General features: G+C 45.8%; 4 protein-coding genes across 4 annotated transcripts; 3 read left to right on the plus strand and 1 right to left on the minus strand.

The window, feature by feature from the left end:
* Positions 1 to 836: 836 nt before the first annotated feature.
* Positions 837 to 52,729, plus strand: LOC306752695 (neuropilin-2-like; the record flags this gene model as incomplete). Its single annotated transcript, XM_079236489.1, has 18 exons — positions 837 to 912; positions 8,853 to 9,030; positions 17,419 to 17,600; positions 24,796 to 25,026; positions 26,361 to 26,516; positions 27,159 to 27,328; positions 27,941 to 28,096; positions 34,076 to 34,220; positions 35,745 to 35,920; positions 36,271 to 36,450; positions 36,542 to 36,686; positions 41,341 to 41,421; positions 41,592 to 41,696; positions 44,801 to 45,066; positions 45,691 to 45,787; positions 47,423 to 47,455; positions 52,265 to 52,327; positions 52,425 to 52,729. 18 exons carry the CDS (start codon positions 837 to 839, stop codon positions 52,727 to 52,729), a joined length of 2,745 nt encoding a protein of 914 aa, XP_079092615.1.
* Positions 52,730 to 67,971: 15,242 nt separating this feature from the next.
* On the plus strand, positions 67,972 to 76,175 carry abcb6a (ATP binding cassette subfamily B member 6 (LAN blood group) a; the record flags this gene model as incomplete). Its single annotated transcript, XM_079236574.1, has 19 exons — positions 67,972 to 68,487; positions 69,688 to 69,828; positions 69,945 to 70,134; positions 70,490 to 70,582; positions 70,698 to 70,890; positions 70,978 to 71,099; positions 71,231 to 71,340; positions 71,454 to 71,519; positions 72,507 to 72,632; positions 72,723 to 72,799; positions 72,914 to 72,977; positions 73,071 to 73,156; positions 73,243 to 73,300; positions 73,395 to 73,499; positions 73,817 to 73,991; positions 74,106 to 74,218; positions 74,343 to 74,437; positions 74,539 to 74,607; positions 74,685 to 76,175. The coding sequence occupies 19 exons, from the start codon at positions 67,972 to 67,974 to the stop codon at positions 74,842 to 74,844; spliced, it is 2,559 nt and encodes an 852-aa protein (XP_079092700.1). The 3' UTR covers positions 74,845 to 76,175.
* Positions 76,176 to 80,642: 4,467 nt separating this feature from the next.
* LOC306753022 (uncharacterized protein) lies at positions 80,643 to 86,064 on the plus strand (the record flags this gene model as incomplete). Its single annotated transcript, XM_079236853.1, has 7 exons — positions 80,643 to 80,676; positions 81,197 to 81,312; positions 85,074 to 85,212; positions 85,321 to 85,420; positions 85,522 to 85,584; positions 85,708 to 85,866; positions 85,985 to 86,064. 7 exons carry the CDS (start codon positions 80,643 to 80,645, stop codon positions 86,025 to 86,027), a joined length of 654 nt encoding a protein of 217 aa, XP_079092979.1. The 3' UTR covers positions 86,028 to 86,064.
* An 8,314-nt stretch (positions 86,065 to 94,378) lies between these two features.
* On the minus strand, positions 94,379 to 97,883 carry LOC306753088 (putative ribonuclease ZC3H12C; the record flags this gene model as incomplete). Its single annotated transcript, XM_079236925.1, has 5 exons — positions 94,379 to 95,970; positions 96,073 to 96,179; positions 96,447 to 96,681; positions 96,770 to 96,909; positions 97,069 to 97,883. The coding sequence occupies 5 exons, from the start codon at positions 97,881 to 97,883 to the stop codon at positions 94,379 to 94,381; spliced, it is 2,889 nt and encodes a 962-aa protein (XP_079093051.1).
* Between the last annotated feature and the right edge of the window lie 10,207 nt (positions 97,884 to 108,090).

The raw sequence follows: 108,090 nt of genomic DNA on the forward strand, positions 1-108,090 counted from the left end.
GGAAGAGCGCGTATCTGTGGGATCTTCTGAAAGCGAGAGAGGGAGGAGGGCGCGTGCACGTGCCCCCACCCCTCTCCCCCCCCCCCCCCCCCCCCCCCCCCCCCCCCCCCGTGATCAGCGACCTACGGGAGTGGGCGGAGCCGAGGCGCCGTGACTGTAACGCGATAGCTGCTCAGCTCAAAAGGGGGATCACTCCAACACACACACACACACTCTCGCTACACACGCCTCCCAGACGCGTCCACACGCCGGTCCGCTGTCAGCAGGCTGTACGGAGCCGCTACCAGAGAGCCGAAGACACGCAGCAGAGACGAGCTGCAGCAGGGAAGGTGGCACGGTCTCTCTTTTTGTTTTTGGAGAGCAAGAGCGCAACACATTTTTTTCTTATTTATTATTCTGTGAGCATAAAAAACAGAGACTCGGACTCATGCTTCCGTGAGAGCTGCGACTGTGGGCTACCACCGACCCTCGTGTGCGCAACATACTTGGAGACGCAGAGAGGGAATGAGAGGCTCTCAGTCGGGACTTGACGCACCCTGGAGCCGCTGCCTCCGGAGCGCAGATACCGCCCGAAGCCTCCCAGCTGCGGAGCGCACGCCGCGTTGATCAAGGAGTTTGTTTGTTCACCATATTTTGGATGAGGTTGAGTGGCTGAATTATTATTATGATTATTCCTGAAGTGGGCTGCCTCGCTTTGACTGCTGCCAGCGGTTTTTTGGTCCGACAGGGGTGTGGATTTTTGTGTTTTTTTGTTGGAGGAACAGCCGCGTTTTTATTCTAGGAGGTGGAAACATTATAAAGTTTAAGCTCGCCGCGAGTTTTCAACGTCATCCAAGATGGATTTTGAGTCATCGCTGATTGGATTTTTAATGACAATGTGTCATCTGGCGTTGAGAGTCAGAGGCGAAGATGGTGAGTTTTCGTCACTTCTTTGATTTTCAAGCACGCACCAAAACACGCCAAATGGGAAATAAATACGAGTCTAACACAGTCTGAACACGACATTTGGTTTCAGCTGCTTACACTGTCAGTTTGGATATTTATTTTGTATTTCTCACGAGGTCCTTGTCATGTGTTTCACATTATTTCAATAATAGCCTGCATGGCAAAGGCATTGTGTGATAACCAGACCCAATGTTGTCTTGGTTTCTTATATATGTATTTTCCGTAAATATGGGAGACATTGAGTAATATAAATATATATATATATCTCAATGATTTCTCAAAGATTACTTTTAAAATGAAAGTCTGACTAATTCAGTGCCACCCCCGTGCCAATAAGCCAGCTGTTACACGTTTAAAACTAAAGAACATGAAATATTTAGAGGATCGGAAACAGTTATCTGTCCCAGCTCGACTGCTGCTCACTGGACTGTAAATGAGCTGATTATATGCATATATCACATTGTTTACCCCGAGTTTCCCCTTGTTTTTTTCGGTGGTTTAATTATTCATCAAGGGAAATAAACAAACAAACCTGTGCCTGATTAAAATGCTTCCTCACATCCGGATGAGAACATGTTTCAGGCGTATGCTGCTCTATCACCTGCTATTTTATGAATTCGCGTGTGTCCAAGAAACCGTGCGTAAAAGCAACACTGTCATCGTAGGATTCCACTAATACGACTGTAATGATCACCATTATAAGCATTATCTTCACCCGCCATCACAAGTCTGCCTCCTTTATTATCTCCTCGTGCTCCTCGGGGTTGTCTGTGCAGGGTGAAGCCAGGGCTGAGGGCTGAGCGCCGGCAGCTCCAGGCGGCGGCGCACCGGCACCTCCTCCGCGCGCTCTCAGCAATCAGATAACAATAAGAAGGGAGATTATAGTGCAGGATGAGCTGCAGAATAGCAGCCCTGCAGCTGCTAGGGATTCAGCGCCTTGCTTTAAGGCACTTAAACAGGGCTAATTCTCTCCGTAGCGCACGGAAACGGCACAGAGAGAGCGAAGCTCAAGTCGGAAACAGTGCCAAATGTATTTCGAAGCCTCATTAATTGTGGATTTAACACCAGGGCGCACAGAGGTCCAACTGGCGAGATGGTCACATAATCGCAATAATGAGTCTTTGCTTCATTTTGTCCCCATAAATGTGCGGGAGGACGGTGGGAGATATGGCTGTATGTTGGGGGGCCACCATGCAGAGAGGTGACGCCACTGGTGGGATGACACATGGCCTTTTAGCTCACGCGCGTAGCCACTCTCGTACTCTTGTTGCTTAAATTCGGTGGTTTGGCTCCGCGTGGCACAGTGCATATGTATTTAATGCGGATGCGCGTTTTCGCAGCTCGTAGTGCATTTTTGCGCACAAAGGAGAGTAAACATAATGTTGTGTGTGATACTCCATCATGCTTATAACACAAAACACATTCCTATAATAACACATTGACGTGTGGTGTCCGTCTACATGTGGCTGGAGCGTTCCTCTCCTCCAGGTCCTGGTCCAGGTTCTGGAGACTGTGAGTCTTTGCAACAGCAAGCGCTAGAAGCCGAGCTCTGTTCCCTTCACATGGCTCTCCCTCTTGTTTAGGCTACTTGTTGTAAATAGGACAGTCAGCCCAGCCATCCCTCTCAATGTCTCTGCGTGTTTGTGTTTCATGGCTGCCTGTGTACCCCTTGATCAGAGACAGATGTGGGCCTCTTGGCAGCCATCAGGCAAGCAAGGAGCTACCCCCCTCCCTCCCTCCTGTCCTCTACTCTCTCCCTCTCTCTCTCTCTTTCCCCTGCCAAGACACTGCACCACATGTCCCTGCCTCTATGCTCCCCTCAAGAGCCACATTACACACAGATGCCAGAGGAACGAGAAGGCTGAAGGGGAACAGAACAGAGACAGAACAGGGAGGTTCAGAGAGGAGGAGGGTGCAGCCGAGAGGGAGATGAGGGGACAGGGAGACAGCGACTGCAGAGAAGAATGGAAGCAAAGCTATACGGCACAGAGAATCCACCGGGTCTTAATGTGAAGAAACAGAAGGGAACAGGGAGGAGGAGGACTTTGGGGGAGGTGGTTTATGCATCAAGCAGAGTGAGGGAGGAAAAGGGCGACATCAAAGCGTGCATGGGGTCAGGTAGTTAAAAGGGCACTGGATTCAGAGGGAACACATCGGTTTATGAAGTGACACTCGTCTGGTGCGACACAGCAAGTGTGGTTAGGAGTGCAGTGTATTTACCATTTAGAAAAACGGACGGTTGCAAAATGGAATTGAAGCACATTGGCGTGACATTAAAGCTTCCTGCTTTTGATGATCGGCTCCATCTGGTTTGAGCAGCTTGGTACATTTCCAGTAGAAAAAAAAAAAGGTTTCCCATAAAAAAAGAAAAAGAGAGACAATGTTGTGGAACAAAATGATGCACGCCAGAGGTGTTAAACCTTATATGGTCTGAAAGGTTGGCGACCCATGAAAGATGCTCGGCGCTTGGACATTTCCAGCGGCGGCCTGCTGTTCCCTGCATGGTGGCGTCCTCGTGCGGAATGGGAAAGGTCCCTTTTTCCATGTCTCAAGACATATTTGCTGCGATCTTTATATCCGAAGCGGAAGGACTTCCAATCCACTTGTACTGTAATCACAAAAGTTTAACTCAGTGACATGTACATCAATTATTCCCTACCACGAACATTAATATTCAGGCCATTAAGCATCTCATTTGCATGTTTATTGAGTGGGCTGCTTTGCATCCCCTCCACCTATTAACTTCCTCAAGTTGGATTTCCATTCATTTAATCATTTATTTTCCAAATGTTAAGTCCTGGCTGAATGGACTTTGTCGTTCTGATCTTCTTTGTTGGTCTTTTTTAAACGGTTCTCTATTTGTTTTATGCCGTCGACCCTTTTCTCTCTCCCCTGCAACCCGCCGTTCAATTCTTTGCATTTCTCTGTGTTTTAATCTGCCCCCAGTCTCGGGAGGTATCAGCTGCGAAAACAAGGTCACCCATTAGCATTCATAGCCAAAGACAAACCGAGCGGCCCGTTCAATACCAGTCAGGTAGCAGAATCACAGGCTCCGGAGCAGCCCGCCGCACTTGGGGTGAAATTAAAAACAAGACCCCCATAAATAAAACAGAGCTGGGTCTTTCACTATGGCGCATTAGCCACACAGGGGCGGTGAGGGAGGGGGGGGGGGGTCTTAACGGGCGCTTAGGGACGGGTTTAGATGGGAGCTGGAGGGGGTTAGCATTGTCAGGAGGCAAAGCGTTTTAAATTTACTGTAATTCACGAGCGGGGTTAAAGAGGAAAGGCTAACGCGAGAGGAAAGACTGAAGAGTGTGAATTTAAAAGAAACTGCTTTTTATAAGAAGTGCAATTCTCCCCCAGAAAGGTTTTTTTTTCTAAGCAGTCAGTTCCACTGAAAGGTAACATTCTCTTAGGTGGGGGCAACAAATCACCAAGACTCTTGCAGCAGAGCTCGATTCTTCACAGCTCCCCCTCGCTGATGTGGGCTCAGCCGTTTCCACTCCGAGGGAATCTTTTGTGGAAAGTGCTTCGGCTGTGCATGTTGGAGACAAAAGGAGTACAGCGAGGGAGAAGAGAGACATGATACTGTAGTCACAGTCAGTCAGGTAGCCTTCAGGATTAGCTCCACACCACTGCCCCCCTGCAGGCAGCGGCAACCATCTGTTTCCTCCATTGATCCATTGAACCATTGATCACCGTGGCCAGCGCTGTGCATTTAGCTGATTAGCATGGGGCACTTATCCTGTTAGGGCGGGAGGAGGAGAGAAAGTAAAGGAGACGGAGAGGGAGGAAAAGAGGATTTGGGGATATTTATCTGCCTTTCATGTAGATTTTGATGGTTCTTAAAAGAAAAGAGAAGGACAAAAAATTCCCCTTTTCAACACATTTAACACGGTTAAACAGAAAGCTTTTGTCTGTGAACGTTGCATCCCCGGGATGATTGTTGTTTGTTCCATTTCCGTGTATTCAGGTAGATAACTGCCTGCAGAAAACATTTAACGTATCAAGAAACATCAACAATTGGATATTTTGTGAGTAAGGAGTGAAAATGGACAATTAGCTCACGAGTAAAGACATAATGTCAGAAGTACCGAATGCCACAAGTACGTACATATAAAAAAGGCTCCCAGAAAGTTATAAAAAGGGCATCTTGGTGATATTTAATTATATAATATCAGGGAGGATTTTTCATTGCTACCAATGCAGCTCCTGCTGGGGTCCAGTCTAGTGTGGAATGGGTGAGATTAAAAGCAGTCAGAGAGACAACCCCTGCTCTTGACTGAATGGATGAGTGCGGCCCACTCTCCCCTCTCATTCCCTCACTCTGGGCGATAGCACTTTTTAATTAAGGTGGGTGGGTGGGGGTGAGGGGGAGGAGGGAGAGACACTAGGAATGATGGAGGGATTTATCAGCGCCTCTCCTCACACTCGCAGCTTATCCCAGAGCGTGACGCCATACTTCTCCCGATAAGGCGGCTAATAGAAATGAGAGCGTGCACGTACACACACACACACACACACACACACACACACACACACACAGAGCGCGAGCTAAGACATGCAGACATATGCACATTTTCCCAGATAATGAAGATAAAGGCACTCTCGTCTCATACAAAGACATCTCCCGGGTTTGACTTGATCTGGAGTGACTAGAAAATGTTCTTGCACAAATCTCACTTAACATTCACTTCTTTGACAGAATCTACGCTGCAAACAAACGACGCATGTAGAGACACACACACACACACACACACGCACACACACTCGTAATATTTCTGCTGCATTTCGGTTTCATCCAGAATAATATTGGAAAAACACACGTTTGCAAATACACTCTAGCTCTTACATACAGTGTGTGCACACATAGTGGTGACATTGTTCACATGTACTAATAGAAGTTTGGTCCCCGCGTGGTAGAAACATATGTGTGTGTGTGTGTGTGTGTGTGTGTGTGTGTGTGTGTGTGTGTAGACAGATTGGCTCCTCTAGTAGAAGAGACAGTGTAATTCATGAAGCTTGCTGGCAACTCCTGAGTGCTTCCTCTGTGTTACTCATCCAACACCACAAGTTCTGTTCTCACCGAGACATTCTGCTTAACACACACACACACACACACACGCACATATATATATCCAAGCAATTAGGGAAAAATAAACATGTATGTCATCAGAAGATTTTCTCTTTCATTTAGAACAGATATATTGCTGCTGCATCCCCTTCATTCTTTTTTTCTGAGCAGAAGCAGCAAACAGGCACACACACACACACACACACACACACACACACACACACACACACACTGCCAGTGCTAGTGTGTGTGTGTGTGTGTGTGAGAGAGAGAGTTGACTGACAGAGGTTTCCCAGTGGGGTCAGTGTCTACAGGGAGCTGCTGGATAGCAGGCATGTCTTAATGAGGCTCGTCAGGCTCTACACACACACACACACACACACACACACACACACACACACACACACACACACACACACACACAGTCCCTTCGCTTCATCTCTTCTCTCACTCACTCACTGCATCCTTCTCTCTCTTCCTCACCCTCTGTATTTCTCCTTCCTCATCACCTTTTGTCGCCTCCCTCCCTCCTTCCCTCCCTCCCTCCTTCCCTCGCTCTCCGCCTGTCTCTCCCCCTCACTCTTCCCACCTCGGTCCTCGCACCCGTCCGTCGTACATCAACCCCACCCACCGCCTTCACCCTCGTCCCCGTCCGATCAATCTTCCCCCTTCTTCCTCAATCCATCTTTTATCCATCGTCTCACTGTCTCTCCTCTTTCAATCCTCCTCTCCCTTTCATCCTCTCTTTTTTGCCTCTTCCATTTTCCTTCCCGCTGTAATCCCCCCCCCCCCCCCCCCCTCCCTTCCCTCCATCCCCCTTCATCCCTCTCGCCTCCACCTCCTCCTCTTCATCCTTCCCGGAGGCCATTGAATGGGCAGCTCAGGGAGGAAAAAAAGTGTTGAGGCTGCAGGATTCCCCCCAAACGGCTTAATCTGCCGCGGCTCTGCGTGCCGATAGCCTCCTGCACACCGTTCCCAATGATGTGTGTGTGTGTGTGTGTGTGTGTGTGTGTGTGTGTGTGTCATTCTTTGCCATCCCTGCTATCTTTTTGAAATGTTTCAGTTAGCTGTTTTCCCCTCTGTCGGCCCCTGTGATTGACAGGCCCTCTGCATGTATTTGGATGTGTGTGTGTGTGCGTGGGTGGCTGTTTGAACACGAAGCTGTGTGTGTGTGTGTGTGTGTGTGTGTGTGTGTGTGTATATATAAAAAAAGCGTGGGTGTGCGTTTAAGCACGGATCCCCGTACGTGCCTTCTTCACATGTATAGCTGAGCTTGCGTGCGCGTCGTCGTGCACACGTGTATCTAACGTGCACGCTCGTGGGCGGCCGGAGTCGTGCACTCGCACGAAACCACCGGCAGCTGCGTGCGCCTGGTGTGTGTGAGCGTGGGCATCGCTCCTCTCCAGCAACAAAGTGAGGAAGCCATCGCTGCTCTATCAAATGTCAGAGAATCTTAAGTGTGCCTTTTAAGCACAATAGGCGGTGGAAATGTCAACACTTGAAGGGTCTATTACACTTCAAGCCTTTGGTGCTGGGTTTTTTTCTTTCTTTCTTTCTTTTCCCGCTTCCTTTATTGATGCTTTCACATACATTTGAAAGAAACAGGCAGGAATATCAACCCATTTCTGTCAAGAATAGATGCATCTCAGCGGCTGAGTGGTTAAGCCCACCATTTGGCGGTGCATTGTTAATGGCAGTATACCATCAGCTTTACTTTGTTGCCTGATCGCCGCTTTCCTTCCTCTGGATGTTGTTTCCCTCACTTGGCATGACGCACGCCGGCTACAATATTAAGAAAACATTTGTCGCTTTGAGTTCAATATCACAAAGTTCATTACATTTAGAGATCCCCCTGATGCAACCACACATACACACATATATATATATATATATATATATATATATAGAGGTAGAGCTAAACACCCCCCGCTGTTGTCATGGAGAACACGTTGCTCCTTTGCCTCTGTAGAGAATAATAATGCCTGCAAATCTATTGCAATGCAAGAGTAATAAAAGAATCATTGTGCACAACGCTGTGTATGCGTGAGTGTGATGTCCCATTGTGTGTGTGTGTGTGTGTGTGTGCACATGCATGCATGTTTCTACGTGTATGTGCATGTGAGTTTATGTGTTTATGGGAGATAACGCGAAGCGCGGGAGCTGCCTTCGCTGTCAGGGCGTGAGCAGAGAATAGGGCCTTTGTTACCGCGCGAGCTTCTCATTACAGAGTCGGGGTGACCCCCCAGAACCCCGCTAGACAGGCCGTCTGCGTGTCACTTCCTGTCGAAGCCTGCCGAGCGACGCCATTGGCAGGCTATTGTTCCTGGGAGAGCGTGATAGGATCAGGGAATGTGTCCTAATGTTTGCAGATTGGCTTGCCGGAGCAACAATTACACTTGGTGAACGCTCCCGACGGGGACCGAGAGAGATAAGAGCCTGGGTGTGGAAAAAAGGCTCTGTGTGTGTGTGTGTGTGTGCCCAACAAATGCAGCATTGATGCTCTTTTATTGTTTTAATAGCTTACCCATGTGGTCCCACTGGCATTGAGAATCCACAATGGAGAAGTTTTTCCAATTTCCTCCAAACTGACGCTCTAAATTGCTTTCTTTGTTTTAGCGCTCATTTGTTGCTCATCACATCTTCATACAGAGAAACGAGATAAATCAAGGAGCGTCCTCTGAGTCACCGCCATTTACTGGGGGCTTATATGGTGTGACGGCGGCCTGCCAGGCAAATGACAGATGTAGAAATGTATGTTTAGAGTAGAATCGTAGTTAATTTAGTGAGTTTAACAATCTATAACTGTGCCCCGCCCTTCCGTCTCCCTTTACAGTGCCAGAGTGCGGCGGCGTCTTCGATGCCAGCGAGGCCGGTTACATCACCTCCCCCGGTTACCCACTGGAGTACCCGCCTCACCAGAACTGCCACTGGGTTATCACGGCGCCGGAGCCGTCGCAGCGCATCGTCCTCAACTTCAACCCGCACTTCGAGATCGAGAGGCTGGACTGCAAGTAAGCCGGCAAAGATGGAGTCATGTCTGACACCGATAAGCCTTCATGTTGTATTATTATTCTGGATGAATGATGACTTGCGTGGACATTTTCATTAGTATGCTGCGAAGGCATTTGCATCTCAAATAAGCAATTTCCTGTTAAAGCACAGTTTCTTTTTTTACATGACACTATTATTATTCACTGCTGGCGGTTTGGCTTGATCCCAAGTCGTTGAAACATTTTCCACATTTTTGACCACAGCAGGTCAGTTGCAAAGGAAATTTTAATTGTCGGTACGAGCTTTCTGCAAAACGCAGACCATTAAGTGGACTGTGGGTTTTTTTCTTTTTTTGTGTGTGTGAAATTGTTATTTATGGCGAGCACACAAGCTCTTTTCAGCGCCGTCCCTTTATACATTCACACCATCGCATCCGCAAACTTTTGTCACTGGCCCTTTTGAAGGCTTCTTTGGAGCAACTACTGGCTTCAATACCTTGCTCAAGGGCACATCAGCTGCACGTTACCTTCAGAGAGCGGAACATTTTCCTCATCTCGGTCTCAACATCTCATTCGCACGGTGGTGAAGAACAGAGGAGCAAAGTCCCGGTAAAGACTGCATGGAAAGAATGATTTAAATGTCCCAATAATTAGTCTTCCACTGGTTAAACTGATGATGTCATGTGTTTTTGCTCTGCTTGGATCCGTTTCTTCTCATGCTAAAAGGCTGATCTCATCAAAAAAGTTTAGACACATTTTGAGAATTATTCTTGTTTTTATCAGGGTTGCCTTGACTTGAGTTTTGGGGCAGATTACGTAAATTGGAGTGTGTGGGGGGAATAAACAAGGAAGAGAGAATGAAGGCCAGCTGTTTGTGACTGCTCCTTTCTCAGAGAGATGAATAATCCAAATCATATGGCCTTCTATTGTCTTTGACCTCAGAGGAAGGAGGAAGAAGTCACGGTCTCCGCTGTTTAATCCCCTTTAATACAACAGTCAGGAAGAGCGTTACACAATTCACCCACTTTGAGACTTTCTCATTGTCTGTTTAAAGTGAACACAGATGAGATGTATCCGTTTAGTCGCTGCAGTTGTGGCCATTTATTCCTCCAGCAGTCCCTTCTCTCTGCAAATTGAAGAATTAATAATCCTACATGGGTGTGTTTTTTCTTTCTTTCTTCTGCATTGTTCGCTGACAAAGCAATTTGTCTGGCCAGGATACAAAAAAAAAAGTCACTTTCATGATGACATCAATGGCCGCTTTGGTGAAAGGCGTTGTGTCACGTGGCAGCGAGGCCGGGCGAACGTTATTTTGATGTCTCGGCTTTGTGTCTCCGGGTTTTCTGTCGCCTTTGTCGAAGCCCAAAATGTTGCGTAATTATCTCCCTGGCAGTTTGCTTCTCAGTAATGCGGCTTTTACACCGGCGTCGCAGTGTCAACACAGAAGCACGCCGGACTTCCCTTCTGTGGTGGCGGAGAGGAGAAGCGGCTCAGCTGTTGATAAGCAGTGTGTCAAGCAGTTTCTCACAGCCCAAGGCGAGCAGGGCAGTAGGAGGCCGAGGGAGGAGGAACGGAAACTGAAATTGCCTCCTCGTTTCTCCTCTCCACAGAAGGTTTTTTTTATTGGGATGAGTTTTTTCTTCTTCTTTTTTTTACACTCGCCTGGAGGGACCGAGGCCTTGGCCTGCCCTCTAGCACACACTCCCACTCAATCGCCCTTCATCCTGTATGTATGAGTGTGAGCATGTGTGTGTGTGTGTGAGAGTCAGCGAGCGTGGGTGGGGGGAAAAGGCGTCTCCGAGTGAGTAACTCTGCAACCATGTAAGTGAGTATTAGTTTGTAAGACTCGCTGCTCCGCTTCCCTCTTCCCTCCATCCAGTTGTCCATATCCAGCCAGCCTCCTTGTGATAACCCCATTTTAAAGGAGGATCACGGCTACATGTATTTATGCATAACCTCTGGCACTAATGTGTTTGCCCTTCTGTGTTCAAGGAGGATGCATTTCCCTTTGGGGCACAGAAATAGCAGCAGAAATAAGTGGAAAAAGCCAAAGCACGGCTCGATATCCCCGCGCTCTCCGTCCTATGCTATGCTTTTTACCCGGATTGATCCGAGGCCCTGTAGCGCTTTTACAAGCAGCTTCCTTTTTTTTTTTTGCCTGTATGATTAGGCACGGCAGTGTGAGGGAGCAGAGAGTAGATTTCTGCATGTTTTCACGGTCCTCCGCGAGGTTAGGGCCGAGGAGAGCCGGAGGGCTGCAGAGGTGGAGGGCCCGCCATCTTGGTCAAGGCTGAAAATCTGGCGTGACAGCTGGGATTGCAGAGACGGCAGCAGGGGAAAACCAGAGCTGTGTGCTACCTGAAAGACGCAGAGCTGCGTGGACTGGACTGCTGATCGCGGAATCACTTCAGGGACAAGAAAATACATATATACATGGTCATAAAGATGGTAAATGGACACATGTTTTCAGTGGATACGCTTAAAAACAAACACGTACGCACTTAAGCACGCAACCTATCTGCGTATGAATGCTCATGAGCGATCATACCGCCCCTTGGGCACTTTACGCCTTTATAAAACCAAGAAAAGTGCTTGGTCAGCACAGCCAAGGGGTCTGAACTCTGGCTAATATCCCCGGCCAGCTGGTGATTTCCCCTCAGTGGGTTCAAACAGTCAGTCCTCTGACGGTGCAAGGTAGCCAAACCGCGGCTCTACTGCAGCAATCAAATCCCAGCCTTATGCAGGCACTCCGTGTCTGAGGTGGCACTTTAATTCAGGATTTCATTTCAGGGGGAGTCCGGCCACGTGCCAAATAGCTCTTACCTCCAGGTTGCCAGCCGATTGATGTGAACTAAATGTAATAAAGGCTAGATGAAATATCAGGCCCATATCTCTAATGCAATCTGCCATCGCCGAGCCCCAGGATGCTACCTAGTGATATACCAGCTGAACGATTCTCCCTCCCTCTCTTTGGCTTCATTTTCCTCCCGTTCTTGATCTATCTCTTTCCTCCCTTTTTGTTCCTCTGTTCCCCCTCTCCTCTCGCCCGAGGAGGAGGTGTTTTATTTTTACACACATGAATTAAAGATTGAAACTGAATCCCATATATATATATATATATATATATATATATATATATATATATATATATATATATATATATATATATATATATATATATATATATATATATACACAGGCACGCGCCATAAAACTGTAGTCATTCCGGAAGATCCATTTCCTTCCGCCTTTGTGGTTTTTATTTTCTCACTTATTTATTTGGTTATTTGTTATTGACTGCAGCCGGAGGTGGGAAGATTTGATGATAGAACTTTAGAACTTTACACACAGCTGTAAATCCCTTTGGACTGGGACATGCCTGTTCACAGTGAGACGGAGCAACAACTCTCCTGTGTGCATGATATCACCCTATTACTAATACCCAGAGGGGCTGCAGAGGGGTGTGGGATCAATGTCTGGATTCCGCTTGTAATGGGAAATCGATAGATGATCACCAATGGCCGGGGGCAGAGGGAGACGGGGATGACGGCGACCAGGAGGGTGACGGTTGAGAGGAGAGACGGATGAGTTGCCAGAGGTCACGACTGAAGGGAGTTGTTCAGGTTCCCGATTCGTCGATATCTGGCACTTGATCATGGTCATCAGCGTCCAGCGGTCATGATGTTGATATAATAAGTAAAAGCCATTTCAAATGCGTTCTTTAATTTCATGCACTTAATGAACTTTGTCAAATAAATCCCAGCCGAGTGGACTGGCGGATCTAAATTCGGTCCGGATGAATTGCAGCAATCTCAATCGCAAAAACATGTTGATGGAGGATTTATAACGCATCCAGCCGCGGCGGCAGGTCAGACAGCAGTTATAGTCTGATGTTTCAGATCGATGCCGCTCTAGAAGGTCCGGGGCCGAGCCCAGACTGCCTGTGGTCAGCGGTTTGGCCTCAGTCTTGTGTAAGTATGGCTCTGTGATGGACAGGAGAGGGGGGTGAGGCGTGAGGAGACGAGGAGATGAGGAGATGAGGAAGAGAGGAGTGCCATTTGTTTTGGGGGCTAGATTGAAGATGGCAGGCCCTGTGGATCTGCAGGGATTTCACTCGCAGCATCTAGTTAATATTTCAGAGGCACTTATGGTTTATTAGAGTCCCGATTGAGGGTGGGAGGAGTGGGTGGTACTGTGTGTGTGTGTGTGTGTGTGTATGTGTATGTAAAAGCATGTGTGTCTACTGTACAGCCTCCGCCTTACTTTCTGCTTCTGTATCCATCACCGAGAGGGAGACGAAAAAGAAGCGACAGACGTTTCTTCATTGTTTACCGGATCGGGATTTCATGCTCCGAGAGTGGAAAACACTCACTGGGAGGGGGAAAACACACACACACACACACACACACACACACACACACATGCACAGAGGAACAAAATAATTTCTACTGAAGGCCTCTAGTGTGTGAGCACAGCCAAGTTTGGTTTGCTGTTGTTCGCGAGCAGCTGTTGCTCTTTTATGGGCACAAACAAAATAAATCAGACGACGATGACGCGCCCCACAGCAAATTATGTGTAAATCTTTTGTGTAATTTGATGAAACTAAATGAAACACAAGCTAGTTTCTTTTGCAGACAGAACTCTTTTTGGGGAGTTATAAACCAGCGCTCATAGCAGGAGTGACTGCTGGTCTAGTTGGGAGGCGTGTAAATATACATACATACAGTGTGTACATACTGCAGGTGTGTTTCTCTGTGCTGAGGTGCCAATGCCTGCAGGGGACGTCCCTAGTCCCCGACAAACAGCAAAGGTGCGAAAGGCAATTAGTTGTTTTGTCGGAAGGGGCGGAGTGATATATGAGAGCAGAGGGAGAGAAGACATGTCTGGACTGGTGCAGAATTACTGGCCCTTAAGGGTTTTTAGTTTCCTCAACCCCTCTCCCTCTGCTCCAGATATTCTCTATGGGCAAACTGAGCAGGGGGGAGGGGGACTGGTGCCCCTGGTGCCTGTAATGGCTCCTTAAACACAGACCGCCAGACAGACAGAAAGCAGGGAATGGGTGGGGTGTGGATCAAAACAGCAATGATGGTATCTGGGCTGCTGGTGTGTGTGTGTGTGTGTGAGTGGTATGCGACGCTAATGTGCGCGCTCTGCGTGTACGCGAATAATTTATGTGTGTGTGTGTCGTGGAATGCGTCAAAGTGTGTGTTTTGAGAGAGGACAGACAGCGGGCTCTCACACGTCAGGCCCTCATGCATGTATTCATCAGAGCCCGGGGAGAGGCTGAGCGAACAGGTCAATAATCACATCTGAGGAACACTCACTCACTGACGCTAATCCACGACAGGAGAGAGCGAGGCGGAGAGAGGGAGACGGAGAGGGATAGAGACCCACTCCAAAATCAATTAAAACCTAATTAGGCTCTCAGCTCTTTTATCCTCGGCGTTGGCGATACCACGCCGAGTGTGTGTGCGCCCGCGTCCGTCAGTGCGTACATGTCGGCCTATCTGCATGTGTGCGTTTGTTGGCACATGTTTGAGTGTGTGTTTTCCCCAAGCATGTGTCAGTTACAGCCCTAAGCAGGCGTACTTAAGGAGAGCGGCAGTGGCTCTTACAGGCTCACCGAGGGAGCTCGCGGCTAAAGCCTTCACGATCGCCTCTGTAATGCAGGATTACAACCAAGACACGAATAAGAGAATTGGACAACGGCTTCTGTGCTCACTAGTAAAAGAGTTCTACTTTCTGTGCAGACTTGCTGCAACTGCTGATGGGACACGGGAACTTGTCTCCAATGGCGGCACAAATACACGGCTCGCTTTAGAGAGAGGAATGACATCTGTCTTTGAATAATTCACACGTGTTCTTCCATGCCGGTGCACAGATATAATGGGAATTGGTGAAAGAGCACTCCAGCGATTTAGCGTTGCACTTCCGTACATTTGAGGGCCCCGAGAGAGAAAGAACAGCGAGCAGATGGATCCGGACTTTTAGTCAAAAATGATGGATTTTAGCAATTCCCATAATCCAACTCAATACCACCGTTCATTGAACCCTCCATCTCTGATAACACAGCCTCATCACACTCGTGACTACTAAACTGATCTCGATGTGAAAACCAAATCACAACTGTTTCCAAACTGCCTTCATTAAAATTGTGATCATATATGTTGTACTTTAATGAAAACGAGCGATTTAATGGTGGTGGCAGTGTTGTGGTGACATTACAGGCTCATTGCAGCATTTTCTCCCTTTGATCCTCACCTGTACATGTGCCACTCTGATCTAGATTAATGTGGCTGGGATTATCCCTCCATCAGCAGTCTTAGCTCGAATGCTCTGTATAGGAATCAGAGCGCTGCAGGAATGAGATAGCCCCCAAAAAAAGAGGCTTAGTGACTCTACTTAATCCACGTTTTATTCCAAGACGCACACAAAAGCAGTCTTAGTGCTTAGATGCCATAAATGAACACAGCCGAGTGCTGATTGGTAGCTCTCAGATTTACTCGCTACTTTTCAGTTTGAGGAAGTCGTGAGTTTCCTGTTTTCGAATATTAGCGAGATGCCGCGTTTAAAAAGTGGATGAATAGCCGGAGACGTCTGCGGAGCTTCAATCCGAATCAAAGGAGCCATCACAGTAATTAGTGAGACAACAGCGGCCCTGTTGTCTTTTTGACGGCTTCGTCATGTGATCTAATTGAGAGTGTGTTTGCGTTGGGGTATGATGGGAGGGCGTCCTGTGGCGATGCAGTTAGTCACGCGGGGTGAAGAGACACTTAGTAGCACTGGAGAGAGAGAGAACTATTACGAAGACCAAAATTACAAGGAAATTTGTCACCGCTGCGCAACTTGAAATACAATAACATGCAGATTTAGCCAAAAAATGCAGGTTTCACACACGTATACTCAAATATGCTTACAAGAAGAGGAAGAAAAGTGAAGGTTACTTTTGGAATGATTGCTTGTTTAGGAAGAACATCACTCAAGTAAAGTACCGTGTAACTCACTTCAAACAGTACTTAAGCACTGAGATAATAACAAACAGAAATTATGGAGTTTTGCACACCTTCCAATATTGTCACAACCCCAAATTATTACCTTTTTAAGCCTGCCGCAGGCATGGGCTGGCCCTTTCTTAATCATATCAACAAAGCGATGCTTTCAAATTATTCGAGGTAATGCACACTGTGTTTTATTGCAAATGACAGTTTTCATTGTCGAGCACTCAGCCGTCTGAGGCCTAAATATGTTGTCAAGTAAGTGGAGGAGTAGCAACGTTCTCAGGAAGCAGCACCTGGAGAACATGCATGGGGATTGTAAGTGTGACATGTACTGATCGTGATGCAAGGGTACTTTACCTTTAGAATAAGATTATCACTCATTGGGCATTCATAATATATGCCTATATTTGACCTGGCAGCAGTGTCATGGTATTCATACTCTGTCTGTGACTGTGCTGCTGCCTGTTTCTGATAATGTGAGAGGAATGACACACAGAGCTATGAGCTAATTATGGATCAGCCAGGTGGACTCTCTCTCTCTCTCTCTCTCTCTGTCTCTCGCTCTGTCTCTCTCTCTGTCTCTGTGTGTTTTCCTCTCATAAAAACATACACACACACACTCACTGACCTGACAGTTAAGAATTTGCTTTTATCGTTTAGGGTCAGTTTGCTAGTCAAAGGTTATAATGAGCTGAGAGCTCAAGCATGTGGAAGCAAAAAGAAGCGAGTCCACTTCACATTTATTCATCCTAATTTCTCTCTGAAGCCCCATCTCACCCCCCGTGCTGCTAATGTCCTCACCTTTCCTCTCTCCGAGCCCTCGCCTCTTTATTTTTTCATAAGCTCCGCTGTCTATTTTTACGCCTCCTTATTAATGAATCCATCCAGCTGTCCATTCGCCTGCGTCCTCGCCCTCAGAATGTATGTTCTGTTGCAAACACAGCCCTCCTCCCAGCTTGTTTTCTGTGATTTGGGGATTGCTCGCCCCAAGCTGATGTTAAAGGGATCCGAGTTTGTTGTGCCGAGCAACAATCGTCTGTAAGAGCTAAATTTATTGAATGCAGCTGAGGGGAAGGAGCACAAGAACGGCGGAGACGCTTTGACTGGGAGCCAAGTCTGTGGCAGATATATTTACTTGTGTCTTAATGTTGTGCTCCTAACTGCTTTTCTTGGACACTGTGTATTCTGTCCTGAGGCTGAACTCTGATGGCAACACCTGTCTGTTTTTTATTAGCTTAGCACGTTGCATAACCCCATAACCATCCATCTATGTTTATCTCCCCTCCGTGCTCTCCCTTTATCCCGTTCCCTACCTCTCTTAATTCCTTCCTGCTGCGTTAAGATCAATGCAAACTGAAGATTGTTTTCTCTTCAAGCAACAGGAAATCATCTCTCTTTGTTATTCCATCAGGTATGACTTCATCGAGATCCGCGATGGGACTTCGGAAAACGCTGATGTTCTGGGTCGGCACTGCAGCAACATCGCCCCGGCGCCAATCATCTCATCGGGATCCTCCCTCCAGATCCGGTTCGTCTCGGACTACGCGCACCAAGGGGCGGGCTTCTCTCTGCGCTACGAGATCTTCAAAACAGGTGAGGGTCCTGGAACGTGATTGGTGGTTTAGAAGAAGACACGTGTGTGTGATTCAAGGGCGTAGGTGTGTCTGGAGCCGCAGAAGCTATTTGATATCACAGCTTATAAAGTTGTGTATATATAGTCATATTATATATACGAAAACTATAGTTTATTGTATTTATGAAATCATAGAACAAGAATAAAGACAATTATTTACATTGTATTGCTATTTTACCTGTTTATAACTATCAAACTCTTATCAAAAAAAAAATACTGTCATGTGTTGACTATGAGACTAATCAAAAATATGCACTAAACAACTAAACAAGGTAGCATATCTTCGTCAAAGTTTGGCTTTGTAATTTCATAGTTATCAGGCCTACAATATGATTAATGATGTGTTACTTCTTGTTTAATTGTATTTAGTTTTAAAATCCAATGACTGTTGACATTTATTTAAACAAAAGAGTGATCTGATTATATCTTCTCTGTATTAAAGTCCAGAAACAATCGTAGGTTGTAAAATATTTAGTATATTAAAGTATTAAGCGAGCTAGAAATGTGTATCTCATCCAGTGTACAGAGTCTTTTCTGGATTGTTCTGATCTTCTCACGCTTTGATTTATTCTAATCGTGTTTCAATTACATTAGTCTGATGTGCATCATGGAATTCAAAGGGATAGTAGCTAATTCATGTTCGAGTCATGTTGCTTATTTTTAAGATGAAATCTGCTCCGTGTCGGTCAGGGTCCGCTGCTCCCCGCATGCCGTTTATCTCGGCGTCCAGAAGTATCCAAAGACCTTTGTGGGAAACATGAGTTTGAACTTCTCCACCGAACAGGAGGCTCCACTGTGCATTAATACTTGAGTTAATGATTTTGTCCCATGTTAATGGCCCGAAACGTGTGATCATTCACCCCGACACTCTTGCAATAATTTACATCAGCAGAGGCAGCCCGGCACATAAACAAAAGTTAAAGAGAGAGGAGGAAAGAAAAGTACTTTCAAGCCGCCCGGAAGCATGCGAGGAATGCTCGCTTAATTGGAGCAGGATCCGCTTCTTCTGGGTAGCGGGGGAGGGGTGATGGAGGGAGCTCCAAGGCAACTTGGAGTTGGACTTAAGGTTAAAGGTTTATGGGAAGAGGCGGTGGCGAGGAGATTGATGGGGATGAGTGTGTGCCGAAATGGAATTTTTCTCGAGGTCGTGGAAGTGCACGAGGTGAAGTGCACATTGCAGGTGAGATTGTTAGCGGCAAGTGTATTTGTCTTTGCTGGGGTTGGTGTGTGTGTGTGTGTGTGTGTGTGTGTGTGTGTGAGTGTGTGGCAAAATGGTCAGATGGCCTTGAGGCAGTAAAAAGATTTATGTGCAAGTGAGTCACCAGCTGATTGGCGAACCGCCATTTAATAAAATTTAGATATTTAGGACTCAAAATTAATCTTAATGGACAAACAAGTCATTAAACAAGTGTTTAAATTTAAAAGCCATTGAAGAAAGGTGAAAGTCGGGTTCATGGAGCATAAAAAAAACAGCATTCATCCGACGTAGAGCTCTTAGTTGTCACCTCCTACCTTTGAGAAATATCTCGGGTTTTGTGTCAAATGATTGTGACCCAGATTTGACTACTTAGCTCCGTTACCAAGGCCACCAGATTGAACCCCGACGATGCAATAATGTAGATTGTATCACACACACACACACACACTAACAGGAATAGATTGAAGGCTGGGGGATGCGGTTGCCATGGCTTTAACAAGATCCTGGTATAAATTCAGGGGGCATGAGAGATTGTGTCACTGTGTGAGCACATGTAGGTGTCTGCTCGCTGCCTGTGTGGGCGGTTCCACTCTGCTTGTTGTGTGAGATTCTGTCCGTCTGTATGTTTGTGGAGGTGGGATTATAGATGCACATGTGTGTGTGTGTGTGTGTGTGTGTGTGTGTGTGTGTGTGTGTGTGTGTGTGTGTGTGTGAGACAGACAAGGCAAAGCAGGAGTGAGTCAGAGAGTGCAAATGAATTCAGGATGCGTGATTGAGGCCATGTGTTAATTACGGCGTTCCCAGCGCCTGCACGCTCTCTCATCAGAGCGGTTTGTCTCGGCCGGGCCGGGCCACGGGTCTCCACTAAACACGGCTTACAGCTTCAGACGAGGAGGCAGAGCTCCGTCTGAGATGCGTTTATTCCACCAGAGTGGAAGTAATTGCACCGCCGTGACTTTTACCCTCGTTAATGGATTTTAGTTGCATTTCTGTGTACCTGTAATTACTGAGCCGCTCTAGAGGAAGACTTTTACTGACGTATGAGTGGATGTAACTGTATTTGGCTCGCGGTCGAAAGCTGTAAAGAGTGTGAGTTAAATCCTAGATTGCACTTTTTTTAGTACAGTGTGCAGTGGGCGATGTGTTTGTGTGTTTTTAAAGGGTGCGACCGAGCAGAGATAGACATCTCAGCACGCAGCTGGGGGACGTGTTCAGCTTCCTTCCTATATTAAACAGACAGGACAGCTTACAGTCTGGGCTGACCCCACCACAGTGTGTGTCTGGTTTTGGCTGTGTGTGTGTGTGTGTGTGTGTGTGTGTGTGTGTGTGTGTGTATGTGTGTGTGTGCGAGAGAGAGAGAGCGTAAGAGAGCGGCATATCTTGGCCTGTTTTCCGTACTATGAACTAATGATACTGCGGCTTGTTTTTGTTTTGTTCATTCAACTCTATTACATAAACGGTGACTGTAACAACTCTAGGGGGTTTTGAATTGGGCAAGCAATCTGTTTGTGTCAACATGTGTGTTTGTGCGTGTGTGTGTGTGTGTGTGTGTGTGTGTGTAATGGGGTACAGTGCAGAGAAATCTAATTATTTCCAGCTAGGAGGAGCAGGAGTCGACCTTTGACTCGACATCCATCCTGAGTCCCCTCCATCCTTCAGTGCACCTCCTGAGGGGGGTCGGGGTGAGCGTCTGCCCCAAAACAACATCCAACCACCCACACACACACACACACACACACACACACACACACACACACATGCAGTACACGTATGCCTTAATCCTGCCATAGCTACAGTGAACGTACACGCCTCCCCTCCTCCCTTTTATTGTTGTGGCCTACTTTGCTCCTACTCATGCGTGCTTAACCCTTTATTCACCCCCGACTACCCCCCCACCCCCACGCCACGCCCCATCCATCCCTCATACACTTTCACTTACACACAGTCATGTGCTGCTGACGCTGTTACCACGGCTACAGGGGGAAGACTTGCCCCCCCAGTCCCCCCAGTTCCACCACTAGCGCGGCGGGGGCAGCTAACGTCGCAGCCAATCCCAAGTCAAGGCGGGGGGCCGAGAGCACCCCAGGGCGTTGGGTCTCCTCCGTGACCGCTGTCGTGGCATCTGCGGGGTCACGGCGGGAGCGCAGCCTAAGGCGGGACCCCCAACCAAGTGCCAGTCACAACATTGGCCATGTGTGCATTTCTGATGCTGCGGCGTTGATTGGAAGCCAAGCGTCGCGTCGGTGACGGCTGTTACTATGTGGCGGAATGCCAACCGCCCGGTTCCATCCCGACGCCGAAATTAGACTCAAGTAATTAAAGAGCACAGGTAAATTAAACTCATGAATGAGTAAAATGGATGAGCGCGTGTTTAAAACAGATCAGAGTGGAATATAATTAAATATTAAGGCGCAAATGAGGAAATCGAAACACACACACACAAACTGCAGGAGGCTCTTTTGGCTCCAGATTAAATAAAACGCGTGCATGCCATTACACATAACAGAGGCATCAGTGTGACGGAGGCCTATGTAAAGCTGCTTCAGACTCTCTGGGTCCATAAAAGTGTCAAGCCGTGGCACGCCACGAACATTGTAAGTATTCTTCTTGTTCGCGATGTTGTTTTTGTGGTTGTTGTTGTTGTTATTGTGGGTTTCCCCCCCCGCTACGACACATTCACGCACGCACACACACATGCCCTCAGGAGACAATGTCTTCAATGAAATCTGGATGTGCGCTCCAGCAGGGTTACACGAGAGAGAGAGAGAGATCTGCTTGTCTGAGGAGCAGATGCATGTCAGACGGAGACAGGCAGGTAGAGAGAGTGGAGGGCGAGGCGAGGTTTTGATGTGCAGCAGGCGCCGCGCTCGTGCAGAGGTGAACCTTTAGCAAAGAGCTGCGTGCCGAAGAACGGGACGAGCGAGACGGCGCCAGGCGAGACGCGAGAGTTAAAAGAGTGAATGAACAACAGTCTCGGCTTGTCGCTGCCGAGGAGATGGGGAACGGAGGAAAGGATGGGAGGAAGAGGAAGAGGAGGAGGAGGAGGAGGGGGAGGAAGTAGGGAAGGGGGTTGCCCTGACACAACATGTGGAGCTGCTACTACATCAAGCACTCATGTGCAAGAGTCGAGTGGTTTTCTACCCAGCAACTGGCCCGCTCGCCCCCCTGCGTCACACTCACACTCTCAGGCTCACACCATGACCTCCCCCTCTTTGCCAGCAGACAGCTCTCGCCAAATGGCAGCTCATGGTGCGATGCAAGCACCAACCGGGGCCCTGCATAAGGCCGGCATGTGCGAGTGTGTGTGTGTGTATGTGTGTGTGTGTGTGTGTGTGTGAGACATGGTCGAGGGTTGACGGAGGGAGGCAGTGACAGGCACTTGTTTTTGGCGTGTTCACGTACTGTGAACTAATGAACGAAAAGAGAAAGGTACTCATGCATACGCAAAAACCCACGGCACACACGCAAATATATGAACTCACACAGCGACGGAACGTGGCGCCGCCGAGTGTGTGTGTGTGTGTGTGTGTGAAGCGAGTGCTTCGTGTGTGCAGTGTGTTTGCAGGCGATGGAGTCAAGCTGTGCTCAGATTGAAGTTTTTTTTGTTGGAAGCGGGACTCCAGACCGCTGCACCGTGACAGAGTAAGAAACAAGGCCAGTGTGTTACTGGGTCTCACGCTTACTGTGAAGCCTTCACACACACACACACACACACACACACACACACACACACACACACACACACACACACACGCACACACGCCTCTCATACAGAGGGACAAACATGCCGCAGCAAAAGATGAAAGATTTGCAAGGAGCTTAATAAAAGACACACACATTTACTAATGCATGCATTAACTGTTTCATTATGAGCGCATTATATACACATCTTGCTGCTTTAATAGATTCATAACATGCGTGTCTACTCCAACTGTAACTGTAGACACACACACATTCAAATGTATTTTCCACAGAGAGGTGAAGTCAGTGGTGAAGAGATATGAAGAGATATCGCTTGTAGCTTTCTGTAAATGATCATCATATTTCAACATGCGTAGTTATATATATATATGTGTGTGTGTGTGTGTGTGTGTGTGTGTGTGTGTGTGTGTGTGTGTGTGTGTGTGTGTGTGTGTGTGTGTGTGTGTAGGCAGACAGGCCAGGTTTTGATGTTGCAGTGTGTGTGTGGGAGTCGACACACAAGAGGTTGAGTGCTGCTTTTAACATGTGTGGGAAGATCTCATGCGTGTGTGTCAACACGCGCTCATGCATGCAAAACAGATCGATCGGCAGACGCGTACATGCAGTAGATACAACCGAGTCAAGGAAGACATGAGAGACAATTGGCATTAAAAAAAGGAAGTGGGAAAACAATTGACAAAAGGAAGCAGTTTGAGAAGAGAAAAGAGATGTATTGTACAGACAGTCTCCTGAGGTGTTTCCCCCTCTGTCAAGGCTGATTGGGGTCGGCTCTCTCTTCACCGAGTGTAGACAGGGAGGGCCAGTCGACCCCTCAGCTTTTATAAGGCTGCCTGATAATAAGGACTGGTGCCTTGGAGGAATGCAGAGGAAGGAATGTGCTGTTGACGTGTCTGCACTCCTTAAACGCTGCTTTTATGAATATGTATCTGCTTATCAAACGCCGCCTGGCACTTCTCTGAGACAACGCAGCGCGGCCGGATGCAACCCCACTTTCCCAGTTTTCAAGCTTCTCCCCTGAGTCTCTTCAACATGGCCTCCCTATCTGCTGTTCTAACGCACTCAACGATGGGAAAGTGCAAGAGCCGACTCTTTTCCATCTGCTGGTTATACGCTCGCCAGTTGGGAGCGTCTTGGCAAAGTACTGAAGTTGGCCTTCTATCAGTTGCCATTTTAACTGGAGAGAAGTTTGAAAAAAACCTGTAAGAGTGCTTATAATTAGCCAGAAGAAGATTTCAGTGGCATCGGTTGGACACAACCGCAGCATTTCTGACACAAAGACCGGATGAGAATCCTGCGGTCTCTATAGCAACATTATCACGTGAAGATATTTGCCCCTAGTGCCAAGCATGGAAATAGACGAAGACACAGAAAACTGACCTAAGTGTTTATAGCCCACATATAAAGACGGGGATGTTTTGAGGGCAGAGCGAATGGGCAGGAAATAGCCGGGGTTTGTGAATGAGGCTGTGTGTGCCGGACCGTCGGCTCTCTCCCACCCTCATTGATGTGCCGGTCCATAAACACTCGGCCGTGACTCAGGCCTCCCCGGTGCGCCGCGCAGCAGTGGCTGATGGGTAGATGATCTGAGCCACACAGCTGCCGCAGCTCAAGGTGAGCCGCCCAGGGCGCATAAATCTGCATGGATAATGAGGAGCCGCTGCAAAGGGCCCATTTAGAGCCATTACACAACGTTTGTGGTGTGTGTGCGTGTGTGTGTGTGTGCAAAAAGAATTATTGCGAGGTGAAGAGAGAGTGAGATTATTTATTTTGAATATATAGCATAGCACGGGGGTCCGTCTACTCTCCTCTTTAGCCTTCAAGGGGTCTTTTAAGTGTGCAATAAAGCTGTCAAACATAATATTACTGCTTTTCTGAAAGTAGAATAGATCTTTGTTCACATCTTTACCGTTTACCGTTGTCGTTTCAAGCATGGTGGCGGAGCTGATTGGTGGCATACGACAGAGGAAAAGAGCCGCTCGCGCACCGCAGCGTTAGCTACACCCACTTGAGCATTTACTCACTTTGTATTTTCTCCTCCATCGGTGATCATAAACGGTGTGTGTGTTTGTGCGTCCCAACCACCGCAGCTACTGTATATTCCAGCCCGCTGTCAGTGATGAACGACTCTCCGAAACACCCTCTGCAAGTCAGATGGGATATGCGAGTGTGATCGATTGCTCACTCCTGCATCTCCTCTTAATATGACCGATTGCTTATTCCGTTCTAAATATCCTCTCATCCTTTTGTGCGCACAGGGTCGGAATTCTGCTTCCGCAACTTCACCAGCGCCTCCGGCATGATCGAGTCGCCGGGCTTCCCGGATAAGTACCCCCATAACCTGGAGTGCTCCTACATGATCATCGCCCCGCCCCACATGGACGTCACCCTCACGTTCCTGACCTTCGACCTGGAGAACGACCCCCTGCTGGTGGGAGAGGGCGACTGCAAGTACGACTGGCTGGACGTGTGGGACGGCCTGCCGCAAGGTGAGGGCGCGCAATCATACACACTGACTCGTGTTCCTGGGGATAACACACACACACACACACACACACATCAAACTCTCATTCAGAACCCACACATTATCCCCCAAATTCCCACACAGAAATTTGCAAACCAGGCTCCCTTTGATGTAAGCAGCCTTGCCTTACATCGCTCCACATTACATAGAGGAAACGTTATTTCACACGGGGAGCTGGAAGTGCCTCGGCACCCCAAAGGAGCAGCCCTTTCCCATGCCCCTCTTCCTTCTCCATAATAACACCCTTCATCACCCCCTTGCTATCCGCCCTGTCCTCCCTCCTTATCACCTAGCGCTTCCTTCCTCCCCCGGGCGAGTGAGAGTGATGGCCACGATGAATATCAGCTTGTGTCCAATAGGAGCTGCCGAGCGTTGCGAAAGTGGCCTATCGGCCGAGATCAGGATGTGGCGAGGAAAAAACATTTGAAGGGCCTTTGATAGTGACCGCCACAGGGTAATGTTAGCTTCTGTAGGGCTGATGAAAATCTCATTAGTAGTGGTGAGTGGTTCACTTCCCACCTCTTTCTTGCTGACTTTCTTTTCCCCCTTTTTTTAAATATGAAGCCGAGAACTGAGGATTTGTTCTAATTATTCTATTTCCAGTTGCTAAAAAGGGATCCAAGTGGATTTAAAATTCCAATTATAGCCTTGAATTTGGGAGCTTTGATAGCTGAAAACAATTTATGGCATTCAAAGTTGAGAATTAGGAGGAAATTAAAGTGTAACCCAGTTCCAGTGAGGCGAGTCCTCGGGCATGAAAGAGAGACGGGAGACGAGACGGAAGGGTGAAGCATTTGGTGTCTGGTGACTCTTGAGACTATTGTAATCCTCGCTAGTGTGTGTGTGTGTGTGTGTGTGTGTTGTTCTGTGTCCATGTGTGTGTCTGCAGCTGATCCCAGTGCAGCTTGCTTTAAGGCGGGGATTCCAATCCCCCTGCTGGGCCCTGGCTGGAACACACATGGCAGATGGAGGGATGGACAGGAGAGAGAGAGGAATGATGGGAGGGAGAAATGTGGGGGAAGCGTGCTGCGAGCTATTAGACAACACTTACTAAAGCAGCGTGGCCACTGGAAACCTGTCTCTCCACTTCCGTTTTCTCATTTAATATGGAAAGGGGACGCTGTGGTGTCACAAAAAAAACAGATACTGCTCAGTTTTTCAAAATAAAAGCACAATCTGTTCTTGTCTTGTTGTTTTAAGAACTTTTAATGCAATATCACACTTAAAAATCTCACTTTATAGACCAAGAAAGACCAGATAAAACATGTTTTGATCAATTTGATTTGTGTGTGTCTGCAGTGTCTCCTCTGATCGGCCGGTACTGCGGGACAAAGATCCCTCCAGAGATCCAGTCGTCCTCCGGCCTGCTGTCCCTCTCCTTCCACACCGACATGGCCGTGGCCAAAGACGGCTTCTCCGCCCGCTACAACATGACGCACAAAGAAGTCAGCGACTGTGAGTGCGAGATAACTTTTAGCGAGTGTGTGTGTGTGTGTGTGTGTGTGTGTGTGTGTCTGCGCACGCAAAAGCTCTCTGTGTCGGTTTGTTTACCTGTTTTCATCAGCGCCTCCATTTTCTCCCTTTCAACAGTTTCTTCTCCGTCATCTCTGCTGCTTTCTTCATCTTTCACTCCTCTTACCCTCTCGATCTTTTCAGCTTTGCCTACTTTAATGCTATTTAAATCTCGGCGCTCTCTCTCACCTCTCTCAGTCTATTTCGCTCTCTCCTAAGAGAGCACCGTTTCTCAGAAGCAGACTCCTACTATTTTCTTTCAGAATATAAATTACCATCACCTCAATTTACCTCTGCTCACCTGTTGGGCTGCTTTCATTCTCCCTTTGCCCTTTCTCTGTCTGGATGTACCTTTTCCTCTCTGTCTTCAAGCTCTATAATATGCTGCTTAGATCTTCCCTGTCAGTCTCTTAAAAAAATATTCTTGCACCTGTCATCCATTCTATTCAACTTTCTTTCCTTTCTCTTTTTTAAATTTTTTAAAGCTCCTTTTTCATCTTCACTGTAAAGCCGCGTCAACAAATATACAGTTAACGCCCCGCTTTCTCCATCTCCCTCCCTCTCCTCCTCTCTTCGTCCCACCAGCGTTCCACTGCAGCATGGCGCTCGGCATGGAGTCGGGGAAGATCAGCGACGATCAGATCACCGCCTCGACAACCTTCTACGACAACCGCTGGTTGCCGCGGCAGGCCCGCCTCAACAACGACGACAACGCCTGGACGCCTTCAGAGGACAGCAACAAGGAGTATATACAGGTCAGGCTTCACAAGGGGACATTGTAACAATGTGATATGATCATAAAAACCACGCAAAGATACATGGGATCACCATCACTTCCACTTCCTACGAATAACGTCTCAGGTGTAGAGGAGAGGATGCACTGCCTCGTTCATACAGCTGAGAGGAAATAGAGGAACTGTGAACTGATGATAAGGAAGTGCTTCTGCGCTCTCAATCTTTCCTGTCTCGAACACACACTGGCCCCAACGCGCATGCATGCATACGTAGACACACACACACACGCACAGGAGCGGCGAGAATGCGCGGTGATTGATGAAGGCGCTCTCCAGGAATACATCCGAACACTACGCCATTGATCTTTGCCTGCAGCCTTCCTCCCCTTGCACACGACAATGCAAAGATGCACACACACACAAACACACACACACCACCTAAGCTCCCTCAGCAGTAGGCCACAGTCGGTGTCCATCCCCTGCTGTCTGTGTGACAGATAGACACAGCAGCTGGTCTGTCTCTGTTATCTACATCATCCCTGAGCCCCATAAATCCCTGCAGCCGCTCTACGACTGCATTCTATTCTTCTGTTCGAGTTTTAAATTATGTCTCCGCTGCTTCCATATTTCCAGGTTGACCTCCACTTCCTGAAGGTTTTGACGGGAATCGCCACACAGGGGGCCGTTTCCAAGGAGACGCAGAAGTCCTACTACGTCACGACCTTCAAACTGGAGGTCAGCACCAACGGGGAGGACTGGATGGTCTACCGGCACGGCAAGAACCACAAGGTAGGAACCAGCACTGGAGATTAACCCCCCCCCCCCCCCCCCCCCCCTCATTCAGGACATGCACTTGTAGTTTCAAAGCCCTGTTTCTCTAACCTCTACACGACCATCATGATATGTTGTCCAACAACAGAGGCGGTAGTGTTCGTCCCAGAGCCGCATCAATGGATGGAGCATTCCAACAGGAGTCCAACAAGGACTGTTTATGAACCTGAGTCATGACCCCAGTCATGAGGCAGAGAGAGAGGGAATGGGAGGGAGGCAGAGATTCAGATAAAGCTGACAAACAAGAACAATGGAGTCCTCTATGTGCCCTTATCTGGGTTTGCTATTCATCATCTCTCTCACACCAATGTGCACGTAAACACACGCCGGGGGGTTGTGGAGTCGCACCAGGTGTGGACTGTTTGGCAAGTTTGGGTGGCTGGATTCATACGCATGCTTGCGTATGAATGTGTATACGGTGCAGGTTGTTGTTGCTGTGTCCCACAGTAGACCCGTCTCCAAGGGATTGGAACTACGTCCCTCATATCTGGGCTAAGGTCACTGTGGATTGCAGCCAAATAGAGAGTGTGTGTGTGTGTGTGTGTGTGTGTGTGTGTAGGGTTAATCCACACTCACTTGCTCACACAGACCGAGGGTCCCCTTCTGTGTGTGCCAGTGATTGGTTTGGGTGGGTCCGGTGGGGGGTATTTGATGTGGAGATTATTGAGCGGAATGTGGATTTGACTTTATAAATCAACATCTGTGCGATGCATTAGAAACCCCCTTCTCCTCCTTCCACATAAAATCAACAGATCCCCCCCCCCCCCCCTTTTAAATAACCTCTGGCTGATCTCTCAGTCTGGAGATTTGTGCGTGTATGCGCATATGTATATGATGTGTTCCTGTCTGTCTGTAGCGTGTAATCTGATCTAATCTGTCTGAGCAAAAAAAAAAAAACTGCTTTCAGACTGACGCATCATCAACATGCATTTGGGAGAGATACTGCTTGTACGAGTGCTCACTTGCAGAATTCGAAAATTGGTTCTGCAGGAAAGCAGACGCGTAGCAGACACGTTGGACTCAGCGTCAGCCAATCAAAGAGTTTGCGAACATTCCTCCAATCCAGCAAAACATTACGTGATCTATATAAAATATAGATGTGATTAAATACACCATCTGTTTGGGATGATCGTAAAGAAAAGACGACACAACGTTTACTCCACTGCGTGATGGGGGCTATCGCATTATGCGTCAAGGATTTATTGTGCGTTCACATTCTCTGATGTATCATACACAGATCTCAGATTACAACTTTCTCTTCGCATTTGTGCAGACATTGACGGATGGATTGGATTCAGGGTCGACACTTTTGATTTATCGCGGACAGTTTTTCAGTCGAGATTGAACCCGACTTTATAATTAAATAGTTCACTGTACAGCCAGGTTCTCCTCCGGTCCCCGCGGGTTTTGCGGTTGAATCTTCCGTGACTGCTAATCCACCAGTCCTGTCGTACAAACTCCCAGTTAGCCCGTCCTAAGCCCCCCAAAGAGCCCTTAAGTGGGTGAAACTCAAATCTCGTCAGGGGGTCTGTAATGACTGGGATTTGGCTTTTCTAATTGTCATTTAACAGTGAGCTCAAAGCTAATGTGGCTTTGGAAGAGCGTGCGCGTCGGTGGTGTTTGTGGAAGGTTGAGCCGTGAGTGTGTCTCCGCATCCGATATGAATCACCCGTGAATAAAAAGGCTCGGCCTGGCAGTTCTCGCCTCGCTGTGTTTGTTATTGGGAGGGGGGGAGGGGGGGGGGGGGGGGGGGGGGCGGCGTTGATTCATGATCGTATTTGCCGTGTTAACAAAGAGCAAAGGATTTAATGCCAATAAAGATTATTTGACAGCAAGAGAGGCATAGGCGGAGAAGCTGGAAGAAGGAAAAAAAAAGAATGGCATTGTGGGAAATGGGGCCTTTTTACAGAAATGAAAGTGCTGTCGGAAAAGAGAAAAACACCATCGATGCAGATCGCAATCGCCTCAGTCACACCAGCACACAGGCGTCGTGCCCGTCCGTGTGTGTGTGAATGTATTTTTTTAACTTTTTTTGCACGCCAACACGTTTTCAGTTTGACACCCATGTGACGTGTTAATTCTGAATCACACTACTCACATGTGCAGCTCATTACTTGATGAGACGTGTGCACACTAAGGAATTGCATATCACTCTCTCTCACACACACATTAACATTAAAGATACACACTGTCATTCGTCTGTCAGGAAAATCCCATCAGCCCCAGCGCTAACCAAGAATTGTGTTACGGAAAAGCATTGTGAGGCTGTGCTAAAACACACACACACACTCACACACACACAGTAACCTAAGAGAAAAAACGCTCACACAGCATTTCAGCCTGCTTCTCTATCACACACCCTCATACAGATATGTTTTTTTTTATTCTCATTCTTCAAGCGAATACATTAAACAAACTTTGACAGACTTGGACATAAGGTGGTGTCAGGCAATTTCTAAGGACCACTGCGTCAACCACACACACACACACGCACACACACACACGCATGTTAGCACGTCTTAGAGCCAGGAGTGGAGAGCGGCCAGCTGGAACCAGTTCCTACTGTCAACATCTTCATACCGAGAACGAGGGAGGGAGAGAACGTCTGGAGCAGAGATGGAAGGAAAGAGAGAGAGGGGGAGGGGGGGGAGCGAGAGAGATGGAGGGAATAACTAGAGCAAGAAGACAGGGATGAAGAGTATAATGGACAGAGAAGGAGTCTGGGATCGAGGGATGAGGATGAAAAAGCGGCCGGGAAACGAATCCCGTTTTGTGCAGAGCTCGCCGCGTCTCCCATCAGCTTGAAGGGAAACACTGGCAGAGGATGGAGACATGTGACAAAAACACAGTGTTGAAAGAGAAAGAGAGAGATGGGAAATGAATCATGCTCTGATGTGTACATCTATCCACACCTCATTTTCCAGAGAACACATTTTCAGTGAAATCCAGTCAGTTTTTGACGCAGACAAGTTTCCTTTTTTTTTACTCTCTTCGCGGGTCCGGCGCTGTAGATCTGTAGAGGGTGTGTTTTGCTAGGCGCCTTTCACGGTGACCTCCTTCTCCGGAGAAGTTATCAATAGTTAAATACCCATGGTGCCTGTGTCCCGCCAATGTCCACACACACAAGTCTGGCCGCCGCACGCTGCTGTGTGTGTGTGTGTGTGTGTGTGTGTGCGGGGCTTCGTTATATTTTCATGACTCTCCACACCAGGAGACACAATATGACGACGTTAATTATTCAGCCCGGGCTCGCCAGCCTGTCACGTGACTGACGCACATGTACAAAACAACACGCCAGTCGTCGGGCAGATTACAGGGGTGGCCCAGACGCTCTGCCCACCTACAACACCAGCATTCATTTCAATTCATGTCCCACTCCTAGTTAGTCAAAAAGTAACCACGTTATCTGCAAGTTGGTCAATGAGCAACCATCTGCTTCCTCTGGCCATTAACCTTTAACCTTGGAAGGAATGGGCCAGGGGTCAAATGAGCGACCTCTCAGGTGCCCTGACAATAGATGGGAGGAAGTGGAGGAGACCGAAGAAGCTGAGAGCCGACTGATGACTTCTCATTGGCCTCTCGCGTCTAAAAGACAAATGGAAAGAGCCTCTTGTGAGCCAACTCTCATTGAACAAACTGTTCTTTTTGTGTCGGGATTGTTGGCCAGATTCTCTGCTTTTATCCAAAGATGAAAATAAAGCGAAGCAGCAATATTGTAATGCACCAGCTAATGGCCTTTTAGTGATGACAGGCATCTTTACGACTGGAACATTGGATATTTCTGGGAAGTAGTGGACAGACTTTTTTCAGTCTTTTCCTAACTTTACTTTTGAAACCCGACCCGATCATGCAATGTTTACATCATTTTCTTGCTGTTATTAATTATTGTAAAGAAAGCTAAAGCTGTTGGTCACATTATTCAGATTGGAAGGGATATTCTCGCAGTTGAATGATGATGTTTGTCGGATTTAAATTATGACCACAATTGATTTAAAAATTGAGGAAATTCCATTGAATTTAGCCTTATTAAGAGATAAATACTCGGAAGGAGTATTTCCTGTTTCACTGATGAATCTGTTCGTTGTTCTTGCTCCTTACTCGCACCGCTCCCTGCCTCCTCTTCCACATTCCTGCGCTCATATTCCGTTATATATGCTGCCCTCTAGTCAACCTCTCCTTTGTTTCCACCCCTCTTCATCTGTTTTTAACTATTCTTCTAAGGACTCTTCCATCCCCGCAGTCATTTTCTTGTTTTTCACATCCTCTCTGTCTGTCCTCCATGCCGCTCTTTGTTCCACACACCGAATATCTGGGAGCAGTAGAGATGTTTCGGTTGTGTGCGAGGCGAACCCTCCATCATCCAGCTTGCCTTTGTGTGTGTGTGCATGCGTGGGTGTTTGCATAACCCCCATAAGAGCCCGCATCCACTGTTTGGCCTCTTAGGTAAACATAACGGCTGTCTATCCTCCATCCAGCAGCAGATACAGCCGAGATAGACCGGCTTATCTGTTCAAACACTCACGCTGCTTTGTATTACCAGTGTCAGCTCCACTTGATTCAATCAGGCCATGCCCAAAATCAAATAAAACCCCTCGAGTAGGATTTTGAAGTGATATCACTCATATTCCCACTGGTTGTGGAATTTTTGGAATCTCTTTTCTTTTTTTTTTGCATGCGCCAGATGGGGAATTTTACAATTGGGTCACTTTGCCCCAATAAGATATCTTTAAACTCAAACTGAAAATCACACTGTTTTATCACTTTAGCGGAAAAACAACATCGTCAAAATAAGAGAGAATTTTTAGGCGCAGGAGGCGTGCTTTGGTTTGATCATCCTGTGCTTGGATTAGAGTAAAAGAGAAGTCATGTCAGGATCTTTTTTAAGAAGTGATGCCTTTTAATCTTTAATTCAGCTGCTTGTAGCAGTAGTCTTTCCGTCTCTCTGTGTGTCGGGGCTCTGACGTTAGTCAGCGTGGTTTCTGCGAATAACTGTCGGTCTCCTATCAGCCGGCCCGGTCGACCACAAACAGAGTGAATGACACTTAACAGTCTGTCACTGAAAAGACACTTCCACTGCTGAGTGTGTAGGGTGTGTGTGTGTGTGTGTGTGGTTCCTGTGGTTTCCTGTGTCTTTGTGGTTTCAGTTTGTAGCCACCAACACGAGGAAGAAAGGCAATATGGGTGAGAGAGGATTAGTGCAGAGATGTCAAGCAATTTGGGAGGAAAATGGATGGAGGTGTTGAGACGCAGAGGGAGGTGCCGGTGGGAAGAGGAGGTTATTCGCATGTCTGTCGTTGAACCTCCCCATCCAACGGCCTCAAGCATCATGGGAAGCTTTTTTTCGGCCCAAAGCAGGAAGTAACTTAACCACCCTGTGTTACATTTGCCCTCCGACCCCTGCTGCCCCACCCCGCTGCTTAAGAGCAAATGGAAGGAAGGGAGTGTTCGAAGTGACTGTTGATGCTTTGGGAAGGTAATTCCACTCACATCCTGCCCACCTGGGGAGACTTCCTGCGTCTGACGGCCAATCATGTTTAGTCGTGTCAGGTCATGTCTCCCGCAGCCTCCAGCACGGAGGTGTACGGACGTTGGTGTGTGTGTGTGTGTGTGTGTGTGAGAGAGAGAAACCCTCTATCCATCGACTGGCTTTCCCAGCCTTCCAGCGCCGAACCTTTGACCCCAAAACACATCGACAGCTGGGCTGGTGACATTGGATCCGTGTTTGGGTTGTCTCTGCTTTGTCCGGCCTGCCACTGTGTGTGTGTGTGTGTGTGTGTGTGTGTGTGTGTGTGTGTGTGTGTGTGTGTGTGTGTGTGTGTGTGCAGCCAAGCGAAACCGCGCACTGTGGGTGGGTGTGTGAGAAAGAGAGAGATAAGACTCACACCGGCATGAGCTTCTGACAGTAACCTTTGTTTGTCTCCTCCTTTGTCTTCCCAGGTTTTCCACGCCAACACAGACCCAGCCGAGGTGGTTCTGAACCGCGTCCCGCAGCCAGTCCTGGCCCGGTTTGTCCGCATCCGACCGCAGACGTGGAGGAACGGTATCGCTCTGCGCTTCGAGCTCTACGGATGCCAGATTACAGGTGTGTGTGTGTGTGTGTGTGTGTGTGTGTGGGCGTGTGCACGACTTCTCCCACCTTTTATTATGCCTGAAGAAAGTTGACTGCCAGAAACAACATCAGTTTTCTGCTTTTTCTGCTTTTTGGTTCTTTGTTCAAAGGCATTTCAGATCATTGAACATCTGCAAAAAATAACCTCCTAACTGGAAAAACCTGGCACACACACACACACACACACATATGTGTGTATTTCGACTCTTTCCCACACTCCCACTGCTATCTTTTAAACATAGAAAGCCTCCGGCTAATTAAAGGAAACTCTATTCTTCCTCTCAGAAGCACCACCGGTGTCATTTCTTCTTCGCCGCGCTCGCTTTCTGTCTCCGTCTCCCTCAGCGACGCCTCTTTCCCTCTCATGGATTCAGATACTTCTGTTGCAGTGCCCTCTTTGCTCTGTGAGCTCCTCTATATTGAGAAATGAGTTCCGATCAATCATTCATGACTTCCTGTTCACTCTTACATCAGAAACTGTGATTCGCTTCAGCCTCAACAGCTGCTATTGAAATAACTATTAGCTCTTACAGTACGCGCACACACAGGCAGGCTTCTAAATATAGTAGATGACCTCAAAAGCATGCTCACCCTTTGAAATGTACACAGACACCACCCACCGGCACACATAAACACGTCCTGTGCCTTTAATTCATTATTTACATCTCCTGCTTTTGCGGTGACATAACAGCATGAAACTTTGATCTGTGTTCTCTTAAACCGTCAGCACAACTAACATCTTCCCATCTCCCTTCCTCCTGCCCTTTCTCTCTTCCTCAAGCTCTCTCTACCTCTCCACACTCCACCGTCACTCGCTCCTTCCCTCTCCCACTGTCTGTCTCATCTTCCTCTCCTCCCAGCTTCCCAAAGCCGTCATCCTCGACTTTTTTCTTCCTCTTTCCGCTCTCTACTTCTCTGCCTCCCGACTCCTCGTATTATACCTCTCTTATCCCCTTAATCCTCATTTCTCCCTCTCACAAACTCCCTCTGCAAGTTACTTTCAATGCTACCCGCTCATCCATATCTGAATGAGCTTCATTTCCAAGTGCTTTTGCATGTACGTGGAACCTTCCCTCAGCCAGTGAATGTTCCGAAAAATGTGTGCAGCACAGTGAACAGACAAGCTATTGTAGAGAGGACACAATACCATATTTAAGATGTTTGTGTGAGATTGTGAAGGGAATGAATGCAACGCAGGGGAGTATACTGATGCTTTTATCTCACTAATGGGAGTCTAATTGCGTAGATAGAACATGAAGCAATAGTGCTGCGCTACACATCTCTTTTCCTCCAGTCCCTCACCTCATCCTCTCCAGTTCGCTCCACTCTTAGTGCTCAGTGGCCAGCAGTGCAATCCTGTGGTGAAGCTTAACAGCTCCCAGGTGGGAATATGTGTAGCAGAGTGCATGTTAGGTCGTCGCTGAAACTTCTCCATCAACGCGCGGCGCCCGAGGTGGAGGTTAAAGTTGTCTCTGCCCTCTCCACTTCCCACTCCAGATGCTCCGTGTTCAGACCTGCAGGGCCTGCTGTCCGGCCTGCTCCCCGACGCCCAGATCTCCGCCTCCTCCAGCAGGGACATGGTGTGGAACCCCGGGACCGCCCGCCTGGTGGCCAGTCGCTCCGGCTGGTTCCCGGCCCCCGCACAGCCTCTGGCTGGAGAGGAGTGGCTTCAGGTACGAAGGGGTTTAAATTGCACTTAAATTGCACTTAAATTGCACTAAATTGCAACATTTTAGCCGCGTGTTTCCGTTGCCATTGGTCCATGTTTAGTGCTAAATGTGCAAGACGAAAGTCTGGTTGTGGTGTCATTTGTTCAGCGTAGTTGTTGTAACTTTCACAGTGAAAATGTCATGTTGTTTCAATAAGCAGTACTTTTAAATCCTGGCTTCCAGATAGTGTCATTCCAGCCGGCAGAGGCGAGCATGCTAAAACAAGAAGCACAGCTGCAATAAAACGTGACCATGTGTTGTTTTGCGTAAAGCACATTCGTCGCCATGCGTTTATCTAAATCTGGTCTCCGCAGGTGGACCTGGGCTTGCCGAAGACGGTGCGCGGCGTGATCACCCAGGGGGCGAGGGGAGGCGACGCAGGAAGCGGGGCGACCACAGATAACCGGGCGTTTGTCAGGAAGTACAAAGTGGCACACAGCCTGAATGGGAAAGAGTGGAATTTCATCATGGACAGCAAGACCAGCCTGCCAAAGGTGGGTAAAGGAAGGAGGATAATGACGTGTTTGTGTTTGCAAATGGAGACGCACCGTCGAGATGACATTTTTTTTGTGTATTCTTGGACAGATTTTTGAGGGGAACACACACTACGACACCCCAGAGCTGCGCCGCTTTGAGGAGATAGTGTCCCAGTACATCAGGCTCTATCCAGAGAGGTGGTCTCCAGCAGGAATCGGGATGAGAGTGGAGATACTTGGCTGTGACCTTCCAGGTAGGACATTCTGCTGTTGCGTATATATGACAAGGAATCATTTTATATATGATCATTTCTACACTGGATGATATGCCCCACGCTGTAATGAACTGATCCAAAGTGAAGAGTCTGAAGAAGGGGGGGCGGTGATAGCACAGTGAACGCTTGACCCTCAAAGGTTACGATTTTGAGAGAGTTTCACCTGGAAAATAAAAAAAAAATTGTTACAACAAGTGCTCGCATCGGCAGGGAGTGTGGACAGGGTTCGGTTTGAAGGAATGCGTCCCCAGAGAGAGAGGGGGATCATTTGGTTTGTTCACTTTCCAGCGTGGTCTGTTATCCAGATGTGAGGTAGAGCTGGAGAACACACACACATGCAACCGCATATGGACTCCTTACGACTCCCTCTGTGCCTGAACAGGATGACTATATGTCTATACAGCACAACATGTCCAGCACTTACATACACAGACACACTTTTACTCCACACACACACACACACACACGTCGCTGTACTGAAACCACACCACTATTAATGCAAGTTAGCCTTCGCTGAGGTGATTTGTGTGCGTCAGCGTGTGTGTTTGTGTGCTTGCACAAGTGCTGATGAAGTGCACTGCTCTCTCAGTCGAAGAGAGATTAATTATTAACGCTACCATGAGGAACTTTAACTTTGCGTTGACTTTGGCGGTCCCTGTGGACAAAAGAGGGTACTGTTTCCAAACGCCAGAGTCACAGTTCCACAGTAACTTAAAAAAGAGCACATCATCCTTATCAAATTATCAAACACATGCTCTGGAAAGAGGTACAAAAATATCTGTCAGGTGATGATAGAGCACAATTGTGCTTAATTTCACATGCGCATGAAAGTATTTACTTTTGCTAAACACTGTGGGAAGGGCAGGAACAGGAACAGAAACTTCCAAATATGGAAACAGAACAACAGAAACCAAAACCCCATGGTGAAGGATTACGACATTTTGCACAGGGGTGATTTTCATGAGATGGCGTGGAGGGTTTTGAAGGAAACGCGTCAAAGAAAACTGCTGCTGAGGGTCACGCATTGTTCACAGGCCTCCGACACTCAGCAGGAATAGTGAATTTCTGCTGACATCCTGCAAATCATTTACTTCCTCCAACACTGAAGCTATTCTTTCCGTTCTGCCTTATTCTCATATATATGAATTGAGAATTCATTTATTGTTGATCCCTTGCTTAGTGTAAAATAGCAGCAGCTCTCTCTCCCCGTTCCTACACATGGTTGCAGTTCTTTCTTTCCCCACCCGAGGCCCAATGCGTGGGTCTGTAAATGTTTTTGTTCTTTTTTTTTTCCCGTTACCCTCCTCTCCTTTCCTCCTCCTCCTCCGTTACTCATCTGCTGTTGGACTTCTTTCTGTTTCCCCGTGTTGACGCACAACTATCTCTCTCTCTCACACAAACACACGCACACACACACACACATTCACAGCCGAGGCAGTGGCTTTTTTTTCCTCCTTTTTTCGAGTAATCGTGCTCTAAAAAATGCAAAATGTATGAGCTCAGGAAGGACGTTTTAAAAGTGATCTGTAAAAAGAAAAAAGAAACAATAAAAATGCAAAATATCATCTCTTCCTTTTTCCAGGACGGATCATTTCAGTCTTATGAGAACTGAGTTGTAGCTCACACACACACACACTCACACACGCACACACACACACACACACCTGTAGTATAAATCTCAGGTGCCTCGGCTTTACAGTAGACGTAGACAGATTTTTCTCAATTTAGTACTTATTTTACTGGTCATACATGTACGTTCTTTATCTAATGTCATAACTGTGTGTGTGTGTGTGTGTGTGTGTGTGTGTGTGTGTGTGTGTGTGTGTGTGTGTTGATCTGAGCACTTAACCCCACCCACCAGAATATTAAACAATGGCTGCTTATCTTTCCCATCATGTTCTTTTGGGGTTTGTGTGTGAGTGTGTGCATGTGCATTCATTTCTGTGTGTGTGTGTGTGTGTGTGTGTGTGTGTGTGTGTGTGTGTGTGTGTGTGTGTGTGTGTGTGTGTGTGATTTACTGAAAAGCTTTCTACATAATTGAAGATTTTTTTTTTCCTCTTCTCTGACATATCGCTGAGTCAGATAATTTTGGAGGGAGCAATGTCTTTTAGCAGAGAGCTCTTTCCACCCTGTGTACGTGTGTGTTTATGGTGTGTGTGTGTGTCAAAAAATAAGCAGACGTGTGTGTGATTTTGCGAGCATGTGTCTATGCATGTGCCGCTGCAGTGTGTCTTTGTACGTGGGAGTGTGCGCCTCCATTATCTATGCCAGCAGCTCCCCTGGGTCCAGTTTTTAAGAGCCGGTGTCTCATCCCGTGCATGATGATGACTTGCATCATCACCTGCGGCAGTAGACACATTATGTAAGACAACACTCCGCTGCAGAGGGACTTCTCCTGCACTGCAAGGCCTCCTCTGCTGCGCATGTACAGTATGGCCTGCTTATGCACACACACACACACACACACACACACACACGGGCCTCCTCGCGCAGCTCCGTGCCGTCGCACACGTCAAGGGCAGGGCTCGGGGAAAGGTAGGCAGGTCGCATACGTTCGCTCTCTCTCCGTCTCACACAAACATACGCATAAGTCGGGTCCCATTCCCATTGCCCCCGACACCCCTGTCACACCCTGGAAAGGTCAGCACATTTACACTGTGACAAGGCCTGACCTTTGAAAGCATAGAGTGCTCAGGAGCTGGGTAGAATTTTAATGGACTCCAGCGTGCGCTTTGTGTTTGTGTGTGTGTTTAGTGGTACGCACACAAGGGCGACCAGGTAATGTATAGGCACACCCGGCCCTAAGAATTAAGTGGAGAGCGGAAAGGTTAGGCGAAAAGGCAAAAGCGAAGTGATATACTTATAAAAGATGGAGCCCGAGGTTTGAGGAAGAGGGTCGCGTTCGTCGCCTTTGCTTCCCCAGTGGGACGGCAGCGATAAGAGTCTCATTAGGTAGTTAATGACAGGAATAAAAGACGTGACATTAACACTGGGTTAATGTCAGAAGCCATCGCCAGCTGTGGCCGGCCCTTTCATGTCTGCCATTTCTCCAGCTGGAGCGCCGTCGCGCTCATTTCCACAGGAAGTTCCTCTAAGCGGATCAATTGTGTATCACGCAGCGTTTGTTGCCCGTAGTGCCTTTAATGATAATGGTTGTCATGTCGAAAGACCAGTTGGAGGCTCTAGTATTGCCACTAACAGTCGGCGAGCAGAGAAAAGTGTGCTGATGAATCCATGTGGCTTTTTATTTTTATGTGCTTGTTGTTTCTTTTCCAAATGATCAGCTCTGTCTCGCAGGAGATCTCCAGCCGTTTAAGCCTGTCAGGAACCGCTAGCAAAGCAATGTGACATATAATACGCTTAAGAAGCCACTTTAATGTCGGTTAAATGAGAAAAAGAAGCCAGGGTAATGTATTTGTCGCTGCTTGTACAGACAGAAACATCTGACAGTTAATTCACACGATAAATTTGGACCTTTTAGTTCAGACGTGACCCAAACCTCAGTGTAAACGTCCATAAAACACCAGCATTGACTCATCTGCTCCTACTAACACAGCGCTTTCTCCTATTTCCCATTCAAAGTCCACAACACTGCACATGCGATGCATTTTAATGAGCAAAATGTTAAGCCTCGGTGTTTTGTCGGACTTTCCTTCTGATTTACGGTTGCTTCAATAGATGTTAAGGGCAGAGAGAAATCATACGTTTAACTTTGTGTTTGCTCTCCCTACTTCTGAGCGCGCGTGAGTTATAGAGTGAGAGAGACACTCTGTAACACACGATAGTTCACACGAGGAAACAGAGCGAGAAACGGGAGTGTGTGTGTGTGTGTGTGTGTGTGTGTGTGTGTGCTCCGTATCCTCCCTGACAGCCAGTGAGCGGTCCAAGGTCGAGGGGAGCTTGTTAGACACGTCCATCCATCAGCCTTAACCCCACTTCTGTATGTGAATGTGTCTGTGTCTGTTAGCATGGGGACATGTGTGTGTCAGACGCAGACGCCTGAGCACCCAGACACAGCATGACGGGGGGCCCCCTTGGGTGCTCTTGGACTATCTGTTCCTGCCTCCCTCTGTCTCTGGCACTCTGGGTGGGATGGAGACGGGAATACGAGTTAGTTTTGCACGATGACCTCACGCTCTCGATTATGACAATAATTCAGCCTTGACATACACTGAGACGTGGTGTTCATGTGCTGAATTATGGGTAAAAATAACTTGGGAGAAGTTTCAGTTGGATGCAGTCTGCAAATCCTACACACATGGTGTAAATTAGTGAGTTTTAGACATCATTTTATTTGATTTTAGTATCAATCTTCTTCATCTAACTTTTAAAAACTGACTTTGCGATCTAAGTATAGGCAGAATGGAGGGTTATTAAAGCCGGGATGGAGGGTTATTTAAGGTGCATAAAGACATTACACCTCATTGCTTCCTGGTCCTTTCTGCCTTTGTTGCTTATCACTTCCCCTCCCTTCTGTTTCCCCCTCACTCACACCGTGGAAACAGAGACTCCACATAAATAATCCGTCAAACAAACATCGGGTGATGAATGTGTCCTCTGTACAGTGATCTAATATGTGGGGATTGTTTCACACACCCGTTGACCTGAACTGTGGTGTGTTTGTTTCCCGCAGAAACCACCACGCCGGCCGACACCGCCACGCCGACTCTGCCCGCTGACATCGATAGCACCACTGTCCCCTTTACGACTGCAGGTGAGGAAAAGAAACTGTCTGATTAGAAACCAGGAACAGAAAAGATGAAAGCCATTATGTAAAGCAGCTGTGAATGCTCCTTTTGATCTGAAATGATGTCTCGTACCTTTTTGCCCTTTGGCTCTGGCGCTAACTCTCGCTTCCCTCCTCACTGCTCTCCACCTCCGCAGTAGCCACGGCTTCTCCATCCGACAGCGTGTGTGACTTTGACCTCGGCCTGTGTGAGTGGACGCATGACCCCAACGCCCCTCTGCTCTGGTCCCTGCACAGCCACGGTGAGTCTCCTCACCAGTCATGCGATGACTCCGCTTGACTCACCGCCACTGTCTGGTTAGCAGAACGGCTCAGAGCTAAGTTTGTGTTTTTTCTCGATGCAGCAAGCGTTTGATGGGCAGCGACCTGCAGGGGCTGTCTGGATGGTTTACAAACAATGCTGTGAGCAGCTCAGGTTGACGACCGGCATCTTAAATTGAATTTGGGTGTCAGCTTCTTTGCTGCAGAGCTTTTATGTATGCAGCTGCAGGGAGAATTTCATTTGGGCAGAGAAAATTGCACAAGCACAAATGCATTAAGTTTATTTTATCAACTTCACTGAGTCTAGACAGGACACTAATTAAATGGAGTCATTCTCCTTGTGCATCTCCATTGAGTTCCTTTTCAATTTGATTAAAATAATTCCTTAAATTGACACCAGTCTAATTTAGAAGCGCCGTCGTTTGCCAGCCGTGCTGCTCTTTCCAAGCGGGTGAGGATGAAAATGAATTGAGGAAGCGAGAGGGACACACACACACATATAACAGCCTCGCGTGCGACATGTGACCTACAACAGCTCTCCGCTCGCGTCCGCGTGTCAAACCGGTTAAGAACCAGTAGCTCCAGTTCAGTTCACGAGCAGGAGATTCCAAAGAGGAGCGCTTATTCCCAGCTGTCCGTTACTGCCCCTCCATCCCCGCAGGCACATCCCAGATGATGCTGTGTCGGCTTCCATCTACTTAGACACTAGAAATAATTATGAATTTCCCCGTCATACCCGCATACAGCTTCGAGCGTGTTATTAAAAAGAAGATGTATGCTGCTGAGTTTAGGGAGTTTTATAGCTCTATTTATAATTGTCCACAGGCAGGGTGAGGGAATCTTACCCCAACTTGCTTTTAAAATGCATTGGTTTTGAGCAAGTCTCCATGAAAGATTCAGCATTTCTCCAGCTGGAGAGAATTAAACAAGAGGCTCAGCATGCGGCCTTCTTTTTTGTGTCAAATTTGTGATGTCACCGGGGTCGTGTTCAGCGGGGGCAACGGATCTCACAGCAAAGGCAGAAATGTTCCCGAAGCGTGACCGTTTCAGGTCACAGCCATCTTTGACAGGGAGCTTCAAAGCGGCTTCTTTCATCGCGGCCGGATTGGAGAGGGTTGCTTAGATTAGTCAGGTTGTGGCTTTCATGTGTGGAGTATCATTTCCAGCCGTTTTGACGAGCCACGCCAGCCTTTGATTCTCCCTGCCGATGTCAAAGGTCAGGAATCCCAGCCAACACAGGATCATTATTTCACTGCTATCAGATCACGATTTAATCCTCAATAGAGTTCCCTTTTCTCATGGGACCCAGAAACCATGATCTCCTCACCTCCTCACCTCCGTCATGAAACCAATTATTAGGGCACAGAGATGGAATTAGCCACCATGTACTGTGATACTTGGCCTAATATACCCCTGCGAGTAATGAATGTGTGCTTCTCGCTGCAGCCGACCGCTGTGAAAGGGATTAATAAAGCTCTGTTGTGCTATGTACAGTACAGTCTCGATTATGAGCTGTCTGGCGAACAACTTGCACGACAACGGGGGGCTCGCTGCGAGACGCCGAGCCTCAACACCGGAGACACAAATAGGTTTCACTCGCACATCCTGCATAGGCCTATCCACATGCAGTGCATACGCCAGAAAACAGTGTCATGTTCAGCAACGGAGAAACACACACACACACACACACACACTCATCCATCCCAGGACTGCAAAGGGCCATGGGACACACTGTCACACACTGTCTGAAGTGTCACACACAGGCGAGTCTGGGCGTATGGCGGGCAGAAGGGAGCTGTCAAGTCGGAGGAAGATTTGTCCCTCCAGATGCCGCTTGTCGGATCTGCTGCAGACCGCACACACACACGCACTGACGCAGCGAAAGGTTCTCGACCCAGTCACTCAATAAGTGGACGCTACTGTACGGTGCTTTTGGATAAAAAGCACATGCTGGGAAACAAAAAACAGACGCACTAAAATAAAATGAAAAACTACCTGTGTGCGCCCTGATTTTCCTCTGACTACTTTTTCCTCACTTAACAGAAAGGCACGTAGTTGCTCCGACACACACACACACACACACACACACACACACACACAGTTGTACATGATAAAGCAGGTGATTTAATCTGCAGATTGTTGATGCTGGACATTTTCCCACCGGGCCCACTTAAGAAATTCTTCACCCGACGCCTCCTTGAGTCACGCACTCACAACATACTGTTGGCCCACCAATCTCTCACAATGGAATTCATGTCGGCATCCAATTTGCAAGCTAAACATCCTCTGGTGTAAACAAATGGAGCGGCGTGTTGGACTTTTCCGTTGTTTAAGTCATTTACCTGGAAGGGAATGAAGAGAAATAGTCCCCGAGGGTCTTGGCTGGAGTTCTGATAGCTTGACGCTCTCACTGGAGCTATTCTTCTGTGTGTTTATGTTTGTCATTTCCCTATTGTTTGCCGGGACTATTGTGTGGTAGTGATCCCGGTCCTGTTCGCAACTGGTGATTCATTTCTGTTTTTGTTTGAGATATCTGTAATTGTGTGAAAACATGCCGTACATGTGTGCATAAGGGTATATACACGTCTGTATGTGATGATTAATGATTATAATCCTGTGCACACACAGAATAAGTGTGGGATCATTCCGGCAGCATCCATTTACAAAAGTCTACGCATCCTTTCCTGGTTTTTATTGCCTCGAGGGCTGAAATGAAAACCCATTAAATCATGCTTTTTTTCCTCTTCCATTTGGCTGTAGCAACCAGCAAACTCAAGGTTAAAACAAAGCTGTGCTCATTTATTGCATTGTGTTACAATTACTAAAGCGGCTTGGTTGCATATCGTTGCTGTAAAATTACGTGTTTTTTTAGTTTTTTTCACTTCCTGATTTCATACAATTCTGTTACCGAGAGAGTTTAACACTGACGTTGGTCTGTAACATCGCAGCACATCTCAAATTAGGACCCGTTCTCAATTTTGAAAGCGGTTGTAAGAGTGTGTGGCGGTGACCTGTGACGTTGACTGTGCACATTACAGTTTAAGCACATGTGTTAAGTGTCTTCATCTCACCATCTGCCCCGCAGAGCTCAACAGCTACCTGTACATGGACGCCAGCTTGAAGACGGAGCAGCAGCGAGCCCGGCTCGTGAGCCCCGTGGTGGCGGCCGACTCCGGGCCCCTCTGCCTGCTCTTCTCCTACCAGCTGTGGGGGGAGGCCCAGGGCCACCTGAAGGTCCTGCTGCGGGACGCCCACAACGAGGAGACCATCCTGTGGACGCTGAAGGACGATCAGGGCCCCGTCTGGATGGAGGGCCGCACCATCCTGCCTCGCTCCCCGAAAGACTTCCAGGTAGTTTTATAAGCCCATCCAATGCAAATACTGAAGGAGCAGGGTGACGAGAAAAGTCATAACAGCAGAGCTATGAAAGCATCAGACTTCTGGCCAATATCAAATAGATTAAAGTGTGTCTGCTTTATAATAAGTATCTGGGTCAAACCCTTTATTACATGTCTCCGCAGAAAGAGAAACAGGTCTTTTTTTCAGGGAGGGTTAGAGGGAGACACATTCCTCCTCATCAGTTTCCATCTCTGTCGCCTTAGGCCAGGTTTGACTTCAAAAGGAGCTAAAGTAAGCCATATTGTCTCTATTGGCTGTGTGATTGTTTGGGGATCGTTGTGCATTTGTCAGAGACATCACAAGCAGTTAATGTTCTCATGAAAAAGTAAGTTGAAGGAGCTTGCAGAGAAGTGGGGGATGATTGCAAGTGTTGAGAGCAACTTTGAAATCACAGACACCGTATTAAGTTTTCATCCTCTTTCTCCTCCTCTTCCTCCTCCTCTTCCTCCCCCTGCGTGTCCCCATTCTCAATCCCCCCCCCACCCCCCACACCCCCTGTTGCCTTCATCCGTCTTCCTCTTTTTCAATTCTTCCTCCTCCTCTTCCTCTTCCTCTTCCTCCCCTGTTTTGCGGTAGGTTGTGATGGAGGGTTTCTTTCTGCACGGCACCAGAGGACACATCTGGATAGACAACATCCACATCAGCTCTAGCACCCCTCTGAAAGAGTGTACACGTAAGTACACACACACACACACATTGCGACCAACTCCTATGACAGACAGACTGGGACAAACTGTCTTTTACCAAATCTTTTCCACGCAGAAAAATATCGGAAAAGTAAACAAATCCACATTTGACCCGCCCACTCCCTCTCATCCTCCGTCAACTCCGCCATCGCCTCATCATCTCGCCCGCCATCAATCTGCCATTTTCCTTCCACCTCCTCCACTTTTCGCCTGAAGGTCCTTGAACAGTGGCACACATGAAGCGATAAACACCCTCGATCCTCCCTCCACTCCCTCGCCCTCACATCCTAGTTTCAGAGACAGCCCACTGAATACAGAGATGAAAGGAGGAAGGAGAGGGAGGGACAGCATTTATTCCTCACACAAAAAAAAGAAGAAGAAGAATAGTAAAAGTAGGCCATAAACGCCCCGTGGGCCCCAGCGATGCTAATCTATGTTTCATTAGATTTCTCTTCTTCCCTTTCTCTCGTCTCCCTCCATCTCTTATGCGCTCGTATTTGTAAACAGAGCTTTTCCCGAGCCGTCAAAGGGAATTACTAGACAGGCTGTTTCCCAAGCAACTTTCCGGGTGCCCGGTGTGAGCCGAGCGCCAGCGCAGCCTCCCTAATCTGGCCTGAGCAGCGGCTTTGGAGAGGGTCTTAAACAGATCAGAGACCGAGCCGGGGGTTCAGAGCCAAAAAACCTGCCGTCATCACTTCTGACTGACGTCCAGTGCGCTTTGGAGCTGGACCACGATTGGGGAGCAGGCAGAGTGTCGTTGAGGGAGTGTGTTTGTGTGTGTGTGTTTGCTTCCAAGCTCGCGGCAAACCCTGCTGTGTGTTTTTGAGTCGTATCCGTCGTTTTTGTGCATATGTGTGTTTCATGAGCCTTGAGAGAGTTTGAGCAGCACAGCAACTCGGAAGGCAAAGATGACAGCCCCCCTCCTTCCTGCCTCCATGCTGCTGTGTTTCTTTCTTTCTTCCCCCCTTCCCTCCCCTCCTTCGCCACTCCCAGAGCATTCTGGGATGTTGCTTATCACCCAACGCAGTTGAGTTTTTCACAGTAACGCTGGGGTTCGCGCCAAAAGGCATCAGTTCCCAAGTCAGTTCCCCTCCCTATTTTTTCTCTCCCACCCGCTCCTGACACACACACACACACACACACACACACACACACACACACACACTCATACTAACACACACGAAGACATGCACACCCGTTTTTTGTGTTTGCATTCCAGGCAATCAAAGTGAAGGTTCTGCTCCGTGCATTTGCGGCAAGCCCCCCCCCCCCCCCCCCCCAAAAAAAGCTCCAGTTTAACTGGACTCGGCTGATAAACAACTTGAAATGCGTGAACTTTTGCGAAAGCAAACACACATAATTCTCGGCACAGACCATCTCAGATTCCCCACTCACACATTGTTTGAAATTGCATTCTGGCGAAGGAGCCAAGTAAATGCCATAACTCATGTGAGTTATCTGAGGAATTAACTTAAATTTCCCCGGGAGGACTTTGATAGTCTTGTGACATTTGTGTGACATTTGGCTGACTTTTCCCTCATATTTAGAATTATCTAACAGTTGTCTCGCTCTCTTTCTGTTCCTGTCTCTCTCTCTCTTTCTCTCTCTCTCTGTCCTCGCAGAACCCTTTGCAGCTTTTTCTCCAGAAAACCCAGGTGAGTTTGACTTTGTTATGATGTCACTTCCTCTCTGGTCTTGCTTCCTGCCCGTTGGTATGCACTAGCCTGGGTTTGTTTTGCTTGGTGGCACTAAGTTGTCTCAACCGCTAAATAGTCAGCAACACAGAAGCTGAGTCTGCAGGAGTCTGCTGTGTGATTCCAGATGAATAAATCTGCATTCATTATTAAAACTCGTGCCTCGTGGCATCAGCAGCATGTAGACATCACCAAACAAATACTAAACCCCTCGCTAAAATCTTCGTTGTCAAATTTGCAAATACCAAATGAATTTTCTTAAAGTTGGAAAATAGATTATTTCACTAATGTGCTGTTGCACGCCAGTTGTACCTTGCAAGTCTCAGTGGAAACAAAGGATTAGTCTCCAAAGAGCACACTGTGTGCTAGGCAAGCTAAATCAAGCACACCTCGTGGAGTCGGGTATTTGAAAAGAGCGACATATTCTCAGTTCTGCGCTGCCTGACACAGCCTGAAGGGTTTTAAATAACTGTCTGCCTCATGAAAAATATTTAGAGCTTCCTGGGGGACTATATGAGATTGATGTTAGTGTTTTGGCATCTCATAATGTCTTCCAATAAGATAAGAGCTCGCCGGTTTCAGTGCGAATGTGATGTGTGTGCACTTCTTGGGCCTCTCTACTCCTACGCCTTCACATACACACACACACACACACACACACACACACACACACACACACACACACACACACACACACACACACAGAGTCTATAACCCTTGACAAACATGCACCAACACACACATTAATATCACCTCACACACACACCAGTGTCCCCAGTGAAATGCAATCAGATAGAGTGACTGAGCAGCGGCAAGCACGGGTGTCTCTCTCTCCTCTCCCTAACTCAGCTCTGTCTAATGAGTGTGTGCAGTGTGAAGTAGCAGCAGCACGCACCATTTCCCTCTGTAATTATGTGACACGGTCCAAAAATCTGGATGTATTCAGCTCTGCTTCACTTCCCCTAGTTCAATTTGACATTCTCCCAGTCTTACAACTCTCCCCACAAGTTTGGATGGTGCATTTGGGCTGTGCTTCGTTTTTTTCAATGTCTTTAGGGGTTTGTTTCTCGCATAGCAGTCTTGGATAGTCAAATAGAGGCTTCTTGGAAGGTGGTTAGTTGGTTCTTACCAAGAATTTGAGGAGGGGGTTCAAGCCAGGGGTAGCAGTGTAGAGGATCTGTGGAGATAGTCTCCAAGGAGACGGAGCTTGGCTTGAGGAGGAGAGGACCGGCCAGGAGGCTGATGCATAAGAAAGAGGAAAATGAGAAAAAAACAGAGAACACGATAAATTATGTACTCAAAACAAATCTGCCACCTCGAGCCATTAAATAACAAATCCCAATCCAATATTGGCTGCGAGAGCTCTGGAACATTGGATTCCCATGTGGCGTCCGTCTGACTGGTCCTTGCATGGTTCTGAGACTTTATCACGGGCCTGTTGGGGACTTCCTGTGCCAGAGTGAAACAGGAAGAGGAAGCTCCTTAATTCAATTTGTGTGGGTGCTTTCATAACTAATCATTTTGGCTTTTATTTCACACCAAGTCATTCCATCGAAGTTTTGGAAAAAAATCTATTGCATTGAATTAGACTGGATCAACCATTGGACTGATTTCAAACCAAATCCCCTTGATGATCTTGGTGTGAAAGCTTGTCCTCCAACTGCAGCCCAAGCTACATGAGAGAAATGGATGCATTTTAAGTTTTCACTTTTTTTGGCCTTGGAGATTTTTTTTTTTGCAACTGGCATGCTTGTGCATGCTCATATGAGGTGCACGCCTGCTGTTCGTATGATGAAGATCAATAGGGATAGAAAATAGACGGTTAAATGTAGAAAATAAACAAGTGCCACTCTGTTCCCGCTGGCCAATTATTCTGTATCTCTCCCCACCAGGGGAAGGCGTTCCTGTGCCTCCCTTGCCCATCCACTGGTATTACATTATGGCCGCCGGGGGCGTCCTCCTTCTCCTGGCTGTGGCCATCTTGGTCAGGGCCCTCTGTTGCTGCCGACAACACCTGGCCACCAAGAAGAGCCAGCTGTCAGTGGCCTATCACAGCTCCTCGCAGTGCTTCCAGTATTCTAACTGGTCCTCCAGTATGGCCGCCCCAGGGGTGGAGCCAGTGCTGACAGTGAGGTTGGACAGCCGGGACCGACACCGTACCCTCTGCTGAAAAGAACCACTTAGCCGCGTTGTGTTTGGCAGAGCAGGACGCCAACTCGTGACGTCAGTGGCAGCGTGATGCCACAACACTGACGGAACATCCTCCCGACGAAAACCCCTCCCTCATTTAGTTTACAGTTGCAAGGGCGATGATGATGACGACATTGTCCCGAAACTGCCACGTGGACATTTGCAAAGAAACACTGTGCTCTCCCTTTCTCTCTCATGGATGTAGCTTCGGTTGCTGTTTTCTTCTTTGTTCCATTAAGGAGTTTGCTGTTGACATTTCACACGATGCTGCTCCTGATGAGCGGACTGAAGTCTGAGTAAGTTATTTATCTGAACAGCTTGTCTCGGACCATTGAGTGCCGTCTGGCTCCTCATAACCCCAGCGGTCCTCCTGGAATGACCCCAGCATGGACAAACACACAGACATGTGTGGGCTGGGGAGAGAAGGAGGTCGAGCTGGTTCCGCTGCGAGGGCCAGCCAGAGCTGCCAAACCACAGGCTAAAAACAAGACCCCAGAGACATGAGGAGCTCTGCAGTGCTGCGAGAGAAAGAGAGACAGGGAGGCGGGGGACTGTTAGGCTGAGAGGCATTCAACGTGCGAGCTGTGGAAATGATCTGGCAAGCCCCAGAAAATAAAGCTCCTGGTATCTCTGTAATAACAACATGAGATATCTGTGATATGAGTTGTACCAAAAGTGAGGGGGTTGCATTGGAGGAGGAAAAGAAATCCGTCCATTGTGCTTTTCAACAGAGCATGTGCACATTTAAAAACAAAGGAATGCAAATCCATCATACTTTAAGTCCTGCATCACAAATGGTGATAACCAGCTCCTTTGATTGAACGTCTTGTCTTCTCCTGATAAAGGCATCAGTCAGTGATGGATGCAGCCGTCTTCAGTGTTTAGTGTTTCATCTTGATTCTCTGGCGTAATAAAGCACGTTGTTCCCACTCCCATTCACGCTTCATACCACCCACTCCCGTTGTTCCCCGTGTCTTTGAGCTGCCCAGAGGAAACTCGTGCTGCGCCGAGCCGTGTTGTGATTTCAGTGGGAATATGTGCTTGCTGTTTTTAGGGTTGTAAATAGACACAGCTGTCTGCCATCACCATCGCTGTCTTGATTTATACTCCTACAAATCCCACAATGCCGCTTTACCAGCTGGAAGCAGAGCTGCAGCTATTGATGCCGCTTCCTCTAGCGCCATAAGACGCCACGAACGGCTATTAACATAAAACAAGACAGAGCTAATGCACTTCTTACTCGTGTTTAACAAACATGGGATCCAAAAGCCTATTTTATTGTGAAATTTCTCAAAACTCTGACTGAGCCAAGACAAATTGGCAGCAGTCTCTCTCTCATCAGTCGGTGCAGAGCTGGTGAGATTGGACACGAGCTCGGTTTAACACCTTAGATTGAATGAAATTGAGGTCTTCACTCTGTGGCTTAACGGGCCGTGCTTTCGTGATCTGTCACACCAGCAAAAATCCATCACCCACTAGCCCACAGCTCAGCAGAATGCGCCTCGATTTGTTGCCACAATTTAGAAGCCGCACTTCAGAGTGAAGAAGAAGCGTTTTTTGGCACGCTCTCACTCTGTGCTTTTAAATCAACTCGGGAGAGGAGGGATTGGACACCCTACTCGGGCCATCTCGACGCCGTTACGCTCCAAGCCTCTAATAGTTGTAATTAGTTAATGGACAGATAACATTTATTAAGGCTGAGGTAAGCACTTCCCCCCACCCTCCCTTCCACAGCACCTCCGCCGCCCAATCAGCTGCCAACTTCAGTTGCCCCCGGAAACAGTATTAATAACGCCATCGGCCATCAAAGACCTCCAGATCGAGGCGTGTGCCTTGCCAAGCAGTCACTCCCACTCCGGCGCGCTTGCCAAGAGCAGCAAGCGCAAACACACACTCGCACACGTAGACACAAATGCACGCGCACACAAAGTGGAAAGAAAACTCATCTAAAGTAGAAGTACACTTGAGCTGTTTGGCTCAGCTAAAGTGCTGCAGCCAGTGCTGGATTCACCACACTTATAATCCTCCAATTCAGACACGCACATACATATCAATGTTCAGTTCACACCATATCGCAGTGAGTCGCACAGAACGGAAAGACAAGCACTACTTAAATGTTGTTGCCGTTAGTTGTTGTTTTTTTTGTTTTTCCATCATCTTATTCACCCCTCTTAAACTTGACAGCGACAGTGTCGATGATTTTAATGGTGATAATGATGGGTAATGTTAACTATTTGATGATGTTTGCATCTCTTTTCACACAGAATGAACAGTCTTATACCACCAGTATGCTATGTGATGACTGTGTGTTTGACAGGAATGTATCATAATGATCTTTCTCTATTAATAAAGTCATATTTTTCTATTATCCCAAGACTCGTGTGTGTACGACTGCCAAATGTAAATATGAATTTATAATATGCAAAAGGGTTAGTCATCAGTAAATATGTGTGTGTGTGGCCCTGTTGTTTCTGATTGTTAGCATTGTAAAAGGTATTAAATAAATGCTGTGCAACAATTATTCTGTGTAGAATTTGCTTCGTGCTTACAGGTTATGTTTCCTGTGCTTCTCTCTCACAGATAGGACACCAAATGAATTTGGAGATGGACGTCTTTTCAGCAGCAGAGACCAGCTGGGTGGAGGTGAGGAGCAAACCACAACGCCATTTGATCCATAGAGGCTCAACTTCACTGTCGTGAAATTAACCTTTCCGGCCTTCTTTGTCCCCTCCCCTCACAGTTTTACAGTTCCCTGAGTGGACCACAGCATCCCCGTCGTCTGATCCTCCGGTGACCCGCGTCTCGGAGAAGGACAACTCCTGGCTGTACACCCTGGATCCCATCCTGGTCACCATCATCGTCATGAGCTCCCTGGGCGTCCTGCTCGGGGCGGTGTGCGCCGGCCTGCTCCTCTACTGCACCTGCTCCTACAGCGGCCTGTCGTCCCGCTCCTCCACCACCCTGGAGAACTACAACTTCGAACTGTACGACGGCCTCAAGCACAAGGTCAAGCTGAACCAACAGCGCTGCTGCACCGAGGCGTGAGGAGGTTTCCGAGAGAGGAGAACACAAGAGGGGAACGGAGCGAGAGGCGCAGCCGTTTTGTGAAAAACCTCTCACTATTTTCTTCATTTCCTCCAGTTCACTTTCAGTTCACTTCCTCGTTGGTGCAGATCCCCGGACACATGGACAACGAGAAAGCCACTTTTTTTTTTTTGTTTTAAGCTCAAATGAGAACTTGTTTCCTGCTCGGGAAAACGTGGCACAGTCCGGTGTTGCTAGTTTTTGTGGTGAAAGAACCAATGACAGACAGACTGGGGTGACCCAGATGGATCGTTCCATTGCGGGGACGTTAGGCCTCAAAAAAAAATATCTACACATATCAATTACAGATTCCTGCTCCACCGAAAGAGAACTGTTTATAAATGCATCGTAGACTTGAAGCTGGATTCTGTAAGCTACACATACTGCGTGTTGGAAAGGTGGTAGGTTAGGAACGTGCTTAGAAAGCGTCTGTTTTGATCACATGTGAACACAGTGGCCTAGAATTTAGCTCCTTTGTGTCGCCCGTTGGCTTTTTTTTTCTCTCTCTCTCTTCCGTCGTAGACTCTGCTACCGATCGGCCTCAGTTATCCTCTTAGTTCCTGACAGTCTGCGGTATTTTTAGTCACAGACGTCCATCGAGTTTGTTCGGTCACTCTCTTTCTGTTTAATGTTTCCCCGTCTGGCCGATCGCCAGTCTGTGATGGCAGATAAGTAGAGGAAAAAATAAGAGGCGAGGAACGTGTATGTGTGTGTAGAGGTGGAGAGAGGGAGGGGGAGGGGGGATTTTAACACATTCTTTTAATGACAGAGAGAGTTATTGTTAGATTTCGTTGTTACTGGTTCCTGTCAAAGAGAAGGTCATGTTTACATTGTGCTTAATGGTAAAAGGTCAAGGAGCTTTGGTCGGTGCAACCTATGGATTGCTGGTAAGGGCAGAGACTGAAAACCCACTGAAGGAAAAGACAAACAAAGAGAAAGTGAGAGAGACTATGACTTACAGAGCACTACAATCCCCTGCCTCTCTCTCACAGGGGGCGATGTTCTCCCGGTGCTTTGGCGGAGGACAGAAAACAAACGGGATCAAAAAGAAATACCAGGAACGGCTGCTCTCGATCCACCGACTGTGCGCGCGGACACGCAACAAGCCTTAAAGCAAAATGTTAGAGGAAATGTCGAGAAAGGAACGTTGAGGCGACACTAAGACAAGAGGAGGTATCCACCTCTCTCTTTTTACATGTGGACCTCAAAAAGCCATGATTTAAAGGACCTAGTCTCCCCTCCCCCATCCCAACCAACTCAAACACATACACACAGATCACACCACCCCCTCCTCCTCAAACTACCGGCTGATTGTGGCCTGTTTTTTATTTTATTTTATGTCGTCTCTCGCACAGCAAGGCGGCCATTCTTCTGGATCGTTTTGAACCAATCAGAAAGGGTCTTGCACGCTCTGAATGGACTCATAAGCCATGAGAAGGAGAGGGTAAGAGAAGAAGTCTCCCTCCCACACACACACACACACACACACACACACACACACACACACACACACACACACACACACACACACACACACACACACATTACTTCCCTTGTATATACAGATGTAAACAGAACATGCATACACACCCTCTCTTGCTCAGACGTGATGAAAAATGAAGGGAACACTGGTTGTTATATTTGAGACCATGCAGAACGTAAATGTAATTTCATCCCATCTACCCTCACCATGTAACCACACACACACACACACACACACACACACACACACACACACACACACACACACACACGCCCTCCCTCTCCTCTGAGGCCCGCTTCTCTGGACCCCACTGACTCTCTTCAAAGTGCCTTGGAGCCTCGGGGATCCAGCTTGCCTTTGGAGCCGGTATCAGATACAGTAACTTGACGGTGACAGTCACAGTCACAGCGCCCCCTTCTGCCTGGGAGGACCAAACATAAAAAGGACAGGACCCCCCCCTCCACCCCCACCCTTTCGCACTGCTCGGACTGCTGTTGTTGTTGTTTTAAAGGGGTCTTTGTACAGAAATGCTCTTTTTATGATTGTTATTATAATTATTGTTCTGATTATTTAATAAAGGATTTATACCATAAGGAGGAAAAAGCTGGCCAGGATTTTATTACTGTGATATGTTGTGTGAATGAGCAGAAAAGTTGTCGCAACATTTTCTGAGTATTATTGACATTCCTGCAATACTAACTCCATCTGAGACTTTGAGCCAAACTCTCACTTTTAATTGCAAAAAGAACACACACACACACACACACACACACACACACACACACACACACACACACACAGTCTTGTTCGCCGTCACACACACACACATTCATATATAATGCCATGTTGTCAGCTTGCTACACCCGGCCTCTAATCTCCACATGATGTCCCATTAGTCTGGACCTCTGGTGGCCCTCATTTAGGAGCTGCAACATCAAAGCTTTGAAGTGCCCGGCGTCTCAGCCACACACACACACACACACACACACACACACACTCACACACACACTAGTACAGTACATGCAATTACTCTGCTTCTCTTTTATACAGCTTGCTGAGTCTCCCACACACGTTCCATTTATCCACATAAGCTTCCCTCACCTAAAAGTAAACGCTGTTAGCAAATACAGCAGTTTTAGATGCAGAGTGTGATACCTTTGACTCTTCGGGTCTCCCGGACGCCTGGAGAAAGACAGCTAAAGTGGTTAGCATTTTTTTTGCCGGGGGTTGCTACAGTCGTGACTTGGAAGATTAATGAGAGAGCCAAAGCTAATGTTGCATTGCTTTGCTTGCATGCGCTTCTGAAACAGGTTTTTCCTTTCTGAAATAGACATAACTTTTTAATTACAGCAACGGTTAACACAACTTTGGGTCGATGTGAAACGGAGCCTGTAGCTCAGGTACCACATTACGAGCCGCACAACGCAGAACGACACGTGTTGTCGCTGCACAGCGGCGGCGGCGGCTGTTAGCATGCTCCGGTCCGTGACATAGCAGGCCAATTACCGCCTCTGAAAAAACACAGACTATCCCCAGTCCACCGGAGGAGTGCGATGCCATCTGCTCGCAGGTTTGATTGATCCCGGCAGAACAGTCTCGACCACATCACACGAATGAACGCCGACAGGAAATTACCAAAGGAGCCAGATTGTCATTGTTCCATACCGCCCCTTGTTTTCTCAACCAAATTATTCTTAATTTTCTCTCTCCCTGTGAGTGTGTGTGTTACGCAAATGTTGTTTTTTTAGGTTTTTATCACTCTGCAGGGGCCCTTTCCTTTTAGCCGTCAGATCAGAGAGTTCTTTTGCCTCTGAAGCCGAGGCGGCCTTCAAAGAAAAAGCTCTGGCACCCTGTAAGTCGATAGGCCAGATTGAGGAGGGAGCCCATTTGAGGGTCGCGCCACAGGAAGTGTCTGCAACACACAGTTAATTAATCTGGGGGATTAGGTAATCAAGATGGAAGAGAGTGCAAACAGGCAGTTAGTCATCCCAGTTAGGGAGGAAACTTTGTTTGGTTTTCTAACTTAACTTAACTTAACCTTTATGTCACTGCATAGAGGCTTCTCACAGCGTCCACGAGAAGGGAAGCGCGGGTGTGTCGAGGTACTTTATCTTTCGATCATGAAGAATATTTATAAAACAGAACTTCTCAGGAGAAATTAAGAAATCAGAATCCCCCATATCCTCCTCCCTGCACCTTCAATGACAGTCTGAGGAAGAGAACCACCTGGAGGCTGAACCTTACATCTCTTTCAACAGCATCCAAAATCCAGACGCAAAACTGCAGCAGTGTTGCATGTACACATGCAGAGACTCACATGTGCACACACACACACACACACACACACACACACACACACACACACACACACACACACACACACACACACCACCACCACCACCATGCACACACATCCCAATGGTTTTCCTGGGAAGGGGGCCCAGATAATCTTGTCTGGCCTGCCAGCGGTTCAAAGCACCTATATGGGTCAGAGTGTGTGTGTGTGTGTGTGTGTGTGTGTGTGTGTGTGTGTGTGTGTGTGTGTGTGTGTGTGTGTGTGTGTGTCGATGGAAAGGGGCTCTGTGGCAACTTGCCCACCAATGACGACAGACCCAATGACAACAAATGCCAAAGTCTTGTGTAAACACCAGACGGTCCATCACTCTCCTTCCTCCGTGACATTATCATCTCCCACCACCAGAGGATACTTCCCCCGAAAACAAACACATGGAGGAAATGATTGGGGACGAGAGACGCTCCGTTCAGAGCTCCAAACTAGGCCAGCTTTCTTGTCACTACGTAGCAGCACAGAGGAAATAAACTTGCGAGACTGAAGCTAATGCCGCGTGCTGGGATCGCTCAGCTAGCAGGGTTGATTTCCCAGAAGCGTCCGTTATTTCCTCCACCGACAGATCTGATGCCATCGTATGGTATCTGGAGCATTTTCCTCGTGACTGAACCTTTGTTCTGGACACGCAACGTGACCAGTGTGACCTATGTGGCGGGCCACCTGTTCGCTCCACTTGAAGCTGGTGTGTTTACAGTCACGCTCTCCCTATTTAGCACCAGAAACTTGTTATCGGGCATCGCGGGAGGCCCCTCGCAGTGGGTCCCAACCATCTGTCTGGGGTGTTTTGTGGTTGAGTTTGAGTGAAGGTGTTACAGTGCAAGTGTTTGACGTCTGTGACGAGCGCATTCGTTAGAAGCACTGCTTGAGAAATTATTGTGTTGTTTAAGTAATCGCTTAATCAAATCGATGAGACGTCGTCTCTTTTTTGTTCCATTCTCTTTCCTTGCCAATACCTGGTGCCGACAATACTCACAATGCAACTTTAACAGTTGTCACAGATCCAACTCTTGAGCCTCTCGTCCAAGCAGAGATGAGGAGCAAGCCACAGAGATCTGGTTACATCTCACACACCAGAAAAGATATTTGCATTGTAAGTTTCTGCAAAACCGGGGATAAGTTGAATGTGGACGTTTCGGGAACACACATTTTCCGAACAACCTGTTCTCATTTGGTTCGTGCTCTTTCAAACATCCAGTCCCCCCTTCAGCAATGAGTCCTTAAAATTGTATTTAAAGAGAGGGTTCACTGAAAAGTTTAAACACAACCTAATTCTAAAAACAGATCTGATAACTTCTGTAAAACCTTAATCAATTTGAACTCGTGAACCTGAGAGGGGAAAAAAAAACAGCTAAAAATATATCTGCCAATCACAAGTTAAGTGAAGAAAGGCTGTTAGTAGAGCAATCACACTTGACAGGTTGTCAGGTTTCTTGAACAAAACATCTTAAAGCTTCTGTAACAATCTGCTCGACGCCGGCACCGTAGCCAATTCTTTACTCCGAATCTGTCAAAGGATTTCTGCACAGTTGAGTTGCCGGGGCTGTTATTATTTGAACAAGCGTGTCGATAATAGAATGAAAAACAAAGTTGCATTTCAAGAAAAGCGGTAATCAATTAACAGTGACAAAAAGCACCGCGCTTTCGAGAATGAAGCCGGGGCAGATTTCAGAAACAAGCAAATAAAACAGCTTCGGAGGAGAAGCAAGACAGAAAAGAGGAAAATGAGAAATAGAAAAATGATCTGAAATGATCTGAATGCATTGATCTGTTGTGGGAGGATTGAAATGACCTTCTCATAACTTCCTGCTCAAATTCAGACTTTTCCATTATGCATTCCATCGAGGCGATAATCAGATTCAATTGCGCTTTGAGACCCATCTGTTGCAAAATAATTGATGATTCTACCCTTAAAAAAAAAAAAGAAAAAACATCAACCTCACAACCCTCCTCGGCTCTGCACATAAATCTCCTCATCTGAATCAAATTAGCTCCGCGAGTGACGCGTGTTTACGAAGCAGCTTTGTAAGAACACTCGCCACATTTCCCCTTTGATGAAGTTGGACACCGCAGTGTGAAACACGGCAGTAAATAAAAAGGCTCAGTGTCAGTGCATGGAATGCGTTTTTACCCTTAACAGGTAGTAACAAATGCCATTAAGCTAAGTGGGAATATACTAGTCGACCTATATTTATTTCATGAAATTGTAGCTGTACGTTTTGTTCCGTTTCCCTTTCGCCTCCGGTGTCATGGTTTGATCCCAAGCAGTGCACGTTGTGTGGGAAAGTGTTGTGGCAGAAGGAGATTATGAGCCAGTGAGGCCTGAGTGGATGTGAAGCCTCAAGAGGAGAGATCTCTGTGTTTGGTTAATGTGGGATGGAGCTCTGTGCTCTATATATCCTCAATCCTCTGAGTGGGTTGCTGTTGATGGTGAGGGTTATATTTTAGGCCTTGTAGGAGGCAGAAATAGTGTGCGTGTGCGTGTGTGTGTGCACGACAATAATGCGGTGACATCCTTCTCTCTGTGATAGTTCTGTACCGCGGCGCTCTGAGTAACTGCACCCGGGAGAAAGCGGATTTACAGCCTCATTCAGCTGTGCTGAGCTCCAGTTAAACATCATTCAAACCGCCAACTTAGCAATCCCTCTCTCTTTTTCTCTATCTCAACAAACACACACACACACACACACACCCGTCTTCATAACAACACACGCTCCTGCTGAGTGATGTCACGGCGGTGGATTCGTGGGACATTTTGCAGCATGTTTTTGGGGAGATTTATCTCTGCGCGCTTCTCTCGCCTGGATAGTTTTATCGCAGAGGTGAATTTTGCACTTGCGTGGGCTTTTGGGCTTGAGCGAGCGGGAGAAAATACTCTGCACACAAATGAAACAATCGCTCTGCATATAGCCAAACAGAGGAGGGAGGAAAGGGGCCTGCTCAATTTGCTTATCAGTCCCCTCTCAAGCTCCAGTCCGGGCCCTTGGAGACATAGCAGCATCAGGCCACTGGGGCACACGAGCGGGGAGTCGAGTAAACACGTCGTAGTAGAGTAAGCAAGTTGCACAAAAGGGCCTTCCTCCCATGACCAAGGCCACACACAAAGACGCAGCGCTGCAGTTTCCATATATACACGGGGAAGAACAACAAACAAGCAAGCGAATCCGCTGACAATCCACTGCTGCAAATATCAAATCCATATCCCGTCTTTATTTTTTGAAACTGTTTGGACTTGGCGTCATCGTGGGATTATTTGTAGCAGTAATAACCCCTCAGAGGACGGAACCAGGGGAGCGAGCGCCACCTGCCCTCTGAACACAATGAGGGAAAACAACAAGAGCGACTGCAACTGTATGGATGCGCGCGTGTGTGTGTGTGTGTGTGTGTGTGTGTGTGTGTGTGTGTGTGTGTGTGTGTGTGTGTGTGTGCATGCATATGTTTAGTCCCCATGTGCCCTCCCACCCAGGCTGCTCCACGTTTTTGGGTTCGAGGCCTGTCTCCTTCACCCGAAGTTGTTATGGAAACAAGAGCGGCTGCAGGAGCAGCATTAGCATAGGGTGTTGTAGGTTAGCCCCACAGAGCATGGCAGGTCAAACTATATATTCTCTCTCTCTCTCTCTCTCTATCACTCTCTCTCTCTCTCTCTCTCTCTCTCTCTCTCTCTCTCTCTCTCTCCTCACCTTGCCAAAAAATGACAAGTGCTTCTGTACTTGGGCGCCTCTGTATTGAGTGGATTGCCTCCCAGATTTATGTAGAAAATACAAAAGCTTTTCTAAAAATTATGCGCATATGAATTCACTCCTGCACTGCTTTTCACCTGTATTTTCCAGCCATTTATGTCCAAAATGTGTTTGTTTTTTTACCCAATATTTTCCCCTGCAAACGAGCCGGAGAGAATGCGAGTCTTTCCCTGCTGCACAGGCGTGTCCCCTGCTGAGTGTCGACTGGTGACACTGTCAAAAATGTTGCCATTCAAAAAACGCTGCCGTACCTCATGAATATAAAATGTCTTCTGCTTGTGTCGGCACTGTATATACAGTACATGCGTGTGCGTGTGCATTGCTGTGTCTCTTTCCCTCCCACCAATCAGCCTGACAACGTCTGGTGTTGAAAAGGTAGCCTTTGACACGAAACACACACACACCACCGGCATTGCAATGTGTCTGAGAGCATCAGCTCTTCATCAGCGAGAAGATGCTCCCAGTATTCCCACGACCCCCAACCAAATAAATAACCCGCCCCCGCTTGACACCAGTGAGAGTCCTCGTCTCCAGATGCTCTGCCTGCCTTGCATCTACCCGGAAGGCTTCCTCTTCCTCCTCCTCCCCTTCCATAACCACACTCTAGCCTTGAGGAGAGCAACACTACCTGCATACAATCAGCACATGCACATACACCAACACACACACACACACACACACACACGTAGGCATGATGGATGGCCTTCCCCTCTCGGTAATGCACAAAAGCATTATCCGTCACCCTCCAGCCCAGAGGAAAGAGATGCTCTTTTAAAATTGACACTCCGCTCCGTGACAGCGTCGCCGGCAAATCAGCCCGGCTGCAGAGCCGCTCATGCAGGAAGCTGCCTCCTCCACCTTCTCCTCATCCTCCTCCTCCTCTTCCTCCTCCTCCTCATCATCCTTCTCCTAATCTTTCTTGGGTGAGAGATCAGAGAAGCACTTCCAGTTCATTTAATACTCCTCACTTCATTCTCCATTATTCAAAGTTGTTAAGGATAAATCACGCTAAAGTGTGCATTTGTGTCTAATGGCAAGGTGCATGATGGGAATATTGTCAGTGTTGATGGCGTTAAACCCTGGACTTATTGAAATATATCTATTTGCTGTTGCTACCTTACATATTTGTATTTATTGTTTTTGTCTACTATGTTCCGTTGTGGTCATTTTTGCACATGCTGCATATTGATTATTATTATTATTATTATTATTATTATTATAATTATTATTATTCTGCTCCTATGCATGTGATAATGTCCTGTGTAGTGTGTCCCTGTGCTCTTGCTGCATGTTTAAAAAAAGCTACAACCCAATTAACTGCCCCTGTCCAATCGGTGGCACCTGGCAAAGCAATAGGTTTGTTACATATGAGACTTGAATGATGCAAAATTGAAAATGTGTTTGTGCTTCTGGTGTTGTTTTGCACTATTTTTTGGTGACTATCCCTTTCACCATAAACGTGAGACAAAAATGTAATTTGAACATCTTTACAAAGATTTAAAAAAGTGTTGGCTTTACAAGTTATTTAATCACGCCAGGCTCATATGTCATCGTCCAGACAAGGAAAAACAACAGTAGATAAATCGAGGTATTTCTTCTCCAGGTGTGGGTGCAGGCGACTTCCATCCAGCCAACTCGGAGGCAACAAATCAGGCCCTTCCTCATCCAGAGAAGGAAACACAATGTTTTTCAAATCTGGGTACTTCTTCTCATGAGTGTCTCCTGCGTGAGGAGGCAGGGGAACCTCACGAGGCAGCGGGTTAAAAGGAGAAAGAGACCGGAACAAATCTGAGTACTTCTTCACATGAGTACGTCCCGTGTCCAGCGCATCGTCAGCGGGTGAAGGACGTCCTTCAGCAAGGAAGTGCGCACCGTAGAAGTGTTCCATTGGCGGAAGTGCTATAGTGGCTGCATTTTGAAAGCTGCAAACACAACAATCAGTTTTGATATGATGTTATGATGATAGTTACTGTTATTTTCATCATGTATTTGTGATAAAAACATGCTTAATGTCAAAATATTACATGCTGCACCTTATTAAAAGCTTTTAATATGTCCATGTGCTCCACATCTCATCTTTTCTGATCTCTAATGCAAGACTTACCTGACAGTTTCATCATCGGGAACGGCGCCGCAGTACATTTCACCGACGGGTAATCCGGCGGCTCTTTGCAGTAGCAGGGGTGTGTGATGGCCGTTTGCCTAAGAAAAAAGGTTCCATGTTTCTAGGTTGATTTGTTCATTTAAGAAAGAAACTTATTTTTGTGTTTAAAAAAAAACAGAGTGAAAAAAAAGAACTCTTTTTTTTTAGGCATTGATCAGACCAAAGCTCTATAGTGGATTTTATTTGATACTCTGTAAACCATTACAAAACAGTTATATCAAATGCAACACACTGCAGGTTTTTGTTTTTGCTGGAAATACCCATTTTGGATGTCGATTAAGATGTTTTTGAAAATGTTTGAACAAAAGATCCAATAAGTCTGACTTACTTCAATAACGTTTTTCAATCTCGCCGGCAGGCTGCCACTTTCTTGAAATATCTCTCTGAGTTTCGTTGTATGAATCGCCGTTGGTTCACAAGTGTAACAATGTAGCATCTTTCAGTTGTGGCGCATGGAGAAGACTAGTTGCCTCATTGGAACCAATTGGAGTCTTCATTGAACTTCATTCAGGTTTCAGAGTGCAACATATTCGAGAACACGGTGATGTTTGCTTTTGTGGTCATATATATCCCATGTCCAAGTTGCATTCAGGCTGCTAAACTGATATTCTTTACAGAATAAGGGGGGTTTCTCCAAGTATAAAGTTATACATGCATAGAGGAGAGAAAAGTACAATGTTTCTCAGAGGTTTTGATCAGCTGGTCCATGTGATGATGTCCAGAAACAGTCCTGGTCGTGGTAAAGCCACTGCAGCTCACTCTCAGGGTTTAGGGTTTGGCAGAAGTTGCATTCAAGTACCGGCAGCTCAAACGCATCCACATCCACAAATATGCAACTGCAAGGAGGGGAGGGCAACAGGAGACTGTTTTAACCACAAATGGCTCCATTGCTTCTTCTGTGGCTTTAATGACAGATGGTTTAGTTTATTTTCTTGGCTTTTGATGAGATAATCCTGCATTATTTTGAACTGCCTTCAAGGTGTGGCATTCTTTTCCTAAGAGGGTTTAATATATTGAATAATAAATTAGTCAGAGGATTAAATAACACATTTGCATAAAATCCATGAGTTTCCAGAAAGCATTCTAAACATCGTCTCCATTCATCTTTACACTTCCTTTAGTGAAAACCAACCTATTTTTAGGCCTCTGCTCGAAAATTGCATCCCCAAACTAAAAAGGGTGTATCTCTGCAACCACTAGGGCTATTTGAATAATGTTGGTGTTATAATAAAAGGTACACATGTGAGATTGTGTTCAGATGTGTAAATATCAGTCTATATGTTAATGGATAAGAGTAAATAAAGATGATACACAGCAAAAAATAAATAGGTTTCAGGTCTGCCGAGAAAAAAATCACTTTCAGGATGATTATTTATTTGAAATGATGCAGCTGTAAGGTCCAACTATAACCCAAATCATAGCACAATATGTGAACATTCTCTCTGCAAAGGTTGACTTTGATAAAGTGAAGCAGAACAAAGTTAGAGAGGGTTTAGAACAGAGACAATTTAAGCGAGGTCTCCAAAATTTGCATTGGGGCACATTTGCACACATCTGTGACATTTGAATTTTCTCAAATACCAAACCATATATTTCACTTGTATATTACTTATGGTGCATACATCCAAATACAGCAGTTTTGGGCTTTTTTTATTCATAAAACAAGCTTACAGTTTTATATAACAATCGCTCAGTCTGCCCCTCCTAGGGGGAGATTGGTTTTGAATTGGTTAAATATGTGTCCGAGTCCATAAAGTACGCACTTTATTCAACATTGATATGCAATGGTCAGTGATGCAGCGTAGCAGTCGCCCCAAAAGTAACTTTCAAATTCATATTCCATTGTAATTGCACTTTCTCTATTGTTTAAATTCCCTAAATTAATACTCTCTGCGCTGTATATATCTTTCACCCCTGTTATTTTTATTTTTGTGTCTGTAAGCTGCTACTTTCCTGAAATGTGTAAATAGGTTAGTTTTGGGGCTCTGCGTCTTCTCTAACAATACCTCTCTGCCTCAGCCCGTCTGCCTCTGTATCTGTGACAGATTCGCCCACACACTGAGACACCGGTGCGTCAATCTGGTTTCTGTAGCCTGTGTTATCTCGTACACACACACACACACACCCTCTCTTCTCTGTCTTCCTCTACCACTTCTCACTCACCTTCTGCCTTTCCCCTCATCCTCTCTATGCAGACGACCACTGTGACGAGGGCGAAGTTCAACGGCAGCGGAGGCAGCCCCTTTGTGTTTATCAAGAGCAGTCGGACAGGAGATCTTATCCGAGCAGGAGAAGGTGGCTGAACTACTCTCAGTGGGCCGCCAGGGTCGGACAGTTCAAGCTCAAACCCAGAGATACAATGTCAAGCTCAGCAGGCCAAGTGGAAAGTCTGTCCAAGTAGAAAGCTCTTTCAAACAGCTCTTAAAGCGGCGGTCGGCGACCTCATGTGCGGAGGAGCCATCACCCGTTTAAAGGCTGTGAGTTACATTCATAAAGTATCAACAAAAAAAAGAGCATCCCATTCTACCCCATGCAGAAAATCTGTTAGTCGAGAGTGCCTCGACTCAAAAGCTGTAGGTGGTCCTCTCACTCAAGTACCACAATGATGAAACCAGTTGAAAACGTCATGAATGGAGAATTCCCCTGCAGACAGCCGTCAGCATGTGGGTCAAAGGAAGAGTCTAGACCGCGTATCTGAACCAAGAACTTGGCGCATGAATTCTGTATGTGATTCTAACTGCGGGGCTGGCTCTTGCAGATAAGCTGTAGTAGTGAGGGTGAAGCTGTGGCACCAACACAGACGTTCGGCATGTGCCTGAATGTGATGTCATGCTTTCAAATGTTCTAAATAACACAAGAGCTACCTTTGTTTATCCTCATTGGAAAACGTGATTATTATGATGCCACATCCCTGGAAGCAAAGCAATAGTTTATTTTCAATTCTGGACCTGAATGTCCAGATAACCCACTTTGTCTATGTGAACAACCAGCCGACCACACAATAGCTGGTGGCTGATTTGTGAGTATTAAAGGTAGCAAAGGTCATCTGCCATTGATCTACTGGTCAGAACTGTAGTCACAAAGCCCAATCCTTCAGTGAACACCAGATTCAGCAGAATCCAAAGCTTTATTGATCGCCTTCAGTACTAATGAGATTGGACGTAGCATTCCGAACACCACCAGTATTCTCTTCTCACTAAATCAAGGGATTAGATTGGCACACACATCCGTCTTATCCCCGCCTGTTACCATCCTCGCGTGTCAGGCAGCTTCAAGCGGACAAAGAAGCAGAAATGAGAATGAGAGAAAAGGTGGGATTGGATACCAGAAAAGACACACCTAACGGACTTTTAGGGCTCCAGCTGAGCCTGCATGCGGAGGTGGAGACGCCCACAAAAGGGGAGAGAGATGAAGGTTTGTGATGGGCAGGCCATCACATCCACTGGGAGACAAAAGAGCGGGGCTTCAAGCAGCCGACGGACAGAAGGTCCATTTCCACTCACACAAAAGAGCCGGGGAGATGAAGCAGATTAGCAGCTCTTTATGCCCATTGTGAAAGCTCTAAATGATAAGAATTACCCCTTTTTCCATTTCCATCCCAGCCAGTGCGTGCGTGCGTGTGTGTGTGTGTGTGTGTGTGTGTGTGTGTGTGTGTGTGTGTGTGTGTGTGTGTGTGTGTGTGTGTGTGTAAGCTCTTTCCTCTTTCACATTAGGATACGCTTCCCATTTCTTATTCTTTCCCATGCAGGTACACACAGACACACACATGCTGAGTCTTTTATTCTCCCTCGCAGGAAGGACAGACACGACAGATGGCTTTTGAGTCACTTCCCGTCTTTGTACTAAACACTGAATTTACAGTTTGATGGGAAAGCTCTTCACTTTAAATCCTCTCATCACTGAAAGACTTCTTCAAATGTTCCCTTGACTTGAATGGCTCTTTTCTTCAGTGGAAGAGGGACACTTGTCTCTACAGTCTTTAATCACTCATTCAATTTATACGGCAGTGAAAAATGACAGTTTGCTATTATATATTATTATGTTGCATCTCCAGGACTATCTTTTTCTCACCACCGGTGTCTCATGTGGGACATTGAGGTTTTATTAGCTATTGTTCATACATGACTCTGTTGTGGACAGCGGTTTCCTCTGATTATACCTTAGTATGTAGTGCCATCTACTGGTCATTTTGTAACACTGCATGATCTAATTCTTTTCACCAGATATTATGTATTTTTTCACACAATCCACAATGGATTGAATAAAATACATAGCATCATTGTGTGTGTATACAAGTGCTTGGTTTGTGTCACATTTGATCTCAACTGAAACTAATTGACACTGTTGGAAGTGTCAAAGATTGGCTTAATAGCTTTACCACTATAAAGTTATATTAGATCGTATATGGGTTTAGCATTGCTCTTTTTCATGAACTGCAATTCATTTCCAGTGGTGAAATAAAGAAAAATAGATTTGCTCGAGGTACTCGTAATTAAATATTTCCATTTGATGTTACCTTACACTCATTTCAGAGGGACAGTGTACTTTTTACTCCTCTACATTTATCTGACATATTTGTTTACAAGATACTTTCAGTTTAAACATTTAATCCAAAACATATGAAATACAAAAAGTCAGTAAAAATATTCAAATAATATCAATGAAAAACAGAATTCATAATGAGTACTTTTACTTTTGATCCTTTACATTCGCTTTCTGTACTTTTACCAATATCTTTATACTTCTTCCACCTTGTTATTGTGTCCTGTTTTTGGGGTCCGTGTTGCTCGCTTCCGGTCTCCATGACTCAGTTCCGCTTTCATCCTCTAGGGGCGCTGACGCTCGGTTTGATGGTTTTACGACCCCGGTCAAGGCTGTAAACACCGACAGGACATTTCGAAGCGTCGATTGCCGAGTCATGGTTACATACGAGTTGTTTAAGTAACGTGCACGCGGCAAGGACAACATCCGTGGCGATAACAGACGCCTGGCTATGTATCTCTCGTCAGTCCGTCACGTTCGTATTACAGCTGATAGTTGTGAGTGGACTTGCTAGCTTCTCTGGAGTAACCTCTGTTCACGACAAGTGGGTCGTTGAGGTGACTGAAGTTGACAGAAACCGCCTGCACATACGGTGAGGTCACAACGAAGTGTATACCGGTGTTAAATGTCTGCTTGCTGCTCCTTTAGCTTCTCAATGTGGACGTTGATTAGAAACACGTGTGTGTGGAAGTGTTTATGTGAGCTACTCTATGCGTGGTGGTACTTTCATTGAACCATGAGTCAGCGACTAAAACTGTCCCTGAAGTCCACAGCCTAATATTTATAATGCTCCCATGAAAGTGTGTAGAGAGATGAGGCTCTTCTTCGTTTAGCAGCATGTGTCCCCTTTTGTTGTAATTGCATTTCTAACATTTAACGTTGCACTTTATCTGTGGTTGTGCGTTGTGTGTCTCCCCAGCTGCAGACATGGTGTTTATACAGGGCTACTGTGAAGCCAAGTCCTCCATCTCTCTCACCTGGGTGGATGAAGGCATCTCCCCCTGCTTCTACTTCACGCTGGTCCCCTCCGTCCTGCTCACCATCTCCTTCTTCCTCGGCACCATCCACTGCATATTCTACCAGAAATATGGCACCGCAATGGAGCCCAAGTTCATCCCGCGCTCCCGCCTCTACGGCTTCCAGCAGGCCGTCTCCGTCCTCCTGCTCGTCCAGTTTGTGGGTGGGGTGGTGTGGCGGGCTGCCGACGGGGGAGAGCTCCCGGGGTATGTGGTGTTGTACGGCTGCTTCTCTGCAATGGGCTGGGTGTGGGCTGTAGCCCTGCTCAGGGTGGAGAGACGCCGGGCCCTGCTGATGGACCGGACCAGGGGCCACAGCGTGGCCCTGCTGCTCTTCTGGGCCGTGGCGTTCTCAGCGGAGAACTTGGCCTTCATCTCCTGGTACAGTCCGCACTGGTGGTGGGGCCTGGAGAACAATCAACAGCAGGTGAGGAGAGATCGAGCCTCACATGAGACGCGAGATTTCTTTTTCACCATAGGCTCTGAGAATAAAACCCGCCAAAAGAGGCAGACTCGAGAGTGTCTCTATTTTTATACAATTTTCAGACTGGATTGTATCAAAAATATTGCACGCTGCGTTTATGTCACTTATCTCCAGTTATCTTTCAGTTACTGTTATTGTTTTATAATGTGGGCTTTAAGGGTTAAAGCTTAGTTTGATGTCTTTGTGAGACGCACCTTCCACTTGGCTCAAAGCAGTGCAGCCTGTCTGTCTTGTTTCAAGTGTAACAAAGTATCCACTCAGTCAACAAAGAGAGACAGACAGGCAAACCATCTTTAACACCAATGTTAGTGAGGGAAAAGACGAGAGCCTTCTTTAAAAAATTGCTGAGTCATTGCTAATTCTGACTATCAGGTCCCAAATCGTAAGCCTCAGTCTTGCCCCTCCCACACTGAGTCAGTACCGTGACTTCCTGGTTCTGTCACTGTAAGCATGACTACACGTTTTTGCTCTTTGTATTATTGTATCTCTACTGAATTTTAAACTCCTGTTTATTCTGAGCTTTTATTCCATTTGAAACCAAACAAAAACTTTTAAAGAATAAAAGAATAAAGAATACAATTATTAAGGACTTCTAGATGATGCACTAATGGTTAACATGTGCTTTATAAACATGTTTTAATACTGCAATTCATGATTCATTCAGGTAGTTACTAGTCGTTAGTTAAGTATTAGTTTAGTATTTTGTGTGCCCTCATCTAAAGTGAGCACTATATATGCTTTACTACACATTTATAAATGACATTGAAAGGCCAGCAGCCTCAAAGCTAACACAAGTCTCAATTATCTTCTCAACAGAAAAGGGAAATAGACACAAAGTGATAAAGAACATCATATGATGGTGATCAGCGTCAGTGAGTGTTTCATAGTTTGCTGGTACATACATATTATTAATTATGAGTATCTAGCTAACTAGCTGTGACAAGCTAGAGGTCCTGAGACAGCATACGCCACCTCAGTTTTAAGTAGAGTAATGTAAATTACTCAGAGTCTTGCTCATTGTATTATAATGAAGCATCTGACTCAGTCATCAGTTTCATTATCTCATCCAAAGCTGCATTATGAGCATAAATGCAGATCAACTGGTCTCCATATTGATCTGTTTTGTTCCAATGATCCCTTCAGGTGCAGTTCGCTCTGTGGCTGATGCGCTACATCGGCACCGGACTGCTCTTCTTCATCGGTCTCAAAGCTCCCGGGTTGCCACGGAAACCGTACATGCTGCTGATAAATGAAGACGAGCGTGACGTGGAGGACGGCGGACAGGTGAGCGGCTTGCGCGTTTCCCCCTGACGCTCCTATTTGGCAACAATCTATTTTTTAAATGTCCCGTCTCAGACATGGTGAAATGCTGTGCTCAGTATTTCATATATTTCTCTCAGAGCCTTTTGGGCGGAACAGAAGAGAACCAGTCCACCTGGCAGGGATTCAGGAAGAAAGTGCGCGTGCTCCTTCCCTACATGTGGCCCCGGGGCAACATCTTCCTCCAGCTTCTCGTCCTCTTCTGTTTGTCGCTGCTGGGAGTCGAGAGAGTAATCAACGTCTTTGTGCCCATTTACTACAAGAATATTGGTGAGGCGCATATCTTTTTACCGAACACCCGCAGACTCGAACATTTTGTTTATTTCAGAGCTGCTTCTCAAGTTAAATCGCTCGGTAACAAACCAGTAGTGTTTTACCAGAGCCACATGAAAACATGGCAAAATAATGTTCAATATACACCCAGCGGCTTTGCAGCGGATGTGTGATGGGATACGGTTGAGACATCCTTCTGATAGCTGAGTGTCTCCAGAGAGAAGAATATCAGATACCCTGCTGTCAGAGGGTCCCATTCATCGTCTTGTTTATCGGCCTCATCTTCAATCCAAAGACCTGACCACCTGACTTCTTTTGCTCATCTACCTTCACGTCTTTGTCCCTCTCTCAGTGAATGAGCTGACTGATGGCAGCAGCTGGAGCACTCTGTCTACAACAGTGTGCATTTATGTCCTGCTCAAGTTCATGCAGGGCGGCGGCGCAGGTATGACCAAGACAGACCAAAGGCTCAACAAGCCACACTGCGCCATTCATGTCCCTGTTTACGCGTCACGTGACTCAATCTGTCCCTTCCATCATCACCTTCCCCTTCTTCCCAGGTGCGTCGGGTTTCATCAGTAACCTGCGCTCTTTCCTGTGGATCCGGGTGCAGCAGTACACCAACCGCGTGGTCCAAGTGCGTCTGTTCAGCCACCTGCACTCGCTCTCCCTGCGCTGGCACCTGGGCCGCAAAACCGGCGACGTGCTGAGGAGCATCGACCGCGGCACCTCGTCCATTAACAGCCTGCTCAGGTAAGACGGCCTTGGACTTGGAAACTCTATCCTAGTATTTGGATTCCAAGTGAAAAGGAACTCACCTGTCCCTTTGTTTTCCCACAGCTACATCGTGTTCAGCATCGTCCCAACCATAGCTGACATTGCCATCTCTATCATCTACTTCATCACCTATTTCAACGCCTGGTTCGGCCTCATCGTCTTCGTCTGCATGGGCCTGTACCTCAGTGAGTAGTGCATGTTGAAGCGGAGCGATCCAATATTCTATATCCGCTAATAACAATATAAGAACCTGACGGGTTTGACGTAAGACGTTCCTTGAAAGATTTCTGATTTCCTCATAATCTTTCCCCCCCAGCTCTGACCATCATCATCACCGAATGGAGAACCAAGTACAGACGAGACATGAATCAGCAGGACAACGATGCCAAGTCCAAGGCTGTGGACTCTTTGTTAAACTTTGAGACGGTACATCGAGCATTTTGCTGTCCGTCTACATTCTGGCTCATAGAGACGTTTCCATTATTCCAAGATGTTAAACTTGGTTCCGCTTGTTGTTGTTTTTTTATTCTGTTCAACAGGTGAAGTACTACAATGCAGAGAACTATGAGGTCGGGCGTTTCGAGGGCTTCATCTTAAAATATCAGGCAAGTCAGACAAGTTTCCATCGGGGCATGAGTCAGTCCTGTGTCTAGTTATCACTGCTTTTGAGATTTACGGTCAGCCTCAATATTCTGCGTGGGAGCAAATCAGCAAGTTTAATCTACCACAGTTGTCCCCAGCAAGAACACACATGTGAATTAAAGTCTAAAGTCGTTATACAGTCAGGTCCATAAATATTTGGACATTGGACATTTTTCATTATTAAAATATTCATTGGCTGCTCAGCTGTTCTAAGGTCAGGTGTGTGTAATTCCCTTAGTTTTTCATTTACAAGGAGTAGATCTAGGTCTAAGGAGTGGGTCTAGAGTTCATTTCAGGTGTGGTATTTGTGTTTGGAATCTGTTGTGGTCAACTATCAATATGAAGTCCAAAGAGCTGTCACTATTAGTGAAGCAAGCCATCATTAGGATGAAAAGCAAAACCATCAGAGAGATAGCAAACACATTAGGTGTGGTCAAATCAACTGTTTGGTACATTCTTGAGAAAAAAGAACGCACTGGTGAGCTCAGCAACACCAAAAGACCCGGAAGACTACTGTGGTGGATGACAGAAGAATCATTTCCCTGGTGAAGAAAAGCCCCTTCCCAACAGTTGGCCAGATCGAGAACACAGAGGTAGGTGTATCTGTGTCAACGTCCACAATCAAGAGAAGACTTCACAAGAGTAAATACAGAGGGTTCACCACAAGATGGAAACCATTGGTGAGCCATTGGTTTGCCAAAAAACATCTAAAAGAGCCTGTACAGTTCTGGAAAAACATCCTATGGACAGATGAGACAAAGATACACTTGTACCAGAATGATGGGAAGAGAAGAGTATGGAGAAGGAAAGGAACTGCTCATGATCCAAAGCAAGCAAATATTTATGGACCTGACTGTATGTGTCCCAGCTAATGTCCTGCAAATCAGTAGTTAGTAGTCAGCATTTAGCCTCTCCAGCATGCATCTGATGGATCCCCTCCCTGTTTTTAGGTGTCGGAGTGGAAGACCCAGGCGTCCCTGGCCTTCCTCAACCAAACGCAGAACGTCATCATCGGATCGGGCCTGCTGGCCGGCTCCCTGCTCTGTGCCTACTTTGTGACCGAAGGAAAGTTCCAGGTACCGACCACGTCGACATGATACTCTACATCACATGTGTTTTACTGGTCAGAAGTCAGTTTGACTGAAAAAGGAATCCTCTTGTCTCAGGTTGGAGATTTTGTTCTTTTCGGTACTTACATCATCCAATTGTACACCCCCCTCAACTGGTTCGGTACCTACTACAGGTAAGAAGAAACTGCATTGTGATTGACCTCAGCACAGTAAAGATCCATCTGCTCTCTCGGGCCTTTCTTCTGGTTGATTCTTGTCGACGTTCGGCTCTATTTTCTTTCCTGCAGAATGATCCAGAATTCTTTCATTGACATGGAAAGCATGTTCAAACTTTTCGAAGAGGACGAAGAGGTACTTTTGAAGCCGATTGCTCTGCGTTTCCACTTCCAGCTCTGTATTATGATCCACGTTTTTAATACGTCCCGTATGTGTTCTCTCCTGCAGGTGAAAGATGAAGTAAACGCCGGGAGTCTTCAGTACAAACGGGGAACCGTGGAGTTTGAGAACGTTCACTTCAGCTACGTTAATGGGTCGGTTCACCTGTGATGTGACAGCCTGGTTAGCACTGAAATAGATTTAGAAAATTCAGTTCTCACATTTCCTTCCTGTTTTCCAGCAAGGAGATTCTCACGGATGTTTCCTTCACTGTACCTTCAGGACAGACATGTGCCCTGGTAGGGAACGACTTCAATTCGAGTCACCAGCACAGTCAGACGGCCCACATTCTGTCAGGACTGTACAACTGTAAGTTCCTCTTCTTCTCCCCAGGTGGGACCATCAGGCTCTGGGAAGAGCACCATCATACGACTCCTCTTCCGTTTCTACGACGTTCAGGGAGGCTCCATCAGCATCGACGGGCAGGATATATCAAAGGTAAATATTTGGCGGCATAATTGAGCATACAGTGATAAAAGCACAGCAAAGGCACATATTAAATAAAGTGTGTACTGGCCTCTGTGATGCATTCATTCACATACATTTAACATTGTGAGCTTTACATTACAAGCAAATATTAGTGATATAATTATGTGTACCTTTCACGTGCAGATGACGTCATTCTACTATGATAAGCAAAAATTAACCGCTTGTGCTTTTATTTATCTTAACAGCGACAAATCAAGTTACAGTGTCTTTTAAAATAGCTGTGTGTACAGACGAGTCATTGCTTTGTCTTCATCGTCTTTCCTCAGGTGAAGCAGAGATCTCTGCGCGCGCACATCGGCGTGGTTCCCCAGGATACCGTGCTTTTCAACGACAACATCCGGGATAACATCCGCTACGGACGCATCTCCGCTAGCGACCAGGAGGTGGAGGAGGCTGCTGTGGCTGCCGATATACATGATAAAATCATGACCTTCCCCGAAGGTGACCGAGAGAGCAGCCGTCCTGCATCGGGTGCAGACGTTCAAAGTAATGTGAGGGATGTGAATCACCCCAGTAGTTTGTTTTTTACCACCTTCCTGTATTTTCTTCCGGCAGGTTACGATACACAGGTGGGGGAAAGAGGTCTGAAGCTGAGTGGAGGGGAAAAGCAAAGGGTGGCTATCGCCAGAACTATCCTCAAAGCGCCGCAGATCATCCTGCTGGATGAGGTGAGGTTACAAAAAGGAGCAGCGACACCTGAGTGGACTAGCAGGGCGGAGGCAGAAACCTCTGCGTTGTTACTTGATGGACTTGTTGTTGTTTTCAGTTGTCACAAATAAAGTCTCTCTGCAGGCCACGTCTGCTCTCGACACGCAGACCGAACGCAACATCCAGGCCTCTCTGGCTAAAGTCTGCATCAACCGTACAACAGTTGTTGTCGCTCACAGGTGAGAGACGCATGCGCTGGAGGGGTATTTCTTCTGTTTGCTTTCGTTTCAGTTGTTTTATCTAAAGAGGGGCGTGAATCTCTTTTCCTCTCTATGAAAAGGTTGTCCACCATCATCGGAGCAGACCAGATTCTGGTGATCAGTGACGGCCGTATCGCCGAGCGAGGACGGTGAGTGCGAGCCGTTGTTCTGAGAGTCACACTGACTTCTTCACCGAGCTCCAAGTGACTCTCTTTTTCTCTCCAAGACACGAGGAATTGCTCGCCAAGGGAGGCTTGTACGCGGACATGTGGCTGAGGCAGCAGCAGGCCCAGGACTGCGATTCCTCGTCAGACACAGAAGCCAAAGACCTCAAGACTGAGAAACTGCAGCCGCCGTCCACCTCCTCAGGCCACCACGGCCACTGAATGTATTTATTAGTTTTTGTTAGGGTTGAGTTAGAGAACTCCTAGTTGTTGTTTTTTACTGAAACTGAATGTGCAACAGCAGGCCATGGAGAAAAGGGAAGGTGCCTTAACCCGACTGAGGAGGCACAAACGATGTGGTCCAGTCCAAATGTACCACAAGACTTTAGTCTTTATGGGTATTTGTGGTTTATATGTAGGGATTGGGCAAACAGATCAAAATCATAAAAAAGCATGTGTGTGCATGTCTTTATCTGGGGGACACCCTGAATGTTTTAATTTTTGTATTTGTTTTGAGGATTTTTTTTTTTTTTTTTTTTAAGCACTTTTTCCACTTTTTACTGTTTCCTTTTTATTTTTCATATTCAACGTTGACGATCATTAGTTTATGTTTTAAGCATTAACTTAAAAATCGATGACCTGACGCCGTTAAAAGGTGCAATGGGAGGACTCGCTAAAAAGAAAGGGAATAAAAAACACTCAGGGGCGAACGACTCTTTTGTCCACGACATTGTTTCAAATGAAAATGTCAGATTTTATTCAGCTGTGTTGTATTTTTTTTTATTTTTGATAGTCGATTTTTGAGTTCTACTGTTATTTAAATTAAACAATTAGTTCTGAAAATACTTGTGTTTTCAGAAGCGTCTTCATAACTGCACTAAGGTAAAGCGGGGTGTTCTTTGTCTCATCATTAAATCGTCTTAATTGTTGACGAGGTTTCATGAATACACAAAGTAAAGGTTAGAATTATTGTGTATTTTTAAAAAGCGTTTTCGACTGGCTAATTTTCACATAACGGGGTACAGTCCATGTCTACAGATATTCTGCCATGAAAAAGATGTACCATCAAGCTAATAACACCAAATATATATATACATATATATATATATATATATTATATACGATCATATGCACAATTTCTAGGAAATACTAGGAATTTGTAATCATTTGATGTTTAGTATCTGCTTCACGAAAGATATTTTTCATTGTTTCATTTTGTAAATCCTCAGTTTTGTCTTTTTTTTTTCTGAAAATCATCAGTTTTCCGGTCTGTGAAGTCAAAACAAGTAATGAAGGATATTCTGATCTCTCAACATGGTCAGGATGAGTCTCAAACCTTGCTGACGGCTGCCAGCAGACAGAAAGCGCTTTTTCTTTTGGACATGAAAAGTATTTCAGTCCTGCTCGAGGTCAACGGATGCATCTCCCTGGAATGTTGTGATTGTTGAACTAGAAGAACGTTTCGGAGTGGAAGATGTTTTTTTTCTATCTGTGTCTCCTAAAGTTTTTCCTCTGAGGCTGCAAATAAAAGTGCTGGATAAAGCAGGAATTTATGAAAATACAAGCTGAATGTCCAGTATTTAGACTTCCATCATAACAGGAATATGTGTCCCATTAGGACAGAATGCTGAGGAACCTGCAGAATAGAAATCCAATCAAGTCACCAACATGTCTGACTTAAGGTGTCAACAGTGAATAATTCTAATAGGTTGTGAATAACTCACATCATCATAGATAATGAGCTTGTCTTCACAGCCTCCTTTCCCATGAAAGAGAATGGGACACACCAACGCTGAAGTCAAATGACAAAAATCATTGTTAGTGTTAATCTATTTACTATTAAATGAGATGCTGATTTGCTTTTAGGTATGATTTATTAAGCAGAGGAGGAAGTTCAGAGACTTCTGCACCCTGGCTGCGGTCGAATAGTCCTTTTTGGTTCAGCATGATAACAGCTGTTCAAATTCTCTAAATGCAAAGGAAAGGAGCTTCAATGCTTCCTAAATTAGCTCCTTTAGCATAGGAAACACTGGACCTGCCTTTACGAAAGGAAAGGAGATCATTCTGCCTCACAGTTCCTTGTGGAGGCAACATTTAAAGTGACGCATCATTCGGTCGTTCACGAGAACAAACGATCAGACAAACACAGATCATGTGAATAACTGAGAAATACTTTCAATAATCTTTGAAACTTGCTGGTGATGTTGTCTTTCCTAACTCCTCATGAACTCTCCTTCCCATCTTGGGACGTTTTCCACAGAGGTCAAGGAAAGGTGGTCAGGGTTAGACGCTAGGAAGTTACGGCCCAATCCCAATGTCCCCTAAGGCCTCAAACCCTGAACCCTCAGGGACTTACTGAAGTCACCCTGTAAGAGGTTGAGTGTGAGAGGCTGTGAGGGCCTGAAACGGTTTGCTCACATTGCAATGAATTGTGGGTAATACCCTTGGGCAAAGTCAGCATCTAATGCTGATTTACGGAAAGAGTTCATAAAGGACTCAAAATGTCTGCCAGAGACTCAAACACTCAACGATGTGCCAGTGGGACAGAACTAAACCCTCACGGAGTCCGTGAGTCCTAAGGGGGGAGATTGGGATTGGAACAATCACAGCCTTCACACGCTAGCTGTGAGCGTGTGAAGGCTGGGATTGATTGAAACCTTCCGGAGTCTCCAGCTGGGAGCAAACCACCATAGTTAGCTTTCTCATTGTAGATGGAGATGTGTGACCTTAGGTTGTGTGTGTGTGTGTTTGTTCGGAGGCCAAAGAAAACAGACTGATCAAAAGATTTGATCAAAGGGTGGAGATGTTCTGAATCATTGGGTACAAAATGTTCCTCAATGGATAAACAGCCTCCAGTCCCTTAGAGTTGCTACTGAATGTCATAACTAAGTTATGAAAGTGATCTTCCGTTTGCAACACGGACAATACATCTTCATCTTTTCCTGATTCTCTGGCCGATGTTTCAGTCGTACATTCAGAACTTACAAACCCCTTCATACATTTCAGAACTCTAAGGATTCTTCTTCATGTCGTCAACATGAATAAAGTAATCTTGATGCAACATTTAGATTTTCAACACGGGACTTGTTTCTTTCTTTTGTAATTTTCATCTATTGTGTCTTTTGGTTTTCCCGTGAAGAAAAGTACAGCATGTACATTTGGAGGATAATTATAGAACAAGTTTTACAAGTTGTTCAAGTCGCAAATAAAATCAAAAATGTTCTGAAAACCACCGTCTGCTTGGCTTCTGAGGTTTTTGTGCTTTACAATTGTTACAGAATGTGTTCAAGTTTGTCTTGATAGATTGATTTATGATATTTCCTTTTTTTCATATTCACATTACTTTAATGTTGCAGCTGATAACGTTGGTGCTTGTTCTAATTAGTTATTGAATTACTTTGTAAATGGTAGTTTGTATATTTGGGTATCAGTAATGTCTTATATATAATATAACAGCCACATTTGTTTTTTGACTATATTCTGATGAGTAATGTGAGTCTGCAAAGTATCTTGTATCTTATAAAAACAGAAGAAAGGTTAAAAAATTGGCCTCTGAAATGTAGATTAGTATCAGTATAAAGTTGCAGAAAATAAAAATACTCAAATACAACTACCTCAAAAGTATTTCTAATTAATGGGAGAAGAGATGGAATTTTGAATTTGGGAAAATAATGCATCAAGAATAGACAATTCAGATGTATTATAATACGGTATAGATGAAATGTCATGTCAGTGAGTGGACTTAAATCCGAAAGCTCCCTTCAAAGCTACTGGGCGCCAAATCTCAATGAAAGACAGCGTTGGAGTAATATCCTTGCTGGAGAAGGCGCTTCCAGCACCGAGCCACCGGCAAAGAGAGCGAGAGCGGTCGGAAGCGGTAGCATCAGAGACGAAGGGGACATGGGAAACGTTTTCCACGGATGCATAATTAATGGAGATATCTAAATCAACATGAACAAACGTTAACAACAGCTAATGTTAGTCTATCGAGTCCCAAGTCACTCGTAACTTTAGTTTATTAAGTTTAAACAGCATAGGCTTTAGGTTACGTTTATTAACCTAACGTTGTTATACCCAGTGCCTACGAAGCATTCATGATTGATTTAGAATGTTTAGGCCTAATGTTTAAATTACATATTATTTTATTGAAAGTGTCCCATTGTCATTTTTGTTATTTTAATGGCAACTTTTATAAAATGAGTAATGTGAATGAATGAGATGGTGCGAGATGTAGGCTAACAAACGTGATGTTGCATAGGCAGCTTACTGTTTACTTACTATCTATAATGTTGCATTGTTATGAAAACAATAAGGTACTTGCGGCAGTACTGTATGTACTGTTCAAGGGTGTTGTTAGGCAAACCCTTGAACAGTACATTATTGACGATACTGCCTCTCGTACCTCATTGCTTACACACACATCACATTCTGTGACCTTAACACTGTGTTCGTGTACAGGTTGGAACATCGTGTACCGTAAGGAAGGTTTGCTTTGAATAACCTGTTTGACAGAGAAAACACTTGATTATTGGTCGTAGAATTTGTAATTGACAAAAATTGTCGAAAATAAAAGATGTTCTAAGTCAGGGGTGTCCAAACTACGGCAGATTCTAAAAATATAAAGGAGAGAAAGTCAAGCAAACAGCAGCTAGCCTGCTAGCTTAACAATCGCATTTCTGCCGTCCGAACAAACCACGAGAAAATGCCTCATAACAGCGATCCGTCTCTTTGAAACACAACGACGTAACGGCAACGCTGCGCTCTTCCCCACGCTGTCTGAAATCAAAGCAGCTTTTCCAGAGGTCAACCTTCCTGCTAAAATGAGGAAATATGTGTCTGTCATCACTTCTCATGACAGAATTCAGTCAGAGCTTCCAAGATCTTTCTGCCTTTGAGAAAGAAATCAAGCTGTTCTCGACTTCCTTCCTGATGATGCAGAAGATTCAGTGTGATGATTCTCTGAAGAATCAGCATCAGCTTCTCTCCCTACCTGACTTCTACCGGAGCTTGGAAAAGGCCAAGTTTCCTCTGACGCGATTTTTCAAATATAATATATAAAATATTTGTGGCCCTCGGTGGAAAAAGTTTGGACACCCTGTTCTAAGTAGAGCCAATCTGCTTTTGATCTCAAATACATCTGTAAGGTTTCGTGACTGTATCTTCTAGTAAACGCTTTCACGTGAATAAATCTATCCACAGCCATATAAAAACTTGGCAAAGAACTGGCATCGCCAGGAGCATTTTTTTTCCATGATGACACACACACACACACACACACACAAGGTGTAAACAACACCATCAATCAAACCAGTATTCATTGTGACATAATGTGGTCAACATCTACTGCAGATATGAAAAGAATGTCGTCTCTGAGAATGTGTTAAGGCTTAAAATATACGTCATTCTTCAGGGGCGTGGACGAGATCAACCTGCATAAAAAGAGATGGAGAGAGACACACAGCACACACAACGGCCCGAGAGCTGAAACATCCCAGAGTTCCATCTCGCCCTCCACCTGCAGAGCTTCATCACTGCTGACCTCTAGATAAGTAAGGCAAGCTGCCCGCTCTTCCTCTCTCTACCTGAACATATTCAACGGAAACCAGATTCTACTGCTTACTTTCAAAGCCCTCCACCTCTTATTTCTGATCTTTAGCTCTGCACCAAATGTGTATTTGTGGTGGAATAAAGTCTCCCTCACTATTAGATCAGGTTTAATAACCTACTCTAGAGGCTGTCTTTTCTTGGACTTATTGTTAAAGTGCTTTCATGTTGTTCTTGTTTTTTTAGCTTCAACTCTCAATTTCATGATTTATTCTTCTTATATTCTACGATGAAACTAAAGTTCCTTATAACATCAACCACCTTTCAGGTTAAACCACTTCTAGGTTCAGCACACTCAGATGCAGAATCCAAATGGAATGTATGGTTATTGAGGATTAAACAACACGTTTCATCACTTACTAAGTGAACTGTTTTTCTCCCAGCTCTCCAACACTGTACTGCCAGAGGGTTCCATCATGAAGACGGGTGCACTGCTCTTCCTGCTGGCAGGTAAGCAGCCAATGAAACCTTTTCATTTATTTTAAAGGCTTTAATGTCTCGCCGGATAGTTTCAACAGCAGGACATTTTATCTGGCAAACATCGAAACAACATTTAAATCTGCGTTGCATTCATTACAGTGTCATTTTAAAAGTTTAAAGTAAGACATTACTTGAAGGACACGTTTATAAAACATGTGCTTATCCATGAAATCAATATAAATGACAATGGATACTCTTCTTCATTTATGTAAGTCAAGTTTGGGGCAATTTAGTGTCATATATTCAGTTGATTCCTCTTTGTTTTCATGAGGAGTTTAATATTAAGTGCTTACATTTATGAATGAAATGATACTCCTTTATTGAAGCCCGCTCTCGGTGTACTTCACACTGAATTATGTAATGATTTACTCTTTTAAACACATATTTCATTGCATTGACCCACGTCATTTTAAGTCAGGTGTGGATTGGGAATGAAAAATATTAAAGTTGTTCTAGATTGATGTATGATATTTATTTTTCCACGCTGTAGTTGCTGCCAGCCAGGTGGACCTGAACCTGTCCCAAACTCCTTACCCGCCTGGAGGGACGGCTGATGTCAGCGAGTGTCCCATCTACTTTTATGGAAAGGAATACACACTAGTAGAAGTGAGTAAATTAAACCATGTTTGAGAAAAGCCTTGTCTTTATATCTTCTGTTTTAAGTATATTATATTTTACTATCCGTCATTTGGACAAGTTATGAACATCTTTCCATAAACCCACAGCGTCATTGTTGAAAGTGCTTTTAAATTATTTTTTTTAAAGTTTTGCATCCTCCTCTTGGTCTGAGCTACAGAAACACTTTAAACTAGAATATGTTTTGGCCGGGAAACAGATTTTACATCTCAATGGGAATCTCCCGGTAAAAAAATAAATTAAAAATGAAAAACTTTGGTGACACGGGACATTTGATGTTCCGACGTTCGTGGGACTTCCACAACAAGTATAAAGCAGAAGTAGTGGTTATTTCAATGGTGAATGGCAGAAATAGTAAGTGTTTTCATGGAGCAAAGCCACGGAGGTACCAGTAGAAATGGTTGTAATTCCTTCCATGGTGTATAGATAATTTGTATTTATTTATTTTTGGTGTGAATACGGCATTAGAATATTGCAAAGGTTTCCCCTCATTGCACACCATTTTTTTTTCAATGCGTAGAAAGTAAAGAAATTGCAACTTTAACAACAAATGTTTTTTTTTTTTATAATAATCAATAAAAGTTGATCACATATTTGGTACTTTTAAACAGAGCATTTCTTCCAAGAAAGTTCCCTGTGAAATCTGTCATTAAACTCCCAACGAAACTATAACTAAGCAAACTAAAACAACGGTCTCAGAACATTGTGATTATTTCCATAGTGATCAATATCAAATTAATTAATTATTTCCAGGCAATTCTGAGAAATGATCAAGAAATTATATGCCAAAAGAGTAAATCTATCCAGTTTTCTTTTCTTTTTTTTATCAATGTTTATCACTGTTTATTATCACTGTTTTTGAGTCAAACTGCCTTGAAAAGTCATAATATTGAGATTTCTTTCTGTTTTTGTAGATGCTCTTCCGTCCAGATTCCTCTTTCGCACTTTGTTTCAAAAATGCCGCAGGTGAAGCCGCACAAGAGTGTCTTTCAGTGGACAATCATGGTGGTGCAGACACCGTGGTGGTAAACATATCCATTTCAAACGTTGACCTTTCCAACGTTCTACCAAGCATCACATCCAGATCAACCTGCAGAGTTCGGTTTACATCAATGAACGATGTGAGTCATCATCAGTGTTGTTTGTTTTTAGATAGTTGGCTGTTCAGACTTTTGTCCAAAATTAAATGTTATTTTGTGGCAAAAGGAACATCAAATCAAAGTTTATTTCAAAAATATTTTGGAAGCAATTTCTGAATATGTTCTATATCTTGTCTGTTTATGCTTTCAGATTGTCATTCAGCTCTCCAACTTTGGCCTACAAACAGCTGTGAAATGTCTAATATTCAACTCTACTCAATACCCTACGGTGGTAAGTATGAGCCTGAGTCTGTTACTAAGGCTGAGATCTCAGAGTCTGACTTTCAGCCTCACCTTTATCTGTGGATTTTGAGAAAAAAATGAAATGTCGAAAAAACATTGCTGCGATCAGCATCTTGAATCTAACAGTCATGTATGAGAGTTAAAAAATGATGCATCCTGGGAGTTGAGCAGCAATTTAGAAATGTTTTATTTGAAACAGAAACTCATTGATACTATACATGCAGTCATATAACAATAATGCAGTGACACATATTTCAGGGAACCAAAATGTACATTTATTTATATATATATATATATATATATATATATATATATATATATATGAAATGATCAATAACTAAGTGATAATATAAATCGTTATATTCTGTAGATATTCTTCATTTCAACAGTTTGTCTGTTCCTCAAGGTTCCTCAAGCAGGTAGGAGAACCCAGTGGTGACCAAAGAATGAGTCGGGACTCTGTCTGGATCTTCAAATCAAAATTGGAATATAAAAAAAGAAATTGCTGTTATTTTCTTTTCTTGAATTTTGCACACTAGTTGGTCAAGTTTTAATAATAAATTAATTTCATAAACCTCCCATCACCTTCCAGGTGTCGTTCTTCCAGCTGACACATCGATAAGCGACCCAGAAAGCTGCGCTGTCTCGTACTGTAACAGCTCTGCACAGTTATCTGTTGGAGGATGTGAACCTCCGCAGGTTTGCAACGGAAACACGTAAATATGTTTGCTTTATATTTGGAATCAAGTTTTCAAGGAAGTATGAAACAATTAATTACATTTTCTGTCTATCAATAGACTATATTGTTTATTTGAATAGATATATATCTCTTTGTTAGAAGAAAAACGTATTTACTCTTAATCAACGACTGTTTCACAGTTATATTATTAATCATATACTGTGTAAAGGCTTATGGCTTCTCATTTGACCTACTCTCCTGTTAAAACATACATACGCTTTTCAAGTGACCTTCTTAAAGAGTCTTGAGACTGTGGATGCCTACATGTCTCTGATTTTCTAACACTCTTATTTGTTGTAGTCACGACATTTGCCTTTATGACAATAGCACTGCATATGCATATGCTTTTATTATAATATGTCTAAGAGCTACAGATAGTTCTTTTCACTTACTGTCCACACTTAAACATGTTCAAGTCCTCAAAGGGCTGCTGCAGCATTCTTGAAGTGTTGCACAAAACAAACAACAAAGGTCAGAATCAAAGCAGCAGAGGAAGAGAAAAACACTGGAGCCTACATTTCCCATAATGCAACCCAAGTTTTTATCCCAGGAGGTTTTCTGTCAAATATTTTGAATGCACAAGCCAAACTCAATACATTTATTATTTTAGACTCACGTAGTGTGGTGTTCCCCATTCTGAGTAAACTGACTTTTAAGTGGAGCATTTTCTGAAATGTATGTCATCTGGAAGTTACGTCTTCACAAGATCAAGCACCTTTCTGTCTGTGGATTTTACTTTCAGAAATAAAAAGTCAAAATATCTGTCCCTTTCCATCTCCATCAGGTGTGTTCAACCCTCTTTCGTGTGCACTGTGACCGGCTCCACTGTCATCGATTTCTTCAGCAGAGTCCACTCTGTCCCTGATCGCTGTGCTTACCATCTGATGGGCAATTCAGGAAAAGATTTCGAGTTCTTTGCGGTTTTCCGGAAGCGACACCTTAAAGATGTGCCATTTTTGGATCACTTGATGATATATGTGGTAACAGAAGAAGTAGAGATATATCTGGAACAAGGTGGCAGAGTTCGGGTAAGCCGCTACAACCTATCTAAAAGCAACAGTTTATTTATAGGGTTGTTTAAAACATGTAAATGAGTTTGTCTTTGTTTGATCAATCACTGATGATCTTATTAACGGATAAAGAAGCTGAGAAAGGTTTTCCTGAATTAAATCAGTAATTGTGAAAAACATTTTATTTGCATCAGATAGTAACTTTTTATTGTTAATTCATGTTACCAATTATAACTTCTTTTATTATCATCCATAGATAAATGAATGGATGAATATTGTTGTGCATCAGTTGCAATACAAAGTAGGAAAGAGTGCAGATATGTAGTAGTAGTGTTTTATTCACAATACAATGAGTAAAGCATATATTTAATCTAGTATACAATATGACTAAAAAGACAGAAGCATAATGTGTATATATTATTATCCTGCATTCTTATCAATTAAATAACCCTCAACAAATATCAATGAAGGGTAAAGAATAAAGATATCTAAACATCACTACAAGTGGAAACAAGTGCACATGCAAAGCAACATGTAAGTGTACATTTGAGATGTTAAAGCCAGGGTTTCTATCCTTGTTTCCTGTCTGACGTGATGTAGGTTGACGACCAAATACTGACGCTCAACACCACGGCTCAGCTGTTTTACGGCGTGGAGTTCTCCAAGGACCAGACTGGAGTTACTGCCAAGACACCTTCCTTCAAAATCCATTTTGATGGGAACACTGCACATATGACCGGTACAGAAAGCTACAATCTAAGAAAATAGGCTTTAGAATTCAACACTGACAGCTGTTGTCATTTGGTTGAAAGTTCATTGATTTGTTGTTAATTCTCTCACTGACCAGGACCTGATGAACCACTAACTGGCTTGTGTGGCAACCCCACTGATGAAAGTCAAACCACCAGCCTGAGTGACTGGGCCATGCCTCCTTTCTCTCACCCTGGGTACGACTTAGTCACAACTTGAACCCCTGACTGATATCACCTGTTTATTAATGTTGTAAAGGTTTCAAATGGAATGTTCTGTGCTGTTTGTCTCCACCTAGCTGTGAGGTTCAGCACAGCGACGCCGTCGACAGCACGGTCGACTGCAGCCGCTCAACTGACCTGTAAGAACGGACCCATCAAAACACACAAACACACTTTTATCCAACAGGGACGATTCTGGAGGCTGAACACACAAATACTGTTATAAACTGATCACTTACTCTCGTTCTTCGTCTCTGGATCAGCTGTGATCTAATGAATCAGGACCCCTTCACTGCTTGCCACGACCACATTGACCCAGAGCCCTACATAGCCGCATGCAAAAACACCTCATGCAAATACACGCCGGTGGACGATCTCCCCTGCCGCTATATGGAGGCTTACGCCAAGGCCTGTTTCCTGCTGTAAGATCGTCGAGATTCAAATACTAAAGTCAAAGCAGTTTGTTGACTGAAGATGGTTTGAAAGTGAAGCTCACCTGTGTGTGTGTGTGTGTGTGTGTGTGTGTGTGTGTGTGTGTAGCTGCTGCCCCTCAGGCCTCCTGTCTGGACCAGTACTGCAGTGATCATGAGTTCTGTGGCGAGAAGCTCGGTGAAACCCGCTGCCTCTGTCGGGCCCTCTTTGCCTCCAAGTGCCAGTCAACAGACACTTTAGGTACAATGCAACAACTGTGGCATGAAAGAAAAAACCTCCTGAAGGTTGTGAGTTTCCTTCAGAGGGAGTTTGTTCAGACGTCCCTTTAGACCAAATCACCAGGATGATACAATTATTTTAATTTGTTGGTTCACTCCTGACCACTTACTGAATATGGATTTAATTATGGTTATTTTATAGCTAAACACCAGCCAGTAGGTCATTATATTCATCCTGTTATGATGTGTTTTACTCTCTGTTAGTTGTTTTTGAAGTAACACATTCATTACCTGTAAGAAGCCAGAAGATGATCCACCTCAAGATGTGAAGTTGGCAAAGCTGTTTGTTTGTTTTTTAACCCTGATGAGTTCTAAATGAAATACTGGGTGTGTTTCTGCCTCCATAATGATGTGTTTGACTTCTTTGTGCTTTGGGGTGTTCAGGCGAGCCGACAGTCTGCATGCAGAGCTCTGCCAATGTATCTCTGGCTCAATGTCTGCTGTGGGACAAAGGCATCGACTCCTCAACCTTACACCTCATCGACCCGGGCTGCACAGGTCACGTGGACGACCAGACCCACATGGTGACGTTCATCTTGGAAGGGGACGCCTGCGGGACGGAGGTCATGGTGGGTGCTCTCCTTCAGCTTTCAGCTCAGAACCATCACAAAGAAACATGCAGTTGGTGTTTATCACCTGTAGTCTCATGGAAAAGTCATGACACGTCTCAGGTCAAGTTAGGATTTCTAGAAATGCATGGTCGCCGTGGTGACCGACTCCTGCTGGGCAACCAACCAGCCGTCCCCTGATGGTGGTCTGGCATACGACCTGGTTATTGACGGGTGAGAAAATACTCTGAGACTTTGTCAGTGGCTGAAAGAATCCACTGCCGATGAACTCACCGTGTCTGTTGTCCTGTTTCTGAGCAGATGCCCGAACACCGCTGACCAGACGGTGGAGATGAAGGGAAACGGACTGGGAGTGTCCAACTCCTTCTCTTTCCGCATGTTCGAGTATGTGGAAGGAAATAACGGGGGAAACTCTGAGATCTACCTGCACTGCAAACTGGAGCTGTGCCCCAAAGGCCCAGGATGCGCTCCGGTAAGCAGAGGTGGAGGAAATATACATTTAAATTATAGTATATATTTATCTGACTAACTCTACATTTTCACAAAAACCTAACAACCCTCTCTGTTTCACAGATCTGCGGTGAAGTTACCAGGAAGCGCAGATCTTCCAGCACTGAATATGCAAAGGGAGGCCAAGCCCTCATCACCATGGTCTGGAATAATTAGGTGAAGACAACTCCCCTTTTGATCATGGTAAGTTTATATTTCATTTATATTTATTTATCTGTTACTTGTTAAAGCCAGAAAGATGTTTGGTTGAGAAATGTTGGCTTGAAGATCATCACACTGATGGATTATCTATTCTATAGCAGGAAATGTTGCAGCAATCTTTATATTTTAACCTTCATCAGAAACAAAGTATTAATCATGACTGATCACAGTTTTGTCTTGCTGTCTTTTCAGGTGATTCTTGACTTAAGCTGGAGCCTGAAATGGAACATAATCTTTGGTGAAATAATAGAAGTGAAGAGTGCAATGAAGAAAATGATATGAAGAAGGGTTTAGAGGGTTTTATTTACCATATGCACTTCTTCTTGGTACTGTGGGTTCTTTTGGAATATATATCATTCCTTCTGTAACGTACTGTTAGCTGCTACTTTAAAAGTGAACAGCCTAAATGCTGCTACTGAATACAGAAACAGAATATCTGGGTTTTATTGACATTGTTGAAGGAAAATACTGAAGTGACTGTGAACATTAAAACGGTGATTGTTCTTGGATTTAAATTGTTAAAAATTAAGCTGTCCAGTTAAAGGGAAACTCTCCAGGTGTATAGGGTTAACTAAAATATATCCCATGGAACTTCCTCAATGGATTACTTACAATTAGACAATTGTGTTTTCTTAAATTATATGTTTAAATTTGCAAATTAGTTATTATCTACAGGTTACTTTTGGTGAATTTAGGACGAATCAACTGACGCACATAGACAAAGTAGCAAAATAAACACTTAAATATAAACTTTGAATGTTTTCTTTCCATTAGTCTGAAAGAAGACAAAAATTCCCAAACACAAAAGTGCATGAAAAACAATGTAATTCCTGTAATGTCTCACCTTAAAATTACACTGAGGCAAGCTGCTGTACCGTGATTATGCATTATTAGCAAAAAATATAATGGGTGAAAAAAGTTGTTTATCCATTCATTGTGTGTGTTAGAAAAATGTAATCTGATGTGATCTTCCCACTATATTGTGCAATTTCTCAATCTGCATAGATGTTTACCTTTACGCAGTCAGCTGATTATAAGTGTCATATAAACTAGTCATTATTCATGTGCATGATACATTTCCCACTTGAGTTAATTAAATAATTTTAAACTTTGTCTCTATAGAGCTACGAATCAAATGGTTTCAATAATAGACAACATATTTCAGTGAACTTTATATGTCTGGTATCATTGTTTAATGTAATTATTTATTTTTGGGTTCACAATCAAACTTATAATAGAATATACAATTAAAATAAAGTGCACAGACAAACAGTTTGGCCCACCAGTCTCCTTGCTGTCCTCCAGCCGTGCTCGGATGTGTTTGTTTTCCTCCAGTGGTCGAACTCATGACTGATACGCTCAAATCATTCAAAAGGCCTATTCATTATGCAGGCGGGCCCATAGTGGAATAATATATAGGCCTATTATATCATTGGATTATGATTATTGATGCATTAATGTGTGCAGCTGGAAAGGTGGAGCTCATGTAAACAACTTTATACACTACTTTAAATGGAAATAATGAAGGAAAGTAAAAGAACCTCAAAATTGTACTTGAGTACAGTATTTGAGGCTAAATGTACCAGTAGGTACAAATCAGTTCAAAGGCATTATTAATGTCCACCTCTTTTTGTCCCCACATGACATGCAACCTGAAGGGGTTTGGAACCGCTTTAATCATTTGATTATAAGTGTGATATAAACTAGTCATTCTTCCTGTGCATGATACATTTATCACTTGAGTTAATTAACTCATTAAATGAAGAAACTTGTGAAGAAGAAATAAAATAGAAACTACAATTCCTAACACTTGACTTTGGTTTAAATAATCTACAACATATTTCAGGGAACTATATATGTCTCGTATAATTGTTTAATATAATTATGTATATATTTTTGTATGTTACTTTGATCCCGCTCTTTATATTCCGGTGCAGCAGGTGGCGGTATAGACCTCGGTACTGCAACAGTCCACAGCCTAATATGGCAGAGTTGTAATGCTCCCATGCAAGTGTGTAGAGAGATGAGGCTCTTCTTTGTTTAGCAGCATGTGTCCCCTTTTGTTGTAATTACATTTCTAACATTTAACGTTGCACTTTATCTGTGGTTGTGCGTTGTGTGTCTCCCCAGCTGCAGACATGGTGTTTATGCAGCTACTGTGAAGCCAAGTCCTCCATCCCTCTCAACTGGGTGGATGAAGGCATCTCCTTTTATAATGTGGGCTTTAAGGGTTGAAGCTCAGTTTGATGTCTTTGTGAGACGCACCTTCCACTTGGCTCAAAGCAGTGCAGCCTGTCTGTCTTGTTTCAAGTGTAACAAAGTATCCACTCAGTCAACAAAGAGAGACAGACAGGCAAACCATCTTTAACACCAATGTTAGTGAGGGAAAAGACTAGAGCCTTCTTTTTAAATTTTTTGCTGAGTCATTGCTAAATCTGACTATCAGGTCCCAGCAGCGTCACGGTTAACCAATCAAATCGTAAGACTCAGTCTTGCCCCTCCCACACTGAGTCAGTACCGTGACTTCCTGGTTCTGTCACTGTAACCATGACTACACGTTTTTGTTCTTTGTATTATTGTATCTGTCCGAATGGATTGGGCCCCTGCCGTTCCTGCACATGATTACAACATTGTTGGTAAATTAAATCACCATCACATTCTACCGTCTATCTTGCAGGAACCAAGCTTTATTTGCTCATATCCCAGCTGCAAATTGGGGGAAACAATAAATATAGCTTTTTCCGTGTGGTTCCGGATCACAACTGCTCAAGATGGCCGAAAGATTCTCTGCTCAGACGGCCTCGCAATTGAATTTGGAAGAGAGAGAGAAGCTGTTGATGATGTAGAGGAAGAGGACAGGCCCTGTCTCCTGGGTCCTGCTTCCTGGGTCCTGCTTCCTGGCTCTGTCTCCTGGGTCCTGCTTCCTGGGCCTTGCTTCCTGGGCCCTGTCTCCTGGGTCCTGCTTCCTGGGTCCTGCTTCCTGGGCCCTGTCTCCTGGGTCCTGCTTCCTGGGTCCTGCTTCCTGGGCCCTGTCTCCTGGGTCCTGCTTCTTGGGTCCTGCTTCCTGGGCCCTGTCTCCTGGGTCCTGCTTCCTGTGTCCTGCTTCCTGGGCCCTGTCTCGTGGGTCCTGCTTCCTGGGCCCTGCTTCCTGGGCCCTGCTTCCTGGGCCCTGCTTCCTGGGCCCTGTTTCGTGGGTCCTGCTTCCTGGGCCCTGCTTCCTGGGCCCTGTTTCGTGGGTCCTGCTTCCTGGGTCCTGCTTCCTGGGTCCTGCTTCCTGGGCCCTGCTTCCTGGGCCCTGACTCCTGGGTCCTGCTTCCTGGGCCCTGTCTCCTGGGTCCTGCTTCCTGGGCCCTGTCTCCTGGGTCCTGCTTCCTGGGTCCTGCTTCCTGGGTCCTGCTTCCTGGGCCCTGTCTCTTGGGTCCTGCTTCCTGGGCCCTGTCTCTTGGGTCCTGCTTCCTGGGTCCTGCTTCCTGGGCCCTGTCTCTTGGGTCCTGCTTCCTGGGTCCTGCTTCCTGGGTCCTGTCTCCTGGGTCCTGCTTCCTGGGTCCTGCTTCCTGGCCCCTGTCTCCTGGGTCCTGCTTCTTGGGTCCTGCTTCCTGGCCCTGTCTCCTGGGTCCTGCTTCTTGGGTCCTGCTTCCTGGCCCTGGCCCTGTCTCCTGGGTCCCGTCTCCTGGGTCCCGTCTCCTGGGTCCCGTCTCCTGGGTCCCGTCTCCTGGGCCCTGCTTCCTGGGCCCTGCTTCCTGGGCCCTGCTTCCTGGGCCCTGCTTCCTGGGCCCTGTCTCCTGCCGATTCCCACCCTTCTCTATTTCCTTCTGTATCATTTAATTCACATCACTAACCATTACTGCTTTTAATATCATTATTATTTTAATCCCGGAAGGGTTAAATGTGATGAGAACGATCTGGTGTCAACTTCAAAACCTACAGCAACTATAAAAATACCACGTTTCATTATACAATAACTTTTTAAAGGTACATTTTCTGTCATAAGCAATATACTAATATTACTCAAAATGATGATATATTACTGTGACAGGAAAATTATACAGTAAGTGTTTTTTGACATTGTAAATCAATAGACATCACATGTTTCGTAGCAGTACTCTTTAATGAACAACCACAGTTACAGTTGAATGTTACAATAAACAATTAGTTACACCATTAATACTACTGGCAAAATGGAAACAGAGGATTTTCATTGTATTAGTGTCGAGCGCTGCGATATCATCAGCAAACAGTGTTGGAGAAAAGTGGGATGCTTTCCAAAACATGCTTCCTGATCCTTTGGAGTAAATATCAAGCCTTATAGAAAACAAATAATGTTCCCTCTTGACTTTATAGTGTATATATTGGTGTGTGGTTCTGAAATCAACTCTAACCGATGTGTAAAACTAAACATTACCAAGCAGAAAAAAAACAGGACAGCAGACTGCTTCCAGGACGGAAACACGGCTGTGTACACAAACTAAAACACGAGGAAACATGCAGAAACCAAAACAAATAAAATCATGCATAACAGTTAAGCTGAACATAGTTCAGAGTATTGGATGTGTCATAAGCACAATGCCATGAAGAGGCATTACTTTGGGCCCACGCTCAGGGGCCACACTGACACACGGTGCCAGGAGGCCGGAGAGAAGGCGCTTCTTCAGTACACACAGAGGTTCTCTCTCGTCAACGCCACGCGTTATTGTACAATTAACCATTATTTGAACAATGTGACTCGTTGGACAGGAGAGAAACCAGTTGGCTTTATGCAGCTGGCTTGTGATGAACTGTGTGACGAGCTCACTCTGTCCACTTTAATTCCTCGGCGGCCACTTTGAACTTGCGTCACACTTTGGTCGGGCTCTACCTGAAGAACGACTCATAGATACTAGCATTCTGGATATATATCGTGCTACTAATAGAAGTGCAAGCTATGTGGGTATTTCCTCCTTAAGACTATCCCAGCATGCAATAGGCCACAGGCAAGTTACACACTGGACACGTCAGCATGAGCCTATAAGTGCTTAGGTAGCTTCCTGCGTGTGGACAAGTTGAAACTTTTTCTTTTTTTTTGTGTAGATTGATGCACTGTGGCCAAATCTTTTTAAAATATTTGTCCTTAAAATATCAAAACAGAAACTTCCCACATTTGTCTGGAAAGAAGCGAATAGCTTAGCCATGTTCAGTAGTTGTTGTTCTTGAGATTTCTTTACCAAGGGGATCATTTCTGGTTCTATGAAAACCTCATCTTCTTGTAAAAGGCAAAAAACGTCTTCATACATTTATCAAAATACTCCAGGTAGAGCTTTGGCTTTTGGTGTTACAGACTTTCAAAATGGCCACCATGGTTTATGGGACTGACCCAAATATAAAACGTTACTTATGAAACATGGTTGGGGTCTGTCCACTCAATTCATGATTCAACAGAAATAATAGATTAGCTATTGATAAAACGTCAATTCTCTATTATTTAAGTATATCCACTTCCTGACTTAATGAAAAAAGGCCAAAAAACAAGCAAAAATGAACTGACCCCCAACCTCACCGCGAAAGAAACAGCCGGCTCCCCTTCCGTTTCCAAACGGCATTTAAACAGTAAAAACCAAAGCATATTTCTCACGGGATTTAATTGGAGCTTTTGTAGCAAATAAGCCAGCTTCAAACCCAAAAGCGAAAATAAAGAAGTTGTGATACCTAAACATAGTAGGCAGACCGCTCCTTTTGTTTCTCAACATACTTTAAATAACTGTCTCAAAGCAATTTCTGCAAGATTAAAAGTTGGAACATAACTGTTGTCAATGCATTTAATCATATAGCAATACATCAAGAGTGTTTGATAGATACGGATCAAAGTCCATGTACTGTATATAACATCAGCGACTTAGTTAATGATACAATTTGTATCAAACGGGTTTTCTCTGTCTAGCGTGGATTCAGCTGGGATCTGCCACAGACATCCGGAGACGCTGTTCGCCAAAAGCACAGCTGGGAAGTCGTTAAATATATTTACAATAAGTACATGTCTGATTTACTGATCCAGATGTTCTGTCTGTAGCAGATACCAGAGTTGACCCGAAACAAAGGGGCCAGAGAGAGAGAGAAAGAGAGAGAGAAAGAGAGATGTCCCTTACTAAAACTAAGGTACACACGACAGGGTCACCCATCTCTACAGCTACAACTCTGACCAAAATACTGACGTCGTCTCAAATGAGACGACCGTCTTTCAGACACCCATTTTAACCGACATGGAAAAAGCCCCACAAATGGCCTCACGACACACACAGAGAGAGTCATATAACACACAGACCGTGGCCAAAGAGTAGTTTTGAAACCGTCATGTGACGACGGAGTTCCAGACGCGGGTTTGCCACATCACAAATTAAGAAAACCGATCAGAGAAAAACCTGTGACACTATTCTTTATAGTTATGAAGTAGAAAATCCCGTCCATCTGGCGCCTTACACATGAAAAGAGAATATTTTCAAATACTGTTTGACTTCTGAACAGTGTACAATGCGAGTGCACATTATTTCACACTCCAGTCTTAAAGGTGGTGGAAATGCCTCAATAATCCTTCATATCAGTCGTTATGGATGTAAGTGATCTTACTCACAGTGGCCTGTAAAACAAAAGAAACAAGTCCTGCATGTGAAAGACAGATATAATAAGCTACGAGGTAAATAAAAAAGACTATCTGGAACAATTTCCACAAGTCGCACAGAGGACTGGGTCTCCCGGCACTTCTTAAAGGTTGAGTGGTCGCTGCGTAGCAACCAGAGCTGGAGTTGGAATATCTTCAGCATTTTTGTATTCTTGCAGTATTTAAAATTCCACCATGCAAATCCAACGTGCAAATTCAAGTTTGCTCTGCTAATGCAAACCACACTTTGTGTTTTCCTTTTTCCACTCAAGACTGCTATTGTTTTCTGATGGGAGATTCAACTTGCCTCCGTTCTTCAGTAGCCCGTTTGGGCTTTCTCCGCAAGTATAGCAGCGGCCAGCTGCTGGGGGTCTGTGATGTGGGGGCTCCTGGCCATCACCCGGCTCACCAGCTCCGAGGGGAAGATGTTACACAGGTTGACGTACACTTTCTCCCTCATGTCCCCGTAGCGGCCGTGTGCAGGGGATTCTGAGTGCTGCGGCATGTAGGAGGGAGGAGCGTGGGAGGGCACCGCGAGGTGAGCGCCGTGAGACGGGTATGGCGGGAGAGGAGTGCTGGATGGGTGAGGCGGGTGAGGCGAGTGGGCCTGGGGCGGCGGGTGGTTCAAGTAGTGTGTCGGGGACGGGTGGAGAGCTGGGTGGGAGGAGTGGTGCTGGGCGTAGCCGTCCTGCGCCCAGGGAGGAGCGTGCCAGGATGCCTGCCGCGTGTCTGGCAGACTCTGATAGGCGGACGGCTCATACCTGGACGGCGGCAACAGAGGCTGCCTGTAGTACGTGTCCCAGCTGGGCAGCGCTTTTGTCCGGTGGTGATGGTGCGATGTGGACAGGTGTTCGTACAGATGCGAGTCGGACACGCTCTCCCCTCGCGTCGGGGCCAGGCAGCGGCCCAGAGGAGAGCCAGGGGGGTGAGGGTTGGACTGGGGCAGAGAGTGGTAGTCGCCTGGGCAGCTGGAGCGAGCGGTCAGGGGCTGGTGCTGCAGATGGGGCGGCAACGGGTAGAGAGGGCGCTTCGGAGGAGCCTCCGGTGGAGGCTGATCATGAGCACAGTTCTGTCCGCGTGCCACGCCCAGGTGGTAGCCGTGTACTCCAGCGTTCGACGCGTGGGTGTGCTGCATGGTCGGGTAGTCGGCGGGATGAAGGCCACATAGGTCATGGTTAGCCGCGGCGTGGTGGGGATACAGCCGGCTGTGGGGATTAGAAAAATGGACGGCGTCATCCAGCAATGTCTCCGCGGGGCACCCGGGACACGGCCTCTCGCTGTACGAGTCGCAGCTGCTGCCGCAACTCACGCTGCTCTCGCTGCCGCATTCGGAGCCCGCCGAGCCCATGGAGCCCAGCCGCAGGTCCGTGTCGTTGGGGAAGCGGCAGTCCGGGCTCCGCCTGGACGAGAGGCTCAGCCCGGAGTAAGCGCGCGTTACCGAGTAGTAGCTCAAGTCTGGAGACTCACAGTGAGGGTAAAGGTCATGGCTGGGGGCTGGTAGACTGTGGGGGGTCACCGCTCTGGACTGCTGGTCCTGGGGGAGGCTGAAACTGGATGGGGGGCCTCCCGGGCCTGAGGACATGCTCATACCCCCACTGCTGCTGCTGCTGCCGCCACACATGATGCTCTTCTGGCTTTCCGCCCTCCCTTTTGCCAGCTTCTCCTCCGCGTCGCTGTACGACAGAGCTCGGATGCTGGGATCCGACTGCCTTTTCTGGGCGCCTTTCTTTGCCTCGATGCTGCCAGCTGGCACACTGTGGCTCTTCACCAAGCCGGTGTCCCCCTGGTTCTTTGTGGTGACACAGGTCTTGGCACTGGCACGCAGCTCATCAGCCACAGCGCGCTGAGGCTGAGCACCTCTTTCTGGGTGGTAGTACTTACACTTGTGGCCGTAAGTGCACTTCTTTCCTGGAGGCAAAAGGTCTCAGTTTCATTACATGGAGTCAATTTGTAACCCGTCCATACATACATGATGTTATGACACAATTGTGTGCATATCTGAGTTCTCACCGTATGGGCAGGGCTGTTTCTTCTGCTCAGGCATGATGGGTCTTTTCCTCAGGAAGTTATCTAAACTGGGGCCATGACGACCGAGAGGGTCATCTGGGGGCATGAATCTGAGACAGGGAGGAAGGATTAGAAAGGACAAGTTAGTTATATGACTTTTAGGGCTCGTCCCACAGGGTTTTTAAAAATGGGTGCACGCCTCTCATTTTTGGTGTAAATTGATGTAACGTGGAGGAAGTAGACCGAATGTAAGAAACTACAATTCTCCTTTTTAAACCAAGAGGCATTGTTGAAACCAAATGGATGGAAAGTCCAAAATTAAGAGACATAAATCATAGATGTCATCGAGCTCTAGACAGAATCGGTCCCTCACTCACTTGTCATTGACAAAGGAATACATGAGCAGCCGCTCGTCGATGAACTTCTTCCACTCGGGCTTCTCATTAGCCAGGTCTCGGTAGTTATCGTTGGAGACGATGATGCCGTCTGACTCGTATGCCAGCTTGACGATGAAGCGGTCGTCATAGCAAACCACGCGCCGACCTTGGACGCGCCGCGAAGGAGTGAAGACCAGGATCTTCTCCTTCTCTAGGCGACGCAGGATCTCCTGATCTGTGTAGGAAGGGGAGTTATGGGAAAATAACTGTGCAACTTCCATCAAAAGCATCTCTGTGTCTGTGTGTCTCAGTCTTGCACTGACCCGTTATCGGGGCGTCGGGGCGCGACTGCTCTTTCCTCCAAGCCGGCACAAACACTGTGATGTCATGATGGCCTCGCTCTAGGAACCAATCCACAGCCAGCTGGATGCCCTGGCAGGAAAACACTTCTTTGTTGCCATGGCTGTCGGGTTAGAGGCAGAAGGTTGGAGCTAATTAACATTTGGGCTCTTAATGATAGTTATTCAGCACATTTTCTGTGATATGTGGTATCGATTAAAAGGAGATTTTACAATAATCTATCAATGTGTCTTCATTAAAACGGCCACTGCAGTCGGCTCACCTCATGGCTACGTTACTGCCGTCCAACACAACCGGCCGCAGGTTGTCCTGGTCGCTCAGAGCGTCTGGCGGACACGGCGAGTCCGACCTCTGGCTCTCCAGCAATTCAGAACAGCCGCAGGAGGAAGAGGAGGACGAGGAAGATGAGGTAGAGGCTAATGATCCGGCCGGCTGCTCGCTGTCCGACTTGGTGCCCAGTTTGACCAGCTCTCCCAGTATGTCATTGATGAGGGTGTCGGGGCCCAGCTTGGACAGCACCAGTCGCACCGTCTCCTCCGAGTAGCCCAGCTTCAGGGCAAACTCCAGCTTCGCCTGGTACTCCTTACCGCCGGCCTCGGGCGCCGGCTCTGATGAGGAGGGGTTGGAAGGCGGCTCTGGTGGGCGCTTGCATGGCGAGCTGGGTGGGGACTCGCGTTCAAGCCCTGATGAGGGCTCAGACGGGGGCTCGGGAGGCCCCTCTGTGCCTAAGTCCACACATTGGGTCCGACAAAGCGGCTGGTGGGCGTTTTTACTGGGAGTTAACCCGGCCTCTCCATCCGGGTCGGGGCCGGCAGCGAGGGTGGCGGTGGAAGACGGCGGCGGCGGCGGCGGCGGCTCGCACTCCGCATCAGACTCTGCGTTTTCTTCCGCCACAGCAGGAGGAGGGGAATCGGCGGTGCCGCTGATGCCGGAGCGCTCCCCCTGCTCCTCCATAGCGGGGGGCCCGTCGGAGCCGCCAGCTTGCCGGTCGGACCCTGCTACGTGGAGATACTCCAAATCCAGCCCCAGGTCGAGGATGTGGCCTGCTCCTGCCTCCACATGGTCCTTCTGGCCCATGGGTCCGTCACAGACATCCAGCACACGGGGCTGACTGCTGCCCTCTCACAAAGCTCGACTCATTGGTGCCTAAAGACAGAGAGGAGTGTGAGACTGTGTCACTTTAAAGCCACTTAGTAGCACTTGCTCTACACTGTACTGGGCGCTTGGAAATGGTTGAACACTGGAGAAATAAATGCAAAGCGATACTGAAACTAATAGTAGGGTAACAATATAACAAGGGCGTCTGTTACAGACCAGCCAGCCCACTGAAATGCAGAGGGAATCATTTAAAAACTGACTTTCTCTCCTTTGTTTTCCCAGAGCAACCTGTTGCCTTAGCTTTCCTCATGCAAAGGCTGTGAGCTGATGTTGTTTACACTGGCTCTGGCTGGTCCGCTCGGGCAGTTGGGGACGCCGCTGAGGCACAGACTGGCTGACACAAAGAGCCGATGGGGCCTCTCACCCTAATTAATGGACTCCCGCGTTTTTTCCCCCCAGTCTGGCCCCAGAGTGTTATTACAGGGCCATGCCACAGCACATTCATCTGAGGGGGAACAGAGGGGGAACTGTTTGAAAAAAAAAGACAGCGAGCCGTTAGGGATGGGGCAGACGGACCCTTCCCCCTCGCATTCTACCTGGTAATTACGGTCCATATGCTTCTCCCCACTGGGGTGGTGGAGTCACTCATTAAAGCACAGAGGAGCCAATCAACGTATTGCATCCAAGCACCGAGAACATGGGATCTAGTCGGGCTAATCAGCACTTTGGAAAGTTAATCTGAGATCAGGGAACTGATCTGTGATCATCACGTAAAAGTTTTAGAATCTGTGGTGTGGCATTCCCACAAAAAAAGCATTGCTTTTCCAGGAGGAAACAATCACAGCAATGAATGTAAATGTGCAGTTGGTCGTGGCCTAAAGCCCCGTCACTCAAACATCGACTCAAACCGACGACCAAACGGATGATGGGAGGGGAAGTGACTTAAAGATGGCGGGTTGGGGGGGAGTGCGCATTTTATGAAAAAGGGCTGCCTAGCAACGCGGCTGAGCTACTGTTGCTAAGCTACAGCTGCTGAAAGCATTCTCCCCTCCAAATGCCAAGACAGAGGCGTTCCACACACACACACACACACAACAAAAAGATCGGCTGTGGGGGAGGGGCTTACGTGTGCCTCACTGGCAGCCCACCCCACCACCAAGGACAACAATAGACCCGCAGGAGTGATTAGGGCTGGGACCTTGGCATCGACGAATGTGGGCATTGATGGTGTCCATGCACACATGAACGTCTGCCTCACAAAGTGACTCATACTGCTGCGGAGAGTGGGGCTATTGGCAACGTCACACACACACACACACACACACACACAGAAACTATCTCCTGAGCAGGAGCAGTGCATCGACGCCGCTTTGTGAAATAGTTGTGCAAGTCTGTCTACATTTTGTGTGAAAAGAAAATGATAACAAATCTCTGCAAACTTTGACTGGGTATCAAACTAATTAAAAAGGGTCAGGGTTTCTTCATCAATGTCATTATTAAATTAAATGTTTGCCCTATTAGTTAAGTTCTTTGTCAAGACTGGATGTCAAAACCATTTAAACGAGGAAAAGTTGGATCAGTGCATCACTTTAGGTACCAAACTGTGTCGAAAGCACAGAGTATCTAAAAGTGTCAGGTTTTGTCAAACTGGTTTCTATATCTCGGGTCAGTTTCGTAATCGTGTCTATTCTTTAAATCAGATAACTCCTGATTTACATTTGGCAAACTTACACTATTTTATTTGTAGCGCTGCTTGTGTTCGACACTCAACATTCAAGAAGTTTGCCTTCTTTGTCAAATGGAAAAATAATATATATCAAAACGTGGTATTATTCCTCAACGTTAGGTAAAGACAAGCGTGTTGTTTTTAATTGTGTCCTTAACTCAGGTGTCCTATCAGCTGTAGAAGTCCAGAGAGATGATCAAAGGTCACAACCTTCTACATATACAGGACTGAATTAAGGTGATGGATTCTTCAGGGTTTCAGGGCTGAAACTGTTTCGTCACACAGATCCTGACCCATCTCACCGAGTGCTGCAACTAATGAAGACTTTTACTAGTCATTGATAAGATGGTTATTTTATTGATTAATGGCTGAACTGTTTTGTCCGTAAAATGCCAGAAAACCGCGTAAAAAAAAAAGATATGAACTACAAAACTAACATAAAAAAACAGACTAATCTGCAAAATCATATGGCAAGTTATCTGCTGCATCACAATCACATTAACCTCATTTGATTTCTTTGCAATCTGTCCAAATCTGATAATAATCCTGTTGTTCTAGCTGCTTAACGGCAGAGATCTGAACAGTGCGCTCGTCACTATTAAAGCCTGGTGAATGCGTGATCAGATTAAACCCGAGTCTTTCAGGTTTTTTAAAGTCTTCTGGTGTGGTCCAAGCTCCCATTGTGGAATACCCAAACCGGGCTTAAAGTGTTAACGGACTCATCGCAGCATCTCCAGACCTCCAGGCTGAGTGGGTGAATCTTTCCAACATCCAGCCAGCTCCCACACACACACACAGCGGCTCTGCTGGCTTTGATGGAGGCAGTAATGAATATGTAACACAGTCCTTACAGCGCTTTGTATGTGGGAGCTTTGTGTAAAAAGTGTGTGTGTGGCGGCGGCGGCGGCGGCGGGTGAGAGAGTGGGGGGGGGGGCGGCGGTCTGGCGGGTGCGTTGCTGCATGGCGGCGGATACTGTGAAAAAGTTATTGTTAAAAAAAAGGGCGGAGAATAATAAGTTGGTGCATCTAGGCTTTCCCCGCCAGCAGCAGGGCAACAGATGTCTGCTGAGTGGTGCTCGCAACGGACGCACACACACACACACACACACACACACACACACACTAAAGCGGGAATAAAGACGCAGCAGGACAGACCGTCTCTGACACAGTCAAATGGGAAAGTTGCATACACACAAACAAACACCGCTCACTATTTGCTTCCTCCAGCCTTATGTGACCCAGATAAGAAGGCGCTTGCTTTTTGACCCCACCACCCCAAAAAAAAACACCCCCCCTCACATTAAGTTTCATATCAAAACAGATCACACAGTTGGAAATCCAAGCTACTGCGGCGCCAGTGCCACAGCTGCAGACCCAGGCTGTGCGACAGACTCTTGTGACTGGGGGCTGCACATACAGATGTCTTGTGATGTAGTGGTTGAACTGGGACCTGTGGTACGCACGGTTCAAACTCACACTACATCATCTTTCGTCTGCAATATTTCACATCCAGAACCACCATCAGGCAGAGAGCGCTGTCTCCTCATATCAATACCCAGTCATTTAGGTCATGTAAGTTAAGTATTATATGGTATATTATAAGTGTTTTATGCTGCTGCAGCCCTGCAGCCTGGCCTGCATTAAACACTGTTCTAGCTGGGACCCCCTGGGATCAGAACAGCAAACAAAAAACAAAAAGTAAGATGCCATTAGGCAGACACACTTACCAGGCCTTAAAAGATCAACAAACAATGGAGCAAGGGATGTAGATCAGCTCATTTCCGCACATTTAAATCCTTGAGAACCAGACTGGAAAACACGGCAGGTGATGCAAAAGGAGAAACAAGTCCCAAAGTTCCCACAGCAGCTACATCCGAGGCCGACGCTCGTCTTTCTCTGCACAGCGTCCAACGCCTCTGTCTTCCCGGTGTCTTCCAGAGCTGTGTGTTTATTTATTTTTTTTCTGCACAGAAGCAGGCAAGTTGGACAATGAGTGGCAGAACAGATGGAGCAACAATGTCTGCCATTCCCTCGTTTAGAGTGGCTGCTCTTCCACCAATCAGAGAGGAGCGGCCTCACAATGAGGCGCAGAGAAAAGGGGGGAGGAGGAGGAGGATGAGGAGGGGAGTGGCTGTGGGCAAATGCCTGCAACACCCAGTTTCCCCAAGGCACGCTTACTCAACGTGCACACACACACACACACACACACAGCCTGAAAGGGCTTCCCCTGTGTGGCCGATGATTCAACGAGGGGTGGGCGGCTGAACAATGGAGCTACACAATGGGAGGCCAGGGAGGGCAGCTGCAGCGTGAGGGCTGGTGGTATTACGGCCCGGGGCAGCAATGGAGAACACCTGGCTACAGAGCGCCACAGTCACTCTCCGCTCTTTGTCTGGGGCATTGGGGGGAAGAGGAGGGGGGGGGGGGGGGGGGGGGGGGGGGGGGGGGGGCTCTGAACAGAAAAAAAAGACCCAGGCTGGCTGACAGGCTGGCGTGGCCTTTAAGAGACTGCAAGAGGAAAGAGGAGAGTGTGGCTGGGCTGAAAAGGAAAAAGGACAAGTGTGGGGGGCGAGAGACATCAAAAAGTGTTACGTCCCAATGAGGAAGAGGAGGGGAGCTGTTCCTCATTGTTGCAGCACACTTAGGGCAGATGACTCGGAAGCACAAGTCTTTGCTTATTCTGTCTTTTATGTGACGATGAAGCCCGTGTGCGAATAACAGAATCTGAATGATTTCAAAAGAAAAGTCGCGTCCAGGTTAATATGATGCCAAAACTGTCATTGATGCAAATACATATAATAAACAGAAAAGTCTTCCAGTGTATAATTCACACATATTTAAAAAAAAGTTTGGAGTGAACTACTTTTGTTGGCCCCTTTAGTGCAATACTCTACTCAGTGTACTAATGTAATGAGTAATGTGCACACGCCATGCACACGGAGAGAACACGGATAGGGTTGACGAGGAGGAAGTTAAATAAAATGCACCGTGCACGCCAAAGAGAATATGTATGAGTTTAGCAGCAGATTAAATATTGGAGCCGTCTACACTTCACAAACTCGTTTCAATGATGAAAACAAAAAGGGATCTGGATCGAAGCCAGGTAGCAATATGTTCAAATAAATATTTTTTTTTTAAAAAGGATGTCTGCATGTTTAGTGAGGATTATAGAATAAATGCACATCAATAATTTCCTCAACGTTGCAAAGCCATCAGCAAAGAGATCATGATCTAATTATTTACATCAGCTCCAGTAAAGTGTCTGGCACTGAACCAAGCAGGAAAACAAACCTGGAAATTAATGAACATTAGCCGATTAGTCACTTCATTAAATATAGTTTCAGTCATTTGTCGAGCAAAACTGCTTTTCTCTTTTTAACTGTGGATTCATATTCTCGATTGTTCCATTATTATCTATCAAATATCCACCAGGGAATGTATTCAAATTGCTTGTTTTGTAGACCCGACCAAAAGATATTCAGTTTATTATCATGCATGAGAAATAAAAGCATCTAATGACTGGAAAACAACCTCTCTGCCAACAGAAATGTGAATTTAGTCAGATGAGGTTGAACGATTTATCTTGGCAACAAGACGTTAACGTGTAAACTAAAGCAACAAAGTTTGTGTTCTCGCTCGACTTCCTGAATAAAATAGGAGATCTCTCGGCTCAGTGGCTTAACCGGAAAGCAACTGCCTGATTAAATAAGAATGTGGTCTGAGTCAGCTTTGACCAGAAAGATAAGGCCGATGAGGGAAGATACAACAGCTGACCAACTGCACAGCACACACACACAGCACACACACACACACTCAACCATCTGTCCTAACAAACAGGTGTGTGTGTGTGTGTGTGTGTGTGTGTGTGTGTGTGTGCTGCTCCCCCCAACAACTGCAGCAGCAGCAGGATGATGGTCGTTGTTCTCTTTGGAGACAGATGAATGCACAGAAAACCAACGTAAGCTATATTGGGTTCCATGGAGAAAAAGCAATTATGAGAGAGAAATACATTCTTTGCAGCACTCTTTTGATCCTACGAATGATTATTTCCACTATTTTTAATTCATCTTTGATCTCTTTAAAACATCAAAACTCAAAGTGATGCAAAATAATATTCAGTTCACTATCACTTAAAACATCAACAGTTGGTTTTGGAGGTTTTTCAGCATCAGACCCAACTGGCAGGTTAAAACAAACACTGAAAATGATTTGCATGTACAATCCGACCCAGATCTAACCCAACAGAAGGAGACCTCCTCCCTCGTGACCCCTCTGACCCCACTGAGCACGCCTCAAAACCGCCAGTATAGATTAAGTTAAGACGTTATGGAAACACTCGGTGTGCGTCTCATCTTTTCTGGCTCTTACAGGGTTCATACACATTCTGACCAGTGGATTTCCATGACTATAAACCAAATTTCCATGACCAAACATTTTGTGAAATCTCAGTGTAAACAAAAAAAAAAAGAAAAAGTGAGAAAATGTAGTATTTAAATGAACAATGAGAATTCCAAAGCATACAGTAAACCTTAAATAACACAAATGAATGAGAGACAATGATTTAAAGAATAAACATTTATAAATAGAGCGTTTGCCTGCTTATATTTTGAGAGTCTTTATTTTAAAAGCATATTAATTATTTAAAACTCGGCATAAATGAACGCCATGAACATATGAATAACAACATTTCCATGACTTTTCCAAAACTTTAGGGATTTTATTTTTTTCAAGGACTTTTCCAGGCCTGGAAATAACCATTTAAAAATGACTATTCTAGGTTTTCCATGAGCGTAAGAACCCTGCTCTTAAAACTATGGGGGTTGGAAAAGACACAAGTGACAGGGTTAGAGACGGGGAGGATGCACAGAAGTTGAAAGAGAGGATGAAATGAAAGACAGCTGCTGGGGCTCGTGCTCACATCACCCTGCCATCAGGAAGCTGTGAACCCAAGACTGGACTGCTACTGTTACGATCCTCGGGGAGCCGCTGCCAACCAGTGAGTAACAAAGACACCGCTGTCAGAGAGAGGCCGTGCAGATGAACACTAGACAGGTGGAGGGAAGACGAAAACACACACACACACACACACACACACACACACACACACACACACCTAGAGGAAACATGCGTTTTGCTCAGGCCTTCTCCACTCATTACATCTCCTCTGGGTTAAAAATGTTCACCTGGATTAAGATTAAACAGATGATTTAAACACATGTGCTATGCCAGTTGAAGGGAATCCACAGTAAACTATATGATGGATGTTTGGGGTGGGGGCGCGCGCAGCGGCGTGCACGGGCACTGCAAACCAACGCCGTCACGACCTCCTGCAGCTTTCACCCACAGCAACCTGCGGCTCAACAAGTCCGCTCGGCGGACGCTGCGCGCGGCACTCACCCGGTCACGGCCGCCGCTGGAGCCGCGCGGCGGGCTTTGGGGTTGAGAAAATGAGCGAATCTTACCTCCATCACACACTGGCGACGCGAAAACATCCGGCTGGATTTTGCAGCGTGACCCAGACGAAGTGCGTCAAGGCGCAGAGAGAAGCTGCGCGGCGACTTCCGCTCCCGTCCTTTCAGAATAAAAGACAAATGACGTTTTAGAAACGTTTTACGTGGGAATAAATGTGGCATATCACTTCACATGTTTTTTAAATGCATTAATTGCTTCTTTTTTTTACCCAATATGTGTTCCCTTTGTTTGGTGTATGATATCACAATACAATGATGCTATTCTACTATCGCAACTTACCCTATTTCCGGAAGTTATATTCATAGTGACCTTAAGACCTGTCCTATTTAGACGTATAGTTAAGTATTTTAGTATATATTATTTATTTTTGAATCCATTTCTTGGCGTTAAGAGGAAACTATATTGTGAAGTATCGAGGCAAGCTTTATTCATTTTCAGCACGTTTGAAAGCGACGTGCACAACGGCGCCATCTCGTGGTTGAATTTAATAACGCAGAGTACTTTTAAATTCAGATTTAATGGGGATGTGGGCAGAGCACGGGTTTTCCTAACTGGAATATTTAAGTATTTAATCATAGAGACTTTCTGGCATTAAAATAGTTTGAACGTTTTTTTTTTAAGTAAGTTTTTATGAGTCTTTACTTTCCTTTCACATTAATACTGTGGCATGTGTTAGAATAAATGAGTATGGAGTTGTAACCTTGAGAAGTTTTATGGCAGGTTATTAATGACAGGCTATGGAATAGGTTAATTAATATGGCTATACTTTACCATTTTCACTCCACACATTTAACCTATAAAAGAAACCTATATGGCAATATAATGTTACATTCAAAACAAGGATTTACATATTTAACCTATAAAAGAAACCGAACATACAATACATGACCTCTTATACGAGAGACCTGGGCAATATGGCAGCCTGGCAGTAGTTAACTAATTTTAATATACAACATAACAGAATTGCAGACAGCAGAATAAAAACGTACCCAAAAGGCATACAGGCAAGAGTCTGACTATTTAAAACAGTTAAACTCTTCATGAAACATGTGAACGTGACTTTTCTTTTTATGCCTTGTTATAGATTTAACAACACAACAGTGTATAAAAGTGTAAAAATAAATAAATTGATCCACCTTGACAACATGCTTCTTTATAAAAATCAAAAACTATTAAAAAGAATGACACACACTGTAAATTACTTCTGATTTTATTCAATGGAAAAAAAAAAGACCTTCAGGAAAATACAGTAATTCCCATAGTACACACAGAGAGGACATAAATTAGAGAGGCATGGCAGAGAGAGAGAGACGCTTGAGGGGGAACATGTCACCTGGCACCTGGGTGGTAGAAAACATTTGATCCACGCTGCCACACAGCCAGGGAGGGGCACACTGTGCAGGATGTGGAGGAATCAGTGAAATCACACGCTAGACTTGTGTATCATAACGTGAGCAAAAGTGGATTATTCCTGTACACAAACGTCTAAATGATAGTACAAAAAGGGAATAATACAAAATACAAAAACAGGGAAAAACTGCCCTCAAAATAAACCATAAATATTCATATCGATGCACATTGGTTTAACAAAACAATTGCTTCTGTAAACATTTTCAACATAAGGTGTGCATTACAATTTAAAAACCACTGCAGTCGCATACTTATCTGAAGGATTACATAATAAAAATTGCAGAAACAAGACTAAAAACTAAGTCAGAGTTAAAAATATGCCGCTTAGTTCACGCCATCTGAAGTGGTTTCGTAACACTGCTTGTAGAACGTGACTTTCTCTGCTTTTCACAGATGATCAGGACAGTAAAAGAATCGTATTCCCATGTTCTGCAGCTCTCAGCAGGTCCCACCTTGGACAGTGAAGGCACCACTTATACTGAGAGCAAAGAGTTGAAATGTAGGCGGGCGGGAGGGAGGGGGAAGGGTGGTGAAAGTCCCGTAATATATTTTTCTCATTCACACAAACACACAGCTGCAGGATGGACTCTATATTTTAACAGTGGTTATGAGGCTGTCTAACATGAAGTGACAAAGTATTCCCTTGTCGTTAGGGTTAAAAGAGGAGAGGAAAAAAAAAGTGAAATTATGTAAATTCCATTCTGGGATGGAAAAAGGATCCAGTTCAAAGTATTTGTCTCTTCAATCCAGACTGGACTGAGGAAACGAGCTAACCGCCTGCCTGAAGCCCCAAGTGGCAAACAAAAAAAAGGTCCAATATCGAGTCACATGGCTGATTCAGACTCAAGTGTTCCTACAGTACATAAACTCCAAACTTCACTTTTAACTTGTCAAAACCAGCGGAGGATTTTGAGGAGTTTTAATCAGCTGGAGACCCTTCTAAGGCAACCGTTTAGCTCCACATTAAGCTAAAGTCTCCTTCAAAATACAGTTGGATGATTGTAGACGTGAAATTCCAACTGGGTGCAGACGGAGGACAGTCAGCTGATCCCGATTCCTCCCCGTTTGTGGTGTGATGTTCAAAGCTTCTTCTCAGCCCTCTGGATCTATGCCCTTACCGTCACTTCTGCCCACTGGCCTCAATGCTACCTTAATGGCCACCTGCTAATTCTGCATGTCTAATTCACAGTTTATCCTAGCCCTACTTATGACTGATGTTAAAGGGAAAATCCACCTGCTAATGCATCTCACATTTCTGGGTGCTAGTTTTCATATTTCCAGTAGACGTGAAAATGAGCAACGGCAACAGACAACGCTGGTTGACCAGAGAAGCAAAATCACAATTTGGAAAGCCGTAAGAAAAAAAACACAGCTTGATGATAAATAGGGTGAATTTTTCCTTTAAAACGTATCTATGGTCGTGTCCTAAAATCATAATGCTTTATTTATGTGCTGCAAGTCACATACAAAATATACAGTGTATGGAAAAAGTTTGTCGATAACACCAAAGCAACATGCCGTCATAAACAGGGCTACTTCCGTCCGACATAACCTACAATATGTGAGGCAATGTGGTAA

Source organism: Taurulus bubalis (genome assembly GCF_910589615.1).
Source record: "Taurulus bubalis genome assembly, chromosome: 21".
Taxonomy (NCBI): domain Eukaryota; kingdom Metazoa; phylum Chordata; class Actinopteri; order Perciformes; family Cottidae; genus Taurulus; species Taurulus bubalis.